Here is a 102,310-nt window from a genome sequence, read left to right on the forward strand (position 1 = left end):
ATTCATTCATGAATTTATTCAACAAACATTTGCTGCATGCCTACTAAGAGTAGAGCATTGTTCTAGGCACTGGGGACATAAGTTGAAGAAAATATGTCCCTGCCCTCAAGGATCTTAAGCATCTAGTTATGGAAGCTGTTACATGAAGTAAGATGGAAAGAACAGCCAGTGTGCAGGCTCAGAAGAAGAAAAAGGAGGGAGCTGCTAGTAGATCTATAAAGCAGAGGCATAGGAGGCTCTCCAGGGCCAGATCGTCAAGGGCCTTGTATGCCCCATATGGGAATGTGAACTTGACTATCCAGGGTACCACTGAGAGACTGGAAAGTGGAAAGAATCTAGGATAGATATGCATTTTAGAAAGCCTATCCAGGGACTCTCCTGTTGGTCCAGTGGTTAAGACTCTGCTCTCTCAATGCAGGGGGGCCCGGGTTCGATACTGCATGCCAAACTAAAAGATCCTGCATGCTGCAACTGAAGATCTCTCATGGCCCAGCGAAGATCCTGAGTGCCACAACTAAGACCCAGAGCCAAATAAATAAATATTAAAAAAAAAAAAAAAAAAGCCTATCCAGGCAGCTGTGGGGAGAAGGGTTAGCAAGGAGACTTGGTTACTGCTCTAGTCCAGTTGGGAGGTGACAAGGGCCAGAGTAAGGCAGTAGCCATGAGACATGGCCCCAAGGGGGTGGATTTGAGAGTGACCAAGGAAATCCAATCAGTTGGACTTGGAGACTGATTAGATATGGGGCAAGATGGTGAAGGAGTCAAAGGTGAGCATGCAGGTGGAGGATAAAATTTTGGCCTTAGCCATGGCAGTAGCCATGGGGATAGAGATGGAGCAGTAGATATGAGAGCATGAAGGAGAGAGAATCTACTGGATTTAATGATGGGTTTTTCATGAGGGGGATGGCAGGGAGGGAGCAAGTCATCCTAGATTCCCAGATCTCTGTCTTAGGTAACAAGGTAGGTAAGTCAGACAATATGGGAAGAGAAGCAAGTTTGAAACGCTTTGGGCAAGTTACCTGACTTCTCTGAGCCTCAATTTCCCCACATGTAAAATGAGAATAATAATATCCACCTCTCAGCGTTGCCACGAGAATTAAATAAACTGGGAAATTGCAAGGCATAGAATATACATTCAATAAACACTTTGGGGTGATACCAATAATAGTGCTTGCTCACGTGCTGAACACTTAATCCTCAGAACAACCCTGTAAGGTAGGTACTATACTATCCCTATTTTGCCAACATGGGAACTGAAGCACAGAGAGGTGAAGAAACTTGACCAAAGTCACCCAGTTGGAAAGTGGCAGAGTGTACTTCCCTAGCCACTGCATTATACCTTACTCTTTCTGGGACATATAACTGGACTTGAGGGAAGAAGAGAGAAAATGGTAGAAGAGACAGACTATAGACCTGATGCATAATTTATCCCAAGAGCTGATTTTATTTGGAAATGTGCCTCCACAACTTGGTGGCAGTCTGGGGACAGATGGCCCCTGGCTTGCTTGTTGACTCTCTTTCCCAGCCTAGGGCATAGAGTCCTTGGGGTTAAGGCACAGGGTCAAGTTCTCAAGGATCAACGTCCCTGACAGCCTCAGTGGTCTGGGGCCTGGGGCTGGTGCAAAAAAAATGAACCAGGTTCCATTCTGGACTGTTTCGTGGTTGGAGGGCCTAGGCCCTTGGCACCAGGACTGTAGCTCCTTCTTCTGCAGGGGCTGGTGTCACCCACAGGCCAGCTGTGGCCAGGTCCTAGTAGGCATGAGGTTGGGGGAAAGAGGCTAGCAGAGGTTAGTTTTCTGGTGCTGGGTCCACTTTATCTTCCTGAGGGGCGGAAGCTGAGATGGGCGCCTCTTCCCCACAACTGAGGGACTTCTGCTGCTCATTGCTGCTGGGTGAGGGGGTCTTGTTGTCGTGGGATCCCCAGTGAGTCAGGCGTTTTAGGGAGGAGTCACGGCGGGCGAGTAGAGGGGCCTGGAAGCCTGTGAAGGAGCTGCTGGTGGTGGGACGCTTGTCTGGCAGAAAAAAAGCAGGTATGAGGAAGGAGCAAGGTGCATGCAAAGGGAAGAAGTTGAGGGGCCTTGCCTCAGCCCTTGGGGGAGAGGAGAACCCGCTGACCTTCAGTCCTGTGCTGGTTCTGTAGATCTGGGGGTATCCCTTCCACCCTCCCTTCTCCCTCCCCACTCCAGGGAAAGCTCCAGGGTCTAACCCTTCTCACCTCCAGGTTCAATTGGATGCATGAGCCGGTTCATCTGGACATTCCAGTGTTTCACGTTGGTACTGGCCTGGCGCAACTTCCGCTGTGCAGCCTGTCGGGGCAGGACCAGGGAGGAGTGGGTCAGAGCCACCCTCCAAGACAGAGACTCTTGACCTTTTTCAGGTTCACACGCCCCTTAGGATCTGACAAAGGCTATTGATCATCTTCCCAAAAAAACTCATGTATGTTCATAAAGAGTTATGTATGTGAACAGAGTTGGCATCCAATTTCAGGGGACTCACAGGCCCTCAAAGGGTCAGAAATAATCATAGTTTCCACTTATTAAGCAGCTAAGATGTACTAACATCTTATTTAACTTCCAGAGCAGAAGTTAACAACAAACAAATTCAAAAGCGGTTAAGTGCCTTGCCCAGCGACATACACGGAGCTCTGAACCACTGCATTACACCACCTTCCCAAGACCTAATGCAAAAGCCTCTGCTCCAGTGTTCACCCAGCCGTTAGCAGCGGTTGTGGGGTGGGGAATCATAGGGGAACTTTCCCTTTCTTTGATACTTATTTCTGTGTTTGAATTTTTTACAATGACCATGTAGGCCAACAAAGCAAAATAAAATAATTAACATTAATAAAAACAAAACATCAAAAGTTTAAAAAAAAATCTTCTTCTATGGAGATTCAGGCTCCAAAGAGTGGAGCCAAAGTACAGGGATAGCAAAGTAGGGGCTGGAAGAGTAGGAGGAAAAATTTTTGCCCAGATTAATAACAATGGTAAAAGTCGTAGCTAAGGTTTCTTCAGTGCTGACTACATACTTAATTTCACGTGTTATCTCATTTAATCTTCATAGCAATGCTATTACCAGTCCCCTTTCTCAGATAAGGGACTTGGAACTCAGAGAGGTTAGGCAACTTGTCAGAGGTCACATAGCCAGGCAATGATGGGGCCTGAGGGATAGAGCTTGAGGGAAGTTTCCAGAGCCTGTGCGTTAACGCACTCACCCTCGTTCACCTGGCAGCCTCCAACCTGCTCCAACCCAGGCCTCACCTCCACGTCCTCGTCGGCCCGCTGGCGGTTCTGCCGCACCTCCTCCAACTGCTGCTGGGCCTGCTGCAGGGAGCGGCTCTGCAGGGCCATCTCCTGCTGCAGTTCCTGCTTCTCCTGCTGTGCCCGCTCAATATAGCGCTCCTGTTCCTCCTTCAGCTGCAGCAGCTGCTTCAGCTTCTCCTCCTCCTCCTCCAGCAGTCTGCCAGGCATCCACTGTGTCACCTCCAGAGCCAAGGCACCTCGCAGGTGTTTGGCAAGTGGTGCGGGGTGGGGGTGGGGGGTCGGGAAGTCAGGGAGGGGAAGCAGAAGGGGCCCCTCAGTTCTACCTGGTCTGGGCTAGGCGCACGGCCTCCTCGTCCTGCCGAGCTTTCACCTCCAGTTGCAGGGCCTCCTGAAGCCTCTGCTGCATCTCCTCCAGCTCCTCGATGCGCTGCCGCTGCCGGGCAGCCTCCTCCTTCTTCAGCTCCATCTCAGCCTGCATGGAGGCCCTTGCCTGCTCGGGAAATGGAGCCAGGTCAATGGGGGCATGGGGGAGAGAGGCAGCAAGTATGCTGCTCCTTTCCCCAGGGCTTTGCTAGGCCAGCCCAACTACTTATCTCTGGGTGAGGGTCTGGGGAGTTCCTTCATGTCAGCATTTCCTGATCTGATCTCCTCAGCAAGCCTGACTAACTCAGATAATGATCAGTGAACTACATGGTGGAAAGGGGCTCAAGTCATCCCCTTTTCAGCACCAGCCTTAATAGTTATTATTATACATTATAATATAACGTTTTATAATTATAATTAGGGTAGTGCTTGGAAGGGAATGACTATAATTATAATTGTTATAACAACTATAACTCAAAGTGTTTCCTTAGTTGATCCTCCTTTCCATAACTCTATAAGCCAAGTTCTATTGGCATCAACATGTCACAGGTAACTGAGGCACAGAAAGGCTGAGTAACTTGCCTGGGATCACAGGGTTCCTAAGAGGCAGAGCTGGGATTGAATCGACAGTGTCTGACTCCAGATCTAGATCTCTTAAATCCTAAATCTAATTGCCTCTACAGGCTTAATCTGCCTCCACATTCATCCTGCCTTCCTCCCATCCTGCATACCCCAAACTGGTTTCATTATAAACTCAGATCAAGTCTAGTCCAACCTAGTCCAGCCTTGGTCCAAATTCATCCCCAATCACACCGTCTTTAGCAGCTCCTCTGTCCAAGTCCCGCCCCCAGCCAAGGTTTCTGAACCAGGTCCCACTCTACACCTAGCACTCAGGTCCGACCCTCCCATTTCGTAGGCTCAGGCCCCGCCCCCTACCGTCTCTCCTCTCAAGCCATCCCTCGGCCAGGTTCCTTATTCCACAGGCCCTGTTCCTGGCACAGTCCCCGTCCCATACCCATCCTTCAAGCCCACAGGCTCTGTCCCCAAAATCCCTCAAGACAAGCCCCGCCTCCACTTGCATCCCTCAATGCGTGGCTCCGCCCTCGACCAAGGCTCCGCCCCATGCCCCGCCCCCAGTGCTCAGCTCCCAGGCCTGACCGCACCACACCCCTCAGCCCACCGCCTCCAGGGCTGTGCGGCCCCACCTGCTCAGCCTCGCGCAGTTGGCCCTCGAGCGCCTGTTGCAGCTCGCGGTGCTGGCTGCGGCGCCGCTCCTCCTCCTCCTGCAGCAGGCGCTCGGCCTGCCGCTGCGCCTCCTGCAGCAGCTCCAGCTCCTGCAGCTTCCGCTCCTTCTCCTCCTGTAGCTGCTGCAGCCGCAGCATCTCCTCCTCCTTGGCCGCCCGGCGCCGCTCCCGCTGCTCCCGCTGCTCGCGCCGCTTCTGCTTCAGGTCCTTGTGCAGCGACATCTTCCCCTCGGCCTGCAGCCGGATCGCCGTCTGGATGGCTGCGGAGGGAGCGGGAGGGGCTGGCCGGGGGCAGGGCAGCCTCGAGGTGACCCACCGCCAGAAAGGGGCCTTAGGAGTTGCCCGTGTCCAGTGCCCAGCCTCCCGCTGGGCAAAGTGCTATCACCCCCTTTTCACAGATGAGGCGACTGAGGCCCAGCCAGGTCCAGGCCACCCAGCGAGCACTCACCAGCCGTCCACTCCTGGCGCTGGCGCGTGTCTGAGGCGCTCATCTCGTACGTGCGGGAGGCAGTCTTCACACAGAACATGCAGCGCTTCCCTTCTCGGTCGGGCAGCACCTGGGAGAGGGTGGATGGCCCCAGACAGGCTGGCTTCACTGGAGTCAGGGCCACACCTGCCCCAGGGGTGCTGCAGCTCCAGCCCCTACCCCCGCTGGCTGACCATCCTCCCCGGGCACCCCTCCCACTCTGCCAGGAGCCTGCGTGGCCCGGTTTGAAGGTTAGTTATGGGGATACTTGTGTGCCTACAGCTCTGTATCCTTTGCTCTTTGAAGTTGGGACTGTTCTCTTGGTATCTCCCCATGGGGCCTAGCACAGAGGGATCACTCAGTGTTTATGCAGATCATGCTGGAACATCTCCCATGACAGGGTCCTCACTATCGAGACCGTTCATTTCCACAAAGCCCTGCCTGTTGAGAAAGTTCTCCATTCATTCATTCCACAGATATTTTGTAGTGTCTACTGAGTGCCACTCATTGCTCTGGGCATTTGGGATACTGAGATGTGCCTAACAGACCAAATCCCTGCCTTCCCTAAGCTTACATTCTAGTGGAAAATAATAGCTACCACCTACTGAGCTTCATGTGTTCTAGAGTCTGTACCAGGCATGGATTATTAGCTCCACTTTACAGAGAAAGAAACTGAGGCTCTAAGAGGTCCAGGAACTCGCCCAATTCACACTGCCTATTAGTGGTGGAGCTGGATTTCTGCCTAGATCTGTGCTGTTTCCACATTGACAGCTGTTTCCCTATGTGACAAAAATGGACAGAGCCTAGGATGACTATAATAATAACATTTTTAAATGTAAAATAACAAGTGTTGGTGAGACATTGGAACTTTCATACACTGCTGGTAAGAATGGAAGGTGGGGGCTTCCCTGGTGGCGCAGTGGTTAAGAATCTGCCTGCCAGTGCAGGGGACACGGGTTCGAGCCCTGGCCGGGGAAGATCCCACATGCCGCGGAGCAACTGGGCTCGTGCTCCACAACTACTGAGCCTGAGCTCTGGAGCCCGCAGGCCACAACTACTGAGCCCACGTGCCACAGCTACTGAAGCCTGCACGCCTAGAGCCTGTGCTCCACAACGAGAGAGGCCACTGCAGTGAGGGGCCCGCACACTGCAATGAAGAGTGGCCTCTGCTCGCTGCAACTAGAGAAAGCCCACGCACAGCAACAAAGATCCAACACAGCCAAAAATAAATAAATAAATAAATTTAAAAAAAAAAAAAAAGAATGGAAGGTGGTGCAGCCACTGTAGAAAAGTCTGGCTGTTCCTCAAAAATTAAACATAGGATTAATGTATGGTTCAACAACTCTACTCCTAGGTACGTACCCTGAGAAAAAATATATATCCACCCAGAAACTTGTACTTGGATGTTCATAATAGCATTATTCACAATAGCAAAAAGATGGAAACAACCCAATACCCATCAAAGAATGGATAAACAAAATGTGGTACATCCTTACAATGGAATATTATTAAGCCATAAAAAGGAATGAAGTCCTGATTCATGCCACAACATGCTTGAGAACATTATGCTAAGTGAAAGAAGCCAGACATAAAAGGACAAATATTATATGATTCCACTTATATGAGGCACCTAGAACAGGCAAATTCATGGAGATAGAAAGCAGAATAGAGGTTACCAGGGGCTGGAGGGAAGGGCGGATGAGTTATTGCTTAATGGGTACAGAGTTTCTGTTTGGGATGATAAAAAAGTTTTGGAAATAGATAATTGTGATGGTTACATGTGAATGTACTTAATGCTACTGAATTGTAACACAAAATTGTTACAAAATTGTAACACAAAATATACTTAATGCTACTGAATTGTAACACAAAATTGTAACACAAAATGAATTAAAATGGCAAATTTCATGTTATGTATATTTTTTCACTACAGTTTTTAAAATTGTTGTTTTAAGCCTCTAGAATAACGGACAGAGTCAAGGCAGGAAAAGGGATGGGAAGGGAGAAAGAATAGGGAGGAATAGAGTTGCCAAAGGGAATGGAATTTGGGTGAAGGAGAAAGAACTTCAAAGAGGATTTTTAGAAAGTTTTGCTGGGTAGAGTGAGACATAAGCCATCTCCTCTGAAAAATCTTTAGCAAAGTCCACATTATTCACCAATGACTTTAGTATTTGATTTGCAGTTTGTTTTTTTTTTAAAAAGTGCTGACATATGGAATCTAAAAAAGACAAAACAAATGAACAAACATAACAAAACATAAACAGAGTTATAGATACAGAGAACAAACAGGTGTGTTTGCCAGAGGGTAGGGGGTGTAGTGAGAGGAAGGAAAAAGTTGAGGAAGATTAAGAGGTACAAATTTCCAGGTGCAAAATAAGTGAGTCATGGGTGTAAAATGGATAGTGTGGGGAATATAGTCAATAACTATGATTACATAGTTATCTTTGTATGGTGACCTATCATAACTAGACCTATTGTGGAGGTCAGTTTGAAATATATAGAAATACCGAACCATTATGTTTTGTAACAGGAACTAACATAGTATTGTAGGTCAATTACACTTCAAAAACAAACAAACAAATCCATAGAAAAAGAGATCAGATTTGTGGTTACCAGAGGTGGGGAGGGAGGTTGTTGCAGGGATGGGGGGAAGGTAATTGGATGAAGGTCATCAAAAGGTACAAACTTCCAGGGCTTCCCTGGTAGCACAGTGGTTAAGAATCTGCCTGCCAATGCAGGGGACACGGGTTCGAGCCCTGGTCCGGGAAGATCCCACATGCCGCGGAGCAACTAAGCCCATGCACCACAACTACTGAGCATGCGCTCTAGAGCCTGCGAGCCACAACTACTGAGCCCGTGTGCCACAACTACTGAAGCCCACACGCCCTAGAGCCCGTGCTCCACAACAAGAGAAGCCACTGCAATGAGAAGGCCGCGCACCACAACGAAGAGTAGCCCCCGCTTGCCGCAACTAGAGAAAGCCCGCGCGCAGCAATGAAGACCCAACGCAGCCAAAAAATCAATAAAATAAATTAGAAAAAAGAAAAAAAGGTACAAACTTCCAGATATAAGATATATAAGTACTAGGGATGTAATGTACAACATGATAAATTAATTTAACACTGCTGTATGTTATACAGGAAAGTTGCTGAGAGAGTAAATCCTAAGAGTTCTCATCACAAGACAATTTTTTTCTATTTAATTTTGTATCTATATGAGATGAGGGATGTTCACTAAACTTATGTGCTTATCACTTTATGATGCATGTAAGTCAAATCATTATGCTGTACACCTTAAGCTTATACAGTGCTATATGTCAATTATAGCTCAATAAAACTGGAAGAAAAAATAAAGTGTGTTACTTTTCTAAAAGAAAAAAAAAATTGCTGCCATGGCTGAGAATAGCCTTGAGGTACCCAGGTATGCAACTGACCCTTGAACAATGCAGGGGTTAGGGGTGCCAAGCCTCTGCCCAGTCAAAAATCCACATATAACTTTAAAGTCAGCCCTCAGTATCCTGGTTCCACATCTGCGAATTCAACCAACTGCTGATGGCGCTGTACTCCTGAATTTATTTATTGAAAAAAATTCACATATAAGTTCCAACTTGTGTTGTTCAAGGGTGAACTGTATTTGGGTTGCACTCATGTAAGCGGGAATTTGTCACTGTGGCTTTTCCCATTTACCCTCCTCCTGACCCCCTTGCCTTCACACTGCACTGGAGCCCCTCTGAGCCTTGAGATGTGCTCTACCCCCTCAACTGTCCCCCTCACCTCCACGCAGCACTGCGCATCCAGCAGGATTGTACCCCTTTTCTCCTTGCACTCTTCACTCCCGAAATAGCAGAGGCAGTTGGGCTGCAGCTGGAACCAGCGTTCTGTCCAGTTCCTCCTCAGGTGCCCTCGCTTCCACAGGTAGCCCTGCCAGCCAGAGCAAAGTCAGAGGCATCACTGCCCCCCCCCCCACTTCACCCTCCTCGGGGTCCTCCCCTAGTTCCCAGCCGGGCCTGACCTGCTTCAGGACGTCCTGGATGAGTTCCTGGTAGACCTCGTGGATGGCCATGCTGAGGGTGTCTCGCCCCACGCCTCGCAGACAGCGGCCTGAGTTGAAGAGCTCCAGGAACTGCCAGACGCTGAGCCCGCTGGTGCTCTGGGCTGCCTGGGCCTCCTGGGCCAGCAGCTCCTCCAGCTCACCCAAGCCCACCTCCAAGCTCATGCTGCTGAGCACCTTCTTCAGCAGGTATTCCACCTGGAGGGGGGGAGGGAAGGTTTGGTGGCTGCAGCAGGCTGTGGCGCTGGTGCCAACACTAGGGGGCGCTCCCATCAGGCACCCGGAGCCTGGGCAGAAGTGACCAGGGACGGGATGGGGAGTAGGGTCAGAGGACAAAACAACTAAACGCTGGAGGACACCTGAGTAGAGACGTAGGAGGGGATCCTGGAACCCCAACTTCAATTCAGGCATCCCCTCCCCAAGCTCCAGTCCCACTCCTTCCTGCCTTGACTTAAGGGCAGGGTGAGGTGGGAGCTGAGGGGGCCAAGGGCCAGGCTGAGACAGCAAGTCATAGAAAATGTCAACAGGGGAACAAGGGCCCTCTCATCCAATAGCCTCACTTTGCAGGTGACAAAACTGAGGCTCAAAGGGGGAAGTGACTTGTTCTGAATCATACAGCAAGTTGGTAGCAGCCAGAACTCAATTCAGATCCGCATCCCATGAGTCCTTATTCCAAGCCCCAAGCCCGAACCTTAGGGATCCTTCCCCTATGGGAGGGCAAGGGGATTGGAGGTGGAGTAAGCAGAGCAGGGACAGGAAACCCGTTACAGAGGAACAGGAAGTGGTGGTTGGGGTACCTCCTGCTGCACTTTGTTCACACTGCATGTTGATCACAGTAGCAAGCAGCTTTCTGACCTGAGAGGCCACCTCGCCCTGACTGGCAGGTGTCTGACAAAGATGCCCAGCCAGCCAGGTGTCTGTATAGATGGACACGTGTTTCTCGACTGCCCCAGCAGCTTCTTGGGAAACTCTCTCCAGGACTTTCACTCTGGGGGCTACTGGGTCTCCGCTGGGAGTGGGGCGGGGCACCCCTCACTCTTCCCACAAACAGAGGCAAGGGCACGAATCTGAGCACAGTTAGATGTGCCAGGACTTCTTGTAAATACGGTGGATCTCTCTCCCACGTACCCTACTCTAAAGACCTAAATTCGCCCTGGTATCTTCACAACCACCAAAAGGTCTAAAGGGTCAGGAGAAGGCTGAACGGACAGGGGAGAGAGGAGGGGGAGTAGAGGGAGGGTGCAGGGTGACTGGAAAAGGGGGGGCATCTGCCCTGGCTTCACTCATGAGTTGAGGAGGTAGAGGCTGGATTCTAGGCCTCTACTCCCAGCATGCCTTCTCTGGGGCCCTGAGCTGAGTCTTCCCTGGCTCTCCCCTATATTGTAGAAGATAGGAAGAGAAAATCTGAAACCAGGGGCAGACTTGGTTGCCCACTTGGAGTAACTGGAGAGATGTCCCAGGAAGGTCTCTATTCCCCTAATAATAGCATCCTTCTCAGATTGCCACAGTGCCTAAAATCCTGCCATTTGATTTTAAATGTTCTCATTTTTAAATGCCCAGTAATGTATCAGGCATTCACATCTCTGTGTAAATAGAATTTGCAGATCATTTCCCTACTGTGAGGGCTAGCAGAGCCTTGAAGGAAGTGTAGTTTTTGACCTCCTGGGAGAAGGCATAATTGTTCTGATATGGACACTTCTAAGCATCTGGAGACAGATGGGTGTGAACAGGTCCCAGGGTGGGGAGATAAAGAAGAAAGGGGATGTGGGAAAGTACGGAGGCAATTTGGCCTCCTTCATGGTTCTGCTAAGGTCTGTCCCCAAGTGATAAAGTCCCTGGGGCTTACCTCATCAGGAACCATGATCAGAGGGTACTTGTCCTCAGACAGGAAGTTGAAGAGGCACCAGAGGCGGAAGGCATCCTGATTGGAGAGCATGCTGTTCCCGTTGCTATCCACCCGATAGTTCTTCTTGGCCGTCAGGGTCCAGCATAGCTCATCAAAGTGCTCCTTAACGAAAGCCCCCTCCTCCACCTGCCACCAGGCCGACAAGTCAGCTGAGAAGGCTGCCCCGTCCCTGCTTTACCACCCAACTAGGCTCCAGCTGGCTTCTTCGGGTCATCTATTCCCCTGCTCCCCACCCTGCCATGTTGGGGCTCTAACTTGAGGAATCCCTGAGCTGATGATCAGGTAACTAGCTGACCAACCAGCCTGACCCCAGCCCCCAGCCCTGCTACCGCCACCACTCCCTCACAGCCACTGCCCCCAAATCCCCTGCACACAGAGAAACTCAGGTCCCTCAGCCCAGGGAGAAAGAAGGGGAAGCCCAGGAGGGAGTGGACAGTCAAGGAGAACCTGAGAAGACAGCAACAGCTGGGAGGAGCAGGGGGGACAGCACTTGGGGAAAACTGGAGAGTCTTTTGTAAAATTGACAGCTGGAACCTAGGCAGGGACGGGGTGGAAGGTCGTGGGAAAGGTGGAGGCTAGGATAGAGAGGAGGAAGCTTGAGAGTGAGTTAAGGGGAGCCAGGAGGGGGCAAGTGGCTGGGAGGTGAAGGATGGAGATGGGAGAGCAGGGATGGACAGAGGGGACAGAAATGGGGTTCATAGGGGGAGGAGTTGGGGTGGCAATGTATTAGGGTGCTGGTCAGGTTGGGAAGTGGGGAGAGGTTAGAGGGGCCCCACCTTGTCCAGGATGTACTTGTTGAGGTAGGGCATGTACCCCTGGCTGGACACAGGGCCATCGTCGTCATCTCGGAAGTGCTCCTCCAGGGCCACAGGGTCGTGAGGGATGTGCAGGACGGTGTACAGGTTGTGGGACAGCACCTGAGACAGAGGGCAATTTGCCTTCCTGAACCCCAACCAAAACTGGGCCAAAGGGCGGCTCCCACCTCCCCACTTGTCCCCACCCCCATCCTGGCTGAGTCTTCTGCATACATTATTCAATTCAATCATAACTAAAGCTTCTGTATATATAGACACAATGGAATGTTATTCAGTCATTAAAAAAGGAATGAAATCTTGCCATTTGCGACAACACGGATGGACCTTGAGGGCATTATGGTAAGTGAAATAAGTCTGATAGAGAAAGACAAATACCATACGATCTCACTTATATGTAGAATTTTTTAAAAAGGGAAAAAAAGGTGTTCAGAGATACAGAGAACAGACTGTTTGTTGAAAGAGGTGTGGAGTGGGGAGGTGAAATGTGTGAAGGTGCTCAAAAGGTACAAACTTTGGGTAAGTCATGAGGGGACTTCCCTGGTGGTCCAGTGGTTAAGACTCTGAGCTCCCAATGAAGGGGGCATGGGTTTGATCCCTGGTCAGGGAACTAGATCCCGCGTGCAGCAACTAAGACCTGGCACAGCTAAATAAATAAATACAATAAATAAATTTTAAAAAGTCCTGGGGGGGATATAATATATAGCACGGTAACTATAATTAACAATATTGTATTGCATATTTGAAAGTAGCTAAGAGAGTAGGTCTTAAAAATTCTCATCACAAGAAAAAACATTTTGTGTAACCATGTATGGTGACAGATGTTACTGAGACTTACTGTGGTGATCATTTCACAATATATATATAAATATAGGATCATTATGTTGTAAACCTGAAATTAAAATGTCAATTATACCTCAATAAAATCCAAAAAACTGAAACTTGTACACTTGCTATGCACCAAGCACTGTGCTCAGCACTTTACATATACTTCACTTAACCCACATAACAAGTGTTTATATCCTCATTTCACAGATGAAAAAAACCTCTAGGCTCTGAGACGTTAAGTAACTCACCCAAGGGCACAGGGCTGACAGAGCTGGGATTCAAACCAAGGCAGCCGTGCTCTTTGCCACTTTGTCAGGCAGGTATGTGCCCTTTCTGCAGACAAGGACACCGCGGCTCAACCAACTCAATAACTTGCCCAAGGACCCACCCTGAGCAAGAGCCTAGGATTCAAATCCAGCTCTGCAGATCCCAAAGCTCAACGGCAGAAGCCTGACATCTACCATCAGAGACCAGGCTGCAGTGTGCCTAGAGTCCAATGTGTCTGCTCCAGGAAGGGCATGTGCAGTTCCAGTCACTGCCCTTCTAAAGATGGAAGGGAGCTGGAGAGGGAGCAAAGAACGGGCACGAAAAATGGTCTGTGGGATGTGGAGGACAAGGCTAAAAGGGATGGTGGCCATGACAGTACAGAGGGGAAATGGGTTGGTTAACAAACCCATGATATTAGAACAAAGAGGCTGAAGCTTGAACAAGGAGATCAGGAAAAAAATAAAATTGTCTTGGGGTAATTCTGTTATAGCACTTATCAAAGACAGCGTGAATGATTAAAAATTGTCACCTACTATGTGCCAGCCACTGTTTGAGGTGCTTTCTATACCCCACATCTAATGTCTGCAACTGTGACATACAGACATTATTATCTCTGTTTTTCAGATGAAGATGCTGAGGCTTGGAGAGGTTAAGAGTAAGTGGCAGAGTTGAGGTTGCAACTGGTTGTTCCCGGCTCTGAAGGCTGCTTCCCCATTAAAATATTGATTCTGGGGCTTCCCTGACGGTGCAGTGATTAAGAATCCGCCTTTCTGTCTGAATTTAAAAAAAAAAAAAAATCCCACAAGGACTCAGAGTCAGAGGCAAAGAATATACAAATCAATTTTCACTGCAAAGTAAAGGAGCTGTTACAGTGGAGGATTACTGGACTGAATGTCAATATTATGACATAGTATGAGTGTGTTTCATGTTTGGTAATTGCAATCATTGTTGCTTTGGTTGTGGTCATCCATGTACAATGCTTGGTGTCAGTCTATTTATGTCTTGTAAAAATAAAATACAGTGTGTGTGTGTGTGAATAAAAAAAAAAAAAAAAAAAAAAAAAAGAATCCGCCTGCCAATGCAGGGGACCCGGGTTTGAGCCCTGGTCCGGGAAGATCCCACATGCCGTGGAGCAACTAAGCCCATGAGCCACAACTACTGAGCCTGTGCTCTAGAGCCCACGAGACACAACTACTGAAGCTCGCACACCTAGAGCCCATGCTCCACAACAAGAGAAGCCACCGCAATGTGACGCCCACGCACTGCAACAAAGAGTAGCCCCCGCTCGCCACAACTACAGAAAGCCTGCACGCAGCAATGAAGACCCAATGCAGCCAAAAATAAATAAATAAATAAATTTATAACCAAAAAAAAATATATATATATTGACCCTGAGCCTCATTCCCCAACTATATAGTGAACTCTGGAGGCAAGGTCTCTGTTCATCTTTATGTTTCACAGCACCTATGTCCTCTTCTGCACACCAAAGATAGTCAATAAATGCTGTATTTAGAGGCTGCTTCCACCACCAGCAGTCCACCTTGGAATCAGCTGCTCTGAGGCAGAAGCTGGCAACATCCTAGAGATGGCGTGTATACCAAGTCTTCATTTCTTTATTCTCTTTTGTGAGAGGAGGGGGAGAAGGGTTTGAGACTTCTTCCCAATGTTCTCCTGGGCCTCAGGTTCAACTCAGCAAAGTGGGAAGTTGGAGGACCCAGCAAGGGGTTGGTGTTTCTCTTTTCCCTCCTTCCCCTCTGGACAGCCATCTCTGATCCCCACCCCAACCCTTATTCTCATGATCTTCAAATTATCTCATGTGCCATCTTTGGTTTTGCCTACTCTTGTTCTAAAGGACATCTGAAGTTTCTTCCTGATGAGCTCTGCCCCCCTCCCTTATTTTGGTAATAGAGCCTTGATTTTCCTTTGAGAAGTTACTCTCCCCCATTTTCAATATCTGTGGTATTGGCCATTTGCACCCCTACCCCAGCTGGCTGCAGGGGTGGGCACATTGGAGTCATGGTGTTTGGTTCAAGGATGCACATGACCAAATCTAGGCCAATGAGAATCAGCCCTGGGATTTTTGCCTCCTCTAGTGGAGAAGAGGTGTACTCTTTCCCATGGGTATACATGGAAAGAGTTAAGCTGTTAGAAGATAGATGTAGCTGACATTTTTGTCCCTGTGTGGGAAGTACCTGCTTAAGAATAAAGCTATCAGTGAAAAAAAGCAGAGTCAAGGTATAAAAAGTCATCATTTGAGGACCTAGATCCAGCCATGCCTGAAGCCAATACTATGCTTGGAGTTTTGGTTATGTGAGCCAATCTATAACATCTCCTTTAAGTTATTTTGAGTTTGGTTTCTACCACCTATATCCAGAGAAGACATGATTAATACATCTGTGGTCATAGGATACTAATCCACACTCTAAGAGGTGCCACCACTCAATGCTTAGCACTTAAAATTCAGGGTGACCAACACAAGAGAAATACCCACTTCTGAAGAGATAGGTGTTATTCTAAGAGTTTCACATATTTCTACCTGTTGCCTCCTGGCCTCTTTTCAAATTACCCATGTCTTTATCTTTCTTCAAGCCTCCTAAAGCACCTCTTTGAGGACGCTTCCTGCATAGCCCAGCCAAATGGCTACACTCCAGTGAAGCGTGCAGGGGGACATGGAAGGCCAGGAACCTTCGCTTTCTAGTTATGAGGCCTTGGATAAACTCCTTCACCCCCTGAGCCTCAGTATCATTGTCAGTAAAACAGGGGATAATACCCACCACGCAGAGGGGCCATGAGGATGGAGTGAGATATATATAGAGAGAGTGAGAGTTAGCTCTGCACAGAACAAATATAAGTTCCCTTCTCATATAGAAAGTGCAATTTTTTACCTAACAAATTAGCAAAGATGCAAAAGACTGATACTATCAAATATTGAGGAGGTTGTGGAGAAATGGGGACTCAAATGCCCCACTGTTGAGATGTGAATTGGTAGTCTTTCTGGAGGGCAAGACTGTATCAAACATAAAATTGGGCATGACCCCAGCATTTTTAATCATCCAACCTATAGATGCTCAAGAGAACAGTTACCTGTACAAGAATGCTCACTGAAGCATAGCTTAGAATAAAAGGCATTGGTAAATTCCCTGGCAGTCCAGTGGTTGGGGCTCTGCGCTTCCACTGCGGGGGACACAGGCTGATTCCTGGTCCCAGAACTAAGATCTCGCAAGCCGCGGCATGGTGAAAGGAAGGAAGGGAGGAAGGAAGGGAGGGAGGGAGGGAGAGAGGAAGAAAGAAAGGAAGAAAGAAAGAAAGAAAGAAAGGAAGAAAGGAAGGAAGGAAGGGAGGAAGGAAAGAGAAAGAAAGAAGAAAGAAGGAAGGAAGAAGGGAGGAAAGAAAGGAAAGAAGGAAGGAGGAAAGGAAAAGAAAAGAAGGGAGGGAGGGGAGGGAGGAGGAAGAAAGAAAGAAAGGAAGAAAGGAAGAAAGGAAGTAAGGAAGGAAGGGAGGAAGGAAGGAAGGAAGGGAGGAATGAAGGAAGGAAGAGGGAGGAAGGGAGGAAGGGAGAGAGAGGAGGGAGGGGGAGAAGAAAGAAAGGAAGAAAGAAAGGAAGAAAGGAAGAAGAAAGAAAGGAAGGAAGGAAGGGAGGGAGGGAGGAAGGAAGAAAGGAAGGAAGGAAGGGAGGAAGAGAGGAAGGGAGGGAGGGGGGGAGGAAGAAAGAAAGGACGAAAGGAAGAAAGGAAGGAAGGAAGGGAGGAAGGGAGGGAGGGAAGGAAGGAAGGAAGAAAGGAAGGAAGGAGGGAAGGAGGGAAGGAAGGAAGGGAGGAAGGGAGGGAGGCAGGGAGGAAGAAAGAAAGGAAGGAAGGAAGGAAGGGAGGGAGGAAGAAAGGAGGAAGAAAGAGAAAGGAGAAGGAAAGGAAAGAAGGAAAGAAGAAAGGAAGGAGGTAGGAAGGAAGAAAGAAAGAAGGAAGGAAGGAAGGAGGAAGGAAGGAGGAAGAAGAAAGAAAAAGAAAGAAAGAGAGAGAATAAATGAGGCATTGGAGACAGCCCAAGGCTCCTTCAAGAGGGGACAGGTAGGGGCTTCCCTGGTGGCGCAGTGGTTGGGAGTCTGCCTGCCAATGTAGGGAACACGGGTTCGAGCCCTGGTCTGGGAAGATCCCACATGCCGCGGAGCAACTAGGCCCGTGAGCCACAACTACTGAGCCCGCGCGTCTGGAGCCTGTGCTCCGCAACAAGAGAGGCCGCGATAGTGAGAGGCCCGTGCACCGTGATGAAGAGTGGCCCCCACTTGCCGCAACTGGAGAAAGCCCTCGCGCAGATATGAAGACCCAACACAGCCAAAAATAAAAACAAATAAAATAAAGAATAATTTTTTAAAAAAAAGAGTAAAATATTTAAAAAAAAAAAAAAAAAAGAGGGGACAGGTACACCAAGTCATGGACCTGTGTGTGGTTGAAAATTTTACTTCTGCCACATGTGTACTTATGGGCAAGTGATTTAACTTCTGCAAGACCTTAGTCTCCTCCTCTTTGAGGAAAATAAGGCGCCTGCTCCACAGGGTGTTTTAGAACAAAGAGCTTAGCACAGCACAGGGTACATAGTAGAATAATAGAAATTGCTTAATAAAAGTTGTGAGCTATTTTTATTATTATATTTGTATGAACAGACATGGAAAGATATGCATACTATACTGGCAGGTGGAAAAAAGCAAGCTGTAGAATGAAATATTTGTAAAATAATATGTGTGCAAAGATTATGCTGAACCATATTAAACTGCTATTTTAGTAGGTCAAAATAATCAAACATCAGCAATTTCATATAGTTCAACCTAATAAGTTTATTTGTACATAGAAAAAATTTAGAAGACTCAGCAAACTGTTAACAGCTATCACCCTACCACTCTTCCCCAGGGAGGGGAGGAAATTTCACCTTCTTTAACACTATTTTTGTCTTTCAATTTTTTTAACCAGTAAAACATGTTTTACTTTTCTAGTAAATTTCAACTTCTTTAAAATTATATTCTTCTGAACTAGGAGCATATATTGTTTTCATGACAAAATTTTTAAACTATAGAGCTAAAAAACAAAGGGTGCCATTAACCACTGTTATTAATGTACCCTGCTATTAAGTTGCTCTGTAATAATGTTCTTTTGCTGTTCCCTGTTGGTGTGAGCATTTCTGGGTGTTCTACTTTCCTTGAGGGCAGCAAGGACTCTAATCTCAACCCTGACTCCAGAGCTCAAAACAATGTCCCCCACATTGTGTTAATCAATGTTTTTGACTAACTCCTCAAGTCTAACTTAAATGCTGCAGTGGTTTCCCAAGGTTCTCAGAGTAAAATCTCAGAGTCTTTCCAGAGATTTTACTCTGTACCTTCTCTGACCTCATCCCTCTTGCTCACTTCTCTCAGCCCCCTCTGGTCCCTTTGACATTCCTCAAACACACCAGGCACACTCTGCCTCAGGGCCTCGGCACTTGATATTTCTTCATTCAACCTAAAACATTCTTGCCCAGGTCACGGCATGGCTCACACCCTCTCCTCCTTCTGATCTTTACTTAGATGTCACCCTCTCAGGGAGGGCTTCTCTGACCACCTTATTTAAATCTGTAATCCTATCCCCTCTACCCACCCCAGTAAGGATAGGGATATCTTCTGCTTTATTTTCCTCCATGTCATGCATCACGCACTTTTACTTATTTTATCATCTGTGTTTTCTGACTAGAAAGTTAGCAACACAAGTGTGTGGTGTTTTGTCTGTTTTATTCACTGCTGTATCACTGGATCTGGCATATAATGGATACTCAATAAATATCTACTGAATGAACCTAAGTGCTTCAAGGGGAAAAGTAGGAAAAATACAAAAGTCAGAGGGACATGAACTGAATCTCTCTGAGCACATGAACCTCGCTGGGGCTCAGTTTTCACATTTCTAAAAATGGAGTTCAAGGAGATAATGTACAAATCCCCTCCCACCCCAGGATAGAACCTGCCACCCAGCAGCATACAGTTATCTGAGCTGTTCCTCTCTTTGGTTCATTGGCCCACGCTGTCCTCTAAGACCTTCCTCACCTGTACCTTTTGCCAGGGGAATCTGAGGAGCCCAGGGCAGAGAGGCTCCGACCCTGTTAGCCATCAGGTGTCAGGACAAAGAGGAATTAAAGGCTCCAGACACTGAGGGCTCAGGGCCTCTCCCCAGAGAGCTCAGCTGACCTCAGACTGCCAGGCTTCCTGTGCCTGGGTGCAAGTAAGGGCCGGGGGTGGGGAGAGAGTGTGACCAGAGGAGGGTCATGCTGGAAAGGAAATGGCAGGAGTGGAGGCTGGCTTGCCGGAACCCACCTGCTGATTTCAATCAGTCCTTAGCCCTGGAGGCAGGGCTCTCATTATCCTCCTTTTACAGAGGAGGAAACCAAGGCTCAGAGAGGTGGAGTGTCCTCTTGCTCAAAGTCTGACTCTAAAGCCCTACGCTAGATCTCTGTTACATTGGCTCAGGTTAAGCATCAGAATCACCTGGGGAGCTGGCTGAAACTGAAATCTGCTGGGGCCCGCCCAGACCTACTGACTCAGAGTTTCCAGGGGTGGGGTCCAGGTGTCTGTAGTTTTCACAAGCTGCCATTTGGGCTCCCCCAGAGGGGATTCTCTGTCTCCCCCACCCACCCAAGCAGTCCCTGACCTCTGGGTTGGCAGCCATTGACCTTTGAGAGGCTTCATTTATTCACTGTTTCCTCTGGAGGCATGTGGGGGTGTGGTTCTCCCCTGGGGGCTTGGGAGTTCCCTAAAAACTCCGGTGCAGCGATGCGATGGGCGCCAGGCCCATGGTCCTGTAGTTCGCAGACTTCAGGAGTAGACGCAGATACAGAGGGTTTGGGAATCTATAAAAGTATCAAGCACTAACTGCAAAAAGAATGACTAATTTCTTTCTCCTAGATGGCCTATATAGTCTTTCTTCCTCCCTCCCTCCCTCCCCCCCTTCCTCCCTTCCTTCCTTCCTTTCCTTCCTTTTCTTCCTTCCTTCTTCTTTCTTTCTTTCTCTCTCTCTCTCTTTTTTAGATGGCCTATAGTCTTTAAATGTATCTAGGTGCTAAGTGATTCTTTTAAAATATACAGATCCTTTTTAAGAGTCACTGAATGTATTTTTCTCAACCAGTGGGGTACTAAAGCAAAACTATCATGAGGAAGTAGCACCAGGAATTTTAAAAGGTGGGAATCTCTGGATTAGCTGTGTGCCTGCTGAGAGCAAGAAGGGGCTTGGAGGGGTTGGCTGTCAGCATCAAAGGAAAGACAGAGGCTCAGAAAAGGGAGAGGAGAGGCTGCATCAAGGATCAATTTCACCTACTTGAGGTACTTTGTTAAAATTTATTTTCAGAGGCTAGCCAGAGAGCTTGGTGATCCCCAGTTCAGCCCTCAGGCTTTACAGATGAGAAACCAGAGGTTCAGAGATGGGTAGTGACTTGCCTAAGGTCACCCTACTGGGGAGCAACATAGGCCTCAGCTTATACGGCTCTTGAGTCAAGTGCTCTGCACATCATTGAATCATCCTCCCCTTCCTCCACACTCTAGACTGAGGAGACCAACAGCAGGCAGGGGTCAGGGCAAAGCTGAAGACCCCACTCATCAGATTCCTGGACTAGAGTTGTTATTAACTTCTCCTCTCCTTCTCCGAGGAGAAGGTTGTTGTCCCTCTCCAGAGGAGACACAGCCCAAAGCTCAGAGGCTCTCGGTGGGCAAGAGACCCTCCCTGGGCCCCAGGACTGCCCTGAGTGCCAATGAGAGGCTCAGGAGCCTGGGACACCTGACAGAGCCGAGTAGGGAAGGCCCTAGTTCACCCTCCCTGCCTTCCCCCTGCTCCTGCCTGTCAAGGGGAAGTGGTAAGCCTCCTAGGATCCTCATTGAGACACACTGCTCCAACCATGAGCCCAATCTCAGGCCCCTCACCCCAGCCCTGGCAGTCAGGGAGTGAGGAAGCCAAATTCTTAGCTGATCATCCATGAAGCCTAAAGCCAAAGCTGCTCCCAGAGGGAAGATGGTATGGCCATTAGGAAACCCATCATTCCCAAGGCTCCCCTCCCTGCAGCCCTCTGTCAGGATGGGAACTCACTCCTAAAGCTCTTTAGAGAGGGAGATTCTGAGGACCCTGCAAAAGCTCACAGTCCTGAGAAACTTTGTGTTCAACCTAAATCTGTTCTGGGCAGAAGTGCCATTCTTATTGATCTATTTTTATTTTTCTCAACCCACCTGGACAAAGGCTACTGTACTTTCTATAAGAATTCAGAGAAGAAAACTCATCTCATCTCTCCCCCAAGCCTACTCTTCTTCAGAGAAAACAATCCTGACTCCTTGGGGTACTTCTCAGAGGACTTGCTGTTCCTCCTCCTCCTTCTGGCCTCATCACGGCTTTGCCCAGGACAGCCGGTGGCAGCCTTTCTACCAACACATCAAGGGAGAAGTGGTGACTGTTGCAGACAGACATAGCCTGCTCTGGGCTGGTGCAGGTCTCCTGCCTCTTCCCAACTGAGGACGCCAAGGCCAGAGACAGTTTTAGCAAGGACAGGCTAACCCCACGATCTCCTCCCTTCTCACCAAATCTTTCAGTGGAAGGAGTGTGCCCTGCGGGTCTGTCTCTCTCATCTGCTTCTTCCTCTGCCTTCTGGCCACTTCTCTATTGCTCTTTTGCCTTTCCGGCATCCCCACCCCCAACACTATCACTACTTCCTCCCATTCCAGTATCTAGCACTATGGGCTTGAGGGAGAATTGCCTTCCTTATCTTCCTCTCCTATGACATGGGCCCTGCCATTTCTGTCCCACCTGCCGCCGGGCCTGAGGCTCCCACTGCTAGCTCAGATTCCCAGAGTGGACAAGTTTTCTGTGGAGTGGGTTGAAATCTACCATTGATCCTGTGGGACCACAGAGGCTGCTGGCAGTGGGCTCAAAGTGAGCTGCGACGTGGTACAAAGACAGCAGATGGTTCAAGTATGCAAGCTCCCCAGGCGATCTTCCTTGCAAATACTCAACCTGTGGGAGTGGGGAACAGGCATCCGCCCAGTTAGAGGCCAAGACAGAGGCTCAAACTAAGAAGGCTTACTGCCTGATTGGCCCAGGAAACAGAGAGCCACGGAGTGCTGTATCTTCCATGTATGAGAGGCTTAGAGAGCCTGGAGGTGTCATAGGGCCACAGGTAATGGAGTGGTAGAAAATGGAACCTAGGCGACAACAAACCATGGAGGTTGGGATTGTTCCTGAAACATATTAAAGGGGCAGAGTGGGAGGTGGATGTAGGACATGGAGTTTCCACAAGGATGGATGTTGGATGATCTGCTTTTCCTCTATCGATACTGAAGACCTCACTAGATTACATAACCTGCAATAAGACAATTTAAGTAGAACGTAAGGAAGAACCTGTCTGTTGGGAGATTCTCTCAGATGATCAAAAGTGGTAGTGGACTCTCCTTCCTGGGGGAGCCAAGAATCATTTACTGGATGCTCACAAGTCTGGCTAAGGGGTCAATTATGGGATAGGACCAGTTTGGGACATCCAAGTTCATCGTGTCCAAGTTCAAAAGTAGGGGGATGGAATTGGGGTGGGGTACAATGCCTAACCTGTCCCATCCGTCTCTCCCAGGTTTCCAGGCACCTCCTAGCTCGATCAATTAGAATGGAGGTTTCCTTGAGACTGCACTCCTCCTCTGTGGGGGGTGGGTGGCAGGGGAGATGCCAGGATACTATGGCCTAGCCTCATGCCACGCACATAGCTGGCACTCAGTAAATATTTGTAGAGTGAATGAATGAACCCCTAAGGCAGATCCCAGAGGGCTGATGCCCACCCTGCTCCTGACTCCCCGCGTTCCCTGGCTCCAATGGCCTAGGGCCTTGTTTCTTCCCCACTAACTAGGGTGAAGGCAGCACTAATGCGGGGCTACAGGAAAGAAGGAGAGAAACTTTTCGGCTCCCCAGGAATTATCTAGGACCAAGCATGAATTTCAGGGCAATCACTGATGGGGCTCCTCCTGGGTTCAGATTCCACCCCTTCCCTACTCGAGTTCTCAAGGTCTAAGGTAAGTTTCCCAACCTGGCGTGTAGGTGTGAGGGGGGGTGGTGAGCCAGGCAGCAGTATAACAGGGTCTTCAGTCCTTGCCCCTTCCCACCTCTGTCCCACCTGGGAGGCAAGGTCCAGAGCAGCAGCTCTCCTGCGAAGGATGGCTTAGCTGGCCTGGTTTGGGACTGCGAGAGGCTCTAACCCTCTCTCAGCTCCGAGAGGAAGTGACTGACAAGTACTAGCTAACTGTCTCTCTTCAAAGCCAGGAGGAAGCGGCAGGAAGGAGTAGGGTGTGTGCCCAAGCTTGACTCTGGGGAGACGTGTGCTCATCACATGGAGTCTGGGATGTAGCTTGGCCCGTGGCCCTCACAACCCCATGATGGCACCTCTACTCTCCCGAGAGTTGGGGGCCAGGGCTCTGGGCGATGGCCCTGCACACACCTCACTGGGGCCTCTGGACAGGGGGCAGCAGCATCCACTAGGCCATGTTGCCCCAGTTCCCCAGCACGGGCCCTCCCGCCCCTCCTGGGTCCCTGGCTAGCTGGGTGCCCCAGGAGGATCACAGGGTTCAAGTCTAGCTTCAGGCAGCAGGGGCTGATGAGACGTGTCTGCCGGCCTCCCCTGCACCCCGGGTGCCCCTCACCTTGAGCTGGGACTTGGAGACTTTGCCGCTCTTCTCCACGTCCAGCGCGGTGAAAGCGTACCAGACGGACTTAAGCAGCTCCTTGCGCAGGGCCATGGCTGAGGCGCCCGCCCGGCCCAGGGGCGGCTCTGACACCAAGATCCGGTTTCAGGAAATGCAAACGGCTGCAGAGACCGCAGAAGGGCCATGGTGCGGAGCAACAGCTCCACCTGCCTGCTCTCGCGGGCTCCCCACACTGGCAGGACCCAGCCTGTTGCTCTTGCAGTGCTCAGCGGCACCACTCCCTGCATGGGAACTGGGGACCAAGCCCTGGGGAGCTAGAGCCACAACTCTGATCAGCCTGGTTCCCTGGGTGTGAGGCCCTTTAGAAGCCTCCTCAGCCCCAGAGCCTCCTGGAGCCTTCTGGGCTCCCAGAGGCAGCTTGATGAGGGAAAAGCAAGCCCATCCCGACTTTGGAGTCAGATAAAAGGGGGCAGGTCCTGTACCAATTCCACACTTACCAGGTAGGCGGCTTTGGATAAATAACTTAACCTCCTTGAGCAGTTTCTCATTGGTAAAGCAGGAGAAATACTCACCTCATAGATTGTAAAGAGGTCTGAGAATGGATGAAAAGCACAGAGTAGGCATTGGATAAAACATTTCTTTTAGGACCATCTAACATTACTGTGGTGGTAGGGCTCCTCCCAAGTGGAAGAAAACAAAAGGCAACAATACAAACTTGGAGGAGGAACTGGGCCAGGGCACCTCTCCAGGTCAGGAGGACTTGGCACATGATCGGCTGCCTCCCCATCCCCTAGGCTTTGGTTCTAAAAGGCACCCCGAGCATTGCCCACTCTGGGGCCCCACTGGCCCTGACCTAAAGATTCTGAAGCTCATGGGGGTGAGGCTCATGGTGGGGCCCAGCTTCAGGGGTGCCTGGGAGCAGGAGGCTGGCGATTCAGGGCCCTCCACATCAGTGCTTCCGTTTCTTTAGATCCAATACCTGTGAGGCCTGGGGCATATTCCTGCCACGAACTGTGGCCTTGGATGTTGAAAGAGCCTGCTCAGGCAATTGAGACACCCCTCCCTGGGGGTATGCCCCAGCTCCCCCTGCTTCCAAGGAGCTGGTGGCAAGAGTAAAAGAGCGTGCTAGGCATCCTAGGAGAGGATGTCTGCGTTGGGGGAGAGGGTGGGGCACATCCATGACAACGGAGAGAGGAAAAGAGGCACCTGCAATCCCTGCAATGTTCCCATGCAGGAGGGGTCAAACCCAAGAGTTCTTTCCATCAAGTCCCTTTCCCTGCATCCCTTCCTTCCCACCAGGGCTGGTCTGGTCCTACCATGTACTTTTCAGTGGGGTCTGACTGTGGCTTTGGAATTCCATGGCCCCAGACACCTAGGTGGTTACCCCCAGAGCTGGGTACCAAAGCTAGGACTTCAGCACCAGGCAGCAGAGGCATCAGAGACCCTGGGTACCTTGGCAAAGGCACCCCCCCACCCCCGCCATGGGGCTTTGCCCACTTGGAGCAGTGGATTGTGTGCTGTGTGTGGAGGGGCTCTGATGACATAACACAAGGTAAGGTAGAGAAAACAGAGTTCCTCCAGCCCACCCATCTTGAGGCCTGAGACCCAACCGGAGCCTGGGAGCAGTGCTCACACTGGTCTTGCTTGGCTACCAGGAGCCTACTTGCTCAGCTGTGGGCAGGAAGCCACCGGCAGCTCCTCAGGGCTTCTCTCATACCAGGGCTTCCTTCCCCCTGTGCCTCTGGGAGGGCAGGCCCACCAGTCGGGCACAGAGGCTGAGTGAGGTCTGTGCCCGGGATACAGGGCCAAGAGCCTGATTTGACCAGCCCTGCCACCAGGGCCCGAAGCTGAAAGGAGGGAGGAGGAGGGAGGGGCCCAGGTGGAAACTTGGAACTTTTATTAAATACTCATTCACCCGTTTGCCACCACCATCCAGAGCAGGAAAAAAAATTATCAAAATGGAATTAAAAAAAATAAAACAAATTACACCCAATCCCCAGTATGTACAAGGTTGCTCCCTGCCTCTCTGCCACAGAGAGGCTGGGGAGCAGCTGGGGGTAGGGGTGGGGCGGGGCACCTTTACTCCAGCCACAGGCCCCTGAGCAATTCTGACTGCAGTGGCAGAAAGTCCCTGCTGCCAAGTGGCCAGACATCTCGGCTGGCCTCCGGGGAGGTGGTTATTGCTGAGAGGGGCAGTGCTGGGCTCAAGCTGCCCCTACTGGGCTGAAGGGCTGTCTGCCTTCTCCCCTAGTGGGCAGTGACCAGTTGGAGCAGAGGACCAGTCCCAAGAGCAGCCCCAGTTGCCACCTGAGAAGGGGAGTGGACCAAGGGCGGAAAGGGTGTTTTCTAGAGAGAGGAGAGGGTGCTCAGCTGATTTTGGGGGGAGGACACCCCAGTGCAGCCTGCTGATCAAGCTTGTCCTCCTTAGCTCCTGAGGATGACACACTCCCCCGATTCCAGCTGCTTGGCCCTTCTCTTGGGCAGGACCCCTGTGCCCTTCAGGCCATTTTCCTGCTGCCTTCTTGCCCTAGAGACCTGTGTGGCCACCTTCCACGTGTCAGCCACAGCCTGGGCCCTTGGAGGCAAGGATGCCTGTACGGCATGGCACCTCTTCCAACATGGTGTGGGACCCAGCCCTCTCGGGCTCAGCAGCCGCTCTCCGAATCTGTGGTCTCCAGGGTCACAGTCCCTTGCTGCATGGCAGCAGTGGCTACGCTGATGGCCTCCTCTAAGGTCTGCTGCTCCTCCAGCTGTGGAGAAGGGGGAGGAGAAGGAAGGAGAGAGTGAGACCCTCCCTCCTAGATTCCAGTGGTAGTATATGAGGCCTACTTATTTGAATCTCCACCCACCCAGTGCCAAACACCTGAGAACTTAGTAGGGCCCCAAGAAACAGGAAGTTCACTGATAGAATCCTATTAGGCTAGACATGGTGAGGAGCCATGGAATGGTCCAGGGTCAGACAGAGCAGTTTGCTCATAGAAGGGGAATGACTGATTGGAGTAATCATCTACTTCAGCCTCCTTATTTTCCAGATGACGAAACAGGGACACGAAGAAATGAAGGGTTTAGACCACCAGGGAGACTGCCATCAAAGTTATCCTGAAGGTCAGAAGGGACTCCCTACCCTGACTCAGTCAAGAAAGAGCCTGAGACAGGTGTGTGGATACAGGCAGAAAGGGGTTTGTCCTCTGAAATGGGCTCTTTTTGAGCCAAATGCTGTCCTCTTCAAGACCTCCATCTAGTTCCCCTTCCCTTCTAGTTCCTTTCTCTGGCCACAGTATCCTACCAGACCTCTACTCACCTGCACTGCAATATGAGTTCCATTGGCTGTGGCTAACAACGCCACCTGTTGATGATGAAGGGATGCTACACTTGAGTCCTCAGCCACCACAGTCCCAGAGGTAATGATTGTGACCTGAAATATAGAAGAATGAGGTTTTCCAACACACCTACATTACTCTCCCAAACCCCAACCCAAAAAATCCCTCCAAGCAAGGTGGCTGGGAACAACCCAGAAGGAAATGAATAAAACCATTATGAGTCAGATTAATTAATTAGCTTGGGGCTCAGAGCTAAGTGGGGTTGTATTTTACTTTAATTTACAGCCAACTTAATTTAGGAATTTTGAATCACAGAAGGACAGAGCTGTAAAAGGTCCCAGAGATAATTTAATCCCCTCATTTGAAGATGGGCTAAAGTTCATGGAAAAGTAACTTGCTTATGGCAGCAAAGCAAATTTGGGGTAGACTGAGATTTAGAAACTGTCTCTTGACTCCCAGTGCAATGCTTTTCAACAAGAGTTGCTGACGACCCAGAGAAGATGTAGGGAAGACCCCTTATGTGTGGGAATCTTGGTCCTCGTATGAAGGCTTGACTAATTAAGCCTGCACTTTAGGGCTCATCCCACAGAAAGGAAGGACAAGAGAACAAGAAACCCCAAGCAAACCGCCTGGTCATACGGGCTGCGTCTGGGTGCCATCGGCGCTGACCATGGTGACTGTGTGTGTGCCAGATGTGGCAAGGTCATCATCATGACTAGGAATGGTGAGGGTGGTACTGCCGTGCTGGGTCACCATACTGATGGCACTCCCCAGTGCCTGCAGGTCTTCTGGTGACAGGCTGACCTGCCAACAGCAAGGAAGAAGATGAGCTGGGAGTGGAGGGGAGGGCTGTCTGAAAGCCCCTAAGCAGATGAATCTGCTCTCCCAGAGCAGGTTCGCTTATTGGTAAGCTAGATTAGCTTCTTGTCACAGGGTGGAGGGAGTCAGGACAAGTAAAACAGGCCCTAGGTTGCAAAGAGAGGCTACATTGGAAGAATTCTGCTGACCACTTCTATTCATCACTTTGCCTCAGGGCTCTGTTCCATGTAATTCAGGGTCTCCACCTAATTTCATCCTCATATCAACCCCAAAAGTCATAACTGCACTTGACAGTGAGGGTGCTGACAAAGGTCAGGTTATACTGCTGGCTAGAAACGCCAAGTTTCCAGATCCCACACCATGCTCTGGCCCGTATACCGACATGTCTCTCTTGAGAAGGACATCCAAGTGTTTCACTCAGATGAACAGGACCTGTCAGCCTCCAAGTAAAGAGGGAAGCTACTAACTGTGCTCCAGAAGTCACAGAGACTGAGCTGGAAGCATGAGGAAGAGGTGGGGGCCTGTGTTACAAGATTTGGTACCCTCAGCCTCAGCTTTCTGAGATCCATAAGGCTAAAAAAGAGAAACTGGGTGGACGTGGGGCTGTTAGAACTTGGAGCTCCCCAGAGAGCGTGGGAGAGGCTACCAGCCAGAGTGGCCCACCCCACCTCTACCCCCAGGGTCTGTACCTGCTGGGCACCATCCTGAGTGATCAGAGCCACCTGGGGGGCCCCATCTTCCTCGGTCACCATAGCCACTTGGGCAGGGATGTCATCACCCTCTTCTTTCACCTCCGACAGGTAAGCAATGCGGGGTCGTTTGGGTAGCGGGTTCTCCTCGGCTGCAGAGGCGGCTGGGAGAGGAGAGCCCAGGCTGACACCTGCCACCAGGTGGTCACGGGGAGGCCCAGCCGGTCCCCACTCTCACCTCCTGCCCACGCCCCTCACCCTCGAGCTGCTGTTGCTCATAAAGGGCCTGCTCGCTCTCCTCCGTGGCCTCCAGCTCGCCGTGGGCGCTGCGCTTGTGCATGGCCAGGGTAGAGGTCTGCCGGTAGGTCTTGCCGCAGGTGCTGCAGGTGTAGGGCTTGCAGTGTGTGTGCACCACATGGTGCTTATAGAGGCTTGAGTACTCGGTGAAGCGCTTCCCGCAGCCTGGCACCGTGCAAACGTATGGCTTCTCCCCTGGGGACACTGGGCTGTGAGGGGGGTGGGACCTGGGGCTGGCAAAGGGGAAACTAAGGGGATAGGAGTGGCGGACAGGGTTGGTGAAGGGAGAGCCAGAGGGAGGAAGAGGGACTGAGATCTGGGACTCTGAATGGACAGAGTTGGGGAAGGTGACCAGTGGAAGGCAGAGGGAACGTGAGCGTGGGACCACGGAGCCCAGAGACAAGGTGGAGAGAAAATAGCAGGGGCAAGGCCGAGGCTAGTGAAGGGGCTGGTGGGGGCGCTGGGGGCTTGTGAACAGAAGAGGCAGGAGATAGAGAGGGGTGACTGATACGTCAGGTACGATGGGAGAGTGAGGGGACACATGCGTCTGAGAGATGACACAGAAGGCTGGACAGGGACGTAACACTGGGGAGGGTGAGGATACACGGGAGTCACATGGACAGTGGATGAGGTGAGGAGCTGAAGATGACATTTCCCTCTGCTTTTTCCCCATCACGCCTGACCCTGGCCTTTTTCTGGAAGCTCAGCTGGAGTGGGAGAATTTTGGGTGGGTATAGAGAGGCAGCAGGGAGCTGAGAGGGCCAGCAATGCCCGTCAGATTGGACCTAACTGCTGAAGGAGGAACCGCTCACTGCAAGTGAAAGAGTGGTTCTGGGGATATGGCCGAAACCACCGAAACCCCGTGCCCTGCCCACGGACCAGCCTGGAATGACGTTCTGGGCTGTGCGTCGAGAACATGTTTAGGTCAGAAGCCTATGGTAGAGGGGGCTGGGGCCTCAGGGGTGGTCCTTGCATGCCAGCTGGCCCACCTGTGTGGATGCGCACGTGATTCTTGTAGTTGGTGGCACTGGTGAAGCCACGGCCACAGTGGGGCTCGGGGCAGGTGTAGGGCCGCTCGCCCGTGTGGGTGCGCACATGTACCTTGCGGATGTTAGACGTGGTGAAGGAGCGGCCACAGCCCTCAAAGGGACACCGGAAGGGGCGTTCACCTGTGGAGATGGGCTGTGTGAGGGCGGCTCTGGAAGGGGTCCTGCGGAGCAGGGAGCAGGGCGAGCCCTGGGCTCAGAGCCGGGTCTGAACGGGGCAGGGCGGGCAGGGCCCAGCCTACCGGTGTGGGTCCGGACGTGCTTCTGCAGGTCTCCGGAGGTCTTGAAGGCCTTGCTGCACAGCTCCTCTGGGCACTTGTATGGCTTCTCACCAGTGTGGGTGCGCACGTGGCTCTTCAGCCCATATCCTGTCCGCGTGTGAGACGGAGGGAAGGAGGGGTGAGAAGAGCATTGGGTGGGGCCTCATCCTCCACCATCTCTTCTTCCTAATTTAGAGGCTCTCCATCTTCAGGTCTGCTCTGCGAGGCTCCGGACCTCCTCTGGCACAAGAAGCCTGTGTCTGCCTCTATCCCACCCCTGCCTGGGCAGGTAAGAGGGGCTAGAGAAGCCCACTCTGCTCTCCTTCCCTCTCCAGGGGCAGCTGGTGCCATTCCAGAACCAGTGTAAGAGGGAACCTAGAGAACCTATGCCTAAAGGGCCTCAATTCAGAGGGAAAATGAAGCCTAGAGGGATGCAACCGACCACCCGGCACCCCCAGCTGGTGGGTGTCAGGGCTGACGCAGAGGCAGGTCCCTCTGCCAACCCCCAGCTCCTGCTGCCTCTTGCCTCTGTAACAGGGTGTCCTCCAGAGACGGCGCCCTGCGTCAGAGCACTCCGAGAGCAGTCTCTCCAGGAAGGCAGCCTGGTGCTTGGCTTCCTTGAGGGAGTTGCCAGAGCTAATCTAGAACCCTCTCCCCTCAACTGGAAGCAGTCCACCTTGGTTCCCATCCAGGTAGGTTACCTGTGGCAAAGGCCTTTCCACAGCTGGGGAAATCACACCGGTATGGACGGTCACCTGTATGAGCTCTCTCATGCACCTGTGAGGACAAGCAATCATGTAATTCAGAGGGACAAGGGTATGAATGGGCAGCTTAGTTCTCGTTAGGGCCCGGAGTATCAGCATTGGCCACCTCCTTTATTTTGCTTCCTCTTCAGCTGAGATGCCCCCTCCAGAGAGCCTTCCCTGATTCTCTTCCCTCCTGCATTCTTCATGTGTGTCAAAGCCCTCTGTGCTGACTTTTCTGTACACTCATCTCTTCCTTCCAGGAGGCAATGAGCAACTCGAGGTCAGGGACCAGTTCCAGTCAAAGCGGGAAGGCAGAATTACAGCCTGCTGGGAAGATGGCAAGGCTAAAAGCTCTCTGCAGCAACCTTACCTTTAAGTGATGAGCGGTGGTATAGAGACGCCCACAGCCCTTGTAGCCGCAGCGGAATGCTCTGTCCCCAACCTGCTGTCCTTTGCCATTATGGGGAGCCTGGCTGTCATGCAGAACCTGAGGAAAAAAATCTTGGGGTCCCTATATGTATTCTCCTCAATGAAAGAACGGAAGAGGTAGGACACAGGACCCAGCTGGCCCCTTAAGACCCAATAAACAGGGTTAAACCTACCAAGGGGGAGAAGTGCAACCTGGGTGACACATCCAGACAGACGGAACAGACACCGGGGCATGCTGCAGCAGAAATGGGGCTGGCATGTGGAGTCACCACCCAGCTCTGATGGACAGAGGAATGACTAAATGTCATAGGGGCTGTGACAGCTTTGGGAGAAAGGGTATCTCCTAGACGGCTAGGTAAGGTGAGGGAGGAGTGGTCTGAACAGCCACACTTGAGCTGGGTGGTGACTCCACATGCCAGCTGCCCCTTCTTTTGACCACCAACCTAGGAGGCGCAACTCTGGACATGTTTATCCTCTGATGGGAGGAGATCCCTCCCTCCCTGGGGGAAACCTGTGTTTGGAAGGGGCATTAACATGTGGCTTGCTGTGGGGATGAGCTCACCTGTGTTCACCAGAAGTGAGGTGGTCACAATCAACAAACCGCAGAAGTGCCAAGGGCAGGGGCCCGAAAGTCCCACCAGAAGCCTCAGCTCTAACCACGGCACCCGGCTAACTAACAAGTCGTTCCCTTCCCTTTCTCCTGCGAACACCCTTTTCACACCAGCCTCTGGCTTTGTGGAGCCCTTACTGTTCTTCTGCTTTCCTGAGCAGAGTCCTGCTGGGACTGTCCCTTAGTCTTTGTTTCTGGGACACTATGGCCTTCCAAGGAGCTCCTGAAACAGAACTCCGGAGCCCGTGGTGAGCAGGACACAAAAGAGGGAGACCAAATCCATGGCAAGGTCTGTCTAGTCAGCTACAGGTCAAGGGGTCAAGCAGCTGACAAAGTTTCATGGACACTTAAGCAGCTGGTGGGTGGCAGGAGAGGGTCACAGGTGGCCAGGCCTGCTCGGCAGGCTAACCCACTCAGGCGTTCAGATTTCATTCCCATGTCCCACTGGCTCTTGAGGTAATCAAGGGAATCAAGGAACTTCAGGGCTGGAAGCGACCTCTGAAATCATCTGGCCCCATCTCATCGTATGAGACAGGAACAAGCTGAGGCCTAGGAGGGGAGTGACTTACCCAAGGTCAGACTAGGTAGAGGCCGAGCCAGCACAGATCTCAGGGCTCACAATTTAAAGCTCAGTTGTCTTTCCAACGTCAGTAAGCCTCAAATTAGGCTTCTAAAATACACCTGAGGGAACTGGAGTGGGAGTGGGCATAGCCCAGAGGGGCCTACTGCAAAGTTTTGTGCTTCAATTTGAAAAGACACGAGGATTTCCTCTTCTCTTTTATGATACAGCCACATTAGTTTTATTATAAAAATAACTCCCCCCAGTCTTTGGGTAAAACGGGTGTTCCAGGAAGCCCTGCCACATCTACCCTGAGGCACTGCTGTTCATGGGGAGAGGGAGCACCCTGGTTTGGAAAGCTCACAGATCTCTGTACTGGTTCCCCCTACGGCAGGACACAGCCCCAGCAGAGAGAGCTTAGGAGACTGACTGACTGTTGGAAAGCTAAGATCCATTTCTTTGCAGCTGAGCTACTGTGCAAGCCTGTGTTCCAAGAATCCCCAGCTGCTCTGTTACATCTGCTCTTGTCACTGCCTACTGAGGTTATTTTCCCAAATGACTTAATGAGTCGCAGAGAAGAAATAAATACAAGAACATCTGACCTCGGTGGACTGGAAAACTAATAAAATTCACTGGCAAGGCAAGAGCTTTCTCAGACAGTACAGCCAAAGTGAAGCTGGGCCTAAATTCCCACCGTACGGATATCGCTGTTTCCTACAGCTGCCTTCCCTCTGCACAGACAGTATAAACAAGCGTGAGTGTACACAGCTGTCGGTGGCCCTGGCCAGGCTGTGATGCTTATCCGAGACGATGACGTGTGAGAGATAAGTCGGGGGAGCCAGTGTGGAGGGGCAAAGGGAGTAGCCCCGGCCATGTCCAGGCACAGGACTGCCCTTGTCCTCTAGAAAGGTGGCAGATTTGGCAGGGCCAAGAGAGCTCACCTTGCTGGCGTACTGCTCCAGGGCCACCACTGTGTCCGTGCTGAAGCCCTCATCATCCTCTGTGGCCAGGTCCTCCAAGCCCACCTCTGTCTGCACGGCCAGGATGGTGCTGTCGGATGGCACAGCCACGGGGTGGTGAATGTAGGCAGTGGAGCCATCTTCCAGCTGGACGGCTTCCAGGGCACTGGGGTCATAGCCCTCTGCAGGGAACATGCGGTTAGCCCAGACGCTGCACAAGGGCAAAAGACGCGGCTGGGACCTGGGCTTTAGGTAACGAGAGGTACATATACCAAGGAGGGTTTTAACCTCGGGTTTCTCCTGGTCCCTCACTTTGGCGATTCACTCGGGCTGGCCTTCCTTCTGGGGCAGCCTCTCCTAAGCAGGAGGTCTCCTATGGAGTACCGACTGGGAACTCACAAGCTCCGTGAGGACCTGAGGGGACCATCATCTTGGCCTAGATGACCACAAGAACCTCCTAACTGGTGGCCCCTCACCCCCTAGTTCCCTCCAGGCAGCAGAGCATCCAGAGGGATCTCTGCAGGACACAAATGCGATCACGTTACCTGAGGCTCTAAACAGTTCAACCATGTTCCATTTGTCTCAGGATAAAGACCAAAACCCTTATCCTGAAGCCCCACTGCTCTGGCCCCCACCCTCTCTATTGAGCTTCATCTCACCCACTCTGCCCTCACCCCCAGTACTCGAGCTCCTAGTAGTTCCTTGGACGTGCCGTTCTTTCTCCCCACCCACCCCCGTTTCCGGACCACACATGCTGTTCCTTTTGTCTGGGGTACTGAACCCTCCCTGCCACTGCTCTTCCCCAGCTAAGCCCACTTCACCCTCCAGCACTCAGCTCAAGTGTCACTTCCCCAGAGAAGCCCTCCATGAGCCTGAACTCCATTTGCAATGATCAGTTCATCATGATGGTTCATTTCAGGCCTATTTCCCCCACTAGATTCTAGGAGAGCAGGGGCTATGTCCGACTCTGTTCTCTCTTGTATACTCCACACCTAGTACCATGCCTGGCACGCAATAATTGCTCAAGAAACTACTTGTAGAAGTAATAAACCATTACTCTTCGATACCTTAAAAGCTTAATTCTTTTTTTTTTTTTTTAAAAGCTTAATTCTTAAAAAAAAAATGATAGTTAAGTTTTTAGTCCTGGTCTTCGATGACGTCCTTGGGTCCTATTTAAAGGCCTAAGAATTTGTGGCTGTGCTGGAGCCAAAGCTGCCATCAAGGCCCAGGCTACAGACCCCCATGCTCAGCCTCCCGGGGGCAGAAACAGCTGTTCCTGTGGTCCACGCCAGGGAAGGCAGGCGAGCCTGCTGAATCAGGTGAGCTTGGAGACCACAGCTCCATGTCTCTGCCCCAGCTCCCAGGGTGCACAACTCCAACCCCCAACCTCTGCCAGTTCTGCTTCCCTTCCTTCTTGCCAGTCGTGATAACTGTGACCCCACCTTTGGGTGTGCGGTGTATGTAGGCCATGCTGCCATCTTCCAGCTGCACGGGCTGTCCATCCTCAAAGGAAAGAGGTTCTGTAACGAGAGCAATGCCTGCCTTTCTCTGGAGCTCGGTGTCACAGAGGGGGGTCCTTCAGTGGGGGCTGCCTGGCCTGCCTCATGAGGCAGGGGTGTCTCAGGATGCCCTCACCTTTCTGCACTGTCACTTGGTGAATGTATGCAGTGGTCCCATCCTCGAGCTGGATCACTTGCCCTTCAAGAAGCTTCTCTCCTGTGGAGGTGGAAATAGAGAGAAGCGGGCCAGGCCCAGAAGAGGGCTGAGGGACACATGCTTGTTTTAGCAGAGGCCTGTTGGAGGCACAGACCGTGTGTCTAAGCACAGGTGACATTCTCCATGTTATCTCATTCCCTCCCTCCCTCCCAGGCCTGTGCCTCAGAGGTACCGGCGGTAGAGACGTCCTGCCATGAGGAACCCTATAGCTCCCAGCAGATTCCCTTCCTGTCACTCACAGGAGGAGCAACTTCCTTTATTATTCTACCCACACCTGGCAAAGTGGGGACTTCCAACCTGGCAGTAAGCTGCTGAGACTTAGCTAAATGGCAAACAAAGGATGCCCTGAAATGTGGAAAGGCCCCAGTGGGTCAAAGTTCAGATCTGACTCAAACTAACTAAATTAAAATACATTCCCTTGTCTCCCACTGTGGCAGTATGCCAAGCCCTAGACCCTCTGATAAGGCAATATAGTTTAGAGGTTAAAAGCAGTGGGCTCTGGGGCTTCCCTGGTGGCGCAGTGGTTGAGAGTCTGTCTGCCAATGCAGGGGACACGGGTTCGAACCCTGGTCTGGGAAGATCCCACATGCCGCGGAGCAACTAGGCCCGTGAGCCACAGCTACTGAGCCTGCGCGTCTGGAGCCTGTGCTCCGCAACAAGAGAGGCAGCGATAGTGAGAGGCTTGCACATCGCGATGAAGAGCGGCCCCCGCTTGCCGCAACTAGAGAAAGCCCTCGCACAGAAACGAGGACCCAACACAGCCAAAAAAAAAAAAAAAAAAAAAAAAGCAGTGGGCTCTGGAACCAGTCCAGGCCTCCTGGGTTTGAATTTCAGCTCTACCTCTTACTAGCTGTGTGATCTTGGACACCTTATTTAAACTCTCTGTGCCTCAGTTTCCTCTTCTAAGAGCAAAAGGCTCTTAGGTTTAGAATCAGAATTAGATAGGCCTCTCCTTATGTCCAGTGAGTTGAGAGGGAGAAGGGGTAAAGGAAGTGAGAAAGGGAAGAAGGAAAGGGAGACTGAAGACTTAATGACAAGTGCTTTCTTTGTTCCTTTCTTTGCAAGTTTCAGGTTTAGGAATTTGAGCTCCTATGATGTGGGAGAAGGACCAGACAGCTACTTCTGGCTCACCTCTGCTGATGTCTCCCACTCAGAAGAATTCCCAAACTTGTCCCCAAACTGAGTTTTCTTGGGTCAGTAACTAACAGTTCAGCAACCCAGCCAGAGGCAGGGAAGGTGGAGACAAAGATAAGAAGTAGGAGTGAAAGGCAGTTGAGACAAGGGGAGAGCGACTCCCCCTCTTCCCTCCCGCCCAGCAAGCAGTAAGCTACCCTGCCTTTTAACACTTTAGCTGTCCTGGCAAGGGCACCAGTACATGGGGTTCTGAAAGTATCATCAGAGCTTCTGCTAGCAGAGTGGGTACTGCTTCAAGGCAGGAAACAAGAGGTTGAGAAGAGTTATTTGGGAGAAAATTTCAACCTTGAATTTCCTTTAACAAGCAGAGATGACAATGGGGAGAGGCAGGGGCGAGAAGAGCTGACCGTCAGGGCCCTCATACCCCACTACAGAGGTGACCGCATGTTCGTTTGCCTGGAACGGTGCCAGCACCGTTATTCATAGCACGCTCTTCCACTCTCCAAAGTGTCGGCTTTGAATAACAGGTTTCACACTTACCCTGATTACAGGTAAGTGTCATAAAATTTTAGGGCTTTCGGCTGGCTAAGCTGGGCCCAGGCAGAGCTGCCTGCTGACAGAGATGAAAGTGCCCTGGTCAAGGGCATCAGAGGAGCTCACCAGCAAGAGAGCTGCCTTTCAGGACAGTGAGGTTCTGGTTCCTGAGGGCCAACTCTGCTCTCAGTAGTGTGAAATCTGTTGTGTGTGAGTGTGTGTGTGCACTCATGTAAGCACACACTACAGCACCATGGAGGAGGCAGAGAACAGAGCCAGGAAGAGTGATAAGAGGAAGATATAAACGGAGAGGTGGGGGAGGCAAAGAGATCCAGACCTAAGAAGACAAGAGGTAAGAGAAGAGTGTGGCTTCCTCAGGCCAAGTGTTGCCACTTGTTTTTTATTCATTCAGTCAACCATTAATTCATAACAGAAGACTGAGGCATGGGAAATACCTGGGTCCACAGAGTAAACACAGCCCCATCTATAGTTCCTAAGTTCTTCCATCCCACCGAGACTGCTGCAAAGGGGCAAGACCTGTGATGGGAAGTCTGCAAACAGAGGGTTGCAGGCTTCACAAGTATTCTAGAGAAGTTCCATTACCACGAAAATGAAGTCAGCCAGACCCATACATCATCATATGGAAAGAGCTTATTGATGAGTTTAAGGGGCCTCTTTGTCGTCGTCAGGAAGCAGATGATTTAAAATGAAATCAACAAACAATTTATCTGTAAGCTTGGGACCTGAAATACATTTTGACAATGTGTTGAAATGGAGGAGGGCAATGTTACGATGACAGTGCAGTCACGTGGATGGCGGTGCTCACAGAGTCCAGAAATGACAAAATAAAGAGTAGGAATGAGGCGGTGTTTGGCCAGTGCTGTCCAAGAAAGACACGCATGCCATCTGGCAAGCCTGAGAATGCTGGCGAGAAAGACAGAGGCTGTCAGGATGGTGAGTGTCCCTGGCCAGAAGGCCCTGCCCTTCAACAACGCTCTGTTCTGACTCCACGCCCTCCTTGAGAATCTGAATTTCAGGTAAATCTGAATTTCAGATAAACAATGAAGTTTTTTTTAGTACTTGGTGTTATTATGTTACTGTTTTTAATATTTAATCCCATGTTTATACATGTCTTCCTCATGCAGTATGTGGAACATACTTATACTACAAAATTATTCGTTGTTTATCTGTAATTAAAATTTAACTAGGGCTTCCCTGGTGGCACAGTGGTTAAGAATCCGCCTGCCAATGCAAGGAACATGGGTTCGAGCCCTAGTCTGGGAAGATCCCACATGCCACGGAGCAACTAAGCCCGTGCACCACAACTACTGAGCCTGCGCTCTAGAGCCCGTGCTCCACAACCAGAGAAGCCACTGCAATGAGAAGCCTGCGCACCGCGACGAAGAGCAGCCGCCGCTCGCCGCAACTAGAGAAAGCCCGCGCACAGCAACGAAGACCCAACGCAGCCAAAAATAAAAATAAATAAATAAATAAAATAAAATAAAATAAAATAATTTAACTGTGTGCCCTGTATTTTTATTTCTGGTCACCCTAGTGGGGTCTAAGGCATGAGATCTATGCTTGGGTGCCCCCTCTGAACCTAGAAGAGTATCTTGTACATGGTAGATGCTCAGAAGACAGTTTGACTGCTTAAACTTGCTTAAATTAAAATGAACTGCTTCTAGAAAGCACTGAGAAACTGGAAAAGCAGGAAGTCAAAACCAGCACTGTGTTCATCCATTCCAGAAATATTTATGAACTACTCACCACATGTAAGGAAGTCTGCCTTTCAGAGGTCTTGGCTCCTATAGCTAGGCTAGTCCGATTTTCTAGCCTGCCTACATGGCATTTCATTTTAAGGAGTTCCCTTTCCACCAATCACCTTGAGAGATTCTCATGCAGAGCAGGCTGTGGCAAGCAGGCTGGAAGGCAGGGTGGTCGTGAGACTCTGGGACGGGGACAGGGCGGGATTCTGAGGTCCCCGGGAATACCTTTGATAGCTTGCTGTACGTAGGCCGTCGTCCCGTCACTGAGGGTCACCGTCTGCAGCCCCAAGCTCTCCATGGCAAACTCCTGCTCGTACACTCAGACATGAAGTTGTCTTCTTCCCAGCACTGAGAGCCACAGCTGAGGTCAGAGATTTCCTTTGGCGTCACAAATCTGAGAAAACGGACAGTGTCATATTATGAGCTGTATGGCTTCCTCCTGCCGTAAGGACACACAGGGACAATGAAGGAGGCCAGCCAAGAAAAAAAAGAGGCGAATTCTTCAAAGTAGAGAACTATGTTGGTTTTTATTAAGAGAGTTCAAAATATACACACTTAAGAATTCTAAAGGTTGAGCATGCAAGAGAAGCATGCCAGCCAAATTGATTGTAAAGTAAGATTTCATTAATCAAAACCCACTTTTAAACTCACTCCCCTTAGAAGGGAGCCCCACTGAAGGCAGGCGGCCAACCCCACTGCTGCTGGTTCTCTGTGACCATTCTGACATCTCCCCTGTGCTCAGATCTATCCATTCACCAGCCTTGTAAATATCACACAGGCATCACAAACAGCACAAGTCCCCAACAGAACTCACAATGGTCCCCACCCCAAGAACTGTTCCACTCCCAGTATCCCCTATCCCAGGAATGGCATGTCCAGCCACCCAGAATCAGTGGGGGTCATTCTTTTTTTTTGGCCACATGGCTTGAGGGGTCTTAGTTCCTGGACCAGGGATTGAACCCGGGCCCTAAGACTGAAAGCACGGAGTCCTAACCACTGGACCGCCAGGGAATTCCCAGTGGGTTCATTCTTGATTCTTCCTTTTTCCTCAGAAGTCTAGGTACACCACCATCTTACATCATACACAAAAATTAACTCAAAATGGATTAAAGAATTTAATGTAAGACCTGAACCCATAAAACTCCTAGAAGAAAACATGGGTGGTAAGCTCCGTGACATCAGTCCTGGCAATGATTTTTTCGGATTTGTCACCAAAGCAAAGGAAACAAAGGCAAAAATAAACAAATGGGACTAAAAAACTAAAAAGCTTCTGCACAGCAAAGGAAACAATCAACAAAATGAAAAGGCAACCTATTAAATGGGAGAAAATATTTGCAAATCATGTATCTGATAAGGGGTTAACATGCAAAACATACAAAGAACTCATATAACTCAACGGCAAAAAGCCAAACCATCCAACTGAAAAACAGGCAGATGATCTGAAAAGACATCTTTCCGAAGAAGATATATAGATGGCCAAAAGGTACATGAAAAGATGTTCAACATCCCTAATCACCAGTGAAATGCAAATCAAAACTACAATGAGATATCACCTCACACCTCTCAGAATGTCTATTACCAAAAAGACAAGAAAAAACAAGTGTTGGCAAGGATGTGGAGAAAAGGGAACCCTTGTGTGCTACTGGTGGGAATGTAAATTGACATAGCCACTATGGAAAACTGTATGGAGGGTCCTCAAAAAATTAAAAATTTGATCCAGGAATTCCATTTCTGCATATTTATCCAAAGAAAACAAAAACCTTAACTTGAAAAGATATATGCACCTCCATGTTCACTGCAGCATTATTTACAATAGCCAAGACATGGAAACAACCTGAGTGTCCACTGACAGGTGAATGGATAAGGAAGTTGTCACGCACACACACACACACACACACACACACACACACACACACACACACACACAGAATGGAATATTATTCAGCCACAAAAAAGAATGGAATCCTGCCATTTCGACAACATGGATGCACCTTGAGGAAGGACATTATGCTAAGTGAAATAAGTCAGGCAGAGAAAAAACAAACACTATGATCTCACTTATATGTGGAGTCTTAAAAAAGAAAATCTAATGGATTCATAGATACAGAGAACAGATTGGTAATTGCCAGAGGCAGGGGTTGGGGGTAGGTAAAATGAGTAAAGGGAGTGAAAAGGTACAAACTTCCAGTTATAAAATAAGTCCTGGGGGATGTAATGTACGGCATGAAGACTACAGTTAATAATACTGTAATGCACATTTGAAAGTTGCTAAGAGAACAAATCTTAAGGTTTTGTATCACAAGAAAAAAAATTCTGTAAATGTGTATGGTGCTGGATGTTAATTAGACTTACAGTGGCGATCATTTCACAATATATACAGATATCGAATCATTATGATATACACCTGAAATGAATGTAATGTTGTATGTCAATTATACCTTAATTTAAAAAATTAAAAGATAGACAAAAAAGTCTAGGTACCTAATTTCAGATGAGTATCACCTTGTACCTCTTGACTAATGTAAGAGCCTCCTAACATATGTCCTCAATAAATTGTTGCCCGTTTCCTATTCATTTTGTAATACTGTGTCAGAATGTCTATGTACAGATCTAAATCTACCACTTCCTTGATTAAAACTCTTCAGTGGCTTCCTACCACCCTCAGAATTCATTCTCCTTGCAGGCAAGGCTGGTCCCCTTATAAGTCCCTGCAGCCCTGGCTACTACCTCTTCCTGGCACTCACAATCCTGGAGTCACCTACTTCAGTACTTATCACTACCTCTTTAACACATGTTGCCTACACAAGACTTTGGGCTCCAGCCTGGTTCCTGGTTCACTGTGGGCTCTCCACAATTCCTTGTTCAGTGACCTACCAGGTCCTTGTGCCAGGAGGGAAGCGCTGGAGTGTCCTACTGGCAGTACTTGCTCTGCGTCTGCCGTAGTACAGAGCGTACTAGAGCCTCTGCTCTAGCCTCAGGGGTTAAGATTCTCTTTGCCACCCATCTATAGAATTCTCCTGGACCTGGAGTCTGGACTTCCTGCTTGATTCTCACTACCTGCCAGCTGATCTTCTCAATCAGTGCTGCCCAAACTGTTTTCACATCAGGGCACCCAGAGAGAAGGATATTTGTGTGTCACACTTTGGATGCTGCTGCTTGAAGCCAGGAGCAACCAGCTGGGGCTTTGGCAGCCCGAAGGGCTGAGTGGATCAGTATTTTGACTATAGCCCAGTTGTGACACACTGGTTGGGATACTCTACCCTAGACTTGGCATCTCCACTAGAATTATTCATTCATTCTGTCCATAAACATTTACTGAATGGGCTAAGCTCTGGGGATAGCACTACTACTACCACCAATAGTGAATATTGCTGGAGAGCTAACCATGTACTAGGCATTTACATATAGTAACTCGTTTAATCCCCAAAATGGTCCTTTAATTAAATACTATTATCTTCATTTTACAGTTGAGGGAGTTGAAGCCCAAGCCATTAACTTGTTCAAGGTTGCACAGCTAATAAATGGAAGAAGAGGATTTGAATCCAGGCCATCTGGCACCAGAGTGGGCTCTTAAGTAATCTACTCTGCTGCCTAATACAGAGGTTTTTAGCTGGAGTTTATGAACCCTGAAGCCACCTGGTAATACTTTTTTGGTGTGTGAGCTTGTACATTTTTCTGAAGAGGGGAGAGTCCATGACTGTCATCTGAGTCTTACAAGGATTAAAAGGGGTAAAGAACCACTGGCCTAGGAATTCCCACATCTGACTCCTCTTCTTTGGTCTACTAGGATCCTGGCAGTGACCCCAATGTTGCCCAGAGTCCTGATAACCCCCACATGGTCCCTATTTCATGAAAGCTCTGGTCCTGGCCTGTTTTCATATAAACAGCATTGTGTCAGAAATAAGAATACACCTGAGAGACCTAGGTCAGAAAACAAAGCAGACTGTAGGTTGAAAAGGGATTACAAAATGGCCTCAGATCTTTATGGCTGGGCCCTGTGACTGCTGAAGCAATGGTTGGTTTGATTTAGCTCATCTGTATTCTATTGAGACTTTCTGAGGAAAATCTGTGCCATGGTTAAAAACACAGGCTCTGGTGTCAGCCTTGGTTCTAATCCAGACTTTACCTCTTTGACGCTGTGTACCCTTGGAAAGTAACTGAACCTCTCTGAAACTTAGATGCTACTTCTAAAAAATGAGGATAATAGTGGCGCCTTCTTCAAACGTTGCTGTAAGGATAAAATGAGGTCACATACGTCAGCATTTAGCACAGTGATGGCACACAGGAAGTACTTGAGAAATTCTGGCTCTGAGGAAGGGGATGGAAGAGGAACCTAAAGGGATATGCTTTTGAAGCAATGGGTATTTCTAAAACAGCCAAGAGTACTGGCAACAGCTCGGGACCAGAAGTCTGCAGAAAGCCTTTTAACCTCGATTCTATCTTCTGTGACTGCCTCTTAATCTGTAAAATAAAGTGTTGGTCCAAATGACCCTAAAATCCTTTCCATTGTTCGTGCTAATAACACTTATCAAATATATAGTCCTTAATGTGTCAGCTGCTGTTCAAAGCACTTTACCTATATTAACTCTTTTAATCTTAAAAATAATCCTATGAGGAAGTAGGTACACTATCCCCATTTTACAGATGAGGTGACTGAGGCTTAGAGGTGGAGTAATTTGCCCAAGGTCCCAGAACTAGTTAGTGCTGAAGCCAGGATCAAAGCCAGGCTGGCTGGCCACAGAGTCCATACCTCTCAATATCTGGTGCATTTCTTCCTTTTGCTAATCCACTGTGACACAACATCAGCTCTCAAAACGCTTGAATACTGGTTGTTTAGCTTTCATCTCACCCACTGCAACTTAAAACCAGTTCTTCTCGACCTGACCACATGGAAAGAGGGAATCGCTGGTAGCCACATTTCCCAAAATAACACTTTTTAGACTCAAAGAAAACAAATCTCCACTCTTTTATATGTTCTCATGTCCAGGCTAAATACAGTTTTCCTCCTTAAGCCTCATAATATACACTTTTAAAACAGTCTACTCTTGCTCTTCTACCATTCCCTGATCTCTGAAGCTGCTTTCCAACAGAGCCTGACAGCAGGTGAGGAGAAGGTGCTTCCTGGCTGCCAGGCATGTACAAGTGTCTAATTGTCATTTTTCTCCCTTTCTTTTGTTAAATGATGAATCCTCCTGTGCCAGTACTAAACCAACAACAGTGACACTGGCAGAGCCAAAGAGAGGCTTGTGACTGCCTCAGGATGGCTGGGTCTGAGCAGTTTCCGCCTGTACTTGACATTTCAGATTCATAACTCCCGTGGCCCTCTGAGAAAGAGTAGGGGGAGAGGGGGAGCAGGGGCAACTGCTATGTTTTCTCCTTGGAGGGTGTAAGTTATACCAGATCCCTAATGACCTGAGCTGGGTATAGGGGAGAGCCAGTCTGGGGGAAAGGAGGGAGTGGGGAATAAGAGCATGACAAAAGGTAGGGATGAAAAGGGAGACTGACACTCCCAGAATTATCAGCAAGTCCAGTTCCTGTTTGTTGCATTTTTTAATGAACTTAACCTACTGTTTGCTCTGATGCAGGAAACAACCCTATGGCTTCATAATATATAAATGTGTTTCCTATTGTAAACATAAATTTTAATTACCAGTGAGATAACATCTAGAAAAACTTTTTAGACACATAGAATCTTTAGGTCTCTCTATGAAAAAAGATGTGCTTAAATTGCCTCCCCAAAGCAGAAAAATAAGAGAAATGACAGACGGGAAATTAAAGAGTAGCCATGTATTTGTGCTTCTCGACTTGGTCATGGTTTAGATCTAATCTGATCCACACCCAGGCTGGGCTTCGCCTTGACTACAGGCACCTGTTCACTACTCTACCATTTTCTGCTAACCCGAACTCCCTGGTCATTTGGAACAAGGCTTTCTGTACTCTGCCTCAGCCAGCCCAGAGGGCAACTGTACTGAGAAGCCAAAAAAGAGAAAAACAGAACATTTGCTTGGAAAGAGAAGAATGTTCAACTTTGAAAAAAAAAAAATGACAATTTTCACTCAGATAATTCTTCATTTGGAAATATAGAAAACTTCTCAGAGAGGACAAAGCGACATTAGGTTGGGAGGGATGAAGGCTGAGGGAGTTAAGTGGCAAACAAATTAGAACCGGATTTGGAAGAGCTGAAGTAAAATGATTCAGTATTTGTGATTATAGAAGAAGACTTCAATGCACACACAAAAAGCTTAGTGAAACAGGCTTGGTTCTGTGGGTTTCCAAACACTAAAGAGAAAACAGGAAATTAATAACAGAAACATATTTAAAACATCAGCTAAACATCTCTTTCCAAAAGGCACAATGATGTTAAAAGCCCAAAGCACTTTTTAGTATGGTTCCTATTTGGCTACTACAATTTTATAGGTTTGAATTAGTCACAGAAAAGGGAGTATTTAGGCAAAGTGGATTATTTTCAATTCCAAAAGGGCAATGAAAATGCATACTCCTTTACTGCAGACCGGCATTCATTTAAACTAAAACAGATAACTTAAAAATCTAATTTTCGGCCAAATGTTTAAGTGAATTTTAACACCTTAGTTTGTAAACATTCAACAGAGCAATCATGGGGGAGTTTCAAACCCACCTTTAGTCCATGAAAAGAAAAGTGCAGAATAAAGGCAATTTGGAAGGGTTACCCTAAGGATATCACTTTACATCAACAAGCAAATTAATACAGATATGATGAGGTTACATCTCAATTGTTTCTGGAATTCAGCTTGGGATCACTGCTGGCTTGAGAAGGGCTATTTGAAAATGAAACATTCCATCAGCATCAGGAGGAACTGGGTCATCGCGGTTATTTAGACACGTCATGTTATTTAAAACATCACCCTGGGACAAAAAAGGTTAAATTTATATTACCAGTTCATCAAAATGGAACAATATCCAGATCTCAACCAGGATAAGAAGGGAGTTTTGGACTTTTGAAGCATAAGAAAATCAAGTCAAAAGGAAGAGTTGGCTTAAAAAAACCCTCGACATTAGGGGAAAATACTAAAGAAATAAAACATAACACATGATATTAAAAACACATATAACTGATAGATAACTAATAAGGACCTACTATATAGCACAGGGAACTCTACTCAATACTCTGTAATGACCTATATGGGAAAAGAATCTAAAAAAGAGTGGATATATGTATATGTATAACTGATTCACTTTGCTGTACAGCAGAAACTAACACAATATTGTAAATCAACTATACTCCAATAGAAATTTAAAAAAAAAAACACATGTAATTGAACTGTACACTTAAAAATGGTTAAGATGGCAAATTTTATGTTCTGTATATTTTACCACAATAAAAAAAAACTAGGTGGAAAAAAAAACCACATGCAGACACTCACAAACCTCCAAGAACATTATCAAATTCCCACTGGACAAATAAGGCTACAATATGAATTCACGTAAGCAAAAAACACTAATATTAAAAAAAAAAGTTTAATTAGTAATTAAAGAATAAGAAAGAATAATCATGAGGATATTATACTTATCAAATTACCAAAAATCAAAGTAAAAGTGTTCACATCCAACAGACAATGAGATATCACTACACACCTATTACAGGAGCCAAAATTCAAAACACTGACAACACCAAATGCTGGTGGGAATGCAAAATGGCACAGCAAAACGGTATTCTGCAAGACAGTTAGGCAGTTTCTTACAAAGCTAAACATATTCTTACCGGTGCCTGTAGTCTTATCTTAAGATCCAGAAATCCTATTCTTAGGTATTTACCCAAATGAGTTGAAAACTTATGTCTGCAGAAAAACTTGCACATGGATGTTTACAGCAGCTTTATTCATAATTGCCCAAAACTGGAAGCAATCAAGATGTCTTTCAATAAACAAATTGTGGTACAGTCATACTATGGAATATTACTCAGCAATAAAAAGAGCTATTAAGTCATGAAAAGACATGGAGGAACCTTAAAATGCATTTTGCTAAATCAAAGAAGCCAATCTGGAAAGGTTACATACAGTATCATTCCAACTATATGACGTTCTGGAAAAGGAAAAACTGTAGAGACAGTGGAAAGATCAGTGGTTGCCAAGGGTGTGGGGTGAGGGGAAGAGGGATGAACAGGTGGAGCACAGGTCATTTTTAGAGCAGTGAAACTATTCTGCATAAATCTATAATGGTGGATAACTGACATTATACATTTGTCAAAACCCATAGAATGTACAACACAAAGAGTGAACCATAATTGCAAACTATGGACTTTAATTAATAATAATGCCTTGGGCTTCCCTGGTGGCGCAGTGGTTGAGAGTCTGCCTGCCAATGCGGGGGACACGGGTTCGGGCCCTGGTCTGGGAGGATCCCACATGCCGCGGAGCAACTAGGCCCGTGAGCCACAACTACTGAGCCTGCGCGTCTGGAGCCTGTGCTCCGCAACAAGAGAGGCCGCAATAGTGAGAGGCCCACGCACCGCGATGAAGAGTGAGAGGCCCGCGCACCGCGATGAAGAGTGGCTCCCACTCTCTGCAACTAGAGAAACCCCTCGCACAGAAACGAAGACCCAACACAGCCAAAAATAAATAAATAAAATTAAAAATAATAATAATAATAATAATAATGCCTCAACATTGGTTTATCAATTGTAGCACATATACTACACCATTGTAAGATGTTAACAGGGGAAACTGGGAACTGGGGGCGGGGGGTTGGGGAAGAAGGGAGTATATGGGAACTCTCTGTACTTTCTGTTCAGTTTTTCTGCAAACCTAAAACTGCTCTAAGAAACAGTCTATTAATTACCAAAAAAAACCAAATTGAACCATCAGTGTTGGCAAGGCCAGGAGAGGCAGGCGCAAGCGTGCATTGCTAATGGCACTACAGGGGCTCCAGGTTCTCCAGAGAACAATCTGTCAATGCTTAACCCCACCAGGAAAGGTTCAGGACCTGAGATCTAATCATCTTATCTTCATAATTCATCCCACGAAAAGAACGGACAGAAAACAAGAGCTACTTGCACAGGATGCTTGTTTAAACGTTTCAGACAAGAACCACCAAGACCATCTGGATTAGTGGAAGAGGGTTAACAAATCAACGCTAAGTGAAAAAAGATGAGGCTGAACACACATCCAGCTCCAACTCGCAGAAACCTAAACTCCATATGAGAAGAGGGCAGAAGAGGCCAAAATGAAATTAACAGTAGTGCTAAAAGGAGGGGGTATAATCTTTAAAAAAAAAAAAAAAGTCGCTGAAATGAAAAGATACCAGCATTGAGCTGAGAGGCAGCTCTACAGTGGACACTAAACCCGTCTGCTTGGTTGCCCAGCTCCACCCTCTGGGAGTTTTCCTTTACTCTCCCCACAGCCTTCCTATGATTGATACTACTGGCATCTCATCCCTCCTTGGTTCTGCAAAGACAGATACCTATTCTTCCTCTAATTTATGCTAATTTAAGTACTGAGGTAGGGAACTTCTTCCTCTAGGATTTTTTCTTCCTTTCTTCTCTTATAACCACCAGAGGTCCAGTTACTCTTTAAAATATATATATATATATATATTTTTTTTTTTATGGCTGTGTTGGGTCTTCGTTTCTGTGCGAGGGCTTTCTCTAGTTGTGGCAAGCGGGGGCCACTCTTCATCGCGGTGCGCGGGCCTCTCACTATCGCGGCCTCTCTTGTTGCGGAGCACAGGCTCCAGACGCGCAGGCTCAGTAATTATGGCTCACGGGCCCAGTTGCTCCGCGGCATGTGGGATCTTCCCAGACCAGGGCTCGAACCCGTGTCCCCTGCATTGGCAGGCAGACTCTCAACCACTGTGCCACCAGGGAAGCCCAAAATATATATTTTTAATTGTGGTATTCTTTCAACTGGGCTGTGTGGTGCTTTGTGTGTCTTGTGGAATAGAGTGTCACAGTGGGGCCCCATGATTCAGTATCCTATGTTGAAGGTAGTTTGTATATTCTTAACTCAAAGCAATGTCCCTGTGTGACTTCCCTGGCTGTCCAGTGGTTAAGACGCCGCACTTCCACTGCAGGGGGCGCGGGTTTGATCGCTGGTCGGGGAACTAGGATCCCTCATGCCATGCTGCAGCCAAAAATAAAAGAAAAAAAGCAATGTCCCTGAGGCTGTGGGGAAACAGGCACAGTCTTACATTGTTGGTGGGAGTATCATTGGTATAAGCTCTATGTCGGGCAATTTGGCAGTTATCAATCAAAATTACAAATGTACACACCATCTGACCCAGCAACTTCATGTCTAGTCTACAGGTAGACGTACATGTATGAAAAATGGCACACGTCCAAGGTTATTCATGGCATCCCTGCATGTAATAATAGCAAAAAAATTCCAAACAGCATAAATGTCTATCAATATAGAACTTCCTTATTATGTAGACATAAATAAATGAGGATGTTCCTTACATACTGACATGGAAAGATCCCCAAAATATATTGAATAAAAATTTCAAGGTACAAAACAGTGCCTTTTGTATGCTGCCACTGCCATAAAAAAATCTATGGAAAGACAGTGAAGCAATTACTAACCAAGGTTGCCGGTGGAAGGAAAACTGAGTGACGGGCACAGCGATGGAAGGGTGACTTTTCACTGCATATCTTTCACTTACAAAAAAAATTTTAAGCCCTGTGAATGTGTTACCTATGTAAAATAAATAAATAAAAATATAAGAATAAAAGAAGAAAGTCTAAAAGCAAGCTTTGCACTCCTTGTGTTGGCTAGAGGAATATCTATGATTCTCCCCTAACAAGGCATGGCTACTCCAGAGCTGACAGGATAGATTCCATGATGTACTGGTTTGTAGCAAAACCACATCTGAAAACTCAGCTTTCCAATTCATGGATGCCATTCTCAAGTATCAGATGGAAACCTGATCAAGCTGAGCATGAAGCAACAGCAAATCTACACAGGACCTGAGGACATACTGGCTCCCCAGCCTGGTATGTCCCCAGGCGGGTCAAGAGGGTGGATCTGGCTGAAGTGGCAGATGAGCAGGGGCTGCTTTTCTCCCTCACTGCTTCTGTGGCTTTGGGACAGTACCTCCTAGATTGAAAGGATGATCTTCTCAGACAGAGAGAACTCTGGTCTTAGGTACCCCTGCCACACCCTCTACATCTAAGCCTTGGGTCAGTTCCACAATCTCAAGGAGCTCCCAGTTCCTTGAGCTTATCTTAACTGCATGGGTCCCATGCTTTATCAGCTATCCCAAAGCAGCAGGGACTTCCAACAAATGAAAAGTTATACAGTACCAGGCTAACAAGCTACATCTGCACTTCTCTGAGATGAACCATTACGGAAGGCAAGCGTTAACCGGGAGGCAGTAGAAGAAGCGCTCCGACTTCCAGCTGGTGTCAGTCTAATACACTGAAGCTTTGAAACATCCCAGATCTTTCTCAACTATAAGTGAGGAGCCCAAGTAGGCCCTGCACTTCGAGCAGCAAAACAGAGACAGGATTTGTGAGACCCTCACACGGACACTCACATTTCTATACCTTGATAGATAGCTGCCAGGGCAAGAGGCATCTGATGTTTTGTCAGTAGCTTAAGGCCACCAGTTGAAGATAATGGCTTCCGGACTTCCTTGGTGGCGCAGTGGTTAAGAATCCGCCTGCCAATGCAGGGGACACGGGTTCGAGCCCTGGTCCGGGAAGATCCCGCATGCCACGGAGCAACTAAGCCCATGCGCCACAACTACGGAGCCTGTGCTCTAGAGCCCGTGAGCCACAACTACTGAAGCCCGTGAGCCACAACTACTGAAGCCCACGTGCCTAGAGCCCGTGCTCCGCAACAAGAGAAACCACTGCAATGAGAAGCCCACGCACCGCAACGAAGAGTAGCCCCAGCTCGCCACAACTAGAGAAACCCCGCGCGTAGCAACGAAGACCCAACACAGCCAAAAATAATAAATAAAAATAAATTTATTTAAAAAAAAGATAATGGCTTCAGCTGCACTTGGATTTGTAGCTCAGTTGTTCTTTTGGTTTTTTTTTTTTTTTTACTCACCAGAACAAAATTTTCCCATTCTGTTAAGTGAAAGATGCTAGTTACATATCCACTCTAATTTTGTGAGTGACCGGATCATTAAGATGGGCTATATCTCGTATTTTTAAATTTTATTTATTTATTTATTTTTGGCCACGCTGCACGGCATACAGGATGTGGGATCTTAGTTCCCCGACCAGGGATTGAACCTGTGCCCCCTACAGTGGAAGTGCGCAGTCCTACCACTGGACCGCCAGGAAATTCCCTATATCTTGTATTCTTGTTTAGCTGGTCAGAGACTCTCCTTAAAATATAAGCATCAACATCTAAATGACACAAGGATTAGACGTCTGTGCTTCCAGATGCAGTGAAGGGATTACTCTGCCAGGTATTTTTTTTCCTTAAACTCAACTTTTTTGGGGTGAAAATCACACATCCTACTTTCTGTTAAACTGATTATAATTTAAGTTCCTGGAGAGCATGCATTTCAGCTTAATCAGCACCAAACAAAGAATGTGCCCACAGATACTAAATGAATAATACTACTAGGTCACATAACTAACTGAACTCTTTAGCTCAAATTTGAATCCTAAATCAACCCTACTTATTGTGAATTAGATCTAATTGAGACCAGATTTGAAACCCTTCATCTAGGGACTTCCCTGGCGGTCCAGTGGCTAAGACTCTGTGCTTCTAATGCAGGGGGTGCAGGTTCAATCCCTGGTCGGGGAACTAAGATCCCACCTGCCTCGTAGTGCGGCCGAAAAAAAGAAAGAAACCCTTCCTCTGCTACAGAACTATAAGCTCCCTAAGAGGAGTTCCCGGCAGAGGAGTAAATGCTGAGTGAAAGAATGAAGGAGGGTGGGGGACTTCCATGGTGGAGCAGTGGTTAAGACTCCACGCTCCCAATGCAGGTGGCCTGGGTTCGACCCCTGGTCAGGGAACTAGGTCCCTCATGTATGCTGCAACTAAGAGTTCACATGCCACAATTAAGGAACCCACAAGCCGCAACTAAGGAGCCCGCGTGCTGCAACTAAGACTCGGCACAACCAAATAAATATCAAAAAAAAGAATGAAGGAGGGAAGGAGCTGAGTCCCACCACCCCAGCTCTTCCTACAGCCCTAGCTAGGACGCCCACTTTTTCCTCACTTGGATTACCATCTTGCCTCATCTCCGACATCCACGTAGTTTTCTCCCAGACCCAGGTCAAGAACAAGCTTTCCCTGGCCAACACCGCACCAGACCATCAGACTCCAGTCCACTCCCTCTATACTCAGCAGTGAAGCTACACCAGGCGGCTCGTCTGTAGTGTTCCACGAGGGCACGGATGCATCTCTCTGTCATCGGATCCTCTGTGTCCAGTGCCCAGAACATGGCAGGCACTCACTGGGTTTTGCTTTAGCAAAGTAAGGGAGGCCTCTTACCACCAATGCCACTACACTGTGTAGGGCTCAGCAGTTTCCAACATGCTCTCAGATATACGTACAGTTATATTATCTCCCTTGCTCTATGCACTACTTCATCGACTCTCACACAGGAGGAGCTGAGAAGACAACTCATTTCTAGTCTAAAGCTGTCATTTTGCAGATGAAGAAACAGAGGCCAGAGCGGCCAGAGGAGTCCGAAAGGATCACAGAGCTACCTGGTGGCAGAGCCGGGTCTCACACCTGAGCCGCCAGTGTTCTTCCCACCATACTCCTTTGTCTCTTGCCCAGTAATAGTGTTCTTTCAGTTCCCAGGAGGGCAGAAATTGACTAACAAGTCTAACAGACTTGTATATCCAGCTGCTTATTTAACATCTTCACGTCCAAAAACATCTCAAACTTGACATATTCAAAAGTGAATTCCTTATCTCCCCTTCCTATAATGTATCCTTCTTCCAGGCTCCCCCATTTCAGTAAATGGGAACTCCATCCTTAAATTGCTCAGGCCAAAAATAAGGGAGCCATCCTCAACTTCTCTATTTCTTTTATATGCCACTTCCAATCCATCTGCAAATCCCGTTGGCTCCTCTTTCAAAACATATCCAGAATTCAACCACTTCTCACTCTTGCACTGCTTTACTTTGGGTACAAACTACCAACTTGTCTTGCCTGGACTATTGCAGTAGTTTCCTAATCAGTTTCCTTCCTTCCACTCTTGCCACCTACATAGCAGCCACAATGATCCTTTATGTCAGATCATGTCACTTGGGTGCCTAGGACCCTCCAATGGCTCCCATCTCACCCACAATTCACAAAAAATCCAGGGGCCTATAAGGCCTAATATGATCTACCACCAATCCACTCCCACCTCCACATCTCTTGCTATGTTTCTCCTCTCCACCCTACTGCAGCCATACTGACTGGTGTCCTCATGTTTCTTGAATATACGAGGCATACTCCTGCCTCAAAGCTTTTGCACTTGCTGTTCCCTCTGACTGGAATATATTTCCCTCAGATAAATGCTTGGCTCACCTCTTAACTTCCTTCGGGTCTTTGCCCAAATGTTACCTTTTCAATAATACCTTCCTTGACCACCCTACTTAAAATTTAATACCCTGGCTCCTGGTACTCTTTATCTTCTTTCTCTGTTTAATTTTCCCAATATATATTTTACTTGTTTATGGTATGTTTCTGCCTCATCCCAACAGGCGAGCTCCTTAAGTCCTGGAACTTTATTTTATTCACTGCTCTATCTCCAGGTATGAGAAAAGTACCTGGCCTCCAGCAGCTATTCACCAAACATTAGTGGAATGAATGAATGAGTGAATGAGTGAATCAATGAATGAACCTCCATACTTTTAGAATCTCCCAGTAATCTGGAGGGTTTAGGCCAGAAGGGGAAGACCCTAGTTGAGCTCTGATCTCTCCCTCACTTCCCCCACTGTCTCTCCCTCTTCTCAGGCCCAGCCCAGCCCTTTAACACAAGAAACCACACCTGGGCTGGGAAGCAGGGCAGGACCAAGGCCACAGGTGCTTGTTGCCAGGATGATACATTTCTGCAGTGTGCTGATTTTTGAATTTAGCATCATGATATCTCACAAACAGAAGAGGTCAAAAATAGGTTGGGACTAAATATACTATTTAACCAAGATAATAGTACTGACTCGGTAACAGCAGCTCGTTTGTTTTGAGATATTTTGCAAGGAACAGTGCTAAATTTGCACTTGTTCACCTAGCTGTCCTCTTCTTTTTTCTCCTATTTTTTATTATGGATTTCAAACATACATAAAGGTAGAAGGAATAGTATAATGAACTCCACGAACCCATTACCCAACTTCAACAATTACCAACATTTTGCCAATTTGATTTCTTCTCTTCTGATTGTCTCTGCAACCTCCGCTAAATATTTCATCTAGCTGTTTTCTTGAGAACTGGTCTATATATGACAGACCCTGGCCTTGTTACCACTGTATTCTAGCCACTATGTCAATCAATCTCTCTAGTCTAACCAGAAACACAGTAAAAAGAAGCACTTACACCCAGTCCCCCACCCAAGCAATGACTAAAAAAGAAAGTGTCTGAATTCCAGAACGTTTAAATCAAGGGACTTGCCCATTATCACGTTTGGAGGGATTTGGGGAGAAGGGTTGTTGTAGCTACAAAGTAGATGTAGACACTAGCTGTTTTCACTTGTTTGTACCTGATGCAGAATTTCTGAATGAGTTCATTCAATCCAGTAAGTATTCACGGACTACCTGCTAAATATGCGGGACAGGATTAAGATAACAGAACAGAAGATAAAGAAAACCCAGCTTTTGTTCTCAAGGAAATCACAGTGGGGGTGGAGGGTGGGTGTTGGGTGAGAAGAGTACCCAAATAACTAAGATCCAAGGCAGAATATGTTCTGTAGCCTAAGAGAGATTAAACAAATCTAAGGCGAAAGCTCCTTTTAAAAAAATCAACCCACAAAATTTGCAGACCCCAAGATTTATGCCTTCCTTAACTCTAAATCTGCCCTCTGCAGAGTTTATTGCTATACAGTCAATAAGTGTATTATTGGGAATTTGGGAATTCCCAATAATTCCCAAATTTGGGAATTTGGTGACCCACAGAATAGACTTTTGGAAGTGGATCTTTAATGTCACCTTTTGCTACTCACCATCCAGTCCTCTGGTGGGAGGGGACTGGAAAGTCCTCCCCAGGGCTTGGAAAACAATGGGGCTAACTCGGGTGTTGACACTCAAAGCATTCTACCCTGAGGGCATATACAGCAAGCAGCTTCATAAACAGGATAGAAGAGTGGGAGTGTGTCAAGAAGACATGGCTACATTTATTCAGAAGGATTTCCAAGATCTCTTCTTGCTACCTAAAGGACTGTGATCTTGGTGATCTATTATCAGAGGTTCCCAGAGAAAAGTGTAGTTCTCTGGACAAACCAGTGAAGTGTGGTTGGCCAAGCCGTGTGTGAAGGAGAGAGTGGCAGGGAGAGTGGAAGAAGGGGCAGAGCTGGGATGGGAGAAAGGTTTACACCATAATCAATGCTACCAAGATTGGTGAGGTGAGGATGCAGGTGAGGATGAGGTGAGGTGAGGGAGAAAAATAAGAGTAGGGCAGGAAAAAGGCACTGTGAGAAGGGATAGGGCACAGGAAGGGGGATAAGGTAAAAGATGATTCTGGTTTGAAAAGATCACTGATGAAAATGAGAAAGATGCCATGAGATCCGGGAATCTAAGAGGCAGGATCTCACAGATATTGAAAAGGGTATGAAGAGGAGGGATCTTAGCATGGGAGGGTGTATAGATTTTGAAGGATGGGTTCACATTGGGATGGAAGGGGCTCATTTCACTGAAGCTGGGTGAAGCACTCACTAGATGAAGGGCTAATTTAGATGAAGGTTTTGAGTAACAGGATGTGGCTGAGGATGGTAGAAGGGAAGCAGCTGGAACACTCATAAAAGATTTCCAATCTCTTATGTATATGAATTCCTGGGGGTAAAGGATTTAACAGGATGAGAGGATTTGGGATAGAGTGCCAGTGAGGTGGGAGACACCTTAGGGTAAGTGGGAGCTCCAAGGACTCATAGGGTGAGAGGATATTTGGACAAAGGATAAAGAGAGGTATTAAGGTGCAGGGGTCTCAGGACACGTGGGGTCAAAAGTCATGAACAATGGGTTAAGGAAGTCACCAAGCCATGGGGCAAAGGTTAAGAGAAACCTTGGAAGTGATGGGGAAAGTGTTGGTGTTGGGCTTAGAAATTATTAGAAAATAAGGAACAAGGGGCTGAGAGTGACCTGGAAAACTAGGTAGGTTTAGGGGCAAGAGAAGCAATGGATCCAATGAGTTTTGAAGACTGTGGGTTCAAATCCCAGCTCTACTACTCATCTGTGTGAGTTTCAGGTTCTTCATTTGTTTAAAACCAAACCAAAACAAACAAAATATGGGAAATAGTGGTAGATATATTGGGGTTGTGAGGGGAAACAGTTTACACATACAAAGCTTGGCGCACAGTAGGTGCTCAGCAGTAAGTGCCAATCATTATTAAGGAGATAGCAGGGTAAAAAACCAGAGAAGTGAGGAGGCCACAGCAGAGACAAGAGGACAGTGATTCCAAGAGCTCGGGGGTACCAAGATAATGCAAAGTGTGGCCCCTGTGTTCATTATCTGTTGACTCCCTAGCACCCAGGACAGAGTAAGACCCATAAGAGCTTCTCGGCTTATACTTAAGGGCTCCCATGGACTAGGCCTGGTACCAAATGCTTTGAATGCATTATCTCAAGCACTACTATTATCCTACCCTAGTAGAAGTGAAGACTGAGGCTAAATGGTGTGCCTAAGGTGCCATACTTTACAGGCCAGAGTCAAACTAGAACCCAGATCTCTTATCACATCAATACTCCAAGCTGAAGCACTCTTATCCTGCTTTGCAAACATGTTAACTGATGAGGCCTGATCAAGGGAAATGGGTACGGATTATTAAGAGTGTAGGGGGGGTCGCAGGAGTGAGGGAATAAGGTTCAAGAAGCAAGTGGACCCTGGGCTGAGATTACAACAGTAAACTTCTAGTTAGGAGTACAGAGTACAAAAATGATTGCAAACAAATATTATCTTGACTGAGAATTGCAGAACGTCACAGCTGGAAGGAAACTCTGAGATCATTTAACCCAACCTTATCATAATACAGATGAGAAACAGGTCCAGAGCGAGGAAAGACTTCTTCCAGGTTCCCAAAGCACAACGGTGGCAGAGCCAGGACTTGAATCTGGGACCACACACTCAATCCAGATTCTCTGATGATTCCAACTATATCTACTTCATATTCATCTCTGTATCTTTCTGGGCACCAGCTCGGTGCTAGGGCACTTGTAAGTCATGTGCTGATTAACACTGGGGGGCTGGAGTGCAGAGAGGGATGTCCGTGGAGGTGATTTTAGGATGAAGGGGGCACATGGAATGAGGATCATGAAGTTACAGGGCAAAGAAAGGATTATCAGATACTGAGGGTTATGTAGAACATAACTCGGTGGGAAACTATTTTAGTAGGTAAGGCTTAGGAGTTACCAGGAAAGGTTTGGGGGGAGTCACCAAGATTGTGGGGTAACACAGGGTAGAAGTGGAGGGGGTTACCAGACCAGTGGGGTCACTGACGTTTTGGGGGATGTAGGGATCTCGGGTCCTGAGTCACTGGTTTAGAGCTGAGGTTGGTGGGTCCTGGGCAGTGCTGGGGAAATTCCTGGGTTGGCAGAGTCAACGAATAAGAGGTGAGGATTACCTGGTGAGGTCTTAGGGTCAGTGGGTGGGGTGTGGGGGTCACAGAGGTGGAGGCGGGCGCAGTCACGGGGTGGGGTTTGGAAGTCATGGGGGAGGAGTCGCAGGACGGAACGGAGGGGCAGGGATGGGGGCCGGAACCTGGGGTGGGGGAGGGTCAGGCCGCCGTCCAGCCTCCCGGCCACCGGGCTAGGGCCGAAGGAGAGAGGGCACGCCGGGCTCGGGACCTTCTCGGGGCCCTGCGCCCGCCCGGCCTCCCACCTGGGCACGGTGGACCCACTCTTCCCGCAGCCACCAACCTGACAGCCCCCGAGGGCGACTCCGCCGACAGACCGCCATGCAACGGGCCCCGCCACCAGCGCCGGCCCCGCAACCCGCCTGCGCCATAGCCCGCCCGCCCGCGCGCAGCTTGCCTCGCGCCATATCCAGGTTCCAGGGCCGCCGCACTTTCCTGTCTTCTCGGCGCGCCTCTACCGAGCCCCGGAACCCGTACAGAAAATACAGGGCACGCTCCACCCCGCACCCCCAGTCGCCGCGGCCGCCGTCCTACTTATCCCTGTTCCCGGGCCGCTGGAGCCCGGGCAGCCAGGCTCTGAACAGTGCCGGTGAGAGCCCCGCCCCGCCCCCCGACCGGGGTGACGCGCCGCCCGCGAGGCCGAGCGCCCGGGGAGGGCGTGATGACGTCACTACGCCCCGGTCGGGGACTGGGCGCGGCTCGCGAGCCGGGTCGTCTCTATAGCAATGAGGAGTCGCCACCTGTCCTGCCGAGGGATTCGGTCCACCTGAGGCGGGAGGCGGGAGGAGCCCGAGGCCCCGAGTCTCGTCGGCCGCCTGCGGGTGAGAAGGTGCGCTTCTGGAGGCGGGGAGGACCGGAGGGGCAGATTGTGAGGGAGGCTGTTCTCGCGGCTGCCACTCTCCGCACCGGGGCCACTGACCCTCTCCTCGCGGCTCAGAGCCCCCAGGCGTCCTCCTGCGCCTTACGATCCCGAGGCGCTTTACTGTGCGCAGTCCGCTGGCATTGCCTACGATCTATGAGCCACCCACTGAAGGAAGCAATTGCAGGTATTACTAGCTCCTTATTGAAAAAGACGACGTCGAGGAGCCGTGAGGGACTGGCCTCTTTAGGGAGGGCGCCCTGAGGGTGCTCTTCGGTTCTCTCATTCCTCCGCCAGCCCTACCCGCAGCCTCAAAACCAGCTGCTCCCCCTTGTAGGCTCCTTTCGGGGTGAACAAAGCCAAGCCCTTTTACTGTTTCCCCCTCTCACTAGGGAGGGGCTGTGCTTGGGGAATTTTCAGACACCTAGGGGAAAAGTAAAAGAGAGTGAGCTTTTGGTAAAAAATTAAAAATAGAGAAGTTAGATGAGGAAATGGTAAACGTTGCCTCTTAGGAGAGGAATTGGGGTGACTGGAGAAGTGAGGTGAGAAACTTTTCTCCCTCTCTGTCCTTTTAGACTTTAAGTCCTTTCTTTTGTCTCCTCTCTCCCCTCCCCGCCCCCCAAAATTAACTAACAAAAATTTTAAAGGAAGTATGCCAATAAACTAGAAACATTTACAAAGTACTGTGTTTGGGGCCCATGGTAGCTAGAGATGCCATTGGTGGTTTCTTTCCTCCCCTGTCTAAAGAGCTTAACCACAAAGCCTCCACTTCAATTTTAGACATTCTCTGTTCCGCGTCTTACTGCTTTTGGCACAATTCCAGAGGTGGGACTGGGGCTCCAGTTCTCATCAGGTTCTCAGTTTAGGGGGGCAGTAAGTGACAGTTGATGGCCCATTCTTTTTCTCTTTTTTTTTTTTGGCCGCGCTGCAGGGCATGGGGGATCCTAGTTCCCCGACCAGAGATCGAACCTGCGCCCCCTGCAGTGGAAGCGCAGAGTCTTAGGCACTCGACCGCCAGGGAAGTTCCGATGGCCCATTCTTATGGTTATGTATATTATAATTAATCCTTTCTACATCTCCTGGTATAGAAATAAACAGCCTGACCTTTAAGGTGCCCTCTTTCCGTTCCTTTTTGATGGAAGTTTGACAAGTTATTTTACCTAGATACAAAGAGAGAACATAGTAGTTTGTCCTGTAGCATAAACTTCTGGTTAGACATAGAGCAGGGACTAGAACTCGGGTTGTCCTAGTTTGTCCCCCCGCACCACCTTTTTCCATAATAAAAAATACATCTGTTCTTTCTCACATTCCTTGCAGATCCTAATTTGATTGGCTAATCACCTCTCCCATTACACAACAAAAACTCTGGGAAACTAGTGTCTGAATTTGAAGTATTAAGATTCTGATGATGGGTAATTTCAGGTACTCAGGAGAACTGGGGAGGAAGATACTTTGGAGTGGAGGATTGAAGATCATTTCTAGTAACTTCTGTTCTGCCTTTGAACCCCATCCCCACAATATACCGTATACGCTGGTGGTCTTCAGACATTTTAAAAACTGGACTCCATATAAGAATTTTAAAGAACTATGTACCCCCTTGTTCATTTCTAAGTTGATACCTAAATTTTCCATCATAAATTTAAATACTTGTAGAGGATATAATTTCTGACTTACTGCAAATGTTGACGTTTTAAACTAAAACCATTACATCATTCTTAAATTGTATCTAGTGGACTCCAAATACCCTAAATATTTGATGTCTGCCAACATCCATTTAAAAATATATGCACAAGAAATTTTATATGGTTCCCTTTCTTATTGAATTCCTAATTCCATTCACTGCCCCTATAGAACTTTATCCTAATTAGTATATTTGTATGCTTTAAAGTCTTTTACTGATCACTGTCACCTTCTTTGCAACAAAATTGAGTATATATTTAAGCTTATTGCTTGTGACCATAGGCTTTGTTGAAAAATTTCTTATGAATCAAATTGTCATTACGGTTATTACTAGTACAGATTTATTAAGCAACATCACTATATTACACATCTTTATAACTTGTGAAACCTAAAAAGTACAGTTTTATTGAAAATGCATCTCAGTGAGAAATATGGTGTTTCTCCTCAATTAGTTCAGGTATTCACAGACTAATATTACCTAATGGTGGAAGGAGATAAGGTGCCACACCAATTCTCTACCTGTTTTTTATTTTTATAGACATAAGCGTTGAGAGACGTTGTTCACATAGTAATTGGGAAAGGAAGAAATTTGTTAAAATGATATCCCTCAAGTCTTTGAACTGCTTCTAAATTACATGCCAACAAATCACAAAGTGTCCTATTACCAAATACTGTTATCAAGTACTATCAAATAGAGTCCTCCTTTACTTTATTAAAAGCAAAGAATTGGAAACCACTGATCTTGCAAAAGGATTTGTTAGTCATTTGATTGTCAGTTTCAGTCTTATGAAAATAATTATTAATTATCTGTCACCTTTTCACTCAGAGGCACCTAGTTAGTCAGATACTGATTTTCGTACTTCTTTGCCAACACAATTTTTTTGATAAAGTTCTTTCATCATTACATGTTTTCAGTATCTTTCTGTTAAAATATTGACATGCATTCTCTTCCATATGGAAAACACCTGCCATTTGTAGAATTAGCAAAGCCAGTCTTCATTTCACATCAGACTTACTTTCTGTCAGGAAAAAGTCTGACTTTATTCTTCAATTTAAATAAGTACATTAAGGGACTTCCCTGATGGTGCAGTGGTTAAGAATCTGCCTGCCAGTGCAGGAGATACAGGTTCAAGTCCTGGTCCGGGAAGATCCCACATGCCACAGAGCAACTAAGCCCGCACGCCACAACTACTAAGCCTGCGTGCCTAGAGCCTGTGCTCGGCAACAAGAGAAACCACTGCAATGAGAAGCCCGTGCACCGCAATGAAGAGTAGCCCCCACTCGCCGCAGCTAGAGAAAGCCCACGTGCAGCAACGAAGACCCAACGCAGCCAAAAATAAATAAATTAAATAAATTTATTTAAAAATAATAATAAATAAATATGTTAATATTCACTTTCAAGAATATTATAAAAATCACTGGGAAATAAATTATTAACTGTAGCTTATAAAATAGATTACTAAAGTCAGTCATGATTAAAATTATATAGATCTAATATTAATATTATAAAAATTGTAAAAACAAGATGGTACTATTTCTCATTATATAATTTGGAATAATGCCATATAATGTATAGCTGAATACCTTAGTTAATTTATTAAGTGAAAAGTAGGGTAGAAGGCATGTTAGTCCCTTGGCAAATACCGGTTTCTGCTTGTGTTGAACTCTTATGTTTGGCTTTTGGGAACAACTAAATAACAATCGTGTAACAAAAAAAGAAAGAACTCCAGTAATTTTCTTAGACTTCATGATAAAACTTTTTCTTATGTATTTAATAAAAAAGAAAGTTTTTTTGTTAGGAAATAATGGTTTGAGCAGCTAACGATTTCATTTTTTGCTAGCAGGAGGTAGAAAATAGGAAACATAAGATGAAACAAGAAGATTGATTGTAATGGGAGTATTTTGTTATGAAGGGAAAAAACAACCCCTTCCTTCTACTCCCCAGGGTTTTACACCCTAGGCCATGCATCAAGATTCAATGTAGGTGAGGGATATGCCTTTCTTTTGTAATGTAGGACAAGGATTATGGTGAAAGAGGAGGTAGAATGGAGAGTGCATGAATATGCTGGCTAGCTCTCAAAACAGATGAGTTTTAGGGAAGAATTCTTATGGAAGTTGAGGATCTGGAAATGTATTCCCTTAAAACTCTCCTCAGGGCTTCCCTGGTGGTGCAGTGGTTAAGAATCCGCCTGCCAATGCAGGGGACATGGGTTCAAGCCCTGGTCTGGGAAGATCCCACATGCTGCGGAGCAACTAAACCCCTGCGCCACAACTACTGAGCCTGCGCTCTAGAGCCCGTGAGCCACAACAACTGAGCCCATGTGCCACAACTACTGAAGCCTGCGCGCCTAGAGCCCGTGCTCCACAAGAGAAGCCACCGCAATGAGAAGCCCGCGCACCGCACGAAGAGTAGCCCCCGCTCACCGCAACTAGAGAAAGACTGCACAGCAATGAAGACCCAATGCAGCCAAAAATAAATAAATAAAATAAATGAATTTTAAAAAAAACTTTAAAAACTCTCCTCAGATTGATTTCCTTGGCCAGGTACCCCCCCTGGAAAGTCTTCACATACCTTTAGGAAGAATTCCTTGGAAAGTCTTCATGTACCTCACTTTAAAGACTGCTTGATATAGACAGACCCATACTCCACTGGCCCTCACTCTACATTATTCTGGGACATAATTGCAAGTGTCCTAGAAAGAAGGAGGAAGATTTGGTGTTTTTGGAATAGAAGAGGGTTAGGAGAGAAGTCAGAGAAGATGGCCCCAAGTTGGTATAGTCACTCACCATGGTCCTGGATGTGGTCCTCAGCTTTGCAGTTCTAGAAATGTGATTTTTGTCAGTCCACACAAAGGTGTTCATATTTTGTCACACTGAATCAAACTCACAGGAAGTTAATGTATGAAATAGAATGCCAGTGAATTAATTTATACTCATAAACACCAAGTTGACTGGATTCCCTCTCCTGCTGGGAAATCTATGTAGAAAGGTCAGTTGTAATCAGTGTTACATGAGGTGTGCAGATCTTGAGCATGGCTACTGTTATCAAGCTGTGATGGCCTGATGCGCGATGCCTGGCACGTAACAGGAGCTCAGCAATTGTGGAGTAGAATGCACCTGTCTCCTTTATAGATGCTGATGGGGAAGTTAAGGATTCTGGTAGGCCAACCCAACATATTTTTTGATCAGGTAGATTTTTCCTTGTTCCACTTAAATGGCTATATCATGTAGCTATTAAATCCAATAAAATTTCACATCAGGGAATTACGTAATTACAACAATTAAGTTTTATCTATCATCTCTGAGCCTAGAAATGGATACTGTTCATTTATAAGGGGTTAGAGGTTGCTTTCCCGAGACCTGTATAGTAATGGTGGTAGTGGCTGAATGATCTCTACTTCAGAATTCTGTTTGGCGGCCAAGAATGTATTGCATAAAAAGAACAACGTTGGTGAATCTCAGTGCTGGTACTTTGCTAGAGATGGGACATCTTTACTAGGGAAGTATCTTAACCACCTGTGGCCTGTCTGGATTTTGGGGACTGTACTATGATAAGCAACAATACCCCAAATTTCCCCCACTTGGGATAATTCTTGATACTGCTTTTTAAAATAGACAAGCCTTTTCAAATTCTAAAATCATTAGGAATAAGATGGATAAATGAAAAATTGGGGCAAGTCCTACCTGGAAGCAAGAAGACACTTTGTCTCCTCAAAGCTTTTTTCCAGCTCTAGGGTAAGCCATTGAGAGAGGAAACGATGCCAGGCTGAGAAGTTTCATTTAGTATTTTAATAATAATAATAAAAAATGACAATACAAAATCCAAACATTTCTTTTTACAAGTTCAGATACATTTTTTCCCCCAAGTGCAAAATACTCTATGAACTGCATCATTTATTGTTGTGTAGGAGATGCTTACTATATCGGCAGCAGTGGAAGGTAGATATAAATACAATATTTTGAGATTTCTTTTGCATTAAAAAAAAAAAAGCCTCCCACATGGTAATGGTTATTCTCTGAAACTTAAGTTCAACTTCACACAGAAGAATAAAGTTTTTGGTTTGTCCAAACTGTGACGATCTGTGTTGTCTAGATAAGCTGATAACAGAACTGGGGGTTCTATTCCCTTTGTAGAGGGTTCCTAATCCAAGTACTGGCCCAAGGACAGAGTGTGCTACCTTTGAGACAAGTCAAATTTAAAGGTATCCTTGTGTTGTTGGCTTCCACTTTTCTCTTACAGTGCTTAAGAGAGAAGCCAGGCAAGTTAACATTTTCTGCTTGTGGTCAGTTACACTTTGTCTCCCTTCCTCTAGTTTGAGCCTGTTATATTGAGGTTAAGCAGCAAATACAGAAGTCTGAATGCTCTATAATATTTTCTGACATTTTGAGATATGGCCCCCTAATCTCCAGAGTCATCTCAAACATGCATATGGAGAAAACTTCTTGGATATGAAAACTTTCATTAGGGCTAAAGACCAGGACTGTACTATTGAACTTTCAGCAATAAATCTGAGCCTCCACCACCTCAAATTAATCCAATCCTGGCAGAGTCAGAGCAGTCACTGCTCAATGTCAGCCTCTGCGAATTTGTAGGCCTGGGGCAGGGCAGTTCAAGTCCAGGCTGTGGTCAGTTTTCTCCTGACTTTGTTCTCTAAGGTTTAGGGAATGGGCCTGGCCCAATAATACAGAAAGACAGAGGCAGAGAAGTAAAAAGAGATTGCCACGTTGCTGAAGACATAAGTGCCTTTCTGATATGCATCACTTGGCGCTTGCAGCCCTTGCAGGAATGGCTTCCCATTCCCAGACTCAGATCAGGGCAGGTTTTGTACTAAGAAAAATGAGGCCTCGCAGTACTGCGGCCCTACGAATACCTCATCCTGCAGAGAGGCCTCTTAGCTAGTTCATGAAGGGTTCCCATTTATACCATCTTCCCACTTCCCTACAGTGGTAAAAACCTCTTTTTCTGTCTGACCTGTAAAGGCCTAAAGAGTCCCTGAATGTTGACTCCTCAATCCACTAACCCTTAGTTTGATGCCCCTGGGCCAGCTTCCTCTGTAGGTTTAGGAGCAGCTTTGCCTGGATTCTTAACTCCCAACTTGGACGACCTAAATTAAACTTGGTGGACATTAGCAGGTCTTCACCTGCTCTCCAAGATCTGTCTTAACATTAGTTAAGAAGCTTGGTGGTCTCTACTTTCCATACTGTGGAAATAATTTGCAAGCCCTGGAAACCATGGAATAAATGGTTAGAGGAATTGTGTTTATGTGTGTGTATGAGGGTGACAGGGAAGGAATGGAGAGCAAGAAGTCAGACCCTGAAGGCATGAATCGGGAAGCACTCTGACTGTTTGGCTTTCTGAGAGAGATGCAAAATGGTAGGGAGAGAGGAATCAGAAAGTTATCCTAGCTTCTGGTGGAGAATGAGGATGGTCAAAGTTGATTAAAGCAGTTTTCATGGCATCTCCTGGGAAGTGTGGATACTTCTATTAAATGACCACTTCCCATTTTGTATCTCTATAGCAGAGCCTTCTTTGACCCAGAGAGACAAAGGCAGCCAGACACTCTACCCCCAGGGCCATGGTGTTGGCTAATGGATGTCAGGGGATCTAGTTGTGACATTGGTTACCTACTGCCTAAGGCTGTTTCAGTTGGTGAATGCTACTGATTGGGGGGGGTGGTGTCTGGCTCCTTTATTTAGTGTTGAGCCTCCTTGGGGAGCAACAGCCTGAGACAGTCATTAGAAGTGAGCCCTAGGAGTCAACTGTTAGCCTTTGATTGAATAGGGCTACAGCTTTGGGGGAACTAGAAGGAGCAAATGGAAAATAATTTTATAGGCAGCAGTGGATTGAAGGTGGAGTATGTGCAGGATCTGGACTTGGGCATGGACTTGATTCTTCTTCCTTTTGAAAAGCAGCAGTTGAGGAAGCTAGGCTTGAAGTCAGCTCCGAGAGGAAATGGCAAACAGGGGTAGGCAGAATCGCCAACGTCAGGCAAACAACTCCATGCCTGGATAACTGTCCTATTCTTGGCTCCCACAGCCTTGTCTCTGGCCTCAGGGCCCTGAGTCAGCCTATCCCCAGGGGGTTTGTCCTGGTCTTCTTCCATGTGCACATCAGGGGAAAACTGGATGAAAGCAGGGAAACGATGGAGGTTTTCCCTACTTGGGGTGGAGAATCACTAGCCAATTCCATCGGCCTCTACAGTCTTGAGGTCCATGCTGAATTCATGGAGGCATAGGGATGGTGGGATTGGTTTAGCAAACACAGGTCCCTCTCCTTCCTGCTCCATCAAGTCCCCAGAATTACATATCCTACATATCAGGTGCCTCTGCTGGGGGAGTAGAGACAGATCAGATGCTCCAGCACTCAAGGCTCATGAGATTCAAAACCTTTTTTCTTCCACTCCAAACATACACTCTTCTCTCTTAGGCAGCTATAAATAGGGTTGTTCTAATAGAGGAAAAAGAAACAAAAACAAAAAACAAAACCAGAAAACAAAAACCCCTCCCTCTAGTCAACATAGAAAGATTCAAAATGATTGCACTTCTTAGATGTGGACAGGGTGGCAGAAGGCTCGCCAAGTGCACACATTCCTCTTGCTGCCCACGGCCTGGGGCCAGAGGTAGGTGGCTCTGGGCTGGCTGCAGAGCGGGGTCCTCTTTGGTGGGGCCCACAAGCCATCTGGGACTACAAGGGAAAGACAACTCTGGGGGCAAGGCCCAAGCTGGCTTTTGGTCAGCAGCCATGTTTCTTTAAGGACAATCCTTAGCAAGGGGAGTAGGGCTCCCCCAGGGAGCACTCGGGTGGGAGTGAGGGAATGGCTGGGCCAGGGAAGACAAGTAAGAGAAGGGATTAGTGTTTGAGGCTGGCTTCCAATTGTTCTGTAGTCTGGTCCTTTAGAGGACACATTTTCTTTTTTTTTCCGTTTTCTTTTTTTGCCGATGCTTTAAAACCTGGTTTCTGTCCTGCAGAGATAAAGTCTTTCTCTTGGGGAGCAGCAGTGGCCTATTCAACATGGTAATTCCTGCTGCTCTTCCTCATTCAGCTGGTATCCACTAGCCAGGGGTGTGGGCCTTTTGTAAGCCCTCATGAACTGGACCCCAGGCAGATGTGAGCGAAGAAGGGGAGGAGCTGTGTAGACAGGAAAGTTGGCTGTGTGGGCATTCCAGGGCTCAAACCACGTGTCCCAGAGGACGAGTGCTGGCATTAAGCCTGTAAGTCAAAGGCTTCTTTGGCAGAACCCTGGGCTGTTAGAATATTCCTGGGGGGCACAGCCAGGGGACATTTTGGCTCCTGTCTAGCAAGGCACAACCTATAATGGCAGAAGCCCCTCTTCCCCCTCCCCATTCCCCACTAGACCCACTTCCTTCGTGGGCCTCTAGCACCCTTCCAAGCTGATAGGGTCAGGGATGTGAGCTGGTAAAATGGGCAGTGTGGCTGGGGAGGGGAGCGGGATACTATTCCTTCACCCCTCGGGAGAATAGAGCCAGCACTGAATGGCTTTTCCAGGGAGCGTATAGGAAATGAGTAAAGAAAAAGAGCGAGGCAGAAAGAGACAAGGAAAGGAAGCTAGAGGAACGGAAAGGGAGAGTGCTTGGTCTATATGGAGATTTTTTTTTTCTCCAAAAAGAGAGATCGGAGAGAGTCCCTCATCCGAGGGTGGGGGCTGCCGGCTCTGAGGGCTAAAGAGTCTGGGGGCTTCAAAACCTGGGTCTTGGGCCTAGCGGCACTATTTGTAGGGCCTCAGGAAGCTGGAAACTTTGGAGCGGAGCAGCTTGATGAAGGATTTGGGCAGCATCTCCTTGTGCTTCTCTGTGTACTTGAAGTAGTTCTGGGGGTGGGCCAGCACCTCGAAGAAGGCCTTAATGAGCTTCTTGTCCTGCAGAGGATGGCAGGTAACAATGTCAGCATCGGTGTCAGTGGTGGGAGAGAGGACCACCAGCCTCCACTCAGCAGCAGCCCCTCTTGATGTCTAATAGGCATATCCAGAAGTGAACTCTGGATTCCCATCCCACCATCTGTTGCTCCTTTGGAATTCTACAGCTCAGTCAGTGGCAGCTCCATCCTTCCATTGCTCAGTCCCAGTCCTTGGAGCCATCCTTGACCCCTCTCTCTTGCTCACAACCACAGCAAATCCTGTTGATTCTACCTTTAAAATACATCCAGGGTCAGACCACTTCTCACTGTCTCCAGAGCTACCACCCTGTCCAAGCCACCATCATCTCTCACTTGGCAGTGGCCTCCTAACTTGTCTCCATGCTTCTACCTACGCTGTCCTTCTACAGACTGTTCTCCCCCACAGCAGCCAGAATGACTTTTTTGGTTTTAATTAGATCACGTCCTTCTTCTTTTCTAAACACTTCTCTGGTTTCTTTTTTTTTTTAATGTATCTTTATTGGAGTATAATTGCTTTACAATGTTGTGTTAGTTTCTGCTGTACAACAAAATGAATCAGCTATATGTACACATATATCCCCATATCGCCTCCCTCTTGAGTCTGGTTTCTTTTATCACTCAGTAAAGCTGAATCCCTTTCATGGCCCATAGGCTGAATGTGATCTGTGCCCTGCTGTCTCTCCTCTATCGCCCTCTTGACTCTTCCTTACTCTGCTGAGCTACACGGGCCTCAAGGTTCTTGAACATGCCACATGGCTCCCATGTTCCTGGGCTTGGATGCTCCTCTCCTGATCTTCTAATGGGTAGCCTTTTACCTCGTTCAGGTCTCTTCTCCTCAGGCCTTCCCTGATCACCCTGTCTGAAACAGCAACATGATGTGTGGAGAGCCTACTGGGTGCCAAGCACTGTGCATTAGGACTCAGCTCTTCTGGCTTCTAGGCTAGTGTTCTTTCCATTGCATCAGCAGATTTTTAAAACAAGGGCTGGAGCTTCCAGCCTCTCATCTCCACTTTAATCAAAATGGTGCCTCTACTTTATGCATTGGAGTTCCATAGCACATTTGATATAAGGATTCAGATGCTCTAAAAATTTTTGAAAAGCATTGCTGAAATTATATTCTTTGCAGTCTGCAAGTTCTAGATTTTTGTCATTGTGTCTCATTTTGATAATAATACAAAAATTATTTTATTTATCATAAAGATAACATTTTTTTTGCATTGATAATTTATGAAGGATAATACTGTGACTAGGACTATAGTTTCTTTAGTAAGATTTTCTCAAACTGGGATCCACAGACCTAGGTATCCAGACCGTCCTTCAACGTTGGAAACATTCCTTTTCCTTTAAAAGAGGTCTATACCGAATTAACTCTGAGAAACGCTGTACTAGATCTGCTGTTTTTCTGTGGGAACTGAGGAGGGAGTAAGGGAAGGCAGGGACTTATGCAAAAGCATCTTTCTAAGCCACATTTTCCATATATTTCTTGGTGGAAGAGGTCAAGGACATTTCATCTCCTCATCCTTCCTTTCTCTTCACCCAGAGTGTAAGATAGTGTGAGTGACACTGCAGTCAGATGGGCTTGGGCTCAAATCCCAGCTTTACCACTGGGCAAGTTCTCTAACTCTCTGTGCCTCAGTTTTCTCATCGGTAAAGTGGGAATGATGAAAGTACCTACTTCACAGAGCTATGGTGTAAATCAAATGAGAATATTCAAGTAAGCACTTAGCATATTGCCTACACATTGTTACATGCTCATTAAACATTGGCCATCATTATCGCTCATATTCACTCACCTTTAAAATCTCCTGGTGGTTTTCAGATGCATAGAGCCGGCCATCTCGCACAATGTCTTCTACCAGCTGCTCATAATCCTCTGCAAAGTCAGCGAAGGAGAGGGGCTCAGGGGTGGGAACTCTTCCTGCTTCCTTGCTCCCTCCAAGACCCATGAGCCTCCCCTTTCTCACCCACTTCCCTGGCTCTCCTGCCCTTGCTCACCATCATAGGTAACATAGGGAATCTGGAAGCCACGGGCGCTGTTGGCCTCACTTGTCTTGAAGTTGATCCAGAGCTTCCTGGAGCGGGCTGTGAAGGCGATGGGGCGCTCGTAGGTCTGGCAGGTCTCATAGGTGGTAATGGAGGATGGGGAGGCTGGGAAGGCAAGCAGCAGGTCAGGAGAGAGCAGGGCAAGCTCTCCAAGTCCTCCTAGAGTGAGGAATCATGCTGACAGAGGCCCTCCCTCATGTATGTAGCTCCCCTACCCTCCAGCATACACATATTCTCTCTCAATGCCCTGGGCTTGTTCCACAATTCCTCTTCGACATCCAGGCGGTCACACAGTGTAAGAAATTTGACATTTAAGTGAATGGAACAGTAAAAATACTAGAATAGGAAAGTGACACATGTAAGACTATTGGAATTCTACTCCCAAAGCTGGCTTTCTTAACTCCGCTCTCCACCGAACACGGAGCATTCATTGCTGTTTTCCTTTGCTCCGAGGCCTCCCTCATCATTGCCCCAAATCTTCCAGCACCAATTTTTTTTCTCTCTCTCTCCCTCCCAACCAGATTTGGACTGCCCTTCCCTGGCCCAACTCTGCAGCCACCCACAGTTCTTTCTCATGACGAGGACGTCCCCACACTCGTCCTCAGATGGCAGGAAGATCTCGGGTACCACGATAAGAATCTTGCGCTTGGGTGGGGGGTTGATGTTCCAGACGCACTCCACGCCGGCTGGGTAGTTGCCTGGGTAGTTGGGAGACTCGATATAGCCAGTGAACTCACCCAGCTCCCCACCACACTGGCGATCTGTAGCCAAGCCCCGGTGGACAGAACGAGAAAGAGAAGGGAAGTCAGTGGGGAAATAGGTTGGGGAAATTGAAGAGTTCTGAAGTGGAAATCGGATACATAGGCAGCCTCCTTCTTAGTCATCATCTCTTCTCCAAGTTCTGGGTCTCCCTTCCTTCCTGCCCTTTTAGCACCTTCTAATCTCACTTTACCTGTCCCTGCCTCCCCACTACCTGCCTCCCTCCCCTCCAGGGAGAGGGTGCTACAGGGCCCAGCCCGGCAACCAGTCTTGAGGTTGAGTGGGTTGGGGAGAGATGGAGGGTGGGACTTTCCTGCCCATCCACTCCCCAGCCCTGCCCCCTGTTGGTTTACTCCCTGCCCACCTCCGGCTTCCTCCCATGCCCACTGCTCCCAGGCCTCTCCACCCCGTTTTCCACAGCCTGGCCTGACACATACTCTTGCACTGGGCCACACTGGTGGAGCCATCAAAGTCAGTGCTTGTGTTTCCTGGACAGCGGGTGCAGAAGTTCTGACGGAAGTCAGGCTGATAGGAGCCCATGGCACAGCGGATACAGCGATGGATGCTGGTGTTGTAGTAGTGCCCAGGGGAGCACTGGACTGCAGGCAAGGGGGAAGGGTAGGAGTTAAGATGGCAGGCAAGCGGGAGTTCTGGGGCAGGACACATTCATCGCAGAGAATGAATGAAGACACCAGAGTTCCTTCTAGAGTCCCAACCTTCCCTAGTCAGGCCAGAATTTAAGCTCAGGGGAAAACGAACTTGACAGAGTGGTTGGCTACAGCGCCAATCCTGTTCTTTCAGGCACTGAGCACAGTGGCAAACCTGTACAGAAACTCATTTGTAGTATAGAGGGGAAGGTGACACCAGCTTTCCAAAGCAGAGGGGTAAGTTGAACTGTTACTTATTCCCCAGTTCCCACGCTTGGGACTGGTGGAGGGTCACGACGGGTCCTATGAGTAGGATGGGGGGGTTGGTCATGCAGCTGGGCCTTTCCCGGTTTGGGGAAGATGGTAGGGCAACATACCTGGGTCTACTCTGGGGACTTGGAGAGTTTTTTGGAAGTAGCTGGGGTTGGGGTCCTGTACCGGGGGGAGCAGCCCACTCACCTTTAGTGTCACAGTCTTGGAAGGAGGCGGCTCCCTCGTGCTTGGTGGTGAGGCTCCCACCGCACGGGAAGCACAGGGTCCGTCCCGCTTCAGGTTGGTAGGTGCCACGTGGACATGGCTGGCAGGGCTTGAAGCCATCTACAGAGTGTTGGCCAGGTGAGCACTGACCTGCAGTAAACCGAGGGCCCAACTCTGATGGGGATGTTTCTGGTCATCCCCACGGGGTCACCCAGTCTCAGGGGACAGAGGCACACACAAACAGGATGTTGACTAGGAGAGTGGCCTGGAGCCTGGGCCTGCCTTGGGAAATCCCATGCCCATGGGCGTCCCAGTGCCCACCCTACCCCACTCTGTATTGTTTGTTCCCCTGGCACCTGCACATGTGGTGACGTTGGTGGCTCCGAGAGGCCCGTGGGCATCACTCCCAGGGCAAAGGTCGCAGGAGAGCTGCCCTTCTCTCTCCTGGAAGGTGCCCGCCGGGCATGGCACACACTGCTCCGTCTGGCCGTGGTAATACGTTCCCTGCGGGCAGCTGACTGAGGGAGAGTCGGCCGCGCTAGCCACCCACCCCCCACCTATTTCCCACCACCCAGGTCTGGGACTCCCCTTCCCTCTCCCCCAGATTCAAGGAGAATCTCTTTGTCTGGAAACAGAATCCTGCTTGGGAGGATCAGGGGCCAAAGCCATGTGCAGGAGGGTTGGTGGCCCCACATGACATCCCTCTAGATTTCAGCCTGGGACCAAGGAGTGGGGGATGATGGGCAGGAGGGTCTTGGCTGCCTCACAATTTGAGAGATGCAACCGAGGCCTTAAAGTGTCCTGCTCTGAACCAGACCCAAGCTGAGCCTTCCCTACTCCCCCACTCCCCTGTTCCCCAGCAAGCTCCCTTACCACACTTGGCCCCAGAGCGGTGCTGCCCGGGCCTACAGGCCTCCACTGGTTCCGCTCGCTCCCCAGCTACTGGGCCTGGTTTGTGGGCCAGCTCATAATCAAGGCCTGCCAGGCGCAGTAGGAAGCGGTCCTGGTTGATGGACTTTCTAAGCATCTTCAGGGACCCTTTCAGCCGCCGTTCCATCCGCTGTCGGAGGCAGGGCAGCCCACAGCCAGCTGGTGGGGGATGGTGTTATGAGTCAGAGAAGGAAGAGAAAGAGAGAGTGGCTGTGAGCAGGAGGGCAAGGAAGCAAAGCTAGGAGCTAGGAGGGTCGTGGTGAGAGGGACTGGCTCCTGGGCTTGGCCTTAGGCAGGGTCTGCCCTTAATACAGCCTCTGCCCCTTCCTTCGCTGCTGTTTGCCCATCTCTGCCCTACCCTTTCCACCCTCCTCCCAACGGTGTCCCAAGTCCCACCTGTGGTTTCTTCGGCTCTGACTTCTGCCTCCAGTTCCAGGGTGAGCCGAGTGACTTCCTTGCCTGGAGGGGTCCGGGCCCGCCGGCCCTTGCCCTTCCGAGAGGAGTCACACTTGAGGTGGATGAAGGTGACCTGGCAGTCAGAGCAGGGGGCACCACCTGGGGGAGAGGCCTTGTCAACCTCAGCGGCACCCCCTGGAGACAGGGAATGTTCTTACTCCCAGCTCTCACTTTTCCACCCCAACTCAGACAGATCTCACCAGATCTCTGACTATAACGATCTCAATTCTCTTTTAGTCTAAGATACTAATTAGTTGGTGGGGGGGGGTATCCTAGGACTTCCTTGGACTCTATGCCTACAACCGCTTCTTCCCCTGTTCTGTCCAGAATTCAGGGTGCCAATGGGTTTTTGGAGATCCCACTAAGCAGAAGAGCTGAGGGGTGGGAAGGGTTTGGTGGCCAGATAGCCCATTGGAGTGGGGTCCCCAGTCCAGACCTGGCCCCAGGATTCTGCTGGCCTCCTCCGTTTTGCCTTTGTTTCTCAGGTGCAAACGGCATTTGGCATCTTTGATCTTGAAGGAAGCCCGCTGTTTAACCGTCAGCACTGCAGCCTCTAGAGGGATGGCAGAGCTCAGCACAGCCTGGGGGTCCCTTGAGGGTGGGGGCTGCTATAGAGGATGTTGGGAAACTGGGGCCAGGGGCTTGGCTGGAGGAGAGGGATTACGAAAGCCAAGGGCATCAGCTGTTAAGGGTAGAGGGAGCAAGGCAGCAGGGCTGGAGAATTACAGAGGAAAGAAGGGGATCCAGGAAAAAGTAAGGCCAGGAGGATTAACAAGGAAGAGAAATAGGGGTTAATAAGCCAGAGAGTAGCATGGAACAAGGCCTCTGGGCTAGTGCTCACCATGGCAGTGGTTGGAGTTTGTGCTGTTCCCAGTGTGGCCAGCTCGGGCTGGAGCAGCCCTGGGGCTGGGGACGCCACAGCTCACGGTGAAGCCATTCTCAGACTCTGAGAGAAGGGGGCTGTCACAGCTCTGACCTGCCCCCTGACCCCCACTGGCTGGAGGAATCCAAGGGGACGAGAGGAGCTGCCTAAACAGCCAGACTTCCTCCCTGCCAGCCCTCCAGCAACCTCCTCTCTGTACCTGGCAAAAACCGGGCCCGGGAGGGGCAGGTCAGGGCACAGGTGTCCTTCTTCCCAGACCGACTGCAGCTGATCATGGCTTTCGAGGCACCAGGACTACTATGACACTTTACTGGCTCTAGGAAGTGGAGAGAAGCCTGAGGAGGAGAGGGTCTTCCTCTCCCACCCTCTCTGTCAGTCCGTCAGTCAAGTAATTAGGAGGAAGAGAATTAGCTACATGTAGAACTGCAACTGTACACGGAGATGAATGAAGGGATTATTTACCAGGAACTTCACATCTCAAATGGCTACATTCTCCATCTCCTACTACCTCATACCTTCCTCAGTATGGAACTCCACATTTCCCAGGACCCCAACTACCCCCAACCCTGAAACTGCAGTGCCAGCTTCAGCCAGCAGAGGGCGCTGCCCACCTGTGCAATCCTTCCCGTTCCAGTGCAGCCGGCCCTGGCCTGCTGGGCAGGTACACTGGTAGCTGCCAGGAGTGTTGACGCAGCCAGAGCGGCAACCTCCCCGGTTGATACTGCACTCATCCACATCTGGGCGAGGGAGGAGGGAGACACAGACAAACGATAAGGGGGTGGGGGGGTGGGGGGTGGGGAGGAGTAGGAGCCAGAGAGTGGGCAGTGAGTGAGGACCTTTGGTTAGAGTTCCAGGCACTCTAAGATGATTCCTGGCCCGAGAAGAGCTCAAACCTAGGACCTCCTTCCCTTATTTCTGTTCCCAGTCAAAAGAAGGATTGAGAAGGGGCCAAGCTAACAAGCTTTTTAAAGCCTTCCACTCCTACCTACCAGTGGGGCTGTAATTTGGAAGCTAAGGATGGGAGTCAAGAGGCAGTGATGGGGATGGGAGACAGAAGTTTCGGAAACAGGATGCTGTTCCCTGATACTCTAATCTCTCAATTGTCTTAATCTCTCCCACTTCATCATGATGAATGCAGACATGGCACATGCACCTGGGGATTGCCCACAGCCACCAGCCAACTCAGGGACTCGTTCAGTTGAAGGGTGAGGAGGTTAGAGGGGCTGGGTGGCTGAGGGTCCAGATTTGCTGACTTACCCCCACAGTGGGTGACACCATACAGCAGGTAGCCGTGATGGCAGAGGCACTGGAAGCTCCCCGGCGTGTTGACACATATGTGGTCACAGGTTCGATCAAAGGAACACTCGTCTATATCTGGAAGAGCAAGGTTTCAAGCCGCTGAATCTGTCTTGGGGCACATGACCCTGTGACTCCCTGCTCAGGTGAAGGGCCCCAGGGAGGGGCCTTGGCTCTCTCCCTTAAACTGAAAAGAGTTCCTACCTCTGGCCCAGCCCTAAGATCAGCAATTCAGCCATGCCTACCCACCCCCTAAGCCCGCTCCATTTGGAGTCTTTGGAGTCAGGAACTCTTGAGGTCCGGTGCCTATGGATCAGGGCCACCATGTGTAGTTAGGCTGGTCAGGTCCTGCCAAGGATATGAACTGGGGTGAAATCCATCCCTCACTTCTTGCCAAGCCATGTGCCCCAGCGTAGAGCTGGTTTGCCCAGAGGAAGGAGCACATTTGCTAATTCAAAGCACAACACTGCCTATGGAGACTCTCCACAGTGTCCTTTGAGCTTCTCAGGCTCTGGCCCTCTGGCCTCTTTGAAGCTCTCCTACCCCAAGAAACTCTCCAAAGGCTTTGCCCTTGGCCCGAGTCTGCTCACCCTGGCAGTTCCTCTCATTGATGAGAAGCTTATAGCCCTTCTTGCAGCTGCATTCAAAGCTGCCCACTGTGTTGCGGCAAATGTGGTCACAGCCCCCATTGTTCAAGCGGCACTCATCTATGTCTGGGGAGGCAGGGCAAAGGAGAGAGAATCAGAGTAATACTGAAGGCTGGGGACAAACAGGGAGACAAGATCCCTCCCTCCCTCACAGAGACAGGGAGAATCAAGGAGAGCCCTGGGCCTGCCTCTTCCGACTCCTCTTTCTCTCTCCCATCTCTGTTTCTCCCCCGTTCAGGGTATCTGTGGCCATTAGTAACAACCTTGTTTCCTGAGACTGAGTCTTCTTAGAAGGGGAAAGATGAGAACCTGTGTCAGGCCCTCAGGTAATTGCCTAGAAGTAGGTGGGCACCTGACCTACAGGGGGCTAGTCCATGCCCCTCACTCTGCCACTGACAGCCCCTGCCAAGAAAGCTGGTGGACAGGTTTTATCCCCTTACTGTCCCCCACCCCTGCCTGCCATAAGAGCGGGGGTGGGGGGGGCAGAGAGGTGGAGATTCAAAGGGGCAGCGCTTCAGAGAGGAGGAGCTAGAAGAGAGGCCAGGCAGGGAGGACCTCCAGGGGAGCCAGTGAGGCTGGGGAGCTGATGGGGGGAGGGGTGGGGGCCAGGCAGGGGGCTGGGCCGTGAGAGGTCTGGAGAGACTCAGGCCTGAGGCAGCTTTCAGCACTAGGAAGGGAAGGGAAGGAGGGGGCACGTGAGCGGCTTCCTTCCTGAGGTCAAGTTCCCCAAGCGGGTGGCAGACAGGACCCAGGCTACTCACCCCTACTTGGGGGAGGGGGCACAGGGGGCAGTCTTCCACTTCACTCTTAGCATACCTGTCAACAGTCCTTCCTAGCAGCAAACCTCTCAGCTCTGGCTGTCTGACCTGTGGCCCCAGCCCTCCCCCCAACCCCAACCTCCTCCTCGGCCTCTCTACCAGCTGTTGGGCCAAAAGACACAAAGAGCAAGCCCAGGCCTTCCTCCAGTCCCCACTCCTTGTGACCAAGGGACACAGACCTGATGAATCACAATTTTCAGTATGGCTACCCTCCCTTTTTCCTCCCCCACTCCACCTTTCCCCTAAACCTGGCTAATTAAAAGGGGGGAAAATAGAATGGACAGTGTGGGAAATTATACCATGATAATAGCTAACACAGAGTGTTCACCATTTGCCAGGCACTGTTCTAAGACTTTACAGATAGTTTATATGTAACTCATTTAATCCTTACAACATTCCTATGAGGCAAGCACTTTACTTGGTGAAACTGAGGCACAGAGACACTAAGTAACTAGCCCAGGATTGCAGAGTTAATAAGAGGCAGAGCTGGAATCTGAACCCAGGCAGCCAAGCTCCAGCATCAGTGCTCCCAACTGCTACCCTAATCTCCCTCTGACCAGGAGAGCCTTTCCATGGGGAAGGTCTGGGGAATGTGAGTTAAGAAGGTTATGGAACACACCTGTGACCTTGTGCATACATAGGGCTCAAATATCCTTCTAGACCCAGGAACAAACGTGAATGGCATGTTCATTAACCAAGAGGGTTAGGGACCCATAGGGGAAATGGGAATAAGAGTAAGGAAAACAAAGTGGGGCAGGGGCAGGGGCACTAAGGAACTGGCTGGACTTTTTTTGTGCCCCTTGAACTGAGATGGGGAAAGGTGGGCAGGAGACAAGCCTTAGTCACAGCCTCAGTTATTTACAATCAGGATCGTTTCCAGGGGGTTGAGGAGGTCCCACAATAGGTACTGTATCTCTGGTCCCAACCTCAGCCCCTTACCCTTACGCTCCTGTCCTCTGAAAACCCTTACCTTTGCAGGTCTTCCTGTCCGACTGCAGCATGAAGCCCACAGGGCAGCTGCAGTGGACGCCCGTCGCTGCGTCGTGGCACTTACTGTCGCAGCCCCCGTTGTTGACAGCACAGGTCTCTGTTTAGGAGGGAGGTGGGAGATGGTAACCTGGTTATCAGCTCGGAGGAGTCCCAAACGTGAGGGTATAGGAGGGAGCACAGAGGCCCAAGGGAAGGCCTTAGCCTCCCTGTGCTTTAGAAGGAGCATTACGCGGAGGCTCCCAGCCCCCTTCCTCCCATCACTCCCACCCCCATCCCCTCACAAGTACAGCCAAGCAGTCCACTTCCCTGCCCCCTACTTGATTGAAACAAGGTGGACAGCAGTGAGGCAGGTACAAGCCAGAGCTGTCAGGCAGGAATGTGCTGAGGGGGTGGAGGAGGTGGAGAGGGGAGGGCGCAGGGAGGGATGGAAGCTAAGTAAGGGTGGTTCTCGCTGCCAGGGAACAAGAAGGGACAATAGGAGTTTCCTCCTCTTTCCACCGACTATCTCAAGACTATCTCGTTGGCGGGTGGGGGGTCATGGTGGGACAATCCTGGGAAGAGTGAGCCTGGTGATTCCTAAGACAGCTGAGAGATGGCCATCAATCCATTTCCCCTTCCTCCCTGCTCAGCTGTCTTAAGAAAGATCCCAGTTCCAGGACTGACTGCTCATCCTCAGAGGAGACAGCTAGTACTCCATCATTTCCCAGCCCCTTCCCGGCTACCTCCAACTCCTCCCGGGCCCTCCTCTTAGTTCCAAATGGAGATAAGCTGGCTGTTCTGTTGTTGTTTTACTTTCCTAATGGGGAGATACTGTCTAGGCTAGGGGAGGGGGCAAAAGGAGAAGAATCCAGAGGAGAAGGAAGGGCGTAAGAAGATAGGTGAGAGAGTTAGAGAACCTCAGAGCTAAGTCTCTTCTGTTGACCCCTCCTGACTGGTAAGCTTCCCCTTTGCTGAGAGGTCGGAGTTGGGGGAGTATGGATGGGCCACTCTCCCTATTTTCTGAATTCAGAGCAGGAGAAAAATAGAGGTTTAAACTGCAGCTCAGGAGAATCAGATGAGCCCAGGAGAAAAAACATCAGCTCAAACAGTGCAAGGCCCTGACGCAGGGACTGTGAGGGAGGTGTGGTCCGTCCTCTGGGGGGCCTAGAATTCTCCCATTAGAGAGACAGAATCCTGAGGCCTCCACTAGGGAAGAGAGGAGAGAGGGTCTCAGAATCAGGGGAGCTGAATGAGAAAAGCGCTGGAGAGTACTATCATCTTCTTGAATCTCTGACTCCTAAAACTCAGGCCCAACCCTTGTCACTGAGGAGACCAGCAGAGCAAAGACTCCAGAAGAAGCCCAACTCTGCCTGTGGGTCCCTGGTCATGCCCTGGACCCTCAAATGCCCAGGTCTGGGAGCAGCCACAGTGGGATCTCCTATGTGCCACTCCCACCTTAGTCTCTCCTGAGGTTCCCCGAGACCATGGGAAGAACCTAGGAGGGAACCTTGACTTCAGGCTCCAAGCCCAGCCATCCCCCACAAGAGTGCTCTTAGCATAAGAAAAAGCCCTCTAAGCCCTGGAGCAGGGAGAGGGGAACAGAGATCCTGCACCAAGTCTAGTCAATTCTGAGGGATCCAGGATGGAGAGCAGTAGAGCTGGCACACTGACCATTCCAGGCTGGACCAGGAAGCTGGGCATAGCTGCCTGCCCCTGCAGGGCAGAGCTCTCCAGAGGGGCCTCCATGGCTGCCTCAAACCTCTGCTCTTCAGGCTGTGTATTTACATCACAGTTTAATCTGTGTCAGGCACTTAGTAGACGCTATAATGCACTATCTCCATCATCATAGCAATACTAAGAGAGGACTCTTATTCTCCCTCTTTTACAGAAGAGTAAACTGAGGATCAGAGAGGACAGTAGCTTGCTTAAGGTGGCACACTTAGAAGATGGCAGAGCCAGGATTCAAACTCGGGTCTCTCTGAACTCAAATGTCGTGCACTTAACCGTTATGGTGGGAGAGAATGGGGAGTGATGCTGGGACTGTGAGCTAATATGGGTAAGAACCCAAGAAAGATACCCCAAGGAGGGGATGGCATCTAACCCCATCCCACCCCGATCTCAGATGGCACAGTGGGCACGATGGGTAAGTGCAGCTGGCTGGGTCTTTAGCTGTGTAGAAGGCAGAGAGAGGGAGGGGGCAGATGGCTGGGAAGGGGTGAGGTGTTAGAAGGTGGGACAAAGGAGCAGGAGAGGCAGGAGAGTGACAGGATCATGGAAAGAAAACCAACGTGAAGGCTCCCAGGCCAGCTCGTGGGGACTCAGGTTTCCTGTCACTCAATGGGCCCAGTACCCAGGCTGCCAGGGGAGCCCGTGGGCATGCGGTTAGTGGGAGCCCCGGCGGGTTAGCCCTTCCCCTAGCAAGCCAGTGAGAGCAAGCGGAGAGAGCAGACATATTTACCATTAGAAACGGCCTGAGGGGGGATGTGCTGCTCTAGCCGCCTTTCCCCTGTTTGACATTGTAAAAAAGCTGTTTAGATGCTGCGCAGGGAGCTACTGTGGCCCTCTGTGCCCCAACCCCTCCCCACCCTCCTCCTCCTCCCTGCAGGCCCAAACCGCTGGCCCCAAATGATAAGCTCTGAGACTCCTACACTTCATTCCCCAGGGTTGTCCTGCCTGGTATTCTCCAAGAAGCCAGGCTCCCACCGAGTGACCGATGGGAAGCTGAGTCTCAGAGAGGGGCAGTCATGGGCCCGGTACTACACAGCATGCCAACGGCAGAGCTGGGATGCAACCTCAAGTCTTACAAGCTGCCAAATCCCAAATCCCAGAGGGTCCCCACCCTTTCTGCTAACCTGTACCGCCCTCTCAGTCTCCCCACTAAATCTGAATGTCCTGATGGCCCCGAACAACAAAGTTTCCTTCTACCAGGGCTGGGGAGAAAAATGAGATACAGGTCAAGGTAAAAATAAGTTCTACTGGAGAAGAGGGAGAGGAACTTGGAAAGGACATAGCTATGAACCTTAGAACAGCCTCATTTGCTCTCTTCTGCCTCACTTGGCCATGGCCCAGAGGGTGGAATGGGTCTTGATTAGAGAAGAGCTCAAGCTTAATAGGAGTATTTTCAAAAGCAGCCATGCCCAGGACTATCTAAACAGAAAGACATCAGAGAGGGACCCGGCCTCACACCTATGGTCCCCAAGCTCTGTCCTAATACATGCAGCTTTTCTTTGGGGACTGCATGCAATTTCTTCTGGGAGTCTCTAGGATGTGTGAGTGTGTCCAGGGCATCGTAGGAGGTTTGGAAAGCAGAAGAATTAGACTTATGAGGGAAAAAATGAAAGGAGCTGGAACAAACCAGCCTGGAGAAGGCAACACGAAGACCTGAAAATGTTCCAAGATTTTGGCGAGTTAGTTCAGAGGGGAAACACGTAGCAAGAGAGATTTTAATTAAGGAGCTTTAAAACTGTGTGTGCAAGTCTCTGGAGCAGGTAGGTACCTGAGGGAGACCTTTAAGAGCACCGTCTGCTCCCCAGTTCTTGTGTCTGGGGGAAAGGCAGTGCTCTCTGCAGAGACGGGGTGGGTCTCTGGAGTGAGATGGGAGAGAGTCTGGTTCTGAACCGGAATATCTTGTCTCTCATAAACACACCCAGTGACTGTGTTCACACCTTCCCATCCCCAGCATGTTGTATCCCATGAGATGAACGCCCATTCATAAATATCCGTGCCCACAGGACAAGCTTGCCCCTGCCTGGCTCAACACAGCCTTTCCCCCTGCCCAAACTCTCCGCGTTCATTTCCCACTTTTCCAAGGGGACACCTTGTCCCAATGTCTTTCTCAGCACTCTGTGAGCACATAGTAATTGGCCTTCACAAACAACAACAACAACAATAAAAACTAAAGACTTTTAGAGAATTAGGAATTAAGGAATTGAACTCATTCATCTATGGGACCTAAAGATATGTGCGGTAAGGCCTAGGACTTCAGGACAAGGGGTCCAGGGGTTAAGAAGGCCCCAAACCAGGGTGAGAGGGATGGGATGCCGGAATTGGCGAGGAAGTGGGAAGGCTACAGGCAGAGCTCCACTGGAATGTGGAGGAGAGAGGAGGACATGGGGGCCTAGGGTAAGAGGACTGGAAAGGAGATTTACAGGAGGAGAGCAAGGAGAGAGAGGAAAAGATACCTGGAGCCAGGAAGCCCCATTTGTCAGTTCAAGGCTGGTTGTTCCAGGAAAGAGCACTGTGTCCCACCCTCAGTTCCAGAGTGGGGACACTGGGTTGTGACAGCTCCCATCTTACCATACTTGTCAACCAGGGCCTCTGCTCAGGCTTAATCCATTGCATTGCCCCAGCTTTCCTCCCCCTTCTCAACCATGGCCTGGGTCAACAAGCACCTCTGCTAATTATTCCCAACCTGGCAACACTTTATCCTGGATGAAGAGGATGGTGAGGCTCCCGGGGTGGGGCAGCAGAACCACTGGGTGGGGGAGGGGAGGAGGGTCAGGTGAGCCCTTCAGTCTCTCAGAGTTGTCTCTCACTAGACCTGGCATTGTCTGGGTCTTCAACCCACTCACCAGTCATTCTGCTCTCAGCACCCGGGCCCCATGTGCTCCCCCCTCCCCTGGTTCCCAAGGGCCCCTACCCCCACCCCCATCACAGGTGGACTGAGTTCTCCACTGGCCTCACCCACCGATGCACGTCTTCCCGTCGGTATGGAGCACAAACTTGACATGGCAGCCGCACCGGGGACCCTGCTCTGTGTCATCGCACGTGTGCTGGCAGCCACCATTACCATAGTTGCACGTCACTGTGCAGAGAGGGCGGGAGGCCTGTCAGCTTGCTTCTCCCTGGGGACCCCAGTTCTCCATAACACGGAGACTGGTCCTCTAATCTAGCTGCCTCTCCCACGCTCTCTTTTCTTCCCACCTCTTGCTGCCAAGGCCCCACGCCCTTCCTCTTTGTCTCCCCTTCTCCCCCACTGCCAGCCCAGTTATCTCACATTTACAGTCCCGTTGGTTCTTGGTGAGCTCGAAGCCAGGGCGGCATTCGCAGGCAATACCCCCTTTGGGTGTCTCCCGGCAAATGTGAGCACAGCCATGGTTCTTGTTCATGCAATTCATTCCTTCTAAAAGGGAAAAGGAGGGCGGTGAATGTTCTGTACTCCTGGACGCCTAGAGGAAGAGAAACTAGAAGGGATAGCTGGGGCCTAGGGAAGTGGGAGGATTTCACTGAGGCTACAACACAGAGGAGACTGGCTCCCCCTCACAGGCCCCCTGTCCTGCCCATAGAGCTGGGTGCTAGTGAGCAGAGCTCAGAACTATTCTGAATGATATATGAGTATTGACAGCCAGCCCCTCAGCCCTGCATGATCACTCTCTCCTTCACACAACCAAAAACTAGTGTCTAATAGTTGCCCAGCACTGTGCTGGTACTGGGTGGATCTAGGAAGGATCCAGAAAAATATAAGACATGATCTCTTTCCTCAAAGATTTTACAGTCAAACTGGGAAGAAGATAAGTAACATTGATCCTGTGAGTGAGGAGTAATTAGTACAGATAATTACTATATGTCTTATTCAACAAGTATTTATTAAGCTCCTACTACAAGCAGGGCAGTATGTTAGGTTCTGGGGATATGAAGATGAATTAGGCATAGTCTCTGCCCTCAGGGATGTCACAGTCGGCGGGGGTGGGAGGGTAATGGCGGAGTCACAGAAACAGACAACACATACCCCACTGCTCCTGCCTGGCCCTCCCAAGCCAATCCAAGGAATAAGGCATGGGTGAGGTCCTCTCAGATAGCATCGGCTTAGGGCTCAGCCATCTACAATTAGGAGCGACACCCATCTTGGGTCTGGACACAGAGGATGTCCCATGGTAGCCTCAATCCCATACTGACCCCCAGCCCCAAATGAATTCTCCCAGATTTTGCTGTAACCCCAAGTATCTGTCCATGGAACCCTTATTAGGATGTAATTGGGTTGAGGGACAAGAGAAGAAAGAGTAGCAGAGGGTGGGACCTGGGGGGCACTGAGGGGAAGCTCCAGAGCAGGTGGAGAGAGAAGGCTGGGAGTGCAGGGCTGGGCCCTCCCAGGTCATAGGCTGACCTTCCGGCCGCTGGATGCAGGTGTGCTGGTTGTCGCTGAGGAAGAAGCCCTCCCGGCAGTGGCACTCATAACTGCCCATCATGTTGACACAGCTCTGCTGACAGCCACCGTTGCCCTCGGCACACTCGTCCACATCTGTGCAGGAGAGGTGGTTGGTGAGGCCATGGGTGCGGGCCAGGGTCTGGTTATGCGCTGGGACTTCAGCACCCAGGGCTGAAAGCAGTCTTAAGAATCCAGCACACATGCACATCCCCTCCACTGAAATCCAACTCCCAGCCTTACGCTAGGCAATTCTCACCCACTCATCAGCTAATGTTCCAGTGCTTGTGAAGAGGCCACCCTAAGAGGGCAGAGCTGGGGAGTTACGCAGGTGGGGAGGGGACATTCCAACATGGCCTCCCTTTCCTTCACCTGTTGAAATTGGGTCTGAAGGTAGAGGACATTAGGAAAGGAGTCAGAGCAAGAGAAACAGGGATGAAGATAAGGATGGAGATTGATGACGGGGAGGAACTGTGGGCAGCTGGTCGTGATGAGCAGCCAGGAAATCAGGGCTCCATGTGCAGGGAGAGCTTTGGCCACGGTGCTGAGGTTGGAGGGGCAGGGTGGGGAAAGGTAGTGAACTTCAACTCATTGTGGGGCAGGGACCATTTCTGTGGACAGGCCATGACCCCGTCCTTCCTCCCCTTCCCCCATGCCTGGGCTTGCTGCCACATTCCCTAGCCTTTCTCCTATTTTGGTTTAACAAAACAAAGTCTGGTAGCTTGGCAGGGAGGGATGGGGGAAGGGCTGCCAGGCCACACCCTAATTACCAACCCCAAATCACCACCCCCAGGTCCCAAAGCCAAGCTCATTCCGGGGCTCCCACTTCAATGCCTTGACTCCATCTCTATGCTACTTACTACTCTCCCAAGTTCACAGTCCTTCTCAGTTTTCCTTGGCACAGGGAGGCATCAGGGAGATGGACCCAAATGGACCATCTAGCTCCTAAGGGACCTGACTCCTAAGGGCCTCATCTGTCCTTCTCTTCCCATCGTCTCTGCTGAGCCCTGAAACCCTGTCCTTCACCCTTCTGGCCAAGGGCAGAGAGGCCCAGATCCAGCAGGCTCCTGCCTGAGACATGCATCTGTAGGGAAAGCCAAGGAGGTACACTTTTTTTTGCCTTGTTCCTGTCCCATCTCCTACACCCCTGACTTCTCCCTATCCCTGTCTTCCTGCTCTTACCCCGTCCTACATTCCATCCTTCTATTTGCTCCCTTCTATTCCAGCCTTGTGATTTTGCTACTCTAGCCAAGTTCTTTCCTCTAGTTCTCAGTGGGGAAACTGAAGCCAAGGGCATGGATGACTTAGGGTTCCCCTAAAAGCCAAATGTTGAGAGTTTGAACCCTAACCCTGAGGTTAGGGAAGCATCCTCCTCCTCCTCCTCATCATCGACATTCCTCCTGTTTATCGAGCACTTACCATGTGCTAAGGATTGTACGGGGCTCTTTACACATGTTCTCTCATGGTGAATCACACAGCAGCCCTTTGAGTGGGATACCACCATCCCTATTGCCCAAGGCTCCATAGCTAGTAAGCAGCAGAGCCAGGATCTGTCTGGAGCCAAATCATCTTCCTATCATGCTCCACCTCCTGTGACTAAGCCCACTACTGTCATATCCTGGCCCTTCCCCTGAGAACACTTTCTAGCAGCATCTCCTTCGTGTTTTTCATCCAGCAGAAGGATTATTTCATCCTCAGCATCTAGTTTCCAGGGGGAGGCTGACTTTGTTTTCTATTTTGTGGGAATGCAGCTTTTTGTTCACTTTCCTCTTCTTGCCTGGGAATAGAAAAGGCTAAAGACACCTCCTCCTCCACAAGACATGCCCTGCCCCACCCTCGCTCACCCAGACAGTTGTGTCCGTCATGTGCCAGGTGGAATCCATCATAGCAGGTGCATCGGTAATTGCCAGGGATGTTGACACAATCGTGCACACAACCTGCATTATCCTCCCGTTCACACTCATCCACATCTGTGGGCAAATAGGAGTTGAGGCAGCTGGACCCCACTGCGTGCCCCCGACTGTCCACCCCTGGGCTCAGCCTTATGGTGGTTTTTAAAAAAATATATAACCTCTGTGTATGTGTATGCTTGTGTATGTGTCTCTGTTTCCCATAGTTACTTTCATAGCCTACAAACTATTTTGCATTTTGCTATGTTCATCTAAACTTAAGTCATAAACATTTTTACGTTTCCATCCAGTCTTTCCAATTATCACTGTACACGGCTGCAAAATATTCCATTATGTTGCTACATCATAACTTATTAATCCCTTTTCTCTATTGTTAGTTTCCTTCTATTTATTTTTCTATCATAAATGATGCATCAAAAAACATATTCTCCCATATATTGTTTCTTTGAATTTCCTTTGAACAAGTTCCTAAACATGAAATTCCTGGGTCAAAGAGTATAAATAACTTCAAGATTCCTGCTAGGTATGACAAAATCACTTTTCAATTCATAATGTCACCAGGAATTAACGAGTGTACCTTGTGCATTGAAGTCTTAACCAGCACCAAAGGTCATAAATTTAAAGTAACATCTCAAGACTGCTTTAATTTGCATTGCTTTAATTATGAGGAGATGTGTTTGTTTATAGTATGAATTTCCCCTAGGGTAAACTGCCTGTTCTCATTCTTTTTGGGCATGGCATAAGGGTCTAAAGATGGAGGTTCCAGTGTCAGGGAACCTCAGGCCTTAGTCCCATGATTCTGATCCCCCCACCCAGTCAGGCTGTATGGCTGTGAACTGTTCCCACCAGGGCCTTAGCCAGCATATATGGTGGTGCCTTTGTGCAAATTAGAAAATGACACCCTCTCTGGGAAGAAACAGCTTTCCTCCAGCCCTCTCCCCACGCCAGCAGGGACTCCAGGCCTTAGTGTAATGTACAGCGTAGCCAACTGAGAGCAGCTCAGTGGGGGTATCCCCTCTCCGGCAGGTCCCCCTTCCCCAGGTGCCCTCCCAGCCTCACCTTTGCAGTGTTTACCATCCCCTGTGTAGCCAGACTTGCAGATGCACTTGTACGACCGTGGGGTGTTCTGGCAGATCGCATCGATGTGGCAGTTGTCAGTCCCCTCCACACACTCGTCCACATCTGCCAGGGGCAGAAGGAACACATGAGACCCTCTCTTGGTACCTCCCAAGGGGTGTCTTGAAGGTGGTCCCTCAGGGCAAAATCCCCTCTCCTCTAAAATAGACAGCAACTCCTCCAGAAGCAGGTGGCCTCCCATACCCCTCCGATTTCAGAATCTTTCTGAATTCCTGAAATTCCTGTAATTTCAGGAATTCAGAAAGAACGCCCACTCCCCTCAAAAATACTTAATCCACAATGACAGCTAAAATTCCATCATTTGAAACACTCCTCTTTGATTTAAAAACAAACAAACAAAAAAACCTTTGGACTGGGTAGGTAGCACACTTGATTAGAAACATTCAACCTAGGGTGAATTAGTTTACCTTTCTTAGGAGCAGACTTAGAGGGAGAGGGAAGAGAAAGGTACAGGGACAGTGGCCTCTGGGAAAGTGGCAGGGTCCAGCGACTATTGGTAATTCAAGGAGGAAGAAAGGGAGACAGGGCATCTGCGGAATCTTCATCTGCCTCACAATTCCGCTTGAGACCAGGCCTGCTCCCACTTGCCCACCATGGCGCCAAGAATCTTTGAAGGAAAGAAGTTCCATCCTGGAAGATTTGCCTAGGCCCATCCCTCAACAGCAGAGGGACTAGGAGCTGGCAGGGACTGGCACCAGCAACCTGAAGCCTGATAAGTGCAGCCCTTGCGGCTCTCCAGCTGACTCATCCAGGCCCATCCATCCCACCACCCTGAGCTCTTTCATCTAACCCCAGGTGTACCTCGCTCTGACACAAGGTGCTACTCACAGAGCTCTGCTGAAGAAGAGGCCACCCAAGATCTAGCAGAAAAGACAATGTTCAGAAAGGACATAGGAAAGAGAATAATTTATCATCTTTGGGCAAAAGACTCCAACTTCTGGGGCAATGTTATGGTGCCCATAAAGCTGAACTGAAGTAGGCGAAAATGTTTCAGTCAAAAATGCTTTATAATTTAAGGCTGTGGAGGTTCAGAGATGACTCTGACCAGTCAAAAGGAGAGACAAAAAAGTAACACGAAGCAGGATGTGTCGAGTGCCACGAGGGCATTAGAGATGAGGAAAGAGGGTCCTCAACCTTGGCTGCACATCAGAGCCAACTCCCCTAGGAGATGCCCAAGTGCTACCTCCAGAAATTCTGGTCAACTGGTCTGGGCTGAGATCTGGTCATCAGTATTTTTCTAAAGTTACCCAGGTGAGTCTAATATGCAGCCAGTCTTGAGAATCTCCATTAAAGGGAAGATCAGAGGAGGAAGAGACAACTTCTAGCTGTGAACTAGGAAACCCAGGGTAGTGTAGCAATCTGCAAGTAAAGAAATGGGATTTGAAATCAAGATCATAACTTCCAAGTGTGATCTGTGGGTCATAGAATTGCTTGGCTTTTGTTAAAATGCAGATTCTTAGGCCTGATTGCTGACCTATTGAATCCAAATCCTTAAGGTGCTTGATATATTTTTTATTGAATGAATGAATGAATGGATCAGTAATTGCTCCAATTTATGGACACCCATGAGTCCTAGCTTGAAACAGTTAACTGTTCTTTTCTTTTTGATGTCAAGAACTTCCAGGGTAGGACTGAGGCTTCCTGGGGCTAAGAAGGGAACTGAAATTTGGAAGAGTGCCCCCAAACACCTGCCTCAAATCTTCTGGGCTTCTATTCGGCTCTGCACTCTACCCTCCAACTCTCTGACCCCTCTGCAGCAGTCCACCACGCCCAGTGATCTAATTGCTGTAATTCACACTTATTCTCCCCCTCCCTCAGGCTCTGCAGTCATGGCATCTGCCTGCTAGCTCACCCTAGGAAGTCATCCCAAAGTGAATGGATGGAGAAGAGGGGGCATAGAATTCTAGTTCATGAGACAGGGCAAGAGGGACCTGTGTAGATAGTAAGAGGCTGCATGGAGAATCAGTTTGTCCAACTGATGAAGAGAAAATGGTACTAAGAAACGTCCTATTGTAGAAAGACGATAATCAGCCAGTCCCAGGTTCAAATCCAGCCCTACCACTCTCTAGGGCGTGTTTTCTGATTCTCTTATTTGTTCCTCTTTAAAATGGGGATGATAATACCTTCTCATGAGAGGCTGTGAACAGCTGATGAGATAATTTGTGTAAAGTACCTAATAAAGTATCGGAAGCTTGAGATGATAATGATTAAATCACTGATTCAGACAACAGGTGCTCTATGACTGTGCTAAGATGGTAGCCACTAGGCACATGTGGCTATTTAAATTTAAATTACTTTAAAGTTCAGTTCTTTAGTTGTCCTGGCCACAGGCCAAGTACTCAATAGCCATATGTGGCTAATGGCTACCACAGTGCACAGCGCAGGCGTGGAACATTTCCAACATCACGGGAGGTTCTATTGGACGGCATTGCTCTAGGAGTTCTGAATAAGGGATACCCTGGGCCTGAGTGGACCAAAAAAACTCCCTGAGGAGTGGGACTCAAGTTTGAGTTTTGGAAGTTGGGTAACCATTAGACAGTTAGAAGGGGAAAGGACATTTCAACTGTGGTTAAATGCATGAAGAAAGACTAGGCACTCTGAGGTCCAAGTCCTTATTCTCTGTCCCCACATTTGCACATGCCCCCCATGTTGGGGAAAATATCTTTTAACAACTAATCCTAATCTTTGAATGGAATCCAAAGTTTTAGATGTTTTTATTGGGTCCCCCGGAGGAAAGGGGACTGGATGATCACCCCCTTCCCTGTGGTAACCCTTGTGAGTCTTAGAGGCAGGTACAGAGCACTGGGCAATGCCAGTGACTAATAATCATCCTGTTCATCCTGCTTTGAGCCCTCTTCCCCTTCTGTGTCACTCCATCCCTTCCCCAGCGGCCAGAAGGACAACTTGGAAACTCATCTGGAAGCTCCTCCTCTAGGGCCATCTCAGAGGTACATGCTTGTCTCTGAATCAGCTGGGGCTTTACAACAGTCTACATCAGGCTGGCTGGGCTCCCAGTTCTTCCGTTTGCCTCCGATTCAATGCTCACCGGTACTAGAGAGGATCCTGATGCTGACTGCAGCAAACCCAGGCTTCCTGGCAGAACCTTTAGACCCTTCAGGCAGTTGGGCTTTTCCTGCCATCTTACCCCTCCCCCTCATCCCCTACTCATAATACTTATCCCTCTCCAACACCTAAACCATTCTACCCCTTCTCACGCATTCACACATCTCATTCTTCACATTTGAAATGCAGTCCTTTCTTTTTTCTTGTAGCCACACTGTTCCCAGCTTCCCAAACCTGGCTCAAAAATTGTCTTCCCAAAAGCTCTTCCTGGTAAGTACTATCCCTGGTGAGTTCCAGGTCCTAGGGGACTCAGGTTGCCTCAGCTCACTTGCAGCTATTACTGAGTTGCTCTGCTAATGCTTTAAAGCCATCTTGTGTGGCATGTTCAGCTTTCCTCACTTGGCTGGTCACTCACTGAGGATGGAATTATTACTTGGATGGAATCTTTTGAAGCAGAACAAGCCTAAAACAGAGCTCTGAAGTAGGGCCCCAAATTATATCCAGTGTCTCCTTTTGCCAGTTCGTTCTTTCAGAGCTCCCCCCACATATGCCCACCCCCAATTTGTCCATGCAGGGATCCCTTCAACACCCATGGGCACAGTCTCATCTTAGTTCATTCTCTCAGGGTGCAGGTGTTTACTAGCTGGCCTGACAAACCAGGTGATACTGTTGGGCAGGGATTGGTTTAGACCAGTGGCTGCACCCTGGGATTCCCAGGGGACCTTTTACAATATGTGACTGTCTGGGGACTTCCCTGGTGGCACAGTGGTTAAGAATCCGCCTGCCAATGCAGGGGACACGGGTTCGAGTCCTGGTCCAGGAAGATCCCACATGCCTTGGAGCAACTAAGCCCATGAGCCACAACTACTGAGCCTGTGCTCTAGAGCCCGCGAGACACAACTACTGAAGCCCGCGTGCCTAGAGCCCGTGCTCCGCGACAAGAGAAGCCACCACAATGAGAAGCCCGCGCACTGCAACGAAGAGTAGCCCCCACTCACCACAACTAGAGAAAGCCCGCGCGCAGACCCAACACAGCCATAAATAAATAAATAAATAAATAAATAAAATGGACTGTCTGGGCACTCTCTTAGACCAGCTGCATCAGGATCTCCAGGGTGAGTCTGGACCGCTCTCTGTCTTCCTTTCCCAACTCAGATAATGTGACAGACTATTTGCCCAAGCTGGGAAGAGACGAGGGGCAACAACATGACAGAATGTTTGAGAAAAGGGGTTCTGGAGTGATACTGTGTCTGTTCAAATGCCAGCTGCACGCATGTCCTTGTGGTCCTGGGCCAGCCTCTGAACTTGCCGGCTCCTTCCTCTGTAGATGGGAATAATGATCACAGCACCTCCTCATGGGGCCACCATGAGTATCAAATGAGTTAATACTTATCAAGTACTTAGCACTGCAGTGCAGGCATACAGTAAATGCTCAATAAATGTTCGTTATTTTATTCCTTCTCTCCATCCTTCTCCCCAGTATCCTTTCTGAACCCCTCTCCCCTTCCCCCTTCCCCTTCCCAAAGCCCCATTTGAGGCCTGGTGTGGGGAGATGTGGCACTAGGGGAGCACGTGATGGTACAGGGAATTTGGGGGAGACATATCCTTAAAGGTATCTGTGTCATTGCCTACTCTGCCCATGCTGGGAACTGCCCAAGCAGCAGGTGAAGTGGGTGAGAGGACAGTTGGGAACCAAAAAGCTGCCCTCCACAATCCTCTGTAAAGGCTGTCCTTTTGTGCCCTTTCCCCCACCCCAGGCACTGGCCTGGATCACAAGCTGAATCAGGGGAGAGTGGTGGCTGCAAAGACACCACAGATGAGCCAAGACCTCCCTGCCTCACCTTCTCCTGGCATGAATGCACAGGTCTGTAACAGCGGCAGCTTTTCCCAGCACCATCTGACGTTTCTTCTGGATTTGCTTCAGCACCTAACAGAGCACTGCATAAATTCTGCTAAACAGGGAGGAGGGGTGGGATGAGGCGGGGGATATGAGGGTTAGAGGACAGACTAGAAAAGGTGGATTATTACAACACAGGCTTAAGCATTAAGATTCCCTTCTGAGGATGGGGAAGTGTACCCTAAAAGGGAAGCAGGAGGACCCCCAAGGAAACACTTTATCTGCTTCAAAATTTTGCCCAGGTCCAGCTCTGGAATAACCAGGGAAAATGAGCAGGAATGCAGGCTGCAGAGAAGCAGATGCCCGTAGGTAGAGTCTACCCCACCTTTATGTTACTACAGTTGTCACCTTACTACTCAGAGGGGCTGGGGGTAGTTGTGGACAAATTTGCTGGGCCCAATGCAAAGGTCCAAAGGAGCTTGCTTGGTGTCCTCAATGTGCCCACATGGCTGTGGCATCCTTCTTGCCCAGCCAGGATAGCCCAGGATGTTTGCTGTGTCTACCTCATTCCTCTATTTTCCTCTCTTGAAATGCCTTCGAACCTCACCCATCATTGAGGACCCAGTGTAGGTGCCACTGCTGGGAAGCTACCTTTGACTGGTGCAGCTTTCTCTAATTTACTCTTTCTCTTTAACTCCGAAGGCTTTTACTGTCAGGTTCTCTCATCCTCTGACCAATTGCTATCTTGTGATGCCTCTCACATGCTACCTTACACCATTACTTAACTTTTGGTTCCTGTATATTATCTTCCTATGGAAGCTCTGAGCTCCCTGAGGCCATGGCTTCTGAATCTTTGAAACCTGTACAGCAGCTAGAATAGAGTTGAGCATATTCATTTAACCATTCAACAAATAGTTATTGAGCATTTGCAACATGCCAAGCACTGTGCTAGGTGCTGGGCATTCAGCAGTGAACAAGACAGACTTATATATATATATATATATATATATTTTTTTTTTTTTTTTTTTTTTTTTAATTGGGGTATAGTTGTTTTACAATGTTGGGTTAGTTCTACTGTACAGAGAAGTGGAATTCCTTGTGCTATACAGCAGATTTTTATTAGTTATCTATTTTATACTTATTAGTGTATATATGTCAATCCCAATCTCCCAGTTCATCCCACACACGCCCCCCCACCCCCGCGCTTCCCCCCTTGGTGTCCATACATTTGTTCTCTATCTGTGTCTCTATTTCTGCCTTGCAAACCAGTTCATCAAGACAGACTAATGTATTAAAAGCATTTAGTAAATATCTGCTAAACAGATGCATGGATGGATGCATGGATAGAGGGATGGGTTGGCGGGTGAGTGGATGAGGTCCATACTGTGGCATCCTTCCTGTTCTGTGTTACTGCAGAGAAAAAGCTCACTTCTTTTCTCTCCTGTAACCCCACAACTGTGCTGGGTAGAAGACAGTCCCAAGAAATTTAGTTTTAAGTTAAGGGTAGAGAGACTGGTAACTCAGAAATGGTAAGATACCCACTTAAAGGCATCTATTTGGTCGTGCTGAAGCCAGAAGAGATGGGACCAACAAATCTAGTATAAGAGGGAATCCTATAGAATACACAGGTCCTCAGGGTCTTCAGATGCTATCTGGGGTTACTCAGGCATCTCTTCAGAGTATCCTTGTCAGACAGACGTTCCCCAGCCTCAGTGCTAACACCTTCAGGACAGGGCACCAGGGGCCAACGTTCCATTGCTGCTCCTGGTCAGTCCCCCTCTCCTTTCTTCCATGTTGCCTCCCACATCCAAGTAACATCCAGAGTAGAACCAGCTCAGGTTTTGGCCATGACACCCTAACCTGCAGCATGTGCACGTATGTGTACCTGCATATGTGCATATCTGCTCATATGCAGGTACCCGTATGTGCACATGCTGGAGACTGGCATCCCAGCTCTGGCTTCTCAGGCTGTCTTCTCAATTTGGAACTGGGCTGTGACCTCAGCTGGAGCCTGGACCCATCCTCAGCCTGGACAAAGCCTAGGCAGGGGTGAACAGGCCTGGAGAGAGTCCAGGAAACCACACAGACGACCCCAAGGAGAGGAGACAGAGTACTTTGTTCTTTTTAAAAAAGTACACTTCCCTCTCCTACAAGCTTAGCCTGCTCAACTGAAGAGCCAGGAAAAGCAGTTGGTGCTTGGTGACTGGAGAGGTGCAGGGCTGAACTTGATAGTGTCCTATCTTATTCCTAATCCAGCTCCTTGCTTATGTGAATGTGCCCCTAAATGGACAAGAATTTTCTCCCTTTCAGTGTGGACTAAACCAACAGCCCTGAGTCAGAGGTGTTTAGAGGATGGGTAGGGTAGAGGGTAGTGGGAGTGGGGAGGAAAGAACAGAATACTGGAGAGGAAGTCAGGCCGTGGGCTGAGGCACATTCCCTTTTCATGATGATCAGTCTTCTCTCTCCAAATTGATGGGAAAAAATAACAAGATAAACAGTGATGATGTCAGATGATGTATAATTCCATGAAGCATGCAAAGTTCTTTCATGTAGGCCATTTCATGTGGTTCTCAAACAGTCCTGTCTCTCACTGAATCGATGAGGAACACGCCAGAGACAGTATCTTGGGAAAGAGAAAACAGCTAGTGTACAGCCAGGACTCAGGTTTTCTGACTCCCAGTCTGGCGCTCTCTCAGTATACCATGTCTTTTATAAACGTTATGAGGGAGGAATCGTGCCTTAGCTGTCATCGCCCCCCCCCCCCAACCCCAACTCAGCACTTAGTTCAGCACGAAGCAAGCATCCACTATGGAACCACGGAATGGCCTGAAACTGACATTCGGATGTTCCTGGGAGGAAGTCAGCAGTGGGCACACAGATGCTCCCAGGCTTTGGGCACGGGGGCAGCAGGGAGGAGGGCAGGGCTGTGTGTGGGCAGCGAAGGAGGGTGGTTGCACCATGGTGGGAGCAGACAGAGTTGCCGTGAGGAAGGGGTGGGCAGTGCAGCAGCGGGCAGGTGTCTCCTGCCCTTGGATTCACTAGGCTGGGCGAAGCAGCTGGTTAGAAACAAAAACAAACACCAGGGATACAGGTTCCTGCTGTTAACAGCTTCAAACCGCCAGAGGAAAACTCCAAATAAATATAATTAGAAACTTGTAAAAACGTCCTCTCTGTAAACCTGCTCCCCAGGGTCTACCCTTTAAGCGCCCCCCTTCTCCCAGCTCCCCCCAAGCCCACATATCCTGACACTCCACCCTCTCGGAGGGATTCCTTAGATCTGTTTCCTTATTCTGGATCCTCTCTCCAGCCCAGCAGCCCCTGCCCAGGTCTGTCCTCAGCTGTTACCATCAGTGACCAGAGGCACATAGCCCCTGGCCTGGGGCTCTGACATCCACACCCCACAGATCTATCTCTAGGGCTATGGTTCTAGCCACAGGGAAACCATACGTAAGAGTGAGGGCCACAGCACCCTATTTAAGGGGCATCATTCTGCCTGTAAGGCCAAATTGCAAAATCCAATGGCAACTACAAGATGGTGCCTTGGTCTGAAAAGGGGAGATGTCTAGGTTGGAGCACAGTAGAGAGGGTTACTCTTGGAAACTGAGACTATATGGTGTGGGGCAAGAACTGGGGCCCTGGGGCCTTGCCCAGAGAGTACTCAGTTCCCAGGACACAAACATTTCAGCTCTACTTCCCAATGCTGTTGGATACATGTACATTCGCACACACAGAAACACACACGTGTCCTGCAGGGGCTGTTTCCAGGGGGAAATACTCCACTTAAGGACACGGTAAGAGCTATCGGGTATGTGAGGCTCCAGGAAAGTTGGGGGTGGGGGGAGAAAGGAAGAGTAGCCACATGACGTAGACTCGGGCAGGAAAGAGTGAAGCAGCGCCCAGGGAGAAAAAGGCACGAGATTCAGGCAAGAAGCCTGGGGAGCCCCAGCTGCAGGATTGGGGCTTGCTATAGTGTCTTCCACCTTCAGCAGGAAGGATTTTGAAGAGATGCATAATCTCAGAGCTGAAAGGGACCCTACGGATACTCTCGTCCATTTCGTAAGTGAGGAAGAGAATTTCAGTTATTTCCTCAGAGGCCCCAACCCTCGGGCTCTGCATTTACCTAAATCCACTGGTACCTACCATACTTCCCACCCTGTGCCATTTGGGGCTGGCAGTATGTGGGCATGAAAAGAAGAGAGTGGCCAGTCTGGTGACAGAGGGGCCAAAGGGGACGAGGAGGGGAGGGTCCATGTTCCCTCTTACTCCAGGCAGCTACCTCCTCTACCCCTCAAACATCCCTGGGTTGGCAGTTGTATCACTTTTCCCCACAAGGGCCGGCAGTCCCTCTGTTTCCAGACTCCTGTCTAATAACTGAGCCTGAAGAAGCTGTCCCCAGGTCTGGGCCTCTTGTGGGTACTGCCAGCCTCAGAGTAACTCTGCAGTTTCCAGCCCTGACAGGGACTCTTTCTTATAAGTGGTCATGTGCTAGGGGTATGGGACGTCAAAGGAGGCCCACACCCTGACACGCAGGGACCAGAGCCGGGGGCAGGGACTGGGGTTAGTTCAGGCAGCAAGCTCTTTACCTCCATCTTCTCAAGATGGTCTGAAGCCATCCACTCCCTTCCCCCATGCTCAGTTCAAGACACGGGATCAAGCCATTCCACTTCTTTACTTCTCCAATGAAAACAAAATGCACATTGCCTGCTTCCTTCTTCCTCTCACCAGAGCACGGACACACACTCACACACCCTGAGTCATGCACACACACGCTCACACGCCCCAGTGAGTGCACACCGCGCATTCCCAAACTCACACCCAGGGCCGGCTCCTTTTACGACAGGTCCCGGCTGCTTACATCTCAAACCGGTTCTCAGGCGCTCAGATTCCTGAAGGTTTCAGGAAACAGTCTCATTTAGGGGTGCTGATAACTTTCTTCTTTCTCTGCCCGTAGTAATTCTGGCCTCGGTGTCTTCTAGTCCCCTCTCTCTCATTCCACGCCGCAGAGACTCGGGAGATGAAGGGTGAGAAGGGGAAAAGTTCTCCCCTGGCTCCAGGCTTTCCCCACCCCCTTAGAGGACATGTCACTGAGAGAAGAGAGGTCAAAGGGATTCCTGAGGAATTGCTAAGCAGTCCACCCCCACCTCTCCACCCTTCTGGAAAAATGAGGGGTGGGGGTCAGGCTTAAAGGGAAGATCAGGCTCCAAGAGCGGAGGCTGCCTCTCCTTCTCTCTCCCCAGTGTGGCCTGGATGGGGCGCGGGCAATAGCCGGCTGCCCACGGGGCCACCCTCACCCGCTGACACCGCTATGGTTTATTTCATATTTTGGAGGGAGGGGCTAGGAGGAACAGTCCCCTCACTGTAAGAGCCGGCCACAGGAGCCCAGGGAAGCGGGGAGGAGAGGAAACGGCCACATTAAAGAGGAAGAGAGGGGTGGGGGAAAGAGAGAGAGACACACACATATACACCCAGACAGAGACCCGGAGAGACGCATCGAGACAGAGAGACACTGTCTGCTGCCAGATGAACGCTCTCAGTCCCAGGGATGGTGTTACTTGGAAACTCTAAATATACGACTGTATCAAAATTCTAGCCCTAATGAGGAGAGGAAACAACCAGGTAAACTAAATGGCCAGGCTGGCTCTCCCAGCCGGCCCTGGGGACAAGTTTTCCCCAGGAGGCCAGGAGACCTTTTCATTCAGCTGTAACCTGAGCCCCATGCAAGGATTAGGTCTTTTTAACCACTGCTGCACACCACCACCCCCCCCTCAAAAAAAACAAAGCAAATTAATGCTTTTAAGTTAACAATTATCCTGGTTATCCAGTCTGTCTACTTTAAAATACACAGACAGGCACTTGAAAAACACTCAGAATCATGTACCCTCATGCTCACTCATTCCCAGTCACACACACAGTTCTCAAAGACACTAAAACATCCGTATACATGCTTAACAACTAAGTCACAACAGAGACATACACCAGCTATGTCACCTGTGTGTGATCGTGGTAAACCTCATACACACACACACACACACACACACACCTGCATACTCATGGCTCCCTTCTGTGTCCCTCCCCTCCTCTCCATTCCACACCACTTTGGTTCTCCCCTGGTGAATCTCTGGAGAAAAGGGACAGAGGCTCAGATATCCCCAGTGCGACGATAGTAACTCTTGGCAAGATACTTACCAAAGTTATTGGTATTTTAAAGACTTGCTAGAGCTTCATTAAAAGCATGTGGCATTCAAAGCACACCTTCTGGCACTGGTGATACCTTGGAGATATGTCTGAGAGCAAGGAATGTCCACAGCACCGTCTACGGGTAAGGCTGCCCTGCCCGGTCAATACTTGTCCTTCCTGCAACATTGGCCTGCAGATTTGGGACCAGAGATGTCCCCCTACCCCAGCAAACCTGTTGTGAGGCAACTCTAGAAGACCAGGTTGATAAATTTCCTGAATAGTAGGGTTAAAGGTAGCTGAAACAACAGGCTTGGAATCTACGCCCAGCTAGACTCAGGGATTAAAAAGGAAGGAAGATGCAAAGCTAACTGCAGCCCAGGCAGAGCAAGTGTGGCTCGAATGTGAGATAAGCAGTGGGCAAAACTATAGTCTGTAAGTTCCTTGAGGGCAGGGCCTCCACTCTGGCTGCATTTCCCACAGCAGCAGCAGGATGAAATGCAAGAGGGAGCCCTGAAGTACCTCTGAGAGATTCTGAGTCCCTCTGTCCCTGAAGGATAGGTTGATCTCTCAGGCTTGAAAGCCTTGGTTTGATGGCACCTGTCCCTTCTCGGAGTCTCCATCTGCCCCACAAACCCCCCCCTGAATATACTGCTTGCTCCTCCTTTTGGCCCCAGCCTCACTAGGCCACTACAGACACTGGCTTCAACTTGAAAGAGGCCCTTATCTCGTCTCTAGATTACTGCATGAAATCTGTTCCTTCCTTCAGACTAAACTCCCTAGCTAATTCCCTGTTATGAGTTAGTCAGCATGCACTACAAAAGCCACCTTTGTTTATGAAAACACAAGCAAATCCACAGTGGGAGAGGGGCTACTCCCAGCCTGGGGGTGGCAGTGGTAGTGAGCTGTCTGGAACCAGGACTAGAGAAGAGGCAGTTTGGGGTTGGAAGGGGTGGGGGTGGGGTCTGGTATTTGACAGCCGAGGGTCTCCAGTGTTTTGGTTCTGTTAAAGGACAGGTTGGAGGAGGAAGGGGGTAGTTGAAGAGGCAGTGCTTGGGGAGAAGAGGATGGCACTGATATAGCACCTTCCTTTTAAGAGAGTGGGAGCCCATCCAGGACACAGAGCGGCTTACGAGCCAAGGGCTCAGGCTCCAGGACACAGCGACCCGACTGCCAGAGACTCAGACTTCCCCAACTTCCAAGTTCAACTTTCCCTGGTGGCCCAGCCACCTCCACACCCCAGCTTGGCTTCAAGGAGCCCCTAGGACAATAGGCAGAATCATATTCTCCTGGGCAAAGCTGTGGCAGGAGGAATTTTCTTTTTGTCCATACAAATCTCTTCCTGGGTGAGGACTCGATGGGGGAAGGGTGCAGCAGGAGGTCAAGGGGGAGGGGAGTCTGTCCCCAAGAGAACTGTAGCCCACCAGCCTGGTTTCTGCCAGCACAGCCTTGGGACTGGCCAGGCAATGAGCCTGGGGTCAGGGATGGGGGCGGGAGGGCCTCCCTGTCTCTCTCTAATTCCTAGAGGGATCTGTCAGAGCTCCCCAGCCTGGAATTTTACTTTGTTATTTTAATGCAATTCTGACCTGGATTTAAATGGAATTGGAAACCCAAGGCCTTAATAAATAAATATTATGATAAGAAATGAAAGCCATGCAAGACGAAAGAGATTTCCCCCCAAAGAGGCAGAAATGCGACATTCTTGCCGGGAGCCAGAGTCACAGAAATTTTCTTCTCTTCTTCAGCCCCCTACCATCCAGAGGGAGACAGTTGGTTTTTTGGTTTTCCTTAAAAGATCCTATTTTTGTTTAACATTTTTCTGATAAGACAACTTCGAAATTTCTGTTTAACTTTGAGGATTGGGGGTGAGGGGAAGAAATATAGCATGGCTGAAAAAGTTTTCATTCTTTCAGTCTGTCCAGGCCAGAACTTAAGTTTTCTGACAATGTTTGAGAGGAGAGAAGATTCTCTCTCATACTTTTGGAGGACAAGAAGTCTTTGGAAGATGCTGGGGTGGCAATGAAGTCGGGCAGAATTCTGAGATGCGTGGTCACTTCTGCCCAGGGCTCCCCAAACTTCTCATTCACCCGTACCGCCCCCGGCTCCTCCAGCCTTTCGCCTGGTGCGCAGCGCCCAGAGGTCAGGCCCCCAGCCGAGGAGTGCGGGTGCACAGTGCCCGCTCCTGACAGCAGCACGCCTCCCAGCACCTGCCCTGCCCCTCGGAAATCGCGCCCCCGCCCTCGGGCCCTGCAGCCCAGGCAGCCCGGCGCCCGCGCGCCCCTCCTTCCTTACCTTGCACGGCTTTGCTGTGCTGGGCGGCGCGGGCGTGGACCAGCAGGACTAGCAGGCAGAGCCCGGGCACGCGCCCCGAGCCCATGGCTGAAGCTACGGCCGGCCGGGCGGCCGGGGTCGGTCTCGCGGCCCGGGGAGGGCGGAAGCGGGCCGGGCCCCCGCGCGCCGGAGGGGGAAGGGGAGGGGGTGCCCCGCCGGGGCCGGGCCGGGGGGTGCGGGCGCGGGGCGCGGACCGCGGCGCCCTTGGCGAGAGGCTCCCGATGCTGCCGGCTTCTCCCGGCCCGACGCCGGGGAGAGCGAGGCGGAGAGCGCGACGAGGCTGGGGGCGCCCGGCGCCGCTGACGGAGGGGAGCCCCCGCCCTCTCCCAGCCCGGCTCGGCTAACGGCGGCGGCGGGGCTGCTCCGTATAATCCCACCCAATTCCCAGCTTCGCCTGGAGAGAGCTGCAGCGGAGAGCGCGCAGAGCCCGAGCGAGGGACCTGAGAAAGGGGAGGGGAAACGCAGCGCCAGAAACACGCCCTTTCTGCCTCTCTTTCTTCCTCTCTCGCTCTTTCTCCTTCTCTCAGGCTCCGTCTCTTTTCTTCGCCTTTCTCCTCCTCCTCCTCTTTCTCCTCCTCTCCTCGCTCCTTTTCGTTTTCTTCCTCCTCCCCCTCCTCCTCCTCCACCACCTCCTTTTCCGTGCCCTTTTTTCTTTCAAATGGGGCCTCGGCGCGGCGGCCGCTCCCCCTGCGCGCCCGGGCGCGGCGGCCCCCTCCCCAGGCTGCCGGGCCGCTGCCTGGAGGAATTTACAATCCGGCGCTGGGGGAGCGGGCCCGGTCTCCATGGAGACGGCTTCCCCGGGAGCAGGGAGGTCAGGCGCAGACCGCGCACAATCAATGGATCAATGCAAGCACCGCTCGGCTCCAGACCAAACAGTACCCGGCTCCCGCTCGTCCTGTCTACCGGCGGAAAGAGTGGGGGAGCTAGGGTGCGCCCCCGCGTTCGCACGCGATGAGGGCTGCGCGACGCAGGTTTGCACTCACACCTACAAGAGGAGACAAAGAGAGTGAAGGGTGTCGGGGAGGCTGGGCTAGACCGGACGGGCACTCAGGCTCGCCCGCCGACACAGCCCGACACGCGGGACACAGCCACACGGGACCTCGAAAAACTGAGAGCGGCTCCGACAGCGGGTCGAGTTACGCCCTCCCAACTCTCACCTCCACCACAGACCCCACACCCTCAGGACTCAGTCCCCATTCGTAGTGCCGAGTCCACTTTAATTGAGGACCAAGAAGAAAGTAGCCTTTCTCCAGCTGAAACTGCCAGCTCCAGGGCAGACTCCCTTGCAGTTAAGGCCTCGGAGGTAGCCCACCCGGCACCCTACCCGTATAGACCTAGGTTTATGTATAAAAAACACTCTCATGCACTCAGCACAGGGGCAAAAGCTAAGCCAAAGAAATCTGCCTATGTGTGTAAACACAGAGACCCAAAGATATGCACAACATTCTCCTCCATACCTGCCCTCCCACCTTCAAGATGTGGTCCCCACCAGAACATTCTTAAGCCTTCATCCTTCCAACTTGCAGGAGCAGAAAAAGAAGGATAAATGATATTTTTTAAAATAAGGGCAAAGTGTGCCAAAGGACCAGTGTCCCTGAACCGTGGACAACACCTCCTGACGCATTTACCAGCTCTGCATCGTCTCTCCTTCCATTCTAGCGGAAAGATGAAGGACCTCTTGAAAGGTGGTGAGAGCTTTCTTGGAGTATGGAGCTTTGGTCAGAATGAGACTGCCAGGCCCCAGCCAGCTACTTATGCTTCAGAGCCAATCTTCTGCAGGGAAGAGACCTTTGGGACACAGACTAACCTCAGAGAGCCCTCAGGGTACCCAGGAGGAAGGGACAATGACCGGGCTCCCCCTGAAAATAACTCAGTTCTTAGACCCTTGACACCGA

General features: G+C 49.3%; 3 protein-coding genes across 9 annotated transcripts; all 3 read right to left on the reverse strand.

The window, feature by feature from the left end:
* Positions 1-1,424: 1,424 nt before the first annotated feature.
* Positions 1,425-24,088, reverse strand: DEF6 (DEF6 guanine nucleotide exchange factor). Of its 2 annotated transcripts, none has more exons than XM_036867714.1 (11): positions 23,863-24,086; positions 12,066-12,206; positions 11,230-11,415; positions 9,345-9,581; positions 9,107-9,253; positions 5,316-5,424; positions 4,829-5,127; positions 3,584-3,750; positions 3,258-3,456; positions 2,216-2,306; positions 1,425-2,012 (listed from the first exon to the last, which is right to left on the reverse strand). In XM_036867714.1, the coding sequence occupies exons 1-11, from the start codon at positions 23,956-23,958 to the stop codon at positions 1,789-1,791; spliced, it is 1,896 nt and encodes a 631-aa protein (XP_036723609.1). In that variant the 5' UTR covers positions 23,959-24,086; the 3' UTR covers positions 1,425-1,788. The 2 variants fall into 2 exon arrangements, with proteins under 2 accessions (XP_036723609.1, XP_036723608.1); XM_036867713.1 differs by having other exon boundaries at positions 1,443-2,012; positions 4,829-5,148; positions 23,863-24,088.
* A 1,661-nt stretch (positions 24,089-25,749) lies between these two features.
* On the reverse strand, positions 25,750-58,018 carry ZNF76 (zinc finger protein 76). Of its 4 annotated transcripts, none has more exons than XM_036870244.1 (14): positions 57,747-57,854; positions 38,975-39,143; positions 35,235-35,315; positions 35,042-35,119; positions 33,582-33,781; positions 31,413-31,529; positions 30,998-31,073; positions 30,279-30,404; positions 29,980-30,159; positions 28,952-29,185; positions 28,694-28,857; positions 27,825-27,989; positions 27,167-27,280; positions 25,750-26,615 (listed from the first exon to the last, which is right to left on the reverse strand). In XM_036870244.1, exons 2-14 carry the CDS (start codon positions 39,045-39,047, stop codon positions 26,511-26,513), a joined length of 1,713 nt encoding a protein of 570 aa, XP_036726139.1. In that variant the 5' UTR covers positions 39,048-39,143; positions 57,747-57,854; the 3' UTR covers positions 25,750-26,510. The 4 variants fall into 4 exon arrangements, with proteins under 4 accessions (XP_036726139.1, XP_036726140.1, XP_036726141.1 ...); XM_036870245.1 differs by lacking the exon at positions 57,747-57,854 and adding an exon at positions 57,861-58,018 and having other exon boundaries at positions 25,778-26,615; XM_036870246.1 differs by lacking the exon at positions 27,825-27,989 and having other exon boundaries at positions 25,778-26,615; positions 57,747-57,848.
* Positions 58,019-66,939: 8,921 nt separating this feature from the next.
* SCUBE3 (signal peptide, CUB domain and EGF like domain containing 3) lies at positions 66,940-100,461 on the reverse strand. 3 transcript variants are annotated; one of them, XM_036869093.1, is made up of 22 exons: positions 100,377-100,461; positions 86,933-87,055; positions 85,808-85,933; positions 83,925-84,059; positions 82,818-82,940; positions 82,509-82,625; positions 77,823-77,939; positions 75,978-76,100; positions 75,349-75,465; positions 74,703-74,828; positions 74,291-74,407; positions 74,050-74,154; positions 73,645-73,761; positions 73,149-73,307; positions 72,696-72,911; positions 72,179-72,340; positions 71,805-71,972; positions 71,136-71,297; positions 70,503-70,700; positions 69,892-70,044; positions 69,690-69,769; positions 66,940-67,879 (listed from the first exon to the last, which is right to left on the reverse strand). In XM_036869093.1, exons 1-22 carry the CDS (start codon positions 100,459-100,461, stop codon positions 67,730-67,732), a joined length of 2,979 nt encoding a protein of 992 aa, XP_036724988.1. In that variant the 3' UTR covers positions 66,940-67,729. The 3 variants fall into 3 exon arrangements, with proteins under 3 accessions (XP_036724988.1, XP_036724987.1, XP_036724986.1); XM_036869092.1 differs by having other exon boundaries at positions 82,818-82,943; XM_036869091.1 differs by lacking the exon at positions 100,377-100,461 and having other exon boundaries at positions 73,663-73,761; positions 82,818-82,943; positions 86,933-87,522.
* Positions 100,462-102,310: the final 1,849 nt, after the last annotated feature.

Source organism: Balaenoptera musculus, chromosome 11 (assembly GCF_009873245.2).
Source record: "Balaenoptera musculus isolate JJ_BM4_2016_0621 chromosome 11, mBalMus1.pri.v3, whole genome shotgun sequence".
Classification (NCBI taxonomy): domain Eukaryota; kingdom Metazoa; phylum Chordata; class Mammalia; order Artiodactyla; family Balaenopteridae; genus Balaenoptera; species Balaenoptera musculus.

Coding starts and splice junctions, on each gene's coding strand:
- DEF6 (XM_036867713.1), bottom strand. CDS start 23,958: ATGGCCCTGCGCAAGGAGCTGCTTAAGTCCGTCTGGTACGCTTTCACC. Junction 9,582..11,229: donor TGATCATGGTTCCTGATGAG/GTAAGCCCCAGG, acceptor CCCCCCCTCCAG/GTGGAATACCTGCTGAAGAA. Junction 5,425..9,106: donor ATGCGCAGTGCTGCGTGGAG/GTGAGGGGGACA, acceptor ACCCTCTCCCAG/GTGCTGCCCGACCGAGAAGG.
- ZNF76 (XM_036870244.1), bottom strand. CDS start 39,047: ATGGAGAGCTTGGGGCTGCAGACGGTGACCCTCAGTGACGGGACGACG. Junction 27,990..28,693: donor CTCAGGATGGTGCCCAGCAG/GTACAGACCCTG, acceptor TGCTGTTGGCAG/GTCAGCCTGTCACCAGAAGA. Junction 26,616..27,166: donor GAACTCATATTGCAGTGCAG/GTGAGTAGAGGT, acceptor CCTTCTCCACAG/CTGGAGGAGCAGCAGACCTT.
- SCUBE3 (XM_036869091.1), bottom strand. CDS start 87,191: ATGGGAGGCCACCTGCTTCTGGAGGAGTTGCTGTCTATTTTAGAGGAG. Junction 76,101..77,822: donor GGACAGGAAGACCTGCAAAG/GTAAGGGTTTTC, acceptor CTGCCTCCCCAG/ACATAGATGAGTGCCGCTTG. Junction 72,341..72,695: donor CCGCTCTGGGGCCAAGTGTG/GTAAGGGAGCTT, acceptor ACTCTCCCTCAG/TCAGCTGCCCGCAGGGAACG.